This window comes from Ursus arctos, unplaced genomic scaffold, assembly GCF_023065955.2.
Source record: "Ursus arctos isolate Adak ecotype North America unplaced genomic scaffold, UrsArc2.0 scaffold_11, whole genome shotgun sequence".
Classification (NCBI taxonomy): Eukaryota; Metazoa; Chordata; class Mammalia; order Carnivora; family Ursidae; genus Ursus; species Ursus arctos.
Genome location: NW_026622775.1, coordinates 56,729,448 through 56,873,626, shown reverse-complemented (window position 1 = coordinate 56,873,626; position 144,179 = coordinate 56,729,448). Strand labels below are relative to the sequence as shown.

General features: G+C 35.5%; 1 pseudogene; it reads right to left on the bottom strand.

The window, feature by feature from the left end:
- Positions 1–30,288: 30,288 nt before the first annotated feature.
- LOC125281005 (furin-like) lies at positions 30,289–132,579 on the bottom strand (annotated as a pseudogene).
- Positions 132,580–144,179: the final 11,600 nt, after the last annotated feature.

Sequence of the window (144,179 nt, the reverse complement as noted above, 5' to 3'; positions counted from 1 at the left end):
AGAAAGTAGGGCGCTACTATTTAATGGGTATAGTGTTTCAGTTTTACAAGATAAAACAAGTTCTGGAGATCAGTTGCACAACTTAACATTATTGAATTTAACATGTATACTTAATATTATTGAAACATACACTTAAAAGTGGATTCCTGCTCAGCGGGGTTCTGCTTCTTCCTCTCCCTCCAACCCCCCTCCCCTGCTCATGCTCTCGCTCTCTCGAGTGAATAAAAAAATCTCAATAAAAGAGTATACACAGTTATAATTACAATGAAGATGGGGGGGATTCTTCAAACTTTCAATGAATGAATAAGAGTCAGTGAATAAATACTTCTTATATTTTAGAAACACAAAGTGTTCCAGGGTATTAAAACAGAAGTCAGAAAACTGACTCACCGTATTTTGTAGATTCAAAATGGCATATTTTCACATTTTAATATCTATTAAGAAAAATCACTTCAATTGGTATTTATTTGCTTACTTGCTTTAACAAATTCTGTTTGCCAGACAAATAATAGCATAGCTGTTACTCAATTATGTACAAATTTGGTCACAGCTGCCTATATCTATAATATTGTAACTTCAATTAAGCTATGTGCATAGCATATAAAAAGTCTGACTTTTCAAGAGAATGAACTTCACAGTGTAAGAGAACTTCTCAAACATGAAAGGGGAAAGATTTCCTTTATATATATTGACAGCAATATTTTCTCCACGCCTCTGGGAACATGAGAGAGAAATACAGCTGGTTAAAATTCATTTTGACTAGACATCCAAGAGACCTGTTTAACCCAACAAATGTTTTGTTCTTGACGTACCACATGACCATGTATCTGAACAACTAAAAGAATAACCTTACCAAAGTAGAATGATCTGATCGTCATTCGTTTTAATAGTGGTGCGCAAACCACCAACACAAAGATATCATGTGTGAAATGAAAATAACAATATCTCTAAGTCAAGAAGTTATTCGGAAGAATCTGATTCTGAAATTAAACATATTTTAGGAATAATTTAACCATATTATTTTGTATGCATTTTATACATTATATCTCCTAGTGTTCTTAGGTAAAGCACTTTAGAAATCAGATAACCTTCTAAGTGACATTGAAGTCTTCTCTTCTTGATTTGAGCTATATCTCTATAATAATGTAATGTAAGAACTGTGTTCTAAAGCTGGATAATATATTGCTTCATTGTACCAATTTAATAAGCTGTTAGGTTCCTCTCTGTTCTTTTTTCCTTTGAAAAAATGTCTTTTTTATATATACTAGGGAGAAATACATACAAACATACATATAGACACGATCATACATGCATACGCACTTATACATACCTACGAAGAATGGATTACCTTGTACACAAGAAACATTTTTCTCATTGTTTTCTTAAATTTTTAAATTTTTTATTGAAATAGTTGACATACATTATTAGTTTCATGTTTGCAATAGTGATTCAACATTTATATACATTATGAAATCACCATGGTAAGTTACCATCTGTCATCACACACAGTTATTACAATAATATTGAGTCTATTTCCAGTGCATATTTACATCCTGTGACTTATTTCTTTTACAATGTAAATTCGCACTGCTTAATCCCCTTCACCTATTTTGCTCATGTTCCCAACCCTCCGCTCCTCCGGCAATGCCCAGCATGTTCTCCGTATTTAGGAGTCTGTTTCTGTTTTGTTTTGTTTGTTCGTTTGTTTTGGTTTTTTAGATTTCACATATAAGTGAAATCATATGATATTGTCTGACTTCTTTCACTTAGCATAATACCCTCTAGGTCCATCCGTGTTGCAAATGGTAAGATCTCATGCTTTTTTATGGTTGAGTACTATCCCATTAAATGTATACATATCTTTTCTATCCATTCATCTATCGATGGACACTTAAGTTGCTTCCATATCTTGGCTGTTGTAAATAATGCTGCAATAAACATAGGGGTGCCTATATTTTTTTGAATTGGTGTTTTCATTTTCTTTGGATACATACCCAGAGTGAAATTGCTGGATGATATAGTATTTCTATTTTTAATTTGTTGAGTAACCTCCAAACTGTTTTGCATAGTTGCTATACCAATTTACATTGCCACCAACAATGCGTTAGGATTCCTTTTTCTCCACATCTTCACCAGTACTTGTTGTGTTTGATAGTAGCCATGCTGGCAGGTGTGAGGTGATATCTCATTGTTGTTTTGATTTGCATTTCCCTGAGGACGAGTGATGTTGAGCTTCTCATGTGATGGCTGTCTGTAGGTCTTCTTGGAAAAGGACCCGTCCTTTTTATGTTGTATTATTTGTTGTTGTTGTTTTTTCTGTTGAGTTGTAGGAGTTTTTTAAATATATATTTTGGATATTAATTTCTTATCAAATATATCATTTGCAAATATCTTCTTCCATTCAATAAGTTGCCTTTTCATTTCGGCATTTGTTTCTTTGGTTGTACAAAACCTTGTAGTTGGATGTAGTCTTGGTTGTTTATTTCTGCTTTTGTTTCCCTTGCTTGAGGAGACAGATCCAAAAGATATTGCCAATACCAGTGACCAAGAGTTTACTGCCCATATTTTATTCTAGGAATTTTATGGGTATATGTCTCACATTTAATTTGATCCATTCTGAGTTTCTTTTTGTGTATGGTGAAAGAAAACAATCCAGTTTCTTTTATTTTTTTTTAAGATTTTATTTTTTTATTTAAGAGAGTGAGAGAGAGCAAACAGGAGCAACAGCAGAGGGAGAGGGAGAAGCAGACTTCCCACTGAGCAGGGAGCCCAATGTGGGATCATGACCGGAGCTGAAGGCAGGTGTTTAACTGACTGAGCCACCCAGGTGCCCCAAAAGTGATCCAGTTTACCCAGCACTATTTATTGAAGAGACTGTCTTCTCCCCACTGTACATTTTGCCTCATTTGTCATAACAATTGACCATATAAGCATGGATTTATTTCTGGGCTCACTATTCTGTTCCATTGATCTCGGTTTGTTTTTCAGTCAGCACCATACTATTTTGAATACTATAGCTTCGTAGGATAGTTTGAGGTTTGGGAATGTGCTTTCAGATTTGTTCTTTCTCAAGACTTCTTTGGCTATTCCAGGTCTTTAGTGGTTCCATATGTCAGGGTCCTCTTTTGTATTTGATTTCACAATCTGAGTCTTTAACCATTTTAGATTTATTTTATTTTTTATTTATAGCATATTTTTACTTAAGCATATTTATATAATACATTTCTATATATATAGATTTATTTTATATATATTTTTATATATTATAAAATTTTTATTATTTATTTTATATTATATATTATACAATTCATATATATTTATAATTTAAATATATAAAATATAAAATATATTATATATTTTTATGTATTATATATATTCAGTATTTTATATATGTGTGTGTGTATTTATATTTATATATAAATTATATATATATATTTATATATATATAAATATATATAAAAATATGCTTCTACTCCCAAAATAATATAAAAAGAAATACTTAGGTAAGTCTTATTCTCATTCTTCTCCCTATGCTTCTAATGCTACATATATACTCAGAATAACTACATAATGGTTTTTAGAAATATTCTCATCCTTTTTTCTTAATAAATGTATACTATTCTATAGTAAGGTTGTCTCTTGTGAATGGGAGTTTGAATTGTTTACAATATTTTCCTATTATACATAATGACCCAATGAATAACTGCCCATTTTGGGTTTTGTATTTATTTAGCAATACACAGCTACAAATAAAAATGTATTTATGATACATTCTTATAAGTGAGATTGTTAGACCAAAGGTTACATAAATATGTACCATATTTTTACATATTGCTACATGCCCTCCAGCAGTTTATGAGTGCATTTTCCCATAGATTTCTCAATAGTCTATTGTTAAACTTTTGAAATTTTTGTCTTTGTGAAACATGAAAAATAGTATCGTATTAAAGCCTTAATTCCCCCCCCCTTTTTTTTAAAGGAATTAATTACATTTCCCAAGAGAAGGGAGAATGCTATGTTATGTAGAGCCACAAGAAAAGCATCGGGTTTTGGTCAAGAGGCAAAAGGGAGAATATAGGGAAAGTCTGAGCTAAACCCTTTAATGGGGTTTCCAAAGGCAAGGCAGAGCAGAGAAGAACAAAGAGCATAGGGCTGGTTAGTAAGAATAGTTCTGGCAGGCTTTGGGCTATAAGATTGGTCTCTAGTTGCCTGGTACCTGGCTCTGGCATGATTTGGGTCATGGGAAATATGGGTTTGGTGTGTGAATTAGATAAAGGGAGAGGTTTGGGGGTATAGAGTCCAAATTGGTTAGTTTGCTTATGAAAGGCATGCTCCCCCCAGTGAGTTATGTGCTATCTCCAAGAATTGCTTCACTCTGGGAGGGTCAGTGTCTTCTTGGTCAGTTTCTTCTTGGCCAGCAAGATTTTTAAAATGTCATATATATTTATATCTATATAGGAATGTACACACATATATATATACAGATATAGATACAGAGATAAACACATATATCTATATAGATATATAAAACATGATTAATACATCCTGTCTAGCTGTGAATGAATGGACTAGGTGATTTCAAAATTTCTTACTGCCTTAGAGTATGATGAAGTCATCCATGAATCACATATAGAGCACAATACAGTCCTTCCCATCACTTAATTGGGGTTTGCAAGGCGAATCTAGATGGCATGTTAATTAACTCTGAAGTACTATTTTGTAATTTGAGTAATTCAGGGTGGTGCTTAGAGTTTGGTATAACTGAAAACCCTGGCTCTTTATAGTGGGGGATAACTGAGCTTTAAGTTATAATTCTATTCATTTTATTCTTTCTCTGACCAAAATCTCTCTCTTCAGGATAATGGTTTAAACACTAGATAGTTCTATGGAACAATATCAAATGTAGTAAGATTGAAATATACATATGCACAACTCAAATGAGTACCTCTATTTGCTCTCCAATCATTATCAAGTATGATTTAATCTGATTCTTAATTTTTTTTAAGCCTGCTGCAGACCTTGATCGCAGGACCCTGGGATCATGACCTCAGCAGAAAGCAGATACTTAACCTAATAAGCCCCCCAGGTGCCCCACCTTCTGAGTTTAAATACCTGAATCAAAAGACTGTATTGATGGTGCTGTGTTTTAAAATAGCTTGGCATAAAGAGTCTTGCGAGGTAGCATCTATTCAGGCTTTAACGTGTTTCCAGTAGAATAATGTTTGGTGTTACCACTTCTCAGGAAAACAGTTCCTATTTACAATTCCTTGCTGGTTTTTGTTTTGGTGTGTGTGTTATCTTCTTTTCCACACAAATAAAGAGAGGGAAAAACATAGTGGGGTAAAAACCACCTGTCTAAAAATTCTATGATGTTGTTTTCCTAATCTGCAGATAGCTTTTAAATTACATCAGTGGTTCATGTAACCAGTTGCAGGCTTACCTACAAAAAAAAAAAAAAGTATTGAGATATAATTGACATATAACATTCTATTAGTTTCAGGTATACAACATGATGATTCGATGGTTGTATATATTACAAAATAATCACCATAATAAGTCTAGTTAACACCCACCACCACACATAGTTACCAATTCTTTGTCTTATGATGAGAATTTTTAAGACTTACTCTCTTAGTAACATTCAAATATGCAATACAGTATTGGGAACTATATTCACTATAACTTATTTATTTTATAACTGGATGGTTGTACCGTTCAACCACCTTCATCCATTTTATCCGCTCCATCCCCCAACTCTGGCAACCGACAATTTATTCTCTGAATCTATGAGCTCAGTGTTTTTGTTTTGTTTTGTATGTTTTTCTTTTTTTTTCTTTTTTTAGATCCACATATAAGCAAGATCATACAGTATTTGTCTTTCTCTGACTTCCTTCATTTAGCACAATGCCCTCAAGGTCCATCCATGTTGTTGCAAATGACAAGATTTCCTTCTTTTTTATGGCTGTGTGTGTGTGTGTGTGTGTATCATATTTTCATTACCCATTCATCTATCAGTGGACACTTAGGTCGATTCCAGACTTGGCTATTATAAATAATGCTGCAGTGAACATGTTAGCATTTTCATTTTCTTTGGGTAAATACCTAGAAATAAAATTGCTGAATCATAGGGTAATTCTATTTTTACTTGCTTGAAGAAATCTGTACTGATTTAAATAGTGTGCAGTCCCACCAACAGTGTACAAGGATTCGCTTTTATCCACATCCTCATCAACACTTGCTATTTCACCTCGTTTTGATAATAAACATGTTAACAGGTGTGAGGTGATACCTCATTGTGGTTTTGATTTACATTTCCCTGGTGATGAGCAATCTTGGTCACATCTTCAAGTACCACTTGGTCATCTATATGTTTTCACTGGGAAAAAGTCTATTCAGACCCTTTGCCCAGTTTTTACTAAGATGATGATGATGATGATTACTGCTGTTAGGTTGTGTAAGTTCTTTGTATATTTTTAATATTAACCCTTTATCAGACACACAGTTTACAAATATTTTCTCCCATTCTGTAGTTTGTCTCTTCATCTTGTTGATTTCCTTTGTTGTGCAGAAGCTTTCTAGTTTGATGTAAAATCACTGGTTTGTTTTTGCTTTTGTTGCCCTTGATTTTGGTGTAAATCTAAAAAATCATCATGAAGACCATTGTTAAGGAACTTACCACCTGAATTTTCTCAGGGGGGTTTATGGTTTTAGGCCTTGGGTTCAAGTTTTAATGCATTTTGAGTTCATTTTTTGTGTATGGTGTAAGATAGGGATTCAGTTTCATTCTTTTGCATATGGCTGTCCAGTTTTCCCAGCACCATTTATTGAAGAGACTGTCTTTTCCACCAGTGAAGATTCTTGGCCCCTTAGTTATAAGTTAATTCACCAAATATACATGTGTTTATTTCTGGGTCTCCTTCTCTATCCCATTGATTTATGGGTCTGTATTTTTAATGACAATACCATAGTGTTTTGATTATACTAGCTATGTATTATAGTTTGAAATCAGGAAGCATGGTGCCTCTAGCTTTGTTCTTTCAAGGTTGCTTTGGCTTTTGGGGTCTTTTATGGTTCTATACAAACTTAAGGATTGTTGTATTTCTGTGAAAAATGAATTTGGAATTTCAACTGGATTGCACTGAAACTGTAGATTGCCTTGGTAGTATGGATATTTTAACAATATTCTTTTAATCCAGGAGCACAGATATCTTTCCATTTATTTGTGTCTTAATTTCTTTCATCAATACCTTATAGTTTTCATTATACAGCTCTTTCACCTCCTCTAAGTTTATTCCTAAGTATTTTATTCTTTTTGATGCAATTGTAAATGGGATTGTCTTTTTAATGCCTCTTTTATTGATTTTTGTATCCTAAAACTTTTCTGAATTTGTTTATTCATTCTAGCAGATTTGTGGTGGAATCTATAAGGTTTTCTGTGTATACTATCACTGTTATCTACAAACAGTGAGAGTTCGTAATTTTTCTGTATGGACTTTGTTTTCTTATCTCACTAAGAATTCTTTGTGATATGTTAATTAAAATATTTTTTTTTAGTATTCATGTGTCTTTTGACTTCAATTGTGTTGTTTTCTTGATATCATAGGGGAGAGATCTTTTCCTTCATTTCCTTACTCTTGCTTCCCCAGCTGCAATAAAATAGAAAACCAAGGTTTCAGAAAAGGAAAAACAGAATTAGTGAAATTAAGAGGTCACCATATCCTGTCCATTGCTGGCAGGAGGAGAGGGAAATAAATATTAAATCTGATATAAATGAGGTAAAATAGGACAGAAAGAGATTTTACCTGAAAATTACTAAAAGATCATGGATTCAATCCACGGTGATTCAATCCACAGTCAGTAAAAGGGAAGACAACAGAGCATCGATAAGAACAAAGAAAAACAAATAAACAACAACAAGTGAAAAGCATTCAGTAAAGTATCTACAAATTTCAGACCAGTCATAAACTGCATTATGTATTAATACATAGAAGTATCTCAATGAAGTAACACAAAATATTAATAGTTTTCCCTGAATAATCAGAATGCAGGTAACATTTTAGTTACTATGTCAATTTTTCCTTTAAGTGGGTTTCAATGGGCTTGCATCACTTAATGATCACAGAAATAAGCATCAAAATAATAGCCAAACATAAAGCTATAACTCAAAGGGCCCATATGAAATATTACAGCGCTAATAATTATGTAATTTGTACTAGTCATATATTTCCATGTGTTTAATAAGAACGTTTTTGAAACTGTAAAATATGACATTGGCCCAAGTGATAAAAAGATCTTGATTTTTATTCCCACATACTGAAATATAAAATGAACACCACATAGGTATTAAAATTCATTTGCTAAATTGTTAAATACATTTCAAGAAGAAATTGTTTCTTTTCTATATCCAGAAGGTACATTATAAAATAACTTACTAACGAAACTTAAATTTATATAATCATATTATCTATAAAACACAGTATAAAGCGTTCATATGCATATATATGTTATGTGAATTTGGTGAATGTGGACGATGTGAATCAGTTACCACTGCTGCTAGTTATAGGTATGCTGAATAATTATATCTAAAATTATAAAGCCTACATAATATACAATGAGAGTAGAAGGATCTGATTACTTAGTCTATTGTAAATATAGAAGGAAAGACCATAAATTATTAAATGTAATTGTAAAAATTATTTAAAATCTATATTAACATAAATAATCCCACTAAAAGGTGATGGCTTGAATATATTCTTTTTGATAAAGAAGATTTTACAAATTACATGGTAATATGACTTCAGTACTAATTTCTCATCTGAATCTAACAGTTGTCTTAAATGCTGATTAAATTAGCTTATTTTTTTTAATAAAGACCACAGATATGTAACAGTTACAAAAACAGACAGTAAATGGCATGCCAAAGGGGTGTTTAAATTACTACCAGAAGTAACCCCCAAACAAATCATGTTCAAAGAATTATCTAATAATATAGCATAGTAGGTGGTAAATGAGCTAATAAAGTAAGTAATATAATTCTATGTTGGAGTTCAAACACAAGTGTTAAAATAACATTTAACATTAAGATTGCAGTAATTTATATAAGATGCTTGGCAGGAGGAGAATGTATTGTGTTATAACAGAAATTATAGCAGGAACAATCTCATTATTTGTGTCATTCAGATTGCCTAAAATTCTAGATATGATATTTGGAAAATGGTAAATTTATATCTGGCAAAATTTCATTATAAAGAAGGACAAGAAAGCAAGTTCATCTGTAATCTCAATGCTTAGCAGAGTGCCACATCTAAGGAAAATAATTAAAGTCCAAATTTAACATTTTTATTTAAGTATAATTTTTATTTGGCCAGTAAGTGGTTTTACAGCATCTTTCTTCTTTCTTCCCAGTCTTAAAACAGCTCTACTAGGACCTCTTTATTGAAGCATTTTATCACTGTGTTCTACTGTGGGCATTCCTCAAAGTTTGGTCACAGCCTTCTGCTTTTTCCTACTGTAATTCTATCCCAAGTGAACTCAGTAGTCGTATCTTCAGAAAATCATCCCCATTCTTCCTGACAAGACCAAACGTCTCCTATCATGTGCTTCCTAGCATCATGGACCTCTTCTTTGTAAGCTTACTTGTGGTTGTAATGTCACATCTCTGTATGGGTTATTTAATGAATGCTCATTTCACACATCAGATTTAAATTCCGCTGAGGCAGCAACTCTGTTCTTCATATTTCCACCACCAACATATAGCATAATTCCCTATGCGTAGTAGAAAATCAAAAAATACCTGTTAAATGAATGAATAAATAAATGAATGAATCTTTTCTTTAAGCCCTTCTCTTAGTGATACCTCAATTTTTTGTTCTCCATTTTTAGAGAAGTTGTTTATTTTCTCTATTTTACTTACCATCTGAAATGGTTTCTCGATATTTTTTGTTTTTCAAAAAAGCCTGCATATACTAATCATGTAGTAACTTTTTGCTTGCACATAATTTTTATTATTCTTATGTCATTGTTATTCAAAATACCTCATTTACTTTATTAGCTTATAATACCCCTCCAACTTGAACTGTTGTAGTAGGCTCCAAACTAGTTTTTTTCATTCTTCCTTCACTTCATTGGCTTAAACCTTCCAGACTCATTTTATTTTCTATCTGATTTACCAAATCAGGTACTTTTAGGATAAGACTTTTTAGCCTTACAATATAGTATCTGCAGTATGTCATTATATACCATATACTCACAACTCATGCTTCTGCCCCTATAGATTATGCCCTTTCCTTATCTGCCCTTTATACTGTCTCATCAGATCAAAATTGTTAATTCTCTCTGCCATACATCTTTTCACCAAACCGTGGCGTTTTTGAAATACTCCAATATGTTTAAACCCAAACTTAAACTTTAAAACTTCTTTCATAAAATTTTAGACACTAAAAGTCAGGGAGTTTAATATGTCAGTTAAATGTAATGGGGAAACATTATATAGATGCTATCTTTTTTTTTAAAGATGTATTTATTTTAGAGAGAGGTACTGTGCACACCAGAGGGGGAGGGGCAGAGAGAGAGGGAGAGAGAGAAACACAAGCAGACTCCCCACTGAGAGCAGAGCTCAACATAGGGCTCGATCTCAAAACCCTGAGATCAGGGCCTGAGCCAAAACCAAGAGTCCATCGCTTAGCCAACTGCACCAACCAGGCACCCCTAGATGCTATCTTAATAAATATTCTAATCATCGTGAGCCATAAGAGAGAAAATATATGTATAGGAATGCATTTGCTATTCAGTCAAATAGTTCATAACTAGAAATGTAGTATTAGCAAATTTTATTCCATGATGGGTAGTTGGAACATGTTGCTGATGTTAGTATTTCCAATTCAATCATGAGATGTCTGTTAATCATATAAATTTTGGGTTTGAAAATGAAGAAGAATGATTAAGAAGAGTACTCTTTTGGAAATGAATAATTTTTCCTGAAGTAGCAAAGAAATCTCTTCCTTGGGACTCACATACTCCTCTGGCTTTTAAAACATAAATGGTTTGTGAGAAAAGTTTAAATGGGCTAAAAGAAGGCTTTTAAAAAATCTAATTACACTTAGATTTAAAATACATAATTATTATATAAGTCAACAAATTAAATTTGTATATTTGTTTATAATGTTAATGTGAATTATGTCCGTCATGTATTAAGTGTGCTCTCTGAGCTCTCGGGTGAACTTCATTAAGTCCTCCAGTTTACTAGAACGGCAAGGAAAAATCTGCAGGTATGCATGTTGATGATTTCACCTGTTCATTTACAACATCTTTTGATGCACATCAGTACCAAACGAATCTGAAGCTGTAAAAAATGGCAGTAACACTTTAGCAGTCACTCACTAAATCTGAGGACTGCACTCAGTTACTTCTTCTTAATGCTGATAATAATCTCTCTACTCAAGGGGCACCTGGGTGGTGCAGTCGGTTAAGTGTCCAACTCCTGCTTTCGGCTCAGGTCCTGATTGCAGGGCCTTGATCTCAGGGTTGTGAGATTGAGCCCCGCATCTGGCTCCACATTGACAGTGGAGTCTGCTAAAGACTCTCTTTCTGCCCCTCCCCACTAAAATAAATAAATAAATCTTAAAAAAATACCAATAATCCCTATATCAGTTTTGTAATTTCTTTTTTTTTTTTTAAAGATTTTATTTATTTATTTGACAGAGAGAGACAGCCAGAGAGAGAGGGACCACAAGCAGGGGGAGTAGGAGAGGAAGAAGCAGGCTCCCAGCAGAGGAGCCTGATGTGGGGCTCGATCCCAGAACGCCGGGATCACGCCCTGAGCGGAAGGCAGACGCTTAACGACTGCGCCACCCAGGCGCCCTCAGTTTTGTAATTTCTAACTATTTTATTATACAAGTTTTACATGTTCATCAAAAAAAAAAAAAAAAAAGATGAGAATAAAAAGAGGACCACTCCTGAGGAATATGTTTCCACCACGTAATTTAAAATCATTAGCTGTAGTTTCACTTGCTCGTCTCATTTTCTCATCTCTGTAGGAAGTGAAAGAATGAATGTAAGTTTTCAAGAATCTCTGTCACTATTTTACACAGTTTTTTTTTTAATTTTATCTCCGTTTAGTTTAGTTTTGTTGTTTCAGTTTTTTGTTCGTTGCTTCAGTCACACAGACCCTCTACTGGAATCATCTCCTATTACGTGAAATACATCCTCTAAAATTTCCTTTGGTGTGGGTCTCCTGGTAGTGAACTCTCCGTTTTTATTTATCTCAATGCTATTTTGTCTCCAAACTTGACAGATACTGTCACTGGTTATACAATTCTATCTCGGCACATTTTTTCCCCCAGCAGATTGAAGATATTTTACTGTCTTCTAAGCTGTCAGATGTCAGTCATTTAAAGGTAATTGTTTTCGTCTACTATTATATTTTTCTCTTTGATTTTCTATTATTTCAGTCAGATGTGTCTAGGGGTATTAATGAAAACCTTGTTGTCTTTTTGACAACTTTTTGTTTATATTTAAATTTAGTTAATTAATTGATTCTAATTACTTGGCTACCTCTACTAGAAAAAGGAAGCCCCAAAAATCTTTGTTAACATTTTTCATGATTTTTTTTAAAGATTTTATTTATTTATTCAACAGAGATAGAGACAGCCAGCGAGAGAGGGAACACAAGCAGGGGGAGTGGGAGAGGAAGAAGCAGGCTCATAGCGGAAGAGCCTGATGTGGGCTCGATCCCATAACGCCGGGATCACGCCCTGAGCCAAAGGCAGATGCTTAACTGCTATGCCACCCAGGCGCCCCATATTTTTCATGATTTTTAAGTTCTGCTTAGTTTCTTAGAAGAGTTTAAATCCAGTCAGTTATATATTTTAACATAAAAATTACAGCTGGCCTTATTTGTTTGCTTCCAAAAGAATCAAGATTCCAAAGATTCCTGAAAAATTGGTTATCCTTAAATTCTTACTTGAAATGTGAGGGAAGAAACTTCATTTCCAATTCAAAATAGAAAAGTGTTTCCACAAAAGGTAAGGAGTTAATATATTTTATCAGAATTATTTCCGTACTTGTTTTCTTGTACTTCAAAACCTAATGTTAAAATATTTGATTCGTTTGCCTGATGGTTTGAATATTTTCTCCCACATTGCCAACATTTCTGTATGGTTTTCTAGATAATCAACACGTGGAACATTTATATCTCTTTCTGAATCAAAGAGAGACAGCTAGAGAGATAGCATCCTCAGAAGGAAAAGGGCAGAACTGTCCAGAGTATAAAAGTCATGCATTTCAGATAAGAATTCACCTTTTATTTTAATTTTCAGCTCCTCTATTTTAAAGTTGTGAATATATAATGATTAACAGAATATAATTAACATTCTACTGTGAGCTAACAAGGTTACATTTTAAGTGGCATTTGCAATACATGCAGGACATGTTTTTGGTATAAATTAGCCACACAACTTTTAAAATTATCTTTATGCCTATTTGGGATGTAGGTTATTTTTGAAAATCATTGTATATCCTAAATTAAGTATGTCCCCTGTCATCGTTACAATCAGAGGCGTTTATACAAGGAATTTAAACCAGTAACCATTCATTTGCCCCCTAAAAGAAGCACTATTTAGTGCCTATTGAGGAATAAAGAGACGTTTATTTGTAGCATCTATAAATCTTATGTAATCCTAAAATTTTGTTAAGTTTATGTCTCACAAAGCATTAAAGATAATTCTTTTGCATAATATGTAACCAAATAAATATGCAGTTGTCCTCTCTTACCACTTTTATATCCCTCTTTGACATTTCTTAAAAACTTTTGGAAGGTCAAGAATACTTTATTTATAAGAAAAACTGAATAGTCCAATCTCATTACTAATGAGACCCAAGTTACCAGCCAAGGAGCCTTTGTCTCATTTAAGGTTTCTACCTGCCTTTTTCCAACCTGCATTTATCCGTTCATACTTTCTTTTATTTTCAGATATCTCACATCTAGGTAGATAACAATTATGTTTTTTGTATATGAGTTTTATGAAACAAACTATGTTTTAAAATTTCTAAATGAAATTAAATCTCATGTGAGTACCCTACCTACTCATCATGGATACTGAAGCATTTGGTTTAGGTAATCTTGGGCCTCCTTACCCTTTTCTACTAGATAGGACAGAACTCATACGGCTTTATGTTGTTCCTAGAAATGGGAAGAGGACTTAGATGCGTCTGCTACAAAAAACTATTGGTCTTGCCCTCTGTTCTCCACCAACTCTTGACATCTTTTAAAACTGAGATTTGCCCTTCACAGCACCTTTTTTTTTTTTATATATATAACAGGATAATCAGAAATTTTTGTGCTGCTTTCAATGATGTTGAGCTACTCATCAGCTGGCTGAAGATCTTTAAATAGGCTTTGGAAGTTCAAAGACAGTTCTTCAGGGAATAAAGAAAAGCCTGTAACTTAGAACACCTAGGCTTGATTACAATGTGTTCAATGGGTGAAAAATGGGGAACGGAGTATTCGTTTTTTTTTTTTTTCATTTTCCCCTTTTATATATGTGAGGAGACAAAAATTACCATCTTAATATACTACCCTGCCACATGCTCAATTCATGTTAGAGGGACCAAGGAGCACAAGTGAATGTTTTACATTCTTCCCCATGAATAGCTTTCTTCAATATTGGTCCAAAGAACATAGGTGGTTCTCTGTAGTCTACTGACTAGTAGTTTCTGAGAAAAAAAAAATCAATTAAATATAATTTTGTTTACCTATATTTCACACATTTTAAATGTAAGACTAAGTGTATTTTTTATTGTTAATTGTTGTTGAATTGCATGGCCAATTTATAAAAGAAAATTAATAGCAACTGTTAAAAACTATTAGTATGGCAAACACCATATCTAAGGACTTTCCAAATTAAAAGAAAAAATAACACCAATGAGAATGCACAGTATAAATCAGTATGTGCTAGGGAAACTTGAAGTGAGAGAGTTATGTTTTTTAAGAAGCAGAGGAAAAACATATGTGTATATCTGATAAATGGACTTTATTGAACTGGCAGTCTCTAGTGTATTGACTAATAAGCTTTATCCAATAGTGAAATAAAAGAGCAACACTTAGTGCAATTTTTTAACAAAACACCGAACTTTCTGGTAAGTCATTTGATTTTTTTTTCCTGAAAAAGTGTAAAACAGTGCCTTCTGGGATGATTTTTTAAAAATTTATCTCTATAAAAGTAGACTCCAAAGCCACATGGACATCATTCAGAATTGCACTTACACAGCAAAAATAGATAAAATAACACTATGCTAAGAGGACTGCAGAAGAAAGCACCAGCCTACATTTGTTCAGAAACCTAATTTCCAAATCCATTTTTCAAAAGATGCTATTGAAAATGCCAATTTTATTCAATGAGAAAGTACACATCTCATGCATTGGTTATAACCCAGATAACCTCCTGCCAACCCAAGGTTGTTGCAACCCTCTAACTACCTGCCCCAGAAATCAGATTGAAAACAATACATATTGCAGAGAAAATTAAGAGTTAACTGACTTTACATTCCTGGCACCCAGAGGAATGAGGAGTCATAAAAGAAATTAAATGCAGACATGAAAAAAGAAAAGAATAATGATTTTCAGATATAGTATAATATAAATGAATATATATTTAATTTTCAAAACTGTACTGTGAACTAAATACTATTATCTCCACATTACTTTTGAAGAAACTGAGAACAAAGATCATATTAGTTTGCTATTTATGCATAACGAGTTACCACAATTTTAGTGATTTAAAAACACATTTATTATCTCACAGTCTCTGTAGGTCAGAAGTCCTGGCACACAATCTAGCTGAATATTCTGTTTCATGGTCTCAGTGGGCTGTGAGCCAGGCAGGGCTGCAGTCCCAGTGGAAGCTCAAATGGGAAAGATCTGCTTATGAGATCCTCCAGGAGAGGAGAGTTTACTTCCTTGTGGTTGTGGATTGAAAGTGTCAGGTCCTCGACAGAGACGATCTTAGAGGCCACATGCAGCTCCTTGACATGTGACCAATAAATGACATAAACTGTGGTTCTAACATGTCTAGTGTAAAGCATCTATTCAATTGATTATTGACCTTTCAAGTTTCCTCTTCTTCAAACTGAATATTTTTGTTCACTTTTTTTCAGTTTTATTGAGAAATAATTGACATATGCCACTGTATAAGTTTAAAGCATATACCATAATGGTTTCATTTATATATATTATGAAAGAAATACCACAATAGCTTCAGCTAACATCTATCACCTCATGTAGATACAGTAAAAAGAAAAAATTTTTTTCCTTGTGACGAGAACTCTTGGGATTTAATCTTCATTTCCTATGGATCATACAGCAGTGTTAACTATAGTTATGATGTTGTATATTATATCCCTAGTATTTATCTTATAACTGTATGTTTGGACCTTTAGACCATCTTCTTCCAATTGCCTCTTCCCCCACCTCCCCCTCCGGTAACCACACTTCGATCTATGAGTTGATAGGGTTTTGTTTTGTTTTAAGCTTCCACACATAAGTGAGATTATACAGTATGTGTCTTTCTTTAACTTATATCATTTAGCATAATGCCTTGTATGCCAAATCATATAGTAGTTCTTATTTTTAATTTTTTTTGAGGTTCCTCCGTATTTCCATGGTGGCTGTACCAATTTACAATCCCACCATCAATGCACGGGATTCTCTTTTCCTACATTCATGACAGCATTTGCCATCTCTTGTCTTTTGATGATGGTTATTCTAAGAAGGGTGAGGTTATATCTCATTGTGGTTTTAATTTGCATTTCTCTAATTTCTAGTGATATTGAGCATCTTTTCATGTACCTTTCATATATCTTTGGAAAATGTCTGTTCGGTTCTTTGCCGATTTTGTAATCAGATTATTTGTTGTTTTGCTATTGAGTTGTGGGAACTCTATGTATTTTGAATATTAACCCCTTATCATATATATGGCTTGCAAATATATTTTTCCTATTCTGTATGCTGTCTTTTCACTTTATTGATGGTTTCTTTTGCTATGCAGAAAGTTTTTAGTTTGATGCAGATCCACTTATTTTTTCTGTTGGTGCTTGTGCTTTAGGTGTCCTTTCTAAAAACCATAACCAAGAGCCATGTCAGGGATCCTTAGTCCCATGAATAGGTATTAACTTTTCTTTAAGTGTTTGATACAATTCACCTGTGAAGCCATCTGGTCCTGACTTCTGTTTGTTGGGCCTTTGTTGGTTACCAATTCAATTTTGTTACTAATAATCAGTCTGTTCAGATTTTCTTTTTTTCCTGATTCAGCCTGGAAGATTGTATGTTTCTTTGTTTTATTAAGTATAATTAACACACAATGTTACATTAGTTGCAAGTGTATGACCTAGTGATTTGACAAGTTTATACATTACGCTATGTTCACAAGTTTCGTTATCATCTATCCCATTACATCACTATTGCCATATAATTGACTGCATTTCTTTTGCTATGCTTTTTATTCCTGAGACTTACTCATTCCATAATTGGAGGCTTATATCTCTCTCTCTCCTTCACCCATTTTGCCTATCCTCCCACCCTTCTCCCTTCTGGCAACCATTATTTCTTTACATTATAGTTCTGATTCTTTCTGTTTATTAATTTGTTAGAATCCATTTATGAGCGGACTCATATGATATTTGTCTTTCTCAGTCTGACTTATTTCACTTAGTATAATACCCACCAGGACCATCCACGTTGTCTCAAATGGCATGATCCCATCCTGTTTTATAGCTGAGTAATATTCCACTGTGTATATCATATATCACCTTCTTCTTATACATTCATCTCTTCATGGACACTTAGCTTGCTTCCATGCCTTGGCTATTGTAAATAATGCTGCAATAAACATAAGGGTGCCCGTGTCTTTTCAAATTAGTATTTGTGTTTTCCTTGGGTAAATATCCAATAGTGGAATTACTGGATCATATGGTTTTTCCACTTTTAATTTTTTGAGGCTAGTCCATACTGTTTTCACAGGGGCTGTACCAATTAACGTTCCCACCAACAGTGCAAGAGGGTTCCTTTTTCTCCACGTCCTTGCCAACACTTGCTGTTTCTTGACTTCTTGATGTTAACCATTCTAACAGGTGTGAAGCACTATCTCATTGTGGTTTTTGCATTTGCATCTCGATGTGAGTGATGTTGGGCATCTTTCCATGTGTCATTGGTCATCTGTATGTCGTCTTTGGAAAGATGTCTGTTTGGGTCCTCTCTCCATTTTTTAATCAGATTTTTTGGTATAAGTTATTTATATATTTTGGATAGTAACCCCTTATTGGATATATCATTTGCAAATGTTTTCTCCCATTCAGTAGGCCATTTGATGGTTTTCTTTTCCGTTCAAAAGATTTCTATTTTGATGTAGTCCCAATAGTTTATTTTTGCTTGGATGTCCCTTGCTTTAGAAGACATATATTTACAAATGTTGCCAGGGCTGGTATCAGAGAAATTACTGCCTATCTCTCTTTTAGGATTTTTATGACAACAGGTCTCACATTTAGGTCTTTAATCCATTTGAGTTTATTTTAGTTTGTGGTATAAGAAAGTTATTCACTTTTGTTCTTTTGCATGTAGCTGTCCAGTTTTCCCAGCACCATTTATGGAAAAGACGGCCTTGTCGCCATTGTATATTCTTGCCTCCTTTGTCATAAATTAACCCTATAAATTTGGATTCATTTCTAAGATCTCTATCCTGTTCCATTGATTTATGTGTCTATTTTTTTTTTTTTTGTGCCAGTACTGTACTGTTTTGATTACCACAGCTTTGTAGTACATCTTAAAATCTGGAGTTATGACACCTCCAGCTTTCTTCGTTCTTAGGATTGCTTTTGCTATTCAGGGCCTTCTGTGGTTTCATTCAAATTTTGGTATTATTTGTTCTAGTATTGCAAAACATGTTTTTGGTATTTTGATAGGGATTATATGTTTCTAAAAATTTATCCATTTATTCAAGGTTGTCCAGTTTGTTACCAAATGATTTTCATAGTTTTCTCTTACAAGCCTTTGTATTTCTGTGGTGCCAGTTGTTTCTTCTCTTTCATTTTTTATTGTCTTTTTTTGAGTTCCCTTTTTTTCATGAGTCTGGCTAAAGGTGTGTCAATTTTGTTTATCTTTTTAAAGTACCAGCTCTTGGTTTTATTGATATTTTCTGCTGTTTTTTGTCTTTAATTTATTTCTGCTCTGATCTTTATATTTCCTTTCTTCTAACTTTAGGCATTGTTAGTCCTCCCCCCTTTTTTTTTAATTTCCTTTACGTGTAGGGTTAGGTTGTTTATTTGAGATTCTTTCTTGTTTTTTGAGGGAGGCCTGTAGTGCTATAAATTTCCCTCTTACAACTGCTGTTGCTGTATCCCAAAGATTTTGAACCATTTTGTTTGCCCTTTCATTTATCCCCATATATTTTTTAACCTTTTTCACTTTTTTTCTTGTAAATGATCTTGAGTTTCATACTGTTGTGGTAAGAAAAATGTTTGGTATGACTTCAACCTTCTTTAATTTATTGAGACTTGTTTTGTGGCCTACCACGTTCCATGTGTTCTTGAAATGAATGCGTATTCTGATGTTTTCAGATGGAATGTTTGTATATAAGTTCTTCTGGTCTAATGTGCCATTCAAAACCACTGTTTCCTTTTTGATTTTTCTGTGGATGATCTATCCATTGATATAAGTAGAATGTTAAAATCCCCTATTATTACTGTATTACTGCCAATTTTTCCCTTTGTATCTGTTAATATTTTATTACATATTAGCTGTTCTTATGTTGGGTGTATAAATATTTATAGTTCTGTTCTGTTGGATGGCTCTCTTTATCATTATGTAATGCCCTCCATTGTCTCTTGCTATAGACTTTGTTTTAGTCTCTTTTGGCTGATATAAACACTGCTACCTTAGCTTTTTTTTTTTTTTTTTAATTTCATTTGCATGGAATAATTTTTTCCATAACTTCACTTTCCGCGTCTTGAGGTCTGAAGCAAGTCTTTTGCAGACAGTATGTGGATGGGTCTTGTTTGTTTGTTCTATCCTTTCAGTTACCCTGGTTTTTATTGGAACATGTAGATCATTTAGATTTAAAGTAATTATCGATAGGTGTGTTTTTATCACCCTTTTGTTCATTGTTTTCTGGTTGTTTTGCAGTTCTTTTTCTGTTGTTTCCTTTTTCCCTAGTGATTGATGTTGTTTTTAGTATTATACTTGAATTCCTTTCTCTTTATTTTTTGTGTATCTATTAAAGGATTTGGGATTGCAGTTAACATGAGATTCAGATATAACATCCAAAGTATATTGCAGTGTGTATTAAGTTGACGGTTGTTTAAATTCAAACACATTCTAAACATACTACATTCTTACTCCGCCCTCTCCATTTTATGTACGTGATATCCTATTTTATATCTTCTTTACTTTGTAAATTTTTTAATATTTTAGATACAATCGATTTTACTTCTTTTGTCTTGTTACCTAGCTTTGTAAGTGATTGATCTGTAATTACTTATGTTGCTTTTACCTGTAAAATTTTTTCTTTCCATAATTTTCTTCTACTTATGGTCTTGTCCAAATGAAGAAATCCTTTTAACATTTCTTGTAAGGCTGGTTTAGTGGTAATGAACTCCTTTAACTTTTGTCTGGGAAACTTTATCTCTTTCAATTCTGTATGATACCTTTACCAGGTAAAGTATTCTTGGTTGTATTTTTTTTTTTCCCCTTTCATCACTTTCAAAACATGGTGCCACATCCTTCTGGCCTGCCAAGATTCTAATAAAAAATCTGCTGATAGCTTTCTTTTATATAACTAGTTACTTTTGCTGCTTTTAAGGTTCTCTCTTTATCCTTAATGTTTGACATTTTAATTATGTGTCTTGGCGTGGACTGCATTTTGTTTGGGCTCACTGGGCTTCCTGGACCTGGATGTCTGTGTCCTTCCTCAGATTAAAGAAGTTTTGAGCTGCTGTTCTTCAAAACATTTTTTTGCCCTTTTCTTTCCCTCTCCTTCTGGGACCCCTATGTTACCAATGTTATCATGCCTGATGTTGTCCCAGCAATCCTTTAACCTATCCTCATTTTCTTTTTTAATTTCTTTTTGCTGTTCAGCTTGGGTGCTTTCCATTACACTGTCTTTCAGATCATTGATCTTTTCTGTATTTTCTAATCTGTTGTTGATTCCCACTAGCATATTTTTCAATTCAGTTACTGTATTCTTAAACTCTGATTCTTTTTTTCATATATTCTATTTCCTTGTAGAAGTTCTGAGTTCATCCACTCTTCTTTTATGTCCAGTGAGCACCGTTAGGACCATTAATTCGAACTCTTTATCAGGTAGATTACTTATGTCTCTTTAGTTCTTATTTCCTGAAGTTTTATCTTTTCCTTTCATTTGGAGCAAGAAGTCTTTACATTTTGTTTGACTTTCTGTGTTTGTTTCTATGACTTGGGTGAAACAGCTACTTCTCTCAGTCTGAAGGAGTGGCTTTGTGTTGAAAAGTCCCCTGTGTAGACTTCATGTCCTGGTGGCTTTGGTGGCTGCCTAGAACTCTGTTGAGCATGGTTTAGACATCTCCAGGCACTCATCACCAAGGCCATTTTGGTGGTACAACTAGAGCTGAACCAGGGTGGGATGGGGTGGTCACAGGGCATTCCTCACCAGGGCCACCCAAGTGGGATGCCTGGAACTGAATCTGGCACAGGCCAGAGATTTCCAGGGTACTCTGCAATGGGGGCATGCTAGGGGAGCAGCTGTTGCCAAAGTGGGTGTGGGTTGGGGACCCTGGGGAACTCCATGCAGGGGGAACCCTGGTAGGATGGTTGGAGCTCAGGCAGATGCCAATGTGGAGTTACTTTGGGGAGATGGTTAGACCTGAGGTGGGCTAGGCATTTACTGAGGCAATAGGTTGTCTAGAGCACTTGGACCCTGCTTCCATCCACACTATCCAGGTGGAAAGGGGAATATAAACAATAGTAATAGCACCTCTGACCCCATAGAGAGTTCTAGCAGTTATCTCACAGTTTGCAGATATTCAAGAATTAGTGAGTGGGTTTCCTTCACTTTAAGTCTGCTTCCACCTTTAAAACAAATATTTTTTCCTGTGCCCCAGGGCAGGTGAATTTGCTTGTATGTACCTTAGTACTCTCCCTCCCCATTGCAGTTCTCGTGAAGTGAGGTGTTAATACCGTTACCATGCCTCCATCTCTTCTGATGTTCTCTGTGTTGTCTCTCTATCCATTGTTAGGCAGAAGGTGTTCAATCTGCCCTTGGTTCTTCTTCAGGAAGAATTGCTTTATGTAGGTGCAGATTCGGTGGGTCTGTGGTAGTAGGTGAGTTCAGGGTCTTCCTATGCCTCCGTCTTGTCCTTGGGCTCTATTTCTCCCCTTAATGCAGGCCTTCATTGCTATGAACTACCCTCTTAAAACTGCTCTTGTTGGATGCCATAATTGCTGGTATGTTATGTTTCCATTTTTGTACGTCTCAGGAAACTCTTATTTCTCCTTTAATTTCTTATTTCATAAGTGTTGTTGAATTGCCATGTGTTTGTGAATTTTCCTGTTTTCCTCTTATTGATTTCTGGTTTCATGCCATTGTGGTCAGAAAAGATACTTGGTATGATTTCAGTCTTCTTGACTTTGCATATACTTGTTTTGTGGCCTAACGTGATATATCCTAGGAAATGTTCTATGTGCACCTGAGAAGAATGAGTTCTGCTGTTGTTGGATGAAATGTTCTATATATGTCTGTTAGGTCTATCAGATCTATAGTGTTTTTCAAATTCATGGTTTCCTTATTGATTTGCTGTCTGAATGATCTATCCATTGTTGTAAGTGGGATATTAAAGTCCCCAACTATTATTGTATTATTTATTTCTTACTTTTAGCTCTGTTTTTGATTTACATAGGTGCTGTGATGTTGAGCACATAAATATTTACAGTTGTATCTTCCTAATGGATTGATCTTTTTATCATTATGTCATGACCTTTGTGTTTTCTTTTTTTAGCCAATTTTAGTTTAAAGTCTACTTTGTCTAACTACCCCTGTATTTTGAGGGGAGGGGAATTACCATTTGTTTGAAATGACATTTGAATCCTTTCACTCTCATTCTAAGTGTGTTGTTAAGGCTAGTGTATTATTTGTGGGTAATGTATTATTGAAGAGTTATTTTAAAATCCATTTAGCCATTCTATGTCTTTTCATTGGAGAATTTAATCTGTTTACATTTAAAGTAAGTGATTGATAGGTAAGGACTTATTGCCATTTTGTTAATTATTTTCTGTTTGTTTTATAAGTCTACTTTTACTTGTTTCTTATCCTGCTGTCTTTTTCATGTTTTGATGTCTTTTGGTACCAATATTCTTTGACTTCTTTATCATGTTCTTTTGTTTAATAGTTACAGATTTTTTCCCTTGTGCTTATACTATGAGGCTTCCATAAAATATCTTAAAATTATAATACCCTATTTTTAGCTGATAACAACTTTTATAGAATTTCTAACTTGTATACTTCCCCCTTATATTTTAAATAAGTGCTGTTACAATTTACATATATTTTTATATTGTGTAACTATTAACAGATTATTGCACTTATGGTTATTTTTACAGTATTCATTCTTACTTTTTAAACTACTGTCGTCAATGAATTATGTACCACCATTATCAAATTACATAATCTTGTACTATATATTTATGTATTTACCATTACCAGTGAGGTTTACGCTACCTCTTTTATGCTTTTAAGAAGCTAGTTAGCATCCTTTTACTTCAACTCAAAGAACTTTCTTTAGCTTATCTTGTAAGGTAGGTCTAATGGTAATGAACTCCCTCAGATTTTGTTTATTTGCAAAAGTCTTTATTTCTCCTTCATTTCTAAACAACAGCTTCCCTGCTGGGGAATTCTTGGTTGACAGATATTTTCTTTCAATATTTTTAATATATCATCCCATTCTCTCCTGCCCTGAAGTGTTTCTGTTAAGAAATCTGCCAATAATTTATGGGTGTTCCCACATATGCAACTTTTGTTTTCCCCTGCTGTTTTTAAATTTGTTTGATTTTTGACAATGTAATGACACTGTGTCTTAGCATAGTCCAATTTAGGTTCAACCTATTTGGGGACTTCGGGCCTCATAGATCTGTATGTCCATTTCTCTACCCAGGTTTGGGAAGTTTTTAGCCATCATTGGTTTAAATATAATTTCTTAATGTCCCTTTCATTCTCTCTTCTCCTTCTGGAATTCCTATAATGTGAATATTGTTTCTTTACGTTGTGTCCTATAATTCTCATAGGCTTTCTTTATTCTTTTTTGTTTTTTTTTTTTTTCCTTTATGCTCCTTGGAGTAGATAGTTTTTAGTTTTCTATCCTCTAGATCACTGGCTTTTTTTTTTTTTTCCAAGCCTGCTTTTGAAACTCTATTAAATTCTTCGGCTTAATTACTATATTTTTCAACTTTAGGATTTCTCTGTGTGTGTGTGTGTGTGTGTGTGTGTGTGTGTGTGTGTTATGGCTTCTGCTTTGTCGAACTTTTCATGTAATGTTCTAATTTCATTTAGTTGTCTGTATTTTCTTGTAGTTCACTAAGCTTCTTTAAGAGGATTATTCTGCATTCAAAACAGTTGATCTTCATTTCTTTTAGATCAATTTTAGGACTTTATTAGTTTCCTTTGGTGGTATCATATTTACCTGGCTTTGTTTTATAGTTTACATTTGTATCTGCTCATTTGAGTCATCAGGTTTCGCCTCCACATATTTTAGGTTTGCTGAAAAGGCAGAGACAGATCTTCCCCAGCCAGCTCATGTCTGCCAGTAATGTGTGTGGATAGGTGGGACCTGTTATTACTCTCTGCTTGGGGAGGAGGCAACTGTTTAATATTGAGGTCAAGGATGGGTGGGTGTACCACTGGCTGAAAACAGTTGAATGTGTCTTGGTTCCTTACTCACGTGAGGCTGTAGGATGGTCTATAAGGTTGCGTGGATTTTCTGGTCAGGCTTACTAGGTAGTTGGCACTAGGCACTATATTCAGTAGTAGATGGAGATGTGAATTAGCTTTCCTACCCTGACAGGGATTCAGGGTCTGAATGCATTATTTCGAAACCCATATCACATAAGAGTGTGCACTAAATTCCCTGATCAAGTGAGGCCACTAGTTTTGTTCTGTAGATAAGGAAAGCCATGAACGGTGCCTTCTGTACAAGTGCCAAAGTAGGCAGAGCTGTTGGATTGGCTATACAGCATCTCTTTTAGTCCAGTTAGTTTCCCTGGTCTGGCAGGCTAGAGGCTATATGCAGCAATGAGTAGGACTCTGATCAGTTTCCCTGCCCAGACAGTGGGACCAGCAGTTCTAAAGCCACTAAAACTCTTTGTTTGTTATCTTAACACAAGCTGACCCATGCCCTAAATTTCCTGGACAAACAGGTTCACTGCTTTGCTTGGCAAACTACTGGCTTGCCTGCCCTTCTCCTGGCACAAGTGCCACTAGGCAACACAGCTTCCAGGTGTTCCCACCAGCCCTTCTGGTCAGATTGGGCTGGGAGCCACAGCAGTTTGGGCTATGTCTTAGCATTTCTCTCACCCCCCAAAACATGGCAATAAACAATCTATTCTCTATTACTATAAGTCTGGTGATTTTAGATTCCACATATAAGTGAGATCGTGCATTATTTGTCTTTTGTGGTCAGACTTATTTACTCAACATAATGCCATCAAGGTTCATCCATCTTGTTGCAAATAGAAAATTTCCTTGTTTTTTTATGTTAGAATAATATTCCAGTGTGTGTGTATGTGTGTGTGTGTGTGTGTGTGTGTGTAATACAGATCAGCAGGCATAAAATGTTTGGCTATGGCGTTTTGCTTACACAAGTGGCATCCACAGCAGCAGGTATAATAGCAGTACGAAGTGCAGGGTTTATTAATGCACTTGTAACTGAGTTATGGGCCAATCTGGAGTGTGGAAGAGATGATGTTAGAGTCACCCATCCCACATCTACTCAGAGATCCTATTGACTGAAACCATCAAAAGTCTTTTCTAGGATTGGTGAACTTATTACCTGTTTTTGAGCTGGTAGGCAGTCAAGATCTTCCTGATAAAGCAGAATATTCCCTTTGTGAAATCCCGCCATATGTTAATGATATTATAGACTTAGAACTTTGCATTCAGAAGCTAAGATCTGTTCTTTATTCAACTATGAACAACCATACATCTTTGGTCTAAGTGTCCCAGTCATCTGCTACATGCTGCCAAGTAATTTACCTGTTTACAACATCAGCATTAAGACAATGACCAAATCAGTTTCTGAGGAAAAGTTCGTATTTTATTTTTTGTTATTTTTAAACAAGTTTTTCTTGGACAATAAATTTATTTCATTGTAGAAAAAAAATAGACATTACCTTTACCCATTCATCCATCACACTTAGGGTGTCTCCATGTCTTGGCTATTTTAAATAATGCTGTAATGAACATGAAGGTGCAGATATCTTTTCCAGATACTGTTTCCATTTTCTTCAGGCATATATCCCACATTGGGATTGCTACATCATCTGGAGTTCTGTTTTACTTTTTGAAGAACCTCCATATGGTTTTCCATAGTGGCTGCCGTAATTTACATTTCCACCAACAGTGCATAAGTGTTCCCTTTTACCATGTCCTCCCCCGTATTTTCCATCCCGTCTTTTTGATGATAGCCATTCTACCAGATGTGAGGTAACGTTGCACTGTGGCTTTACTTTGCATGTCCTAGATGATTAGTAATGTTGACATCTTTTCATGTACCAGTGGCCACTTGCATGACTTCATTGAAAAGTGTCTATTCAGTGTCTCTCCCCATTTTTAAATCAGGTTGCTTGCTTTTTCTTCTTCTTCTCCTTCCTCCTTTCTTCTTTCTCTCTTCTTCTTTCTTCTTTTTTGCTTTTTGTTATTGAGTTGTACGAGTTATTTATATTTTGAATACCAACCCCTTTATCAGATATATGATTTGCAGATATTTTCTCTCATTCTAAGTTGTCTTTTCAGTTTGTTGATGGTTTCCTTTGCTATGCAGAATTTTTTTAGTTTAAGGTAGTCTCACATGTTTATTTTTGCTTTTAGTGTCAAATCTTAAAAAATCATTACCAACGCTGATGTCAGGGAGCTTATTCTCTTTTGACTTGATTTTTGCATGTGGTATAAGATAGAGACCCAGTTTCACTCTTTTGAATGTGGCTGTCCAGTTTTCACAACAGCATTTATTGAGGAGACTGTTCTTTTCTCATTGTATATTCTTGGCTATTATGTCATAAATTAATTGAACACATTTGTGAGTTTTATTCTGATCCATTGATCTATATGGCTGTTTTTATGCCAGTACCATACTGTTTGATTACCATGTCTTTGTAATATAGTTTGAACTTGGAAAGCCTGATGCCTCTGTTTGATTTCTTTTTCTTGCCTAATTGCTCTGGCTAGGTCGTCCACTACTATGTTGACTTAAAGTGGTGAGAATGGAGACCCTGGTCTTTTTCCTAGTCTTAGAGCAAAAGTTTTAGCTTTTTACTCTTATGATGTTTGCTGGGAGCGTCTCATATATGGCTTTTATTATGTTGAGGTACATTCCTTCTATACTTAATTTGTTGAGAGTTTTGATCATGGATATTTGAATTTTGTCAAATGCTTTTTCTGCATCTACTGAAATGATCATATGATTCTTTATCCTTCATTTTATTAACGTGGTGCATTATGTTGATTTATAGATGTTGAGTCATCTGTGAATCCATAAAATAAATTGCATGTGATAATGCTGTATAGTCCTTTTTAACGTATTATTGAATTTGATTTGCTAATGGTTTGTTGAGGATTTTTAGACCTATGATCATCAAGGATATTTGCCTACAATTTTCTTTTTCATGGTCCTATTGTCTGGTTTTGGTATCAGGGTAATATTGGCTTCAAAAAGTGTTTCCTTTTCTATTTTTTTTTTCTTGTTTTGGTTTGCATAGTCTGCACACTTAATACTTTAAAACATCTAACATTATCTTGTGTCCGTTAAATAGAATCAACATTGCTGGGTCTGTTTAAATAACAACAACAACAACAACAAAAATCACTGGGGACCAACCCAATATCTTATAAAATCAGCCAGGCTGGCCCTAAGGATGAGGTGGGAGGGAGGATGAGAGACGAGAGGACACCCCTGGGCAGGTGGCTGGGTGCCATAATGGGGTAGGGGAGATAAAGAAAAGAAGGTTCCCAGATGGGAGGATACTGATTGTGCTAATGGGAGGGATGCAAAAGGCACATCAGAAGAGGGGGATTTAAGGGGCAAAAAGGTCAATGCTTTCTCCACCTGGGCACAGTGTTGGAGGGGGCTCAGTGCCACTACCTGCCCACCCCTGGCACTTGGAGAACAGGTCCCCCATGAGCCCTTCACACGATGAGCCCCATCTGAAACACGAATGACAGACTGTCCCTTCCCACTGTGATCCCCTTTCCAAGGGCTCACTTGGCTTGCCTGCCTGCCTCTTCAGGACTTGGGGCTCAGCTGTTCCTCTCTTCTTAGCAACATGCTGTACCCACACACACCTCGGGGCAGGGTAGTGGAGGGAACAGCAGAGTGGATTGTGGATGTGGAAAGGTTGGTGATCCATCTCCTACGGCCACTAAAAATATGAAAGAAAAGGGGCAGCTGCATGGCTCAGTCTGTTAGGCATCTGACTCTTAATTTCAGCTCAGGTCATGACCTCAGGGTCCTGGGATTGAGCCCTGCATCAGGCTCTGTGCTCAGTGGGGAGTCAGCTTGAGATTCTCTCCTTCTTCCTCTGCCTCTTCCCCTGCTTGCTCTTTCTCTCTCTCTCTCTCAAATAAATATATCTTTAAAAGTATTTAAAAAATAAGCATCTAAAGTAAAATTATCACAAAGTGAAAATATATCCTCAAATAACTCCTGTGATCCTCACACCGCCCCTCCTTGCCACCCACCCAGGGGCTCTGGGACTGTGAATGCCAACAGCCCAGGCAGCCCTGGGCTCAGAAAACAGAATTGGGCCCTGACAGAAGGGGAGAGGGCCTGAGAAGGAAGGGTGGTCAGGACACCAACATGGGGCTTGGTTGGGCCAGCCAAGTTCAGTAGGTGGCCAGGTGGGCAAAGGGACAAATGCTCACATGTACACACATGTGTACCCTGGAAGCACCTGCTTTGCCTTGTCCTTCCTTTCATCACTGCTTCCTCCTGAGACTCACCAGACATGTGGTACAGGACTGGGGATACTAAAGACCTTGGAGAGGTAGCCTTCTCCTTCAAAGCCCTCCTAGGCCAGCCTTCCTGCTGTCTGGATAGGGGGTGGAGGAACCGTTACTGTTTTAGAGAGACAGAGAAAGGGCAAGAGCTGCAGCCCAAGTGAGGAATCCTGAAAGAGAAGGGCTGAAACTTTTCACTCCTCAGTGAACCCTGGCTGGCACCAGGACCTTGGAAATCTGCCTTAAATGTTTCACTCCTTTCTCCACATGAAGGGGGTCCTGGAGATGGGGTGAGGCCCTCCCCTTTCCCCCAGTTGCTCCTGGGGCCCATCTCAGGCAGTCAGGCAGTCCAAGGGTAGGATGGGAAGCAGTCTGTGCTCTTCTTGCCAGCTGAAGTCCAAACCCCATCCCAAGATACACACACACACACACACACACACACACACACACACTGTACTGCTGCTTTTCTTCTCTGTACTCTGTGCTGGTCTGTGGAGCCTGGGCCATCCTGCAGCTGTACCCTGAGAACTCGGAGCAGTTGGAGCTCATCACGACCCAGGCCACCAAGGCTGGCTTCACCGGTGGCGTGGTGGTGGACTTCCCCAATAGCACCAAGGCCAAGAAGTTCTACCTCTGCTTGTTTTCTGGGCCATCAACCTTTCTGCCAAAGGCCCTGAACGAAAATAATGACGAAGAGGAGGCCAGGGAGTCTGACTTCACCAGTGAGAGGGTCCCGTACAGGATGGCGCAGCACGGGATCATGCAGAAGAGCCACGAGTGGGTGCTGGAGAAGGCGGCGCACCGCAGGTGGCAGGGCAAGGAGGTCAGACCGGACACCCTGAATGAATGCCAGCCGCAAGTGCAAACCCCGCTTCTGAGCGGCGAGCCGGAGCTGTTCTATATGTTTTATATATATTTATATACACACACACACACACACATATATATATATATAATGTATATGTATACATATATGTATACGTATATATGTATATGTATACATATATGTGTATATATATATATATGTATATGTGTATAGAACAACAAAAAATATATATATTTTGATGAATTAAAAAATGCCCAAGGAGGGGAATGGGCTTGAAGGAGCGGGTAGTAGGTGCTCATGGTCTATGAGAAAAATGGTCCTCTCACCTTGGCCCTCATCCTCTTCTTGTCAGATGGACAATCTTCCTGCCAGGCTTGAGATGGGGGAAGCCCCTTGTAGGAGATGAGGCTACAGTCCACAGTGTACACCTTCACCCCCAGAAGCCGAAGCTCGACTGCAGCTGTAGGACCAGGAAGACAGTGATGAAAACCAGCAGGATGAAGGCACAGTTGAGGCCAGCCGCTGCCTCAGGCAAACGTGAGGGCAGCAGCCCTGCTGTTTGCCCTTAGCCAGGACTCCACCTCCACCTCCGGGGGAAGCTGCCGCTCAGGGTCTCAAGGCTGCTCTGGTTCTACTGGGAGCACATCTGTTCCACAGGGTTTAGGGAGGCATGGCGGGGGCACTGAGGCCGTTTGTGGGGGCCAGCCTTGGCATGTGGCACACAAGGTGTGGCAAGGAGCACAGACGATGGCCCAGATGATCTCCATGTCATTCTCAATGCTATAGTGTATATCGATGACTTGGGCATTGACGCCTGGTGGGCAGTGCTGGACACAGCTCTTCTGGTGCAGGGAGAAGCCTTCCTGCACACTACACAGGCCTGGCTGGAAGTGAGGGTCTTATATTCACTGCTCTAGGAGGTGTGTGCAGGCCCTCAAGGCCGTGACATACAGCGCAAGGGTGAACTTAGTGTCCCACAGTTGTTGGCTTTGCTGGTGTTTTCAGTCTCCAGGACCCACTGCCAGAGGGGTCCTCATTCCAGGAATGGCTTAGCATGAAGGCCCAGTTACTAAACCCATCTGTGGAATAGTTGCCTGACCTGGAAGCCAGCAAGGTAGAGCAGGTGCCCATGGGGCTGACCAGATGGATGGCCAGGTTGCTACAGTGATTATAGGACAGGTTGAGGTGGGACCGTGCGTGCTCCAGTTGTGTGATATGGCTGAGCTCCCCCAGGAAGGCGGTCACAGTCTTTTGCACCTCCAGCTGCTTCCTGATGTCCTTCGGCTCGGTGGAGATATCCCTGATGCACTTCCTCTGGGGGACCACTGTTGTCCAGTTCCAGACCAGGGTCACCAGAGCACCTGTGTCCAACAGCCTATAGCCATATGAATGGCTCACTTTCTGACCCACACCATTGGTGACCCAGTCATGGTGACCCAGGCTGGCTTTGAGGTCTCACCAGGCAAAGTTCTCTTTGGCTTCAAGATGAGAGGGATGGTGCCAGCTGCCAATGGGACAGAGGCCTAGGTGCCCATGTGAGACTGTACACTTCTGCTGCAAGTCCCTAGTCACTATCTGCTTCTTTCTCTGGGTGCCACTGCTATAGGTGGTGGCCGGTGTGGACGAGCCGGCCTTGCCGCACCAGAACCCATTGCCAAGCTTTGTGGTGCTGCCGATGGACAGCATGTAGATGCTATTGGTATAGCTGTCACACTTAGAGCTGTCATGCTCCTGGCCCCCATTTCCTGAGGCGCAAAGATGGATCCCATCCTCTGTGGCCCTGGCTAATCACCCCCTCTCCCCAGGAGAAGGCCTCCTTGGTGAGGCAGACAGGCCTATCCATGGTCTTGTTGTCATCCTTGGGGCCACAGCTGTGGCACAGATGTGAATGTGGTTGGGGTTCAGGCTTAGGGAGGATGCTTCTACCACATCTGTCACCTCGCTGTCCAGGATGTGCGCCCCTCCAATGCAGGCATTGTAGACCACGCCTATGCCACAGACACTGTTGTTGGTCACCTCAGCCTCCTGGCCTGCACACCGTGTGCCATGCCAGTTGTCATCCATGTTTGTGTATTGAGGCTGGGGGTCGGGGTCCTGGTTGTTGACGTTGAAGCTGGCCCCAGGATCATAACTGCATGGCAAGTCTGGGTGATTCTTCTCGATGCCATCATCCAGAATGGAGACAACAATGCCATACTCCTGTAGCCCTGAGCCCAGGCCTCCTTCATGTTGAGGTCCCACTGGGTGATGCCAGACAGGTACCACTGCTGGAGAAACTTGGTGTGCCTGGGTTCCTGGTACACATCCCTTTTGGCCATTGCTTTGCCACCTGCTGCTCCAGCCACTGTACTTGAGGCTCCCTCTACAGGCCACTGTGCTGCAAGTGGTGAGGCCACGGGGACTGCTTTATCACCTCTCCATGCCAGAAGTGGTAATAGTTGCTGAGATCTGGCCCAGGATGAGGAAGCCATGCTTGCGTGCCAGGTTGTCAGCTACAGCTGGGCCTCCTGGAATGCTCACCCAGGTGTTGGTGTAGACCTTCTTGCCAAGGGCATGGCTGCCAGCAGGGCTACCACCCATAGCAAGGTCTCAGCTCCATGGTGGGGGACACGTGGCCAGGACCCTGGAGCCCCCAGCCTCCTTGACCTGGTTATAATGCTTTGGCTTGCAGGTGTGTGCCTCCTCAATGCCTGTGGCCTGGGCACTTAGGGCCAGACCATGGGGCAGAGCAGGGCAGGGCTGTGAGGAGAGTAGGAGGGCTGCCAGCTCCAAGGGAGCCAGAGGTTAGGAGTAAGTTTTCCAGGAATTGCTGCAGTGGTTCATGTGAACCTGGTGAAGCAGAGAGTCCTATTTCAGGGGGCTTAATGCCTCCCCTCAACAGAGAGCAGTGTCACCACAGGAAGGCTGGGTGGGTGGTTTCCACCCAGCCAGCTACCAGCACAGAATATGGCCTGGGCTGGGGTTCTAGCTCCGTAACAAGCTCCTCTTCTATTTTTTGGAAGAGTTTTAGAAGAATTGGCATTAATTCTTTTATAAAAGTATGATAGAATTTCCCAGAGAGGCCTCTGGTCCTGGACTTTTCTTTGTTGAGAGGTTTTTTTTTTTTAATATTATTTTTTTCATTATATTACGTTAGTCACCATACGGTACATTCCTGGTTTCAGATGTAAAGTTCGATGACTCATTAGTTGCGTATAACACCCAGTGCACCATGCAAGACGTGCCCTCCTTACTACCCATCACCAGTCTATCCCATTCTCCCACCCCCCTACCCTCTGAAGCCCTCAGTTTTTTCTCAGAGTCCATAGTCTCTCATGCTTCATTCCCCCTTCTGATTACCCCCCCCTTTCTTTATCCCTTTCTTCTCCTACCGATCTTCCTAGTTCTTATGTTCCATAGTTGAGAGTTTTTTGATTACCGATACAATTTCCTTTCTAGTAATCCATCTGCTCAGATTTCCTATTTCTTCATAAGTTAGTCTGGGTAGGTTTCATGTTTGTAGGATTTATCCTTTTCTGGTAGGTTGTCCAGTTTGTTGGCATGTAAGTGTGCCTAAGTCTCTTATGATCATTTGATTATTTTATGTCTCAAATGATACACAGTAATGTCTCCTTCATTTCTAATTTTATGTATTTTGATATTCTTTTTTCTTATTAAATCTGGCTAATGGCTTGCCTGTTTTGTTTGAATAAGCTCTTAGTTTCATTAATCTTTTCCATTGTTTTTTGGTCTCTATTTCATTTATTTTCATTCTGACCTCAGTTTCCTTCTTTGTACTAAGATTTACTTTGTTCATTTTTTTCCAGTTCTTTGAGTTATGTATAAAGTCATACATAAGCTTTTCCTTTTTCCATGATCTTTTCCTTTTTTTTTAAAGTGTATCTGTTTATCACTACAAACTTGCTGTAGAACTGCTTTTGCTGGATCCCATTAGTTTTGGAATATTGTATCTCTGTTTGTTTCAAGATATTTTTTATTTCTCTTTGTATTTCTTCTTTGACTCATTGATTGTTCAGTAACATGTTGTTTTGTCTCCACATATGTCAATATCCAGTTTTCTTTTTGTAACTGATTTCTAGTTTCATACCATTGTGGTTGGAAATGATGCTTTTCCCTATCTTCTTAAATTTCTTAAGACTTGTTTTGTGGACTAATCTATAATCTCCTGGAAAATATTCAGGGTGCACTTGAGAAGAATGTGTGTTCTGCTGAATCTGGATAGAATGTTTTATAAATATCTGTCATGTCCATCTAATCTAATGTGTCATTTAAAGCCATTGTTTCCTTAGTGATTTTTCTGTCCATTGTGGAAAGTGGGGCATTCCATTATTGTATTGCTATTTATCCCCTCAGGCCTGTTAATATTTGTCATATATATTTAGGTTCTCCTATGTTTTCTGTGCCTCGTGTTGATTTTTCTATTCAATTTTTAAATATTCTTTTATAAAATCTTTTACATACTACATACTGTTTTCATAGATTTTGTTTTAAATATATTTCCTCAATTTAGAGTCTATAATTTTTGCATTCTTATTACAGCCATTGAATGTAGTAATACAGGGGTGCCTGGGTGGCTCAGTCAGTTAAGCATCTGACTCTTGATTTTGGGTCAGGACATGATCTCAGGGTTGTGAGATTGAGCCCCACATCAGTCTCTGTGCTGGGCATGGAGCCTGCTTAAGATTTTTTTCTCTCCCTCTCCCTCTGCCCCTTCCCTACCCCACTCACCCTCTTGCTCCTCTCTCTCCTCTCTCTCTAAAAATAATTAATTAATTAATTTAGTACTATGAAATTTTATAGTCTTCTATTTTATGGGTTTTTGCCCCTTTCTTTTTATTTATTTTATTCTTATTTAAGAAATAGTTGCCTAATAGAAGTAATATATTTTCTACAACTTTACATTTTTGAGTACTGCTTTTTACTTTTTGTTTAATCAAGCTTATTAAGGTCTAATTTAAGGTGTACTCTGTTCCTGAATTTGATAGTTATTGTTTGGTAATACCATCATAATCAAAATGTTAAAAACTTTAATTCCCCCCAAAGTTCCCTAGTATCACTTCACAATCAGTTTGACCCCAACCCCCAGCCCCTGGCAACCAATGATGTTTTCAGTTTCTATAATTTTGCCTTTGGCAGAATGTCATATAAATGGAATCATGCAATGTAAGTTTGGGGTCTGGCTTCTTTTACTTAACAAAACACATTTGAAATATACTTATGTTGTTACTCCTTCAATAGTCTGTCTTTCCTTTTATTTGTAAGTATTACTAGCCTACAAATGTTCTGCAGTTGTTTACATATATACCAGGTGAAGGACATAAGGTTTGCTTTTTGTTTGAGGAAATAAACCTGCTGTGAACATTCAGATGGGTTTTTGTATGAACATGTTTTCATTTCTCCTGAAGAAATATCCAAGAGTGGGATAGCTGGATTATATGGTAGATATATATTTAATGTTATAAAACATTGGCAAACTGTCTTCCAAAGTGGCCCTGCCATTTTAGTTTTCCACCAACAAGGTATGAGGATTCCAGATGATCTGCATCCTTATCTACATTTATTGTCAGTTATTTGGGATTTTTGCCTATTTTTTTCATTTAGGCATTCTAGTAGCTGTGTAGTGGTATCTTATTTTGGTTTTATTTGCATTGTCATGATGACTAATAATGTTGAGTATCTTTTCATAGGCTGATTTTTCATCCAAGTATCTTCCTTGGTAAAGTGTTAGTATCTCTTATCCAGGTAGTCAATAGATGTTTTACTAAATGTTACACTTGAAAATTCTTCATGTATTTTGAATACAAGTCCTTTTCAGAATTGTGATTTGAACATCATCATTTGAAGATCAAAAGTTTTTTTATTTCTATAAATTCCAATGGGTCATTTTTTTTTTCTCAAATGGATTGTGTTTTGTTATCATATCTAAAAACTCTTTGCCTAAACCATGGTCACACAGATTTTCATGTAAAAGTTCTTCTAGAAGTTTTAGAGTTTTACATTTAAATTTAGGTCTAAGAGCTATTTTAATTTTTGCTGAACTTGTGAGGTATCTGTTGAGGTTTATTTCCAATTATAACAGGATTATTTGTTACATTGCTCCATTTAATCATCTTTGCCCTTTTTGAAGAAATCAGTTGATTACATTTGCATGGGTCTATTTCTGAATTTTGTGTCCTATTTCATTGATCTGTTCCAATCTGTTTACCAATACTATTCTGTTTCCATTACTATGCCTTCCAATTTTCTTGCAATCAAAGTGTGAGTCCCCTAACTTGTTCTTTTTATATTTGTTTTGACTATTTGTTTATCTGCTTTTTAATATAAATTTAGATCAGCTGGTTGATATTTACCCAAAAAAAAAGCTTTCTGGGATTTTTGTTGGGATTGTATAAAAATGATAGATAATACTGGGGAAAATTTATATCTTAACAATCTTGTGTCTTCAGATACATGAATATTATATATTTCTCTTTTTACTTAGGTACTTTAAATTTTATGTTATTCAAAGTTTGTTTTTTTAGTTTTCAGTGTACAGAATATATATAGACATCTCTATATATTGATCCATTTCCAGATTTATACCTAAGTCTCTTTATTTGTATGTGTTACTTTAGAAGGTTTTTCTTTTCATTTTGGATTGTAGTTGTTCATTGCTATTACATGGGAATGCAACTGACTTCTGTAGCTTGACCTTGTATTTTGGGACCTTGCTGAACCTGCTAGTTCCAGGCACTTTTCATAGATTCTTTGGAATTGTGTGGATTCTTTAGAATCAAATCATCTGTGAATAGAGGTCATTTTACTTACTCCTTTTCCTTTTGTATGTACTTTTTCAGTCTATGTACTAAATTTGATTTGTTAACATTCTGTTGAGGCTGGACATGAGTATTCTCATGAAAACTCTTTAACAGACTTTTCTTAAAATGTCAATGTGTAGTCTTAGTATTTGGGTGGGTAGTCATGGCCTCATAAGTGACTTTGAAACTGTTTCCTCTCCTCTGTTTTCCAAACAAGACTGGAGAATTAGTGTATTTCTTTTTTAAATGTGTGGTAGATTTCAGCAAAGAAACCATCTGCACTTAATTTTTTAAAAAAATTTTGACAAAATTTTGAACCGCAAATTAAAATTTTTAATAGACATATGGCCATTCAGGGTATCTATTTCTTCTTGAGTGAGTTTTATAGTTTGTGTCTTTCAGGGAATGTCTTCATCTAATGTGCCAAATCTATGGGCACAGAGTTTTTTGGTATTCAATTTTATCCTTTAAACGTTTGTAGGGTCAGTTGTGATGTTCCCTAATTCACTTCTGATATTAATTTGTATCTTCTCTCACTTTTTTTTTATTGTAGTTGACACACAATGTTACATTAGTTTCAGGTGTAAAAGCTAGTGATCCAAAAAATTTATCCATTATGCCATGCTCACCACAAGTGTAGCTACTATCTGTCCCAATATAAGACTATTAAAACATCAATGACTGTATTCCCTTGTTGTACCTTTTACCCCTAACTTATTCACTCTGTAACTGGAAGCTGGTACCTCCCACTCTCTTTTACACATTTTTCCCCATTCCCCCCAATCCCCCCTACCCGGCAACCATCTGTTTGTTCTCTGTATTTACGGATCTGTTTCTGCTTTTTATTTATTTTTAGATTCCACATATAAGTGAAATCATACCTTCCCCTGTCTTATTTCACTTAGCATAGTAGCCTTTAGTTTCATCCATGTTATTAAATGGCAAGCTCTCTTTTTATGGCTGAGTAATAGTCCATTGTATGTATATACGCACCACTTCTTTATCCATTCATCTATTGATAGACACTTGGGCTTCTTCCATATCTTGGACATTGTAAATGATCTTGCAATACACATAGAGGTGCATACATCTTTTTGAATTAGTGTTTTAAAGCATTGGGGGCAGGGGAGGAGTAAATACCTAGTAATATATTACTGGATCACATGGTATTTCTATTTTTAAATTTTTAAGGAATCTTCAAACTGTTTTCTTCAGTGGTTGCACCTATTTACATCCCTACCAACAGTGCATCAGAGTTCCTTTTTCTCCACATCCTTGTCAATACTTGTTTCTTTCCTTTTCATTCTGACAGGTGTAAGGTGGTATCTCATTGTGGTTTGGATTTGCATTTCCCCAATGACTAGTGATGTTGAGCATATTTTCATGTGCCTATTAGCCATCTGTATGTCTTCTTTGGCCACATGTCTATTTAGGTCCTCTGCCCAGTTTTTAATTGGATTTTTTTTCTGTATTGAGTTGTATAAGTTCTTTATGTATTTTGGATATTAACCCCTTATTGGATATATCATTAGCAAATATCTTCTCCCATTTAGTAGGTTGCTTTTTTTTTTTAATCTCAGTTTCTTTTGTTGTGCAAAAGCCTTTTATTTGGGTAGAGTCCCAATAGTTTATTTTTGCTCATATTTTTCTTGCCTTAGTAGACCTATCCAGAAAAATGTTGCTATGACTGATGTCAAAGAAATTACTGCCTATGTTTTATTCTAGGAATTTTATGGTTTTATGTATCACATTTAGGTCTTTGGTCCATTTTGAGTTTATTTCTGTGTATGGTATAAGGAAGTGGTCCAGTTTCATTCTTTTGTATGTAGCTATCCAATTTACCCAGCACCATTTATTAAAGAGACTGTCTTCTCCATATTATATATTCTTCTCTCCTTTGAAATAGATTAATTGATCACATACATGTTGGTTTATTTCTGGGATCTCTATTCTTTTCCCATTGATCTGTGAGTCTATATTTGTGCCAGCATAATCTCGTTTTGATTACTAAAGCTATGTAGTATATTTTGAAATCTGCGATTGTGAATCCTCCAGCTTTTTTCTTTTTTCTCAAGATTGCTTTGACTATTGAGGATTTTTTGTGGTTCCATACAAACTTTAGCATTATTTATTCTAGTTCTGTGAAAAATTCTATTGGTGTTTTGGTAGGGATTGGGTACATAGATTGATTTGCATAGGATGGATATTTTAACAATATTAATTCTTCCAATCCATGAGCATGGAATATTTTTCCATTTGCTTGTGTTGTCTTCAGTTTCTTTTACCAATGTTTTATAGTTTCAGAGTAAAAGTCTTTCACTTCTTTGGTTAAGTTTATTCCTATGTTTTTGGGGTTTTGGGGGGGGAGTGAAATTGTAAATGGAATTTTTTTTTCTTAATTTCTCTTTCTGCTACTTCATTATTGATAGAAAGGCAATAGATTTCTGTGTATTAATTTTGTATCCTGAAAATCCTACAGCTTTACTGAATCCCATTTATTAGTTTTAAGTGTTTTTTTTTTTTTTTTTTTTTTCTGGCATGTTTAGGTTCTTCTATGTAGAATAGTTTGTCATCTGCAAATAGTGGATAGATTAACTTCTTCTTTACCAAATTGGATATTTTTTTATTTCTCTTTATTTTCTGATTGCTAGGCTAGGACTTCCTATGTTGAATAACAGTGTCACATGAGAGTGAACATCATTGTCGTTTTCCTGACCCTAGAAGAAAAGCACCATTTTTCACAATTGAGTATATATGGACTTTATTATATTGAGATATGCCCCTCTAAACCCACTTTGTAGAGAGTTTTTATCTTGAATGGATGTTGAATTTTGTCAAATACTTTTTCTGCATTGAGGTGATCATATGATTGTTACTCTTTGCTTTTTAATGTGTGTCATGTTGATTGATTTGCAAATATTCAGGCATCCTTTCATCCCCAGAACAAATTCCACTTGATTGTGGTGAATGATCCTTTTAATGTTTGTTGCATGCAGTTTGCTAATATTTTGTTGAGGATTTTTGCATCTGTATCCATCAGGGATATTGGCCTGTACTGTTTCGTTTTTTTTGTTTTTGTAGTGTCTTTGTCTAAGTTTATCATCAGGGTACTGTTAACCTCATAGAATGTATTTGGAAGATTTCCTTCCCCTTCTGTTTTTTGGAATTTGAGGGATAGGTATTAACTCTCTTTATGTGTTTGGTAGATTTCACCTGTGGGTACAAGCCAGGGGTTTCCAAGGGAGCTCTACACAGGGGCACCCTGGTAGGGTGGCTGGAGCCAAAGCAGGGGTGAGCCAGGAGGTCCCAGAGCATTCATGCTGAGGGTGCTCTAGCAAGACATCTGAAGCTGAAGTTAGGTGGCCCTGGAGTGTTTTGGGGTGCTTTTCACCTGTATCACCTTTGCATGATGGCTAGGGCTGTAGTGAGCATTGACCAGGGGTAAACCAGTGTGCGCTGTAGAGGGGGCAGCTTTGGTGGGCTGACTGGAGCTGGGACTCACAAAGCAGTGGGCTGGCTGGGATGCCAGGACCCTGCTCCCATCCACATTATCAAGGTGGAGACGGAATGTAAGCTGTGGCATTCACCAGCCCCTCTGACCCGGAGAGAATTCTAGCAGCTCCCTTGCTGCTGTTTGGCAGAATTCTAGGCTTCATTCCTTTGTACTTAAGTGGTCTTTTAAACAGCAGCTTTTTTTCTACACCCAAGGACAGATGAATCCACTCACAGACCTTCAGTATTAGCTCTCTCCACTGCATTAGTAGCATTAGGGGTGGGGGTTCCCTTTGTTATCACATTTCCAGATCTTTTGCCATTCTCTATGTGGTTTCTTTATCTTCTCTTGTTAGAAGCTTTTCAGTCAGCCATCAGTTCCTTTTCAGGAGGAATTGCTCTAGAAATAGATAAAGATTTGGTGTGTTAGTGGAGGAAGTGAGTTCAGGGTCTTCCTGAGTCACCATCTTGGGCCCTTTCCCTCTCATTTAAAAAAGTAAAATCTGGAAGATTTATCATTCTATCAATCTCAAAAAACAGGCTTTGCTTTCATTGATTATTCCCTACTGTGTTTGGTTTTCAAAGTCATTGATTTTTTTTGTCTAAATTATTTTTCATTCTGCTTTTTTTGTGTTTAATTCATTCTTTCTTCTATAGTTTCTTCAAATAGAAGCTTAGAGTACCGATTTGAGACTTCTTTTTAAATGTAAGCATCCAATGCTATGTATTTCTCTCCTAACACTACTTTAGCTGTATCTCCAAAATTTTTATTGTTGTATTTTCATTTTTTTATGTTCAATTGGTCAACCTATAGTACATCGTTAGTTTTTGATGTAGTGTTTGATTCATTAGTTGTGTATAACATCCAGTGCTCATCACAACAAGTGTCTTCCTTAATACCCATCACCAGGTTACTCCATCCCCGCATCCCCTCCCTTCTGTAACCCTCAGTTTGTTTCCCAGAGTCCAAGGTCTTTCATGGTTTGTCTCCTTCTCTGATTTCTTCCCATTCGGTTTTCTCTGCCTTCCCCTGTGGTCCTCCGCTCTATTCCTTATGTTCCACATATGAGTGAAACCATATGATAATCGTCTTTCTCTACTTGACTTACTTCACTTAGCATAATCCCCTCCAGTTCCATCCATGTCAATGCAAATGGTAGGTACTCATCCTTTCTGATGGCTGAGCAATATTCTATTGTATACATGAACCACATCTTCTCTTTTGTTCAGTCTAACATATTTAAAAGAAAAAATCTTCCGAAGCTTCCACTATGATCTCAAACTTTTACATTGAGGTTTCCTTTTTCTGGAATGTATTCCTCCAAATGTCCTTACATTCTTCTTTTTCATGTTTTTAAGTCATTATTCAAATGAGATCTTCCCAGTGATGATGGCAATCTTATTTAAAATTATAACTCTCCAGGCATTATATATTTATTTTAGAGAGAAAGACAGAGACAGACAGGGGGAGAGGCAAGGGGAAGGGGCTGAGAGAAACCCAGGCAGACTCAATACTGAACATGGAACTTGGCACTGCTCTGACAACCCCGAGATCCCAACCTGAGCAGAAACCAAGAGTCAGATGCTTAACTGCACCACCCAGGTGACCCTAGTTTCCTTCCCTTTTAAAAATGTTTTATTCACATAATTTATCATCTTCCAGTGTATTGTATATTGCTCATTACCTGTCCCATATAGAACATAAATTTTAAGGTATCAGATGATTTTTTCCACTAAATCCTCAATATCTGATATAGTGCTTAACACATAGTAAATGATCAAAATTCAATAGTTATTGAATAATTTTGTCTTCTTGCAGCTGTTCAGAAATTATTATTCTAATATATTCCAGACCTTTATTCTAATTTAATATATATTAATATATTTTTACAAATATTATATAATTTCAATAGTGCTTTAAATATCAAATTTCATCTTTATAATAGCTGTTTTGAATATGCAGTGTACTTTTAATCCTACTTTACAGATAAGAAGATGTAGTCTCCAAGAATAAAGCAATTTACACAATTCATAAAGTTAAGAGTGAGACAGAAAGTGGGACTTTAAAAGTTTTTATTTACAAACTAGACCTTTACAGCATGCACATATATCCAGGCAGCAGCACATATGAGAATTGCAAATATGGACCTCAACAAACCTACATTATTTACATATTCATTATATATGCATGCATAACATAATTAGTTTATGAAGTGATCTATGAAAATGTCTAACCATAAATAATATTAAAATTAAATTCATTAATAGAAAAACTAGAACTGTCTAAATTTAAATTGTTTATAAATCATTGGAATGTGTAGTTAGAGGAACATGCTGATACTCCTTTTTCAAATAAAATTTGAACAAAAACTTAAATATAGTTCACATTTCTTTAAGAAGGAATATTTTAGAATGAGCATATTATCATTTCAGTAGCCAGGCAACATTATGGCCTTGACATATTCTAACTCTCAAAACATAGCCAAGGGCTTCTTAATTCCCCTGAGACATTATTATTTCTAATAACCAGATTTCCAGGGTTATATTACCATTACAGAGCTTCATTAATATGTGGGATGTATTTAGCTCTCAGATAGCAAGATTTTTACTAAAGTTCGTCAGATGTTCCCTTGTGTGTTTGGAAGAATAATGAGCAAATCAGAATATTTTTCTAAAATTAGCTTCAATCTCTGCTAAATTAGCCCCCAAGAAAACAACAACAACAACAACAAAAGAGTCATAGATAAAAATGCAAAATTATAGGAATGGGTCTCTCTACTATTTTAAATAGTGTTTCCCAGCTTAATAGAGCTTTGGAAATTTTTAACAGCAATTCAAAATTACGTGATCAACTCTTTTATATTCTTGGTAGATTGTTTATTTTTTTCTGCTAAAAATACTCAGAACAGTTCTCCTTCATAAATGCCAACTATTACCCCTTTCAATCATTTTCAAAAGTATGCAATAGTACCATCTTAAATTTGTTCTTCTAAGGATTGTTTTCCAATTCCAAGTTTCTGCCACATGCAAAATTACTCACATTTATCACAACTAAAATAACTACCTTGAAAGCCATGCCAAGATCTGGATAAATAATTGCAAAGGGCTGTTTTTTTTTTTTTTTAATCTTTATCAACACAGAGAAATGTTAAAGAGATATTTTTTAAAAGAAGCCATATTAAGACAGTGATTACGAGAATCTCAGTAACTCCTCACAGTGTTATTTTAAAAACAAACGAGGTACAAATAAAGAAAATGAAATTAATGGAAGGTATGATAAGAGAAAGGGGAAGGAAGAACTAATTTTTTTTTCACCTCTTAGTTCTCCTCTTTCACCTTAAGTTAGTCCTTGTCAACCACTTTGCTGGTTCCTCCTCATTTCCTAATCTCTAAAATATAGAGTCTCCCAGACTTCATTCTCTAAATCCTTCTATTTAATTATATAAGCTCTTCACATGATCCCTACCAGTCTCTTGGTTATAAATACCACTACATGCTATTTACTTTCAAATAATATCTCAAGTATATACTAACTTACTTAGCCTACTGTGCAGTTCGACCAGGATATCCAAAACCAAACTCCTATTCCCAACCCACATACTTGTTCTTTGTCTTTCCATCTCAATATAGAATGATTCCATTTTATCTGTTAAACAGGAAAAACATACTCACATACACTTAGTGGTGTCCTCGATTTTTTTTTTCTATTCTGCCTGTCTTGCAATATAGCACCAAATGATGTATTTTGAAGACAGAATCAACATCAAGAAACCAGTCTTTTCTCACTATTTCAAGCCATCCTTAACTTGTATACAGATTAATCCAATAATCTTTAAATTGATCTTCCTGATTCTGCTCTTACCCATTTATAGTTAATTCTCAATGAAGCAGCCAGAATGCCACTTCTAAAATTCCTTTCTGATCAAAGCCCCTTTTGGCTTAAAACACTGCAGTAGTTTTCTACTCACTTAAAGTAAACATTGGAGACTTTACAGAAGCTCCTAAATCCTCCACATTCTGGCTCCCAACTACTTTCCACTTTTTCTCCTACCACAGACCTGACACCACTGTACTCTGTTCAAATATCACTTTAACTGAAGAGCTCTTCTTAAATACTATATGTAAAATAACACTCCCTCACCACTCATAGCCCTCATTTTGCTGTATTTGTGTTCAAAGCACTATTAGCTCATAGTCTATAAAATTATATTTTGCCACTCCCTATTAGAATGTCAGAGCAAGGACTACTCTGTTTTGTTTACCGTATCTTGATAATTGCCCACCAAATTTGCCATATTCACTGCATTAATAAATATCAATAATGTTTACTTGTTTTTCACAATTTCACCAGAAGTCTAGGTTTCTTAGATGTTTGATTTTCTATATCTCATTCTAAATATCTCTTATCATTTCATTCCCACCATTCTCCTCCTCTTTCCCAAATCATACCACTATGCCCCAAGGAATTTGCTTTTGACCACATCATTCTACTGTTATCTTCATCCTCTTCCAGAATGTTTGCACTATTTTAATTGAAAAGAGAGTAATCTTCTCTTAAATAGAATCTGTTTTGCCTTATGACAGACACATCAGAATCATGAGGGGTTAGTTTCTCACAATCCAATGCTGTCTCCAAACGACTTATCTCCTTCTACTTATAAAATCTTTTCATCATTCAGTTAAGCTTATGACATTGTTTTTCCATGTTTTTTTTTTTTTTTTTTTTTGTCTTCCACAAACTATGTGCTCTCTTCCAGTATTATATTAGAAAGATTTAGCACCTGGCTCATAACTAACCCTTCTGTTCTTGGTGACTTTGTGGAATTAGACCATCTGGCCCATTTGCCTCTAAGACTCTACCTCTAGATCTCTATGACTTTTTGTTCCATTCCATCCAGTTACCCTAATCCAATATTATAGCATGGGATCTTATCGGCAGAAATTGCATTGCCTCCAAATCCTTCAAATATAACCTATATTTTATTTATGTAAGCATTAGCTTTATTAATCATTTAACATCATTAGAGGCTCAATTTCTTTCAAAAATTTACAAATTGCAAGCTCCCTCTTGTACAATCGTGGAAATTCTCCATTTCTGGAGGAACTTACGAAATTTCTCCATGCTAATACATGTGTAGAAAATTTTGCAGGAAAAACACAAACTGGAGAGAGTAATCTTATTCTATGCTCATGTTGACCAATTTCTTTCTTTTTTAAAGATTTTATTAATTCATTTGAGAGAGAGAGCATGAGCAATAGGAGGGGCAGAGGGAGAGAATCTCAAGCAGACTCCACGCTGAGCCTGGAGTGCAATGCTGGGCTCAATCTCATGACCCAGAAATCATGACCTAAGCTGAAATCAAGAGTCAGATGCTTGGGGCGCCTGGGTGGCACAGTGGTTAAGCATCTGCCTTCGGCTCAGGGCGTGATCCCGGCGTTATGGGATCGAGCCCCACATCAGGCTCCTCTGCTGTGAGCCTGCTTCTTCCTCTCCCACTCCCCCTGCTTGTGTTTCCTCTCTCGCTGGCTGTCTCTATCTCTGTCAAATAAATAAATAAAATCTTAAAAAAAAAAAAAAAGTCAAATGCTTAACCAACTGAGCCACCCAGGCACCCATCATGATTATCCATTTCCATGGGTACTCAACACTGCCTTGTAACCTCATTATTTTTCCCTTAAACATCTGTTCTTGATCTCTGGGATATCTATGAGGGTTATTTCTCACACTATGCTCATGTATCACCCTTCTTCTCATACATCACTTTTAACTTCTGAACTTGTATTTGAATTCCTAAGCAATTCAGAAATCTTCAATTTCTAATTATATCATTTTCTATCACCAAATATATAATAGCTATCTTCTTTCAATAAATTATAATGAATTACAATGCAAATTAAAATGGGCATGTGACTCTCCTTTGGTCAAATGTAACTTTTTCCATTTGTGCTGTGGACTCAAAGACTTTACCATCATAAATTATACATTGTCACTCCTAAACTGTCAAGGTCTCTTACTCTTTAGAGTAAATAACAGCTTACAAACAGGTTTTTGCTGGTTGGTATACTCTCCCTTGTCACAAATGTTGTTACATATTCCATTTTTTCTGTATTTTTCCAAACAATTATTTCTAAAGAAAGTTTCTAGTTTGCCACATTCTTAAACCTAATACATGCTTTTCTGTCCCACTATTTTTCTCGAACTCTTCTAGTGAAAGTTTTGATGGTCTCCAGGACTCTAATTCCTTCATTTTTAAAATTTTTAAGAGTTTTTATTTTAATCACCTGGTACTCATCACAAGTGACTCCTAACTCCATCACCTATTTCACCCATCACCCCCCCCACCTTTCCTCAGGTACCCATCAGTTTGTTCACTCTATTTAAGAGTGCTTCTTGGTTTCTCTCTCTCCCTCTTTTTTTTTCCCCTTTGCCCCTTTGTTTTGTTTAATTCCACATGAGTGAAATCATTTGGTATTTGTCTCTGATGGACTTATTTCACTTAGCATTATACTCTTTTGCTCCATCCATGTCATTGCAAATGGCAAAATTTCAAGCTTTTTAGTGGCTGAATAATATTCCACTGTGTATATACACATATATACCACCTCTTCTTTATCCATTCATCAGTTGGGCACTTGGGCTGATTTCATAATTTGGCCATTGTAAATAATGCTGCTTTAGACATAAGAGTGCAGGTATCGCTTTGAATTCATCTTTTTGTATTCTTTGGGTAAATATGCAATAATGTGATTGCTGGATCACAGGGTAATTCTATTTTTTGAGGAACCTCCACACTGTTTTCCACAGTGACTGCACCAGTTTGCATTCCCACCAGTAGTAGTGTTCCTTTTTCTGCAAATCCTCACCAACACCTGTTGGTTTTTGTTGTTGATTTTAGCCATTCTTACAGGTGTGAGGTGATATCTCATTGTGGTTTTGGTTTGCATTTCCCTGATGATGAGTGACATTGAGCATCTTCCCATGAGTCTGTTGGCCATCTGTAATTTATCATCTTATCATTTCTGTCACTTGCAAATATCTTCTCCCATTCTGTAGATTGGTTGCCTTTTAGTTTTGTTTATTGTTTCCTTTGCTGTGCAGCAGCTTTTTATTTTGATAAAGTCCCAATAGTTTATTTTTGCTTTTGCTTCCTTTGCTTCAGGGGACCTATCTAGAAAAAAAGGTGCTACGGCTGATGTCAGAGAAATTGCTGCCTGTGTTCTCTTCTAGGATTTTTATGGTTTCAGGTCTCACATTTAGGGTCTTTAATCCTTTTTGAATTTATTTTTGTGTGTGGTATGAGAAAGTGGTCCGGTTTCATTCTTTCGCATGTTGCTATCCAGTTTTCCCAACACCATTTGTGGAAGACACATTCTTTTCCATTGCACATTCTTCCCTGCTTTGTTGAAGATTATTTGACCATATAGTTGTAGGTTCATTTCTGGGTTTTCTATCCTCTTTCATTGATCTGTGTGTCTACTTTTGTGCCAGCACCATACTGTCTGGGCCACTATATCTTTGTAATGTAACTTGAAGTCCAGAATTGTGATACCTCCAGCTTTGCTTTTCTTTTTCAAGATTGCTTTTGCTATTCTCAGTTTTTTGTGGTTCCATACAAATTTTAGGATTGTTTGTTCTAGCTCTGTGAAAAATGCTGCTGGTATTTTAATAGGGATTGCATTAAATATGTAGTTTGCATTGGGTAGTACAGACATTTTAACAATATTTGGTCTTCTGATCCATGAGCATGGCATGTCTTTCCATTTTCTGTGTGTGTCATGTTCAATTTATCAGTGTTTTATAGTACAGATCAAAGCACAAGTCTTTCACCTCTTTGGTTAGGTTTATTCCTAGGTATCACATTGTTCTTGGTGCAATTATAAATTGGACTGTTTAATTTCTCTTTCTGTTGATTCATTATTGACATATAGAAATGCAACAGAGTTCTATACATTGATTATGTATCCTGCAACTTTCCTAAATTCGTGTATCAGTTGTCACAGTTTTTTGGTGGAGTCTTTTGAGTACTCTCTGTATAGTAAGTAATCTGCAAATGGTGAGAGTTTTACTTCTTCTTTACTGATTTGGATGCCTTTTATTTCTTTTTGTGTCTGATTGCTGTGGCTAGGACTTCCAGCACTATGTTGAATAAAAGTGGTGAGAGTGAACATCTCAGTCTTGTTCCTGACCATAGAGGAAAACCTCTGTTTTTTCCCATTTCCCCATTTATTTGTGAATTTTTCATAAATGGTCTTTATTATGTTGAGGTATGTTCCCTCTAAACCTATTTTGTTGAGGGTTTTTATCACAAATGGATGTTGTACTTTGTCAAATGCTTTATCTGTATCTACTGAAATGATCATATGTGTCTTATTCTTTCTCTTATTGATATATCAGGTTGATTGGTTTGGGAATATTGCACCACCCTTGCAACTCAGGAATAAATCCCACTTGATCACGGTCAATGAAGTACTTTGTTGACCATTTTTGCATCTCTTTTCATCAGAGATATTGGACTGTAGTTCTTTTTTGTGTTGTCTTTATCTGTTTTTGGTATCTGGTAATGTAGGCTTCATAGGATGAATTTGGAAGTTTTTCTTCCTTTTTTAAGAAGAATGAGTATTAACTCTTTGAATATTTGGTGGAATTTTCCTGTGAATCCATCTGGTCCTGGACTTTTGTTTTTTGGGAGTTTTTTGACTACTGATTCGATTTCTTAAAAAATAAAGAGTTTTGTTTTGTTTTAAGAGAGAGACAGAGAGTGAGAGAATGTGTGCATGAGCGAGGGGAGGGACAGATGGGTGGGAGAGGGACAGCAGATTCACCTAGTTGGCCAAATCAAAAAACATTAGTATAATCTTGAATTTTTCACTCTTTTGTTCTTCCCCCCACATCCAGTCCATCATGAAGTCTTGGATATTGCTACTTCAAAAATGTGTCTCAAAGTTGTTCATTTTAAACATTGAAAAAATAGAACAGCTATATTGGGATTTATCTAATTAAAAGGTATGTTGTAAAGAAGAGAGTAGAGGTTTTCATTGCATTTAGATCAATATTGCTGTAAAAATAGGGTAGCAAGAAGTTAAAATCTCTACCAAATATCCCTATATACTTTTCTTTCAAGTTTTTTGTTATCCAAAATTCTTTAAAACATACCCTTTTAGAAAAGAAAATTTATGTGTTACTATAATTTTTTACACACAATTATCTTTTAAAAAATTTAATTTTTCATTCTTTCTGACTTACTAAATAAAAGCAGCACCAAGCCAAGCCTTTGTCTTTAGGACCTGTCATAATTTTTTCTAACAGCATCTTATTCACACCTAGGCACATCATATAATTGTTGAGCATTTTTAAAATGAAAAAATAAAAGCAGTCAAAAGGAAAGAAAATATTACCTTTAAAGAATTACTCAGTAATTACCAAGCTGACCACAACAGAACTCCAGAATGACATATTGCTAAAAGAAAATAAGTTTCAACCTAGATTTTTATACCCTGTGAAAATCTTTCAAGCATGAACACAAAAGAAATATACATATTAGAAAAACAGAAAATGAAAGCATTAATCTCCCAAAATTTTGACACTTAAGGATAATATATAAAAGGTAATTCTTCAGGATAACAACAACAATATCAGAATACAAAATTTAAGACAGAATAAAGTTAAAATGCTAATGCATATTTAAATAAAAATCATACTAATTACATATTCCCTGAACAAAGCAATAGCAGTAATGTCTTAAGAATTTTAACTTTCTTAAGTGCATTACAACAATAATGCAAAGAGCACAAGAAGACTGTTAATTTTAAGTGTTCAAAGATGCTTTCATAATTGGATAGGAGGTAAAAATTTTATTGAGATATCTCAAGGAACTGTCATCTCTATAGTAACAAATAAAAATGAAGAACAGACCATTAGCAAGTTAATAGAGGGAAATGAAAAGGAATATCAGGCTGGGCTAAAATAATGAAGCAACTATTTGAAGCTTATATGAGATATCCCTTCAATAGAAGAAGAATTCAACAAAGCATGGGGAGTAACATTTAAAAGCAGCCAAAAGAAAGCAATGCACCTATTTTAATATCAGTCAGAAATGCCCTAGGGCAATAAAAATTGAGGCACAGAGAAAAAGCAGTCAAGTTTTCAGAAAGGTATCACAATCCTGATTCTGTATATATCTATTACCATACCTTTAAAATACCCACACTCACAAAGGAAGCCTTTAACCAGTCTCATTCAATAGCTGATAAAATAAGTGGACTAAAAATCAATTAAGGCTATTCATTAAATAAGATCTAAAATGTGCAGTTAACAGATTTGTCCTAGTTGATTCTCTATTGTATCTGTCTACATAGATATGTATGTACACACACATATATATAAATGTGTGTATATGTGTATATATATACATATACACTTCTAGAAATATATAAGTAGACATGTTTGTTAAATGCACTTGTATATCTTACTTAACCTTTCTCTCTCAAAACCATCTTAAGACAAAGTCTACCTAGGAATATCTTAGCAATTAGTATGCATCACTATTATAGCTGCTATGTGTGTTAAATCTATGTTAAACTTTCAAAAAATAATTTTATTGTGGTTTTTTTTGACAGCTCTGTGTGTGTGTGTGTGTATAGACACAACTTCATTAATTAGGTCATTTTCTAAAATGTCTCATGGTTTTATCAAAAATAGCACATTTTTTTTAAATTTAGTTTTTGGCTGTTGTAATAATTTCCAAACTGTATGGGATAAAATAAGTTATATGATGTATCAGTTTAAGGCTATCATGACAAATTACCACAAACTGAGCATCTTAAACCAATAGAAATTTATTGTCCCACAGTTCTGGAGTCCAGAAGTCTGAAATCAAGTTATTCGCATGCTCCCTCTGAAAGCTCTAGGACAGAACCTGACCTAGCCTCTTTGAATTCCTACTGGCTACAGGCATACCTTATGGAACCATAACTGTACTCTCTGCCTCAGTTTTCATGTGGCCTTTCACCCTGTTTCTCTCTGTGTCCAAATCTTCCTGTCTTTCCTCTTATAAATAAATCCAGTCATTGGATTTAGCGTCCATGATGTTTCATTCTAAGATCCTTAACTAGTTAAATCTGCAAAGACCATATTTCCAAATAAGGTCACATTCTGAGGTTCTGAGTAGAGATTTGGTTGGGGGGGACTATTTAACCCAATGCATGTATTATTTTCTATCATCTCACTGTCTTTTATGCAATTTTTCAAGGTTATGGTACGAGATTGTTTCTAACTAGTCAAAGGAATTGCTTTTCCCATACCACAAAGAAATCACATGGTAGGCTCTTATTAGAGTGCTCTAGGTACTCAGTCCACCTCTGGTATGTTTTTTCTTGAAAAAAAAAAATCATTACCATCGACAACTATTATGATAAAAGAATTGAGAAGGTTATTGGCATCAAGTTGTTCTATGTTCAAATCCAGGTCCTGTTAAGAGCAGGGGACTACAAACTTCCACACGTATTTGTTTAAAGAATAAGCTTCACATGGAAGCCTCTACTATGGGGTTGTGCAAAAAAAAAAAAAAAAAAAAAAAAATGATGGCAACAAATGTTAACACAATAAAAGTGACAGAGTGGGCAATGCCTAAATTATAGTCTATTGCCACCTAACTTACCTAATGAACATCATTGTTAGTAACACTTCACAAAATGTCAATAGGATAGTTTGCTTTGTGAGCTCGGACAGAACAAACGTAAAGATGAAGCTATATGTAATTTTAACAATCGGACATGGATTTTAAGCCTTAATAACTCACTCTGACAAGGCAGAAATAACCTGGATAAGCTGTTGATTACTGCCAACAGAATACTGAAGCTAAATCATTGACCCCCACCCATTCTATACTTTGTTTTATTTGTGTAGTTATTTACCAAAGCGAATACTATTGCAGTTTTATAGAATGACTGCAGGTTTCAAAGTATACTATGAAAGCACCGTGTAGTACTCCACAAAATTCACAAACTGAAGCCTGCCTTAAACATCTAAGCTTCTGCTGCGTACTTGATCAATGTTTGTAATAACCCCCCAATTTAATCAGGAGAAATGATTTTTATAATTTAGACTTATAAAACTTAGCCTGGGCAATATTTTTTTAATTTATAATATTGAAAATGAGCCTGTCTCTCGGCTACAGAAAGATGTCTCTGCACTTGTAAAACACTGTAAACTGTCGAGGTGCGTCAGTTCATCTTAGAAGCTTTAGACATTAAAGCCAGTTTGACGCGAACAGAATGCTTTTATTTTTTTTTATTATTTTTTTTTAATTCCACACACTGCAAAACGAATATACCTCCTGCATCCAAATCACTAATATCACTTTAAAACAGGCTTCTTGTCTTCCTAATAAGACATACGGCTAAGAAGTCTGCTCAGATTTCTCACTATGGGAATGTCATTTTCTAGCACATTATTCTGCCCTTTTCATTCTGTGACAGGTGTTGTGCTTTTATTTGCTTCTAAGAAATTTCTAAAAAATGTGTTCTACAGCATAAATAGGATTTTTTTTCAAATTCTTCCTTGGCATTAAGAGTAAATGAAATCTCATTTTAAGAAAAATATCAGCTATCGTTATTCCTTCAAATAATACTTATTGGCTCAAACTCTTGTTCTGGGAGTTGTTGAAAATGTATTTGACCCATTAATATATTTTTATAAATTACTTTGTATTTTTTTATTATGTCTAACTTATCACCTCTTTCAAGTTGTAAACATCTTGACTGTGTGAACGTGTGTGTATAGTAAACTGCAAACATCTTAAGATATGTGTGTGTGTGTATATATATATATATTTTATTAATGCCCATATTAAACATATACACACAAAGAAATCATTTAAGAGAAGTCATAAACATCTTAAGATGTTTATAATTTGCAACATATAGATATATATAGGTTTATGCAGTCTACAATGTATATACTGGTTTCCTCCACATAGTATCTATGTCAAATGTATACAACAAATGTTTTTTAAATGTATAATTTTTTTCTAAAACTAATGAAAATATTTCATAGTATTCTCAACAGAGTCAATAATTCTCAATCTTGCCACAAGGCTTTTCATAAAGGGGATAAATGAAAGCATTACCTGTTCACATATCTTTTTATTGACAGTTAATGGTTATAATGCAAAAATAATTGCTTGATAATGCTAAGGAAACTACTAGAAGAAAAATACTTTGAAAGGTTCTATCTTCTAAAGACCTGCTTCTCTAGCTTATAGAGATGATAGCATTGTTATAATTAGTTGATTCCTTTTTTTTAAAGATTTTATTTGAGAGAGAAAGAGAATGCACAAGCAGTGGGGGAGGGGCAGAGGGAGAAGCAGACTCCCTGCTGAGCAGGGAGCATGGTGGGGGCAGGGGGAGCCTCTATTCCAGGACCCTGGGATCATGACCTGAGCCAAGGGCAGATGTTTAACTGACTGAGCCACCCAGGCACCCCAGTTTATTGCTCTTTAAATATACATAAAATAAATGCAAATGTATCTTCAGTGAGAATTAGATTAAATCTCAAGTATTTATCTGAGGAAAATTGATAGTCTTTTGAAATGAGGTTTCAGAAACTGCACTTAGAGACATTTTGTTTTTATCTTTAAGGTGGCTGTTTTGTATAAATATTTTCAAAAGAAATGTAAGAGGTTGGAAATCCATTCTACGGGGTCAGATTGCCTGTTTCTGAAACTTGGATATGCCATTTTCTATGTGTGACCTTGAGCAAATGACTTAATATCTCCATACATCAGCTTTAAACCAATATTAGTATCTTAAATACAGAGTTGTTTGGATTATTAAATGAGTTAAAGTTTTTAAATAAAAAACAATAGGAAAGATAGGCCTTTAAATGTTCTGTCATTGATAAACATGTCATTCCAAATGGATATTTTCTAGATTTAGGCACAGAATGTTACTGGTAGTTCTAAATTAAATTTATGTCAGAAGTTAAAGCCTGCTTTAGAACTTCAGGTAAATATTGGTAATAAAAAAAAATTTTTTTTAAAAGCCAGAACTCGAGTTTCCTGTAGAAGATTAAAAATAGCTCAAATTCTTTACTACTCTTCTAATTAAGAAATCGTGCTCCCTCTTCTTAAGCCTATGCTGAATTCGTGACTTGCTTAAATTTGCTAAAAGATTTCCATAAAAGAATGTAACAAGTGATTCTCTGGGACTTCTGATACTAGGCATAAGATTGGCAGCTTCTTGGAACTCCCATAGTAAGAGGTAGAGAAGAAAAGAGGTCCACGTGAGGAGGGACCAAAAGCCTTGGCTGACAGTCTCAGATGATAGCCCTGGCTAAGTTCCCAGCAAAGCGTCAGCATCAGTTTGAAACAAGTGCCAATAAGTCATCTTGAAAATTAATCCTCCAGGCTTCTCATCTGTGATGATTCCCAGTGTCATGGGGAACAAGTGAGCCACCCAGCTGAGCCCTTCCTGCATTCCTGACTCACAAGGCTATGAGCAATTAAAGTTATTTTAATCCACTAGGTTTCAGAGTAATTTGTTACACAATATAGCTGAATAAAATATCCCCCAGTGTTTTTTGTTTTTTGTTGTTTTTTTTTTTTTTTTTTAGGTAATGGGGTAATTTTCTTCTGTCATTGCAAAATAATAATGAGCTTGTGTTTCACAGACAAGGGAAAACATTGCTTCTCTCATTGCTCCTATGTAGTTTCAGCTTAGTATCATGCAATCCAGTAGCTCTTTAAAGTGTGCAATTTCAAGACAGCACAGGAGAACACTGGATTGTAAATTATAAAATTACTACAGAGATACCTGGAAAACTCAGTCTTTTAATAAAAAGTTTTACTATTCTAACTTCCCATGCATTTTCTCACAGTAGTTCGTCCTTTGTAAGATTTTCACTGTCTGTCTCCTGCCTTTCCTGTTTGCTTGGTCCAAATATTCACTTTTGGTTAAAATTACACTTCTCACAATTATACAAACTATGATTTGATAATTTAGTTGGAATACAAAATAACATAATTCTACTCATACAAATCTTAAAATCAGTTTTCCTTATGCCAATTGTTTTATATTCATTTTTTTAAAAAGAAAAATTCATTTTAAAATAGTTATTGTAGAAAGTGAGAAAAAGTAAAATGAGTAAGTATAAAGCATATTTTTTTTTTGAGAGAGAGAATGGAAAGAGTGCCTGAGCAGGGTGGGTGAAGAGGGAGAAAGAGAATCTTGAACAGGCTCCAAGCCAGCACAGAACCCCATACTCCATCTCATCACCCTGAGATCATGACCTGAGCCAAAATCAAGAGCTGGATGCTTAACCAGCTGAGCCACCCAGGCACCCCTAGATCATCTATAATTGATGTTAGAAAGGTATATTATATTTTTTATGCCTTTGATGAGTACTGAAGTTACTTTTTCAAATCTACCCATTCATTATTGTTATACCTCTAAGTCTATTCTGTTAGATACAAAAGTCCTTGAAATTCCAAATCATCTTAATGAATTAACCATTTCCATTTTTGTGACTCATATTCATAAATGTTCATATAAAGATACACATAAATTCAAAACTTAAATGCATTATAATTTTTTTTCTAATCTTACATCAATTGAATTTTCTCATACATGTTGGTTTTATTATTGACATATTTTAACGGATTCTTCTTTGTATGCAAAGGTAAGTTATCACCCCAGTCAGAGAAAATGCAGTGAGGAGAAAGCCCTTTGATATAGGAATCTGGAAAGCTTTCAGCCTGAGTATTCATCTCAGTTTATTTGAAAGATCTCAAAAGTCAGAGAGATGCTATAATGTGAAAATGTTTTCAATTTGAATAACACCTTGCATATCAGAGAACTCACCTTGAAGAAAATTAAGTACATTTTGGCCTATTATAACTATAAAATATGGCCCAACTTTGACCTCATAATGTCTTCCCACAAAAAAAAAAAAAAAAAAAAAAAGTGGACATGGGAGGTTTTCTTGGCTGGGAGCAATGAAACCAGTTCTGATAACAAATCAGTAAATGGGCCAGTTGTTTTGAGAAATAACCTATAGAGAACACTATTCTAAAGACATGAGTAAATGAATACAGTTGTAGAAATGTCACTGCCGCGAGGGTTTGAGAATGGATATAAGAACAAGAGATGGAAAGTAACATATCATTACATCAAGGTGCTACCATTTTCTGTTGAATACTATATGCCATCCTCTACTCTGTATCCATTATCTTGCTCTGGTTTTCTCCAGAGTGCCTAGCACCATCTAACTGAAGCCATGAAGGCAGGGACTTTTTTCCTTCATCTCAGAAGCTACAAAAGTTCTTCAGACATATTTGAATAAAAAATGAATAAATGACTATACAAACATGCATATATACAAACAGAAACCTACTTGTTATATATACAAAGTGAGCAGTGCTAGAGACTGGTATCAATATTGACTGAAGATCAGATTATAATCAGTCATCATTGTGGGCACCTTCCTTCCATTTCTCACAAATAATAGGTAATGGAAATTTCTCTAAGTCACCTAATTTATGTCTATCTTTGTTTAATGTTTGTTTTGGCTGCAAGGCATCCCATGGCATGGGAGTGACACAATATTCTTAAAAAACCCAAAAAACTCATCGACAGTCATATATATCTTTTAAAGGTATTTTCTACCATGCTATAAACAACCAGGTATAGATAATGTTCCTTACTGGAGCTCTTATTTTTAGGGAATAGATTCAAGTAGTAGGATTTCTTGTTAAACGATTGATTTTACTTTAATTTTAATAAAGAGTAAAATTGATTATGTCAGAAGCTGTAACAAATCATAATAAACTTTCCTCACATTCTCATCACGGCTGGGTGTTAGAACTAAGAAAACAAAAGCTGATTACTATTTAATTGGTAGATCATTGACTAAAAGCGAGATTGAGTAATTTTCAAGTTTTATTTTAGGAATTATCTGTTTATCATTGTGTTTCTTTAGGTACGTTTGTCTTAGCAATTAAGCTACTTTTCATTTTTTTTTTAAGGATTCTTTATATTACATGTAGGCAAATAGGTCTAATATGTAAAATAGGATCTCAAATTTACTTTTTTTGGTTTCATACAGACAGCTAGTTGCAACATCACATGACAAACTGAATAAAAGTATTTGTCGAATTAAAATACCACTTTTTAATACATTCTCATTAAACCAGAATATATATGGCCCATATATTAAATTTCACTAACCTAATTGATCTACTCCATTATAATACTTTCTTATAATACGTTGATCATATAGACTCATTCCTTGTAATCAAGTCTTTTTTTCCATTCTTCCTTCTTATAGTATAATTAGCTGTGCTCAGAATTAAGATTCCATCTGTAGTTCTATGGGATTTTATCCAATTCTCCTTTGCCACTAAGCCCCTCCAAATTACTACTGGATTATAAGTAGAGCCGCATTCTAATTTAATTTATATGTTTAATTGGTGAGATTAAACAGGAAATTATATCATGTATATCTTATTCTTGATTTTCATAAAAATAGCATATACAAGTAAATAAAAATGTACTTACAAAATTCCAATATTTGCTTCTAGATTTTTTCCTTACTATTTAGCTGGGTTTTTTTTTTTTTCTGTTTTGCTTAATTTCATCAAATATCATTTATTTTACTTGCAAGACAGAGTATGGGAGGGGCAGAGGGAGGAGGACAAGCAGACTTCCTGCAGAGGAGGGAGCCCAACATGGATATCCTTCTTTGGTATCCTTACAGCTAGGAAGAACATTTTTAGCATTCAATAAATACTAATAAATACTTCATATTAATAAAGGAAACATTCCTTTATATGCTAAGTATTTTATCTCATTTATTATTTATAGTAATTCTCTAAGGTTATTTTTTCAGATGAGAAAAATATAAAGAGGTGAAGAAAGTCACCCTTTATCCAGAAAGTCTCAAAATGGTGGAGCTGTGATTTCAACTCAAGTGTCCAACTATAATGCCCATAATTTTAAATTCTGATTTTTAGAAACTTTTTGCCATGTGTATTTGTATTAATTGCATTTATCAATATCCATATGCTTTCTGAAGGCATAATTTCTCTGACATTCCACATTTGCTCACAATGAATTCCCCCAAGGAAATCCACTAAGTAGAACTTAGCACATGCCATTATATTAATGTATTCTTGACTTCAAAAAGACAATAAAAATAAATGAATAAACATAAGCACTTCTACAACCCAGCTATGCTTTTATAATTTTGAATTAACCAGGGATCCAGCCACATATGGCTTTAGGGGAAAGCAGGTTTATAACACTTAGGATCATATTTCATACTCATTCAATAAATCTTTGAAAGAGCTCAAGTTGATTAATGAATACAAAAAAAAAAAAAAAACACCTAAAGATAATTAGATGAGATTGAACTAGGGGACTTATAAATTGAATACCGAGGAAAGTTTTCTATCCATTCTATTGTTCTGAGGAAAGATTTTCAAAATCAGATGCATAAAGAATAGCGGTAAAAGCCAAAATGCAAGTGATAATAAAGAATAGATATATGGTATGTTTCTTAGCTTTCTTTCTTAGATGAATACTTCTTTATCTTTAACCAGCTTTGTTTTCATTCACTGTTAGTAAACTGAAAGAGACAGGAACAGAAATCCTGAATTCATTGGCTATCCAAAAAAGTACTCTTTAAGAGTTTAGAATTTTTTTCTTTGAAAATAATTCCTATTTTCTAAAAAATGTCAAGAAGCCTTATTTTGAAGACTTTAAAGAAAAACAATTTTTTTGTTTGAAAAGTATTTTGCAAAGAATTATTATAAACTAATTTCTATGTAAATAAGGAGCTCCAGGTATATAATTCTTAAGTGCTGAGATGAAAATATATTACAAAATATCTTCAATTGGAAAGAAATTATTATGACCTTTCAAAATACTACAATAAATTACAACTATATTAAAAATACCACAGGAAAGAAAATTAACCCTATAACTGAATACTTTATAATAAAAGCAAAAATATCTATAAAGAAAATATATTTTCAGTAGTTATAGCTACCTACATGTTAAAAGTCATTTAAAGCATTGAATCAGAATGAAAGTTTATAAGTTATTAAAGTATAATCCAACAAATAGTTGAACATTTTATTCAATTTTTGGCATGAGAAAAAATCTTTTTAATATATGCTATTGTAGAAATAATTACAGCAAAGATTTTTTTATAATTTTCTATGCTTTGTCATTGAAAAATAAAAATGAAACTTAGAATTTGTGCTATTACTAGTTGCTTAATGATTCTATGAATGTTGGGAAGTTTTTTTAAATTATTGGTTACAAAGAATGGTCAAAGATGCATTGAGTAATATAGTTTGAAAACATTTTCAAATTTGGGTCTTTGAGGTTATTTAATGTTTTGTTCCTATTTTCTATCATGCACACAATATATAATAAAATGGAAATTTTAAAAATAAAAATTATAAGTTGTCATTTTACAAAATAATGACAGGCTATAGGAGATGTTAATACTTGGAAAAAAGTCATAATCTCTGGTTATTCACGGAAATGACATTCAATATTTTATACCTTATTTTCCGATACACTTATTTTTTTAAAAATGTGACTATCCAATTATTTATATCAATATTTACTCTGTAAGTCACATTCCATTAAGATTAGTTTTTATATCATAATGGACTTAGGGAGTACTGTATTAAAAAATTATAATTTATTTCTATAACTCCCCATATTTGGCCAGAAGTACCCTGTCAAGCTGACTCCTTTGTACTTTTGTTATATAATAATCACTCTTTGAGCAGTCCCTTAATTAATTTTTGGCCAAAAATATGTTATAGGTTTTCCTATACAATGTTTACCCCAGTCTTGAAATCAAACAATCTTCCAAGAAGCCCTAGATCTTTTCATTGAAGAAGAGCATTCAGATATCAAGATCAGAGTGTTAAGTGTCCTAACTGATATGTTACTGTTCTCCCATTGGATATAGTTCATAAATATTCACATGTATCTTCACGTATTTTTATTTCTGCATCTGTTTTATCTATTTAAAAATTATGAATACATATTGATACTTCTGATTTCAACCAGCATTACAGGATTTCTTTGTCTTCTCCCTACTTTACTTATAACTCCTTTGTTTAATGATGAGAACCCATTCTTACTATCCACAAGATATTTACTAATTTGTTCACACCTAGAATGTACATGCCCTTGAAAATTTAATTAGATCAGACTATAGAGAAATTTATGCCACACATTATAAAAAATAATATAGCAATAAGCTGGTAATTATAATATAATTGAGGACTAGCAGCTGAGTGTGATACCACCCAAGTCGTGAACAGCTTAACAGAGAGATCAGGAAAAGAGGCCAAGAGCACACTGCTCAAATGACTGTCACCTAAGGCTGTCCTGTCCTATCCAAGGCTATACTCTATGAAGAGCAACATCATAAATTACTCACTGTAAGATACTTAGACTTTTCTCAATTAGTCCAGCAAATAAGCAACAATAATCTCCAGTGGTGAGGGGGAATCACTATCCAGAGTTACTATATTATTTAAAATACCACTTTTCAAGAAAAAAATTCATGACATGAAACAAGAATATGTGGCTGTTACACAGTAATTTCTATTCAACATTGATTGTGCCAGGGCAATTAGGCAAGAAAAAGAAATAAAGGATACACAAATTGGAAAGAAGTAAAACAATCTCTATTTATAGATAACATGAACTTATATATAGACTATATTAAGGAATCAGCTTAAAAGTACTACTAGAACTGATAAATGAGTTCAACATGGTGTCAGAGTATAAGATCAATAAACCAGAAATGAAATATCTAAAAATAAGGTAAACAATTTTATTTGCATCAAAAATAACCAAATACTTAATAAAATTATCAAAAAATGTAAAACTTGTATTCTGAAAACTAAAACATTGTTGAAAGAAAGAAATTAAATTTCCAGTCATTTATACTGGAAAATGCCCATGTTCATAGATAGAAAACAACATTGTTAAGACAGCAAGACTCCTTAAATTGCAGATTCTTTTAAAAATTTTTTTCAGAATTAAAAAGCTTGATCCTAAAAATTATACGGAAATTTAAGGGACCCAGAATAAGCAAAATAATACTGAAAAAGAACAAAACTGAAGGAAACATACTTCCAAATTTCAGAATAGATGATTACAAAGCTAAAGGACTCAAGACAGTGTGACACTTCATAAAGACATAGAGATCAATGAAATAGAATGGAGAGTCCAGAAATAAACTTATATATGTGTAGTCAATTGATTTCAGTCAAGGTGCCAAAGCAATTCAATGTGTAAAGAACAGGTTTTTTGTTTTCTTGTTTTTTTCAAGAAATGGTGCTGAAGCAATTGAATACCACATGAAAAACAACAAATTGGACCCCTTCCCTTAAAAATTAACTCCAAATGGATTAAAGACCTCAATGCAATATCTAAAATTATATAACTCTTAGGAAAAAAAAATGGTGTAAATCCTGACCTTGATATAAGCATTGATTACTTTGAACTCAATCAAAATCCAAAATTTCTATGCTCAATAGGACACCATCAAGAAAACAGAAAGGGGAAAGTGGCACTTGGATATGGCAGACTGAGTTTCTACTGCATTCCCCAAGCAGTAGTCCCAACCAATAGCTTTGCTTATCTGCAGAACCAAGTCATGGTAGTGTCTAACCACCAAACATTATGGGTTACAGGTCTGTCTGATTGGGGTCCTCAAGCAAAAACTTTTCTGGATCTGGAGAATGGTCCAGGAAGCTATGCAGCCTATCCAATAGCCCCACCTACAGTGGCATTTGAACAGAAAGCACATTCTGTGGTTTTCCCCATCTGCAGAATAAAACCAGTGGCATGATCTGGCCACGGAATGCAGTTCAAAGTCTTACCTGATTTGGGTCCCCAATGAACTGTGCAGATCCTGAGCCCTATCTTGCTGCATTGCCAACTAATGTATAGCTCTAATTTCAGTTGAGAATAGTGCCCAATCCTTACCATCTAATAAGCCTGAGCAGAAAATGCAGGCAATCATAAAATGCATCCTCCAGTCTTATTTAGGCAGGACACCAAAGTCAACAGTCCTATGCAGTTGTTCTCAGCCAGCAGTAACTCCCTCCCCTGAGACTGACTGAAGAGTTTGGGCAATGGACTCACCCAAATAGAGACACTGACAGCAAGCCCCACCGGCCCAAAGACATTACCAGCACACAAATCTAGAAACCCAAAATGAGCAGATTCCAAACTCAAATGTGCAGATACCAATATGAGGAATGAACGATTATGAAAAATCAGATAAACATGATACCAGCAAAGAAAAGTAATACAGCTTTGATAACTGACCATAAAGAAAGGGAGATCTGTGAACTATAAAATAATTCAGAATGGGGCGCCTGGGTGGCACAGCGGTTAAGCGTCTGCCTTCGGCTCAGGGCGTGATCCTGGCGTTATGGGATCGAGCCCCACATCAGGCTCTTCTGCTATGAGCCTGCTTCTTCCTCTCCCACTCCCCCTGCTTGTGTTCCCTCTCTTGATGGCTGTCTCTATCTCTGTCAAATAAATAAATAAAATCTTTAAAAAAAATAATAATTCAGAATAATCCTCTTAAAGAAGTTTAGTGAGCTACAAGAACACAGAGATAGCAAGACAAAATTAGGAAAACAATGCATGAACAAAATGAGAAGTTCATCAAAAACAAAAACTAGACCTGCAAAATTAAGTAAGTAAACTCAAGAATTCAATAGTTTCAAAAGGAGACTCAACCATGAAGAAGAATCATTGACCTAGAAGATAGGACATATAAAATTAAAGAAACAAAAAATAAACAAAGAAAGCCATTAGGACTTATAAGACACAATCAAACAAAATAATATCCACATTATAGGAATTCCAGAAAGAAAAAGAAAAAAGAACAAAATATATTTAAAGCAATAATGGCTGAGAACTTCCCAAACCCTGGGGAAAAAATGAACACCCATATCTATGAGGTCCAAATGTTCCCCAAATAAATTGAACCCAAAGAAGGCTACACTAAAACATATTATAATTGACAAAAGTCAAAGACAAAGAATTTTGAAAATAGCAAGACTGAATAAACAAGTTTCACATAAAGGAACCCCCATAGGACTATTTTCTCACCAAAAATATTTAAGCCAGAAGAGAATAGGATGATATATTCAAAATATTGAAATAAAAAATTGTCAATCAAGAATTATACATCTAGCAAATCTGTCCTTCAGTATTGAAGAAGAGATAAAGATTTTCCAAAACAAATAAAAGCTGAGAGAAATCATCACTACTACATCTGCCTTACAAAAAAATGCTAAAGGGAATCAGTGGAACTGAAAAAAAACAAAACAAAACAAAAAAAAAACAACTAATAAATATCATAATGAGAAGATAGCATAAAACTCAAAGATAAATATATACTCAAAGCTAGATGTTGTAATATGGTAATGGTGGTACCTAATCCACTTACAACTCTAGTTTAAAAGCTCAAGTATTAAAAATAAACATAACTTCAACTAGAGCTGTAAGTATACATGTAACATTTTCTAAAATAGACCATATGTTAGGCCACAAAAAAAGTCAGCAAATTGAAGAAGATTGAAATCATACCAAGTATCTTCTCTAACCACAATAGTATGAAATTAAAAAATAATAACAGGCAGAAACTGAATTATTCACAAATACATAGATATTAAACAATACTCTCCTCCAAACCCAGTGAACCAAAAAAGAAATTAATGGGAAAATTTTAAAAAGCATCTTGAGACAAGTGAAAATGGAAATAAAACATACCAAAACTTATGGGATGCAGCAAAACAGTTCCAAAAGGTAATTTAATAACAATAAAGACCTACGTTAAAAAACTAGAATAACTGCAAATAACAATTTAACTCTATACTTTAAGAAACTAGAAAAAGAATAAAATGAGCCCAAAGTTAGCATAAGAAAGGAAATAAAGTAAATGAAATGGAGAAGAGGAAAAAAATATCAAAAAGATTTTAAAAACTGAGAGTTTTTTCTTTGAAAAGAAAAACAAAATTGAAAAACTTTTAGCTAGACCAATCAAGGGGGGAAAAATTATGAATGAAAAAAGGGGACATTACCACAGATACTACAGAAATACAAAGGATCGTAAGAATCTACAATGGACAATTAGAAGCCAACAAACTGAGAACCCAATGAAATAGAAAAGCTCTTACAAACATACAACTTACCAAGATTGAATTAGGAAGAAATAGAAAATCTGAATAGATCAATCACTAGTGAGAAGATTGGATTAATAGTCAAAACTCTCTGAATGAAGAAAAGGCCAGGAACAGATTACTTCACCGGTGAATTTTACCAAACATTTAAAGTCTCAAATTGCCAAAAAGTAGAAGAGGTTAACACTCAAATTCATTTTATGAGGCAAGCATTACCTTGATACCAAAACCACACTACGAGAGAATAATAGGACAATATACCTGATGAACACACATACAAAAATTCTCAATAAAATACTAGTAAAATATATTTAGCAGCTCCTTAAAAGGATCATTTACCATGATCAAGTGGGATTTATCCTGGGAAGGCAAAGATGGTTCAACACATGAAAACCAATCAATGTGATGAGTCACATTAATAGAATGAAAACAAAATCAAACAATCATCTCAATAGATGCAGCACAATCATTTGAAAAAAAAATCAGCACTCATTTGTGATAAAAATTCTAACAAATTAGGGAGGGAAGAAACGTTCTTCAACTTAACAAAGACCATATATGGCAAAACCACAGCTAACAACATAATGATGAAAGGCTGAAAGCTTTCCCTGTGAGATTAGGAACAAGACAAGGGTGCCCACTCTCATCACTACTATTCAGCATAATACTGGAAGTCCTGGCCAAAACAATCAGGCAAGAAAAACAAATAAAAGCCATCAGAATTTGAAAGGAAGAGGTAAAATTGTCTCCGTTTACAGATGACACTATTATATATATATATATATTCCTAAAAACACAATCTCTTAAATCCTATCAACAAATTCAGTAAAGTTGAATAAAAAATTAATATTCATAAAACAATAGCATTTTTATACACCTACAGCAAATTATAAAAATAAGCAATCCCATTTATAATAGCATCAAAAATAATATACATAGAAGTAAATTTAACCAAGGAGGTGAAAGATCACTACATTGAAAACTACAAAACATTGATGAAAGAAATAAATAAATGGAAAGGCATTCTGTGTTCACAGATTAGAAGAATTAATATTGTTAAAAAATTCCTACTACCCAAAACTATAAATTCAGTGAAATCCCTATCAGATTTCAATGGCATTTTTTACAGAAGTAGAAAAATAATCCTTAAATTTGGATAGAATAAAAAATACCCCAAATAGCCAAAGCAATCTTGAGATAAAAAAAGCAATGTTACATGGAGTAATCAAACATCCTGCTATTAAACTTTATTACAAAGCTATAGTAATCTAAACAATATGGTATTGGCATAAAAATAAACATATCCATCAATGGGACAGAATAAAGAGCCCAGAATGGGGAATTGGATGAAAGTGGGCAAAAGGTACAAACTTCCAGTCATCAAGATACACAAGTAGAAGAAATGTATAACCTGATGAAATGATGACTATAGTTAACACTGCTGTATGGTACTTACAAAAGTTGTTAGGAGAGTAAATCCTAATTTACTCAACACAAGACAAATATTCATACAAAATAATAGATGTTAACTTATTGTAGTAATTATTTCCACAATATATGTAATTCAAAACTTTGTGCTGCATACCTTAAACTTATACAGTGCTATATGTCAATTATACCTCAGTAAAACTAGAAATAAAACATAATGAGAATAAGTAAAATAAAAATCCACTAAATGTGATAATATATTTATAAATCATATACATATTTCTGAAAATGCACTTGTGTACAGGCTATATAAAGAATATATGCAGTTCAATAATAAAAAAAAGACAACACAATTAAAAACAAAGAAACTTAGTAGATATTTTTTCAAAAGATAGATATGATTAAGCCCATGAAAAATGCTCCACATTATTATTTATCATAGAAATGCAAATTGAAACCAAAATAAAATACCACTTTTTACCTACTAGAATGGCTATAAACAAAAAGACAATAACAAGTATGGGCAAGTATGTGGAGAAATCAGAGCCCTCATACCTTGTTGGTGGAAATGTAAAATGGTACAACTTGGGAAATCACTTATACTTGGAGACTTCACCACATTTTTGTCAATAATTGACACAAATTAGCAGAAAATTAATAAGGTTAGAGGTGACCTGAACAGCACTATCAATTAACTGGATGCAATGGACATTTATGCATTATTCCAACAACAGCACAGTACACATATTTTTCAAGTTCACATGAAACAATCACTGAGACCATATTCTGGGCCTTAAAACATACCTCAACCAATTTAAATTAATAGAAATCCTACAAAGAAAGCTTTCAGACTCCATGGAATTAACTAAAAATCAGTTACACAAAGGTAGCTAAAACCAAACAAATATTTGGAGATTAAATAACACACCGCTAAGTAACAAATGAGACAAAGATCGGAAAAGAAATGTAAAAACTATTTTGACCTAAGTAAAACTAAAACCACAATTTGCCAAATCTTTGGGATACAGTGAAAGTAATGATTAGGGGGAAACTTATAGCATCAAATGTATATATTAGAAAAGAAAGTCTAGAAATCAACAATATAAGCATCAACCTTAGGAAATGGGACGAATAGAGCAAATTAAATCCAAACCGAGGAAAAAAGATACAATAAAAAATTAGAACACAGATGAGTAAAATTGAAAAGGAAATCAATCAAAAATCAACAAAATCAAGAGGTGGAAGGAGGATTTTAAAAGTAAATCTGTACATATGAAAAGCTTGTTTAGATAAGTTCACATCCAATAAATTATTTAATATATGTATATAAATGCAGACACAGTTTGTCTAGCAATTTAATCAAATTAGTCAAACGCTGTGGCTTGCATAATCACAATATGTTTTCAATTGTTAATTTAATTAGACAATAGTGTCTTGAGAACCAGCAGAATTGTTTTTTATTGAAGTATGGTTAACTCTTACAACCTCAGATTTTATTGAAGAATACTATAATAACTTAATCCTGATATAATATTTGTTGTAGAAGTGTTTAGAAGACAATGACCATTATATCACTCAAATGTCCTCTGTCTTAAAAAAAAAAAAAAGACAAACTATTCTGTAATTAAATGCAATAAGCATTTTACTTCTCCTATGGTAGAAAATATATACATATATATATATATATATATTTCTCAATGGTCCAACATACATATATATATATATATATATATATATATATAAACAACTTTTCTACCATATAAACCTATGGTAGAAAATACATATATATTTCTCAATGGTCCAACATATATATATATATATATATATATATATATATATATATATATTCTCAATGGTCCAACTTCTTTTTTCTTTGCCTTAGCCCCAGGGAGCTTACAAGTAAACATCTGTTTCAACGTTAGTAAAGTATAGGACCACTGACCTACGTATCTCATTGAAAAATTTCCAGACTTTCATTTCAATTTTGTCATACTGATTGTATTTAATGCTTATGTATTAAATATATATGCAATATTGTATATAATACTTCAGCATTAAATGTATGTGCATGTATTAAATATGTGCATTTGTATACTGAATATTTATTAATCTATCCTTTGTTTATAAGGATAAGGAAGAGTTTAATAAATGATATTGGTATCTGATGGACTTTAGACTTTTTTGTAGATGGCTAACTTAAGAATAATTTTATTCTAAAAAAAAAAAGAATAATTTTATTCTTCTTGTTTGTGTCCAAATCACAGCACCAATATCATATATAAAAGTTTAACAATATAAATTTCTTTAATTCTATGATTTTTTATGATATCAATTAAATTTTAAATTCTAGCAAGTTACAGTTGCCCCAAAATCAATATTGAAGATTAAAATGCCATTAAAAGTTTAACACTTTATTAGAAAGTAACTACTATTTTGAATAGTTTAAGGATTATTGTTTCAATAATGTTTTAGATAAGAGAATAATTGTTTACAGGAAATTGTAACTTATTGTGATTTTTTCATGCCAATATAAATATAGAACACTAGATCATATGAAAATATTTATACAAATCATTTTCTATTGATCATAAAAATCTATAGAATATGCTTAAGCCTTTGATTTATAAAGTTCTTGATTTATTATTTAGGCCATATTTCATATGATAATATTATCAATATTTGATCTGACCTGGAAAATAGTCTCTATCCTTCCCAATGGTTTATACAGTAAGTGATTTAATGTCCTATACTTTTTTCCATCATCAATAAATTAAAATATGTAATTTTATATGAGATTATTGACCTTATATTTTAACATATGGCTTTAAAAATAAAGCAAAACTAGAGGAGTGGGTAGCACAGACTTAATATTAACTCTTATGGGGTTTGTGGGAAAGTGAGAGTAAGGGTTCTTAAGGAAATCTCTTAAGAAAATCTGGAAGTTATACCATTAAATGTTAAGAAACTAATGTTATAAAGTGCTCAAATCTACCTTCCACAAGAAAGGATGGTGATATCAGCCATCATAAATACAGCCTAAGATAGCAAGGCAGACCTTGAATGTGCACAGTCTTCAGGACACAGTGAAAGTGTAATTTTACTTATTTTCAAGAAATATTTATTCCAAATAATTACTTTGGGGAAAAAAAATTCCCAAGGGAATGGTACATAGGCTTTTGTGCTTTTCTCATGATAATCTGTATTATAAAATTCTGTGGGCTAACCACAGGAAAATTCAAACAAGGACTGGTCTGTGTATTATAAATGTTTGGGGGAACTTTCAACATTTAAACTCTCCTATATTCACTATTTGTTTAAGCTCACAACATTTATTGCTAAGATTTTTTTTAAAAACCAATCATTATAACCCATGTATTAGAAAGTCTCTAAGTAATTAAAGAATACTTGAAAAAATTCCAAGAAATAACTGAAATTTTAAGGTTATCCCATTAAAAAAGAATACATTTTAATAAAATGAGAATATTTAAACTCTGAAAGTTTAACTTAGAGAAAAGATAATTCACCATTTTCAGCAACCATAAAACCCAGACAGATTTCTCTCAAAGATTATACACTATTTTATGACAAAATATTTACTAGGATTTTTTTCCCCTGATAATTGAAGATAAAATGTACTTTGATGCCACTTTATCAATTCACTTTGAAGCATATCTTCAAGAAGATGTAGAACACTCTAGACCGACATTTGGTGCAACTGCATGCCATAAAAGCCATTTATCACAGAGAAGATGGTCTGCTGAGCTAACCACACAACCGTACTTTTTTATCAACCTGAGTAATAAATTATTAGATTTATAGTATAGTGCAGCCCAAAGTAAGTATTGCCAAATACTATCCCCTTATCAGTCTATTATTGAATATCAGAACCGCTTAAGTAGGAAAAAATACTCAGGCAACTAATTGTCTTAAATTTGAATAAAACTAGAGGCAGACAAACAGCCAAAGATCTGGAAAACAAGTTAGAGACAGAGATAAAAAATAGATGTAGAAAATAGATTTCCTTACTCCAAGGTTAGGGTTTTTACTATATCTTTATGCTGCCTGGTAGTATAGAATATAAAACAATTAGATAGAAAAGATGTCTGGACTTAAAAATCTAATTCCTTGTTATTAATGAGTTTCAGATACTAAAAACATTGAATATTTCTATAGGCCACTTTCTATTTTCTCGGTATTTACTCTTTTACATTACAAAAGAAAAAATATATAACAAAATATTTTAAATAATAAAATGATCCTCTGGTCCCTCTTGTGCCCTATATTGCACCCCTCAGAAGTAATCACAATTAATAATTCCTTATGAATTCTTTAAGACAGTTCCCATAATGTACATGCATTTTTAATCCCAACTTATATAAACTCTTAATTAATTTGGTATATTAATTTTATTACGGGCATCTAGCTATGGCCTTGTCTGTAGCTTTATCCTCTATTACATAACTGTGTTTCATTCTATGAGTACATCATAGTTAATTAACAGGTCCTGATTAGTGAAGAGTAGACTGTGTATCAGTGGGGAATGTCTTTTACAGCAAAACACGACTCCCAGATACAGCATTCTTTTAAAAAGTGAGGTTTTTTTTCATATAAACAAGTCTCTAGCTGAACTTTTGGTGGCTTTGGTTTAATAGCCCCTTGATATTGGCGCTGGTGCCTATGTCCTCAAAGTTACAAAATTCCCCAAACCATCATCATGTCTACATTCAAAGGAAGAAGAATGCATCAGAATTGTCTGTCCCTTTCATCAGGAAAGTGAGAACTTTCTCCCAAACTTCCTTAACACATTTCTGCTTAGATCTCTTTGCCAGGAAGCTATGAAATAGCCACTGCTGGGGGCAAGGGAAGTTGCCTAAGGAAGTAATGAATTAAATTAAATGATTAAAGTGTTGGAATTTTTTATTGAGTTAGTCAAATAATGGTGTTTTCCATAGATGGCTTCCGTTTTTTCTAAACATTTTCACAATGAAAATCTTTGTAAGTATAACTTTGTGGAAAGATAGCTGTATGACAAATTCCTTGTAATGAGACAGAAACTTGAAAGAAATGGTAGTGAAAGGTGTAAAATAGAAGGGAAGAGAAAAAAAATAGGAACAGGGAAAGAGAAGAGAAGAGAGAAGTGAGGTGAAGGAAGAGAAGGGAATGAGGATAAATTATAAGACTAGAGGAGAAAAATATGACTCAAAGCTATCTACAGATTCAGTGCAATCCCTATCAAAATACCAATAGCAGTTTTTATAGGACTAGAATAAATAATCCTAAAATTTTTATGAAGCCACACATTACCTCAAATAGCCAAGCAATCTTGAGAAAGAAGAAAGCTGGTGGAAGCAGAATCCTAGATTTTAAAATACACTCCAAACCATAGTAATCAAAACAGTATGTTACTGGCACACAAACAGACACATAGATCAATGGAACAAGATAGCCCAGAAATAAATCCATGCCTATAGGATCAATTAATCTACAAGAAGAGAGGCAAGAACATACAGTGGAGAAAGGACAATCTTTTCAATAAATGATAGTGGGAAAACTGGGCAACTACATGCAAAAGGAAGAAACTGGTCCACTTTGTTACATCACACACAAAAATAAACTCAAAATGGATTGAAGACCTAAATGTGAAATCTCAAACCATAAAACTCTTAAAATAAAATATAGACAGTAATATCTTGGATACTGACCTTAGCAACATATCAATGCATAGGTCTCCTCAGGTGTGGGAAACAAAAACAAAAAGGAACTATTGAGACTACACCAAAATAAAAAACTTTTGCATAGAAAAGGAAACCATCAACAAAAAAAAGGCAACCTGATGAATGGGTGAAGATGTTTGCAAATATAAGGTGTTATTATCCAAAATGTATAAAGAACCTATACAACTCAACACCAAAACAAACAAACAAAAACAACCCAAGCACACAGAACAAAAACCAAACCAAACCAAAACCAAAAAACACAAATACTCTAGGTAAAAAAAAAATTGGGAAGAGAATCTGAATAGACATTTTTCCAAATAAGATATCCAGATGGCCAACAGGCACATGAAAAGATACTCAACATAACTTATCAAGATGGAAATGCAAATTAAAACCACAATGAGGTATCACCTCACATCTGTCAGAACAGCTATCATCAAAAACACAAGAAACAAGTGCCAGTAAGGATGTAGAGAAAAGGGAGCCCTCACACATGGTTGGTGGGAACATAAATTGTTGCAACCACTGTGGAGAACAGTATGGAGGCTCCTCAAAAAATTAAAAATACAAATACCATATAATCCAATAATTCCATTACTGGATATTTATCCAAAAAAACCTCCCACAGAAACACTAATTTGAAAGGATATAGGCACCCCTATATTTATTACAGCATTATCTATAAAAGCCAAGATATAGAAGAAACCCAAGTGCCCACTGATTAGATGAATGGATAAATAAGATGTGATACACACACACACACACACACACACACACACACACACACACACACACACAATGGAATACTACTCAGCCATAAAAAAGAATAGAATCTTGCCATTTGCAACAACATGGATGAACCTAAAGGACATTATGCTAAGTGAAATAAGTTGGACAGAGAAAGACAAATATCACATGATTTCACTTATATGTGGAATCTGAGAAACAAAACAAATGAAAAATAACAACAAAAATATCTCCTTAAATACAAATAACTGGTGGTTGTCAAAGGAGATGTGGATAGAGGGATAGGTGATATAGACAAAAGGAAGTAAGCGGTACAAACTTCCAGTTATAAAATAAATATGTTATGGAGATAAAAAGTACAGCATACGGAATAAAGTCAATAACATTTTATGGTGATAGATGATGACTACACTTGTACTGAGCATGGAGTGATGTGTAGAATTGTCAAATCAATATGTTGTACACTTGATACTACTATAACATTGTATGACCATTATACTTCAATTTAAAAAAAAGACTGGAGAAAAATAGCTGAGGTTGACATAAATTAGAGGTAATATAACTTGTCCAGTTATTTCATATATGTATTTACCTTCAGGAGAAGTCAGCTATCTGCTGCCACAAATTTGCTGTCTGCTAAACTCTTTCTTCCTGGTTCTATCTCTGACCCACCCTTTTGTAGGAGCAGGATATGGTATCCAGGTAAATCCAAATTAAAATAATAGTGGAATATCATTTTACGCCCATCAGAATAGCAAAATTAAAAACAAAAACAAAAACCTATCACCACTAGTAAACACATGGGGAAAAGGACGTGCTTCTAACCTGTTGTTCAAAATAAGAAATATCAAAGACTTCTTGGAAAGCTCTCAGGCAATATATTTAAAATACACACAGTATAGAAGATTAGATAGATGATGATAGATAGATAGATAGATGCCTTTCAACACTCCTGGAGATCCCTTAAAGAATTATTATGAAATAATATATTAAGTAGGATGTTTATTAAATATTTCTTTTTTTAAATGTTTTTCAATTATATTATGTTAGTTACCATACAGTACATCCCTGTTTTTTGATGTAAAGTTCGATGATTCATTAGTTGCGTATAATACCTAGTGCACCATGCAATATGTGCCCTCCTTACTACCCATCACCAGCCTATCCCATTCCCCACCCCCTTCCCCTCTGAAGCCCTCATTTTGTTTCTCAGAGTCCATAGTCTCTCATGCTTCATTCCCCCTTTTGATTACCCCCCTTTCTTTATCCCTTTCTTCTCCTACCGATCTTCCTAGTTCTTATGTTCCATAGATAAGAGAAACCATATGATAATTGTCTTTCTCTGCTTGACTTATTTCACTTAGCATTATCTCCTCCAGTGCCATCCATGTTGCAGCAAATGTTGAGAAATCATTTTTTTTTGATAGCTGAGTAATATTCCACTGTATATATGGACCACAACTTCTTAATCCAGTCATCTGTTGAAGGGCATCTCGGCTCCTTCCATAATTTTGCTATTGTGGACAAAGCTGCTATGAACATTGGGGTGCATTTGGCCCTTCTCTTCACTACGTCTGTATCTTTGGAGTAAATACCTAGTAGTGCAATGGCTGGATCATAGGGTAGCTCAATTTTTAACTTTTTAAGGGACCTCCACACCGTTTTCCAGAGTGGCTGTACCAACTTGCATTCCCACCAACAATGTAGGAGGGATCCCCTTTCTCCACATTCTCTCCAGCAATTGTTGTTTCTTGCCTTGTCAGTTTTTGCCATTCTAACTGGCATTAGGTGGTATCTCAGTGTGGTTTTGATTTGAATTTCCCTGATGGCTAATGATTTTGAACATTTTTTCATGTGTCTGTTAGCCATTTGTATGTCTTCATTGGAAAAGTGTCTGTTCGTATCTTCTGCCCATTTATGATTTGTTTATTTGCATTTGACAAAATACAGCATCCTTTCCTGATTAAAACCCTTCAGAGTGTAGGGATAGAGGGTACTTTCCTCAATCTCATAAAAACCATCTATGAAAAGCCTACAGCAAATATCATTCTCAATGGGGAAAAGCTGGAAGCCTTTCCCTTAAGATCAGGAACACGACAAGGATGCCCACTCTCGCCACTATTATTCAACATAGTACTAGAAGTCCTTGCAACAGCAATCAGACAACAAAAACGGATAAAAGATATCCAAATCGGCAAAGAAGAAGTCAGACTGTCTCTCTTTGCAGATGACATGATACTCTATATGGAAAACCCAAAAGAATCCACGCCCAAATTATTAGAAGTTATAGAGCAATTCAGTAATGTGGCGGGATACAAAATCAATGCTCAGAAATCAGTTGCATTTCTATACATGAACAATGAGACTGAAGAAAGAGAAATTAGGGAATCCATCCCATTTACAATAGCACCAAAAATCATACATTACCTTGGAATTAACTTAACCAGAGACATAAAGGACCTATATTCTAGAAACTACAAATCACTCTTGAAAGACATTGAAGAAGACACAAAAAGATGGAAAAATATTCCATGCTCATGGATCAGAAGAATTCACATAGTTAAAATGTCCATGCTACCCAGAGCAATCTACACTTTCAATGCTATACTGATCAAAATACCAATGACATTTTCCAAAGAACTGGAACAAATAGTCCTTAAATTTGTATGGAACCAGAAAAGGCCCCTAATCACCAAGGAATTGTTAAATATTTCTTAATAATGACAAAACTGACAACGAAGTGAGTTTCTACTTATAATAAACAGTCCATAAAGTACTACACATTCACCCTATGGAATGCTATACATCTAATAAAGCCAGAGAAGATCCTTACAAGAGAAAAACTAGAAAATTCACAAATATGTGGAGATTAACATGCTACCGGAAAACCAATGGAACAAGGAAGAAATTTAAAAATTGGCAGAAATAAAAATGAAAAAACATATTAAAACATATGGGATGCAGAAAAGCAGTTTTAAGAGGCAAGTTCATAGCGATAAATACCTACATTAAGGAATAAAAAAGAACTCAAACAAGCTACCTTTATACCTCAAAGAACGAGAAAAACACAAATGAATCCCAAAGTTAGTAGAAGAAAAAGAATAACAAAAGTCAAAGTGGAAATAAATGAAATAAACACTAAAAAGATAATAGGAAAGATAAACAAAACTAAGAGCTATTTTTTGAAGTAATAGACAAACCTTTAGCTAGACTCATCAAAAAAGAGAGATGAATGAGATGTTAACTGATACCACAAAAATGAGAAAAGATCATAGGAGACTACTATGAACAATTACATGCCAAATAATTAGACAACTAAGAAGAAATGAACAAATATCTAGAACAATTTACCAAATTAAATCGTGAAGAAAATAGAAAATCTGAGCAGAACAACCAAAAGGAAGGAGATTGAATCAATAGTCAGAGACCACCCCACAAACAAAAGTCCAAGACCAGATGACTTTACTGGTAATTCTACCAAACATTTAGATAAGAACACTGATCCTTTTCCCATTCTTCCAAAAATTAGAAGAGGATGGATCTCTTCCAAACTCATTTTACAAGACTAGCATTACCTTTTTACCAATACCAAAGAAGGCCACTGTAAGAAAAAGAAAAAAAAAAAACAACAAAACAAAACTACAGGCCATATCCCTGATGAACATAGATCCAAAAATGCCTAACAAAAAGTTAGCAATCCAGATTCAACAATACATTGAAAAGATCATATACCACAATCAAGTGGGTTTTTTTTCCAAAGATGCAAGAATGATTCAACATCCACAAATCAAAGTGGTGTACCACATTAACAAAATAAATAATAAAAATCATGATTGTCTGAATAGATACAGGAAAATCACCTGACATTGAATACATATGCTCAATTAATTTATGACAAAGTAGCCAAGAATATACAGTGGATAAAGGATGAACTTTTCAATATACACTGTTGGGAAAAATGGAGAGTCAAATGCAAAGAATGAAGCTAGTCCCCTACCTTATACCATGCATAAAAATTAACTCAAAATGGATTAAAGATTTGAAATGTAAGACCTGAAACAATAAAACTTCTAGAATAAAGCATGGGCAGTTAGCTCTATTTGATACTAAAATTTAAGACAAAAAAAGCAAAAATAAACATGTAGAAATGCATCAAACTAAAAAGCTTTGCATGGCAAAGGAAACCACCAACAAAGTGAAAAGGCAACCTACAGAATGGGGAAAAATTATTTGCCAACTATATATATTATATGTATGTACATATAATATTATATATATGTACATATATTATATAGATGTATACTTTTGTATATGTATATATGTATAATATATATATTTTTGTATATGTATATATATGTATATATATGTATATATATATGTATATATATGTATATATATGTATATATGTATAATATATAATAATATTATATATATGTATAATTATATATATATATAATTTTGGAGATAACTCATACAGCTTCATAACAACAAAAAACTCTGATTTAAAAATGGCAGAGGATATGCATAGACATTTTTCCAAAGAAGATATACAAGTGACCAACAGGTACACGAAGAGATATTCATCACTAATCATCAGAGAAATGTAAATCAAAACCTCAATATCACCTCAAACCTGTTAGCATGACTATCACCAAGTAAGTAAGAAATATGAAGAGTTGAAGAGGATGTGGAGAAAGGGAAACTTTTGTGCACTCTTGGTAGAAATGTACATTAGTGTGGTCACTATAGAAAAAGGTATAATTTTCCTCAAAAATTAAAAATAGAGTCACCATAGGATTCATTAATTCTACTTCTAGGCATGTATATGAAGGAAAAGAAATCACTATCTCAAAAAGATGCTATGCACCCCCATATTTATTGCAGCATTATTTATAGTAGCCAAAACATGGAAACAACTTAAGTGTTTATGATAGATGGATGCATAAAGAATTATTCAGTGATTAAAAAAAATAAGGAAATCCTTTCATTTGTGACAACATGATGGGCCCCGGACATTATGCTACGTAAATAAGTCAGAGGCAAATACTAGATAATCTCACTTATATGTGGGTTCTAAAATAAAACCAAACTCATAGATGGAGAAAACAGACTGATGGTTGGTAGAAGTGAGAGTGTGGGTGGGGGAGGGAGGGTTGACAAAATGAGTGAAGACCAAAACTTACAAACTGCTATTTATAAGGTAAATAATTTGGGAGATACAATGTACAGCATGGTGACTACAGGTTAGTAACACTATATTGTATATTTGAAAATTGCTAAAAGAATAGATCTTAAAAGTTCTCGTCATAAGAAAAAAATTATAACTATGTGTGGTGATGGACATGAACTAAATTTATTGTGTAATCATTTCACAATATATAAATATATCAAATTGTTATGTTGGACATCTAAAACTAATATAATCTTATATGTCAATTACATTTCAATAAGAAAATTTTTTTAAAAAGCATTTATGAAATAATATATCAACTGGGATGTTTATTAAGACATTGTAAATGGCAAAAATGGAAACAGTGAATTTCTTTTTTTTTTTTTTTAAGATTTTATTTATTTATTCGACAGAGATAGAGACAGCTAGCAAGAGAGGGAACACAAGCAGGGGGAGTGGGAGAGGAAGAAGCAGGCTCATAGCAGAGGAGCCTGATGCGGGGCTTGATCCCATAACGCCAGGATCACGCCCTGTGCCGAAGGCAGACGCTTAACCACTGTGCCACCCAGGCGCCCCAACAGAGTGAATTTCTATTTATAATTTGATGGCTCATAAAGTATAGCATACTCACATTACAGAATATTTGCATCTATTAAAACTAGAGAAGATTCAGAGAAATCTCTATAAAATATTCAATAAATTTAAGCATAGAAAAGGTGGGTGTGTGATCTAAAATTTTTATTTTAAAAATAAAATACTGAAAGTGTGGGTACTATGTGCATCATCTTATGATCATGAAGTATGGGTAGAAACATGGAGGGATATATGTGAGCTTGTTAATAGGAGTTGTGGAAGGAAGGAAAAAATAAAAGGAAAATATAATGAAGACAGAGACTTCCATAAAACGTATCTGTAATTATGGTATCTAGTTTCCAAAAATATCCTCCTAATAAACCACGACTCACAATATTTACAAATGTGTGTAGTCCCCTCCCCTTAAAACTGGACTAGACTTTGTGACTTGCTTGACCAATGGCATCTCACAGAGAGTAACATTCTAAGACTTCCAAGGCCACGGCATGAAAGAACTTATAGTTACTGGCTAGGCGCGTCTTGGGCACTAATTCTTGGGATGCTACTTCTCAATACACAGGCCATCAAGTGAGAAGTGCAGGCGGCAGGGGAAGGTTGTGTGTGAACATTCTGGTCAGCGGCCCTGGCTGAGCTCCCGACATCAATCGCCACCATATGAGTGAGCCGTCCTGGACATTCAGCCTAGGTGAGACTGCAGATGACTCCAGCACCCCCAACCGTCTGACTCACCACATGAGAGTCCTCAAGTCAGAACTGATCAGCTGAGCCTCATCAACAACTTAAATGTGAGAAATAGATTTTTTTTTTTTTTTGGTTTAAACTAATAATTTTGGGGTATGTCTTTATACGGCTAAGAACGAGTGATTGTATTCACATATTAATGTAAAATTTAGTATGAAATCCATTTAAATATTTATTAGGATGTCATTTTCAAAAGTGGGGAGGAGACTTGGTTTTGATCTAGTTTAAAAGAAAAAGAAGAATTAGAAAGTAAAACTAAAAGTAAGAGAATTTGGTGAATGTGACTTATTGAGGATAGATTGGTTTTGGAGTTAGGCAGACCCGCTTGAGGGAAATTTTGCTCTGTTTCCTCCTGATTGTTGAGGTTCCTTGAAATCCAGTTCTTCCATCAGTAAGTGAGGAAAATACTACCATTTGGCATGTAATTCGATAGCAAAGTCAGGGCAATTTATTGTTGAACTCTCCACAAAATTCCTTCATTTCCTCTGCAACATCATAATCACACATGAGATGTAGAATATTGAAACTAAGATAGATAGGCGTAATACGCATTACCATCTTGTCCGTGGGATTCTTAACAAGTCTATCTACTTGGGTATTTCTATGCCAAACCCACACCCCTTGATTATAGTAGGTTTATAGCAGGGATTTTGTGTGTGTGTGTGTGTGTGTGTGTGTTGTTGTTGTTGTTGTTGTTGTTGTTGTTGTTTGGTTCAGTATGGCAAAATAAACCTTACTGTTTTCTTTAAAGATTAGTTATAATATTCACATATTTATTCATCTATAAGATATTATTTCCCATTTTCCACCCATCCCAACAGATCAATAATATAAATACAAAAAAACCCAGGTTTTATTTGCACTGGATTGCATTTAGAGATAATTTTGTAAAAAATTAACATTTTTATGATATAAAAACATGTCAACCAAGAAAGGTTAATCCTAATTAGAGATAGTAGGATTAAATTATATAAGTAGTAAATGAGCATGAATCTTAAATGGATGAGTATATTTCTATTAGGAAGGGCATTCTAGAAAAAAAAAAAGCAAGTTGTGAAGACATTATAAGTCATGTATATATGGGCAGATTAACATTTGGGCAAAAAGGTACATAAGAATTTGAAAGTGAATGAGAGTAGACACTCATTTTCCAAAATAAATATGCATCATCTTTCTCCATAGATTAATAACAGATTGTTCTCATTTGGGGGAAAAGTTGAGGATAAAAAAATTTAGTACATTGTTATTTTAAGTCATCTTACTATCTTATGTAAAGAGTTTAACATTATAAAAATTGCCAATTTTTATTTTGCTTCATTTTGTTTCTTTCCCATCCAACGAAACACATTTAATGACTTGTTCAAGGTCCGTGAATATGCCTTCAACATTGATTTGTATTTTATAATTTGTTATTTTATGGATGAATTATTTTTTCAAAATATTTTATATAATAAAGTATACTAAGATAATTTGTATGGAAAACTGCATAAAATAAAACAATTGCTGTTATTAATTTCAAATCAAAAAACACAAAAAAGGGTAGGAATTGTAACTGTGCTTTTTTACGTCTTAAGAGTATTGAGAAGTTCCAAAATGTGATTGTAAGAGAAGAAAAAATTAATTTGACAAAATGCAAATAAATATATCCTTATTTTTCAAATCAGTTTATTAGCAAGAAATTTTCGTGTTTTTCAATGTCCATTTAACTGTTTTTTAACTGGAGCATCTTCGAGAGCCTGGCAAACACTTGTTTTCACTTACTGTCTTTTTATATCAATCCTATGAAACACTGACCTGATTAAAATTAGACTGCATATGTTTAATTACATCATATAAGTAGAAAGGCTTATTGTCAACATTCAGTGATCTCAGGGGTGCCTGGGTGGTTCAGTTGGTTTAGCGTCTGCTTATGCTTTCTCTCTTTCTCTCTCTCTGTGTCAAATAAATAAAAACTTTTTTAAAAGTACATTAAAAAAAAAAACATTCGATGATCTCACCAATTTTTATAAAGCAATAACTAACTCCTACAAATTCAGTAAAGTGTTCTTACTTTGGCCATTTTTCTGTTTCCACTGTGATAAATCTCGAATTCCCAGAAGCACCAGAACATAACAGACTAATAAGAACAAAGGCTTTTCATAAAGTTATCTTAGTAGTTGAGAGTCCAGGTGGAATCAATGAGAAAAATTAATCCTAACTCAATTTTAAAAACAGGGAAAATGTTTCCATTAAGACGACTGTGTTTATATGTGTAGTCACCTATAACCATCTTTATTTCTCCCTAACTTTTCAGAGTGGATTTGAATATGAACTGTAGGGGAAACTGTGCGATGAGGACAGAATTTAGAAACTTGATCTCACCCACCTGCGAAATACAGTATTTTCTTTGCCAGCCCATTTCCCGAATATTTGTGACAGACAAGAGGTAGAGAGAAACAAATAAAAAATGACCCAGATTTCTTCCAGAAGACTGTAGAGAGAACAGAAGCAACAGAAAGAGAAGAGGAAGAAAGAACAGAGCCCAAAAGGATGGGATTTTAGAGAGTGATGGGGGGAAGGAAAGAGTTTGAGGGAGCATCTGCCATTCACACAAAGGTTAGTGATAATGACTGAGACAGACACAACAATTTTTTAAAAATTCTTGAATATACATCAAGAATGTATGGTCTGATCTTTGAAAATATATCAAGACATCAACAACCTTTTGAATGAATATGAGTTACCATAGTTTGTTGGACTATATTGTATTGAATGTGTCTTTGTACACTGTTGGATCGCATGGGCCCCAACTGTGCAAAACTATTTCGTGTGTGTGTGTGTGTGTGTGTGCATGTGCTTAGTTGCAATTGTGAATTAGCAATAACAGCATTTGTAGTTATTATAAAGGGTGAGAGAGGGAAAAAAAGAAAAAGAGAAGTAGAACTACCTTGGGATAGGAAAGAATAAGATATCAAACATGAAACACCTTTCAAATGTGAAATACATTTACATGCCAAACTCGGCAAGGTATTTAGAAATACAGCTTTTATCATCTATTGGCATATAATGCCTTGAACTCCACTCCTAATTCTGCTGCCTGTCTCTACTTTGCTCACAGACCAAGATCTGTGCCACTTTAAACCAAAGAAAACACTGAAATAAAAAACAATACCTATAATACCATAGATATGAGACTGATAAAGACTCCTTTGTAATCTTTGGATAGTAGAATAAATATTAATGGGAAGAATATGGAGATGAAAACACACATGACCTGTAATTTCCTCTTTTTTTTTTTTTTCATTTTTGTCTAGGAATTGCAAGAACAATTGTTTTACAGTTTTTAGTAATCTGCTCCTTTTTTTTCTAACTACAGTTTCCAGGAAAGGGAAAAATAAATATAACTGATGTTTCTCTTCAGTGAAGTTTTAAAAATACCAGTCAAGGTGTTCTTTTTAAATATGTATTTATTTCATTTAGGGGGAGTGGTGCAGAGGGAGAGAGAGAATCTCAAGCAGACTCCCCACTGAGCATGGAGCCCTACTTGGGACTCAATTTCACAACCCTGAGACCTGAGCTGAAACCAAGAGTCGGATGCTCAACTGATTGAGCCTCCCCGGCACCCCTCAAGGTATTCTTTAGTACTGGAAAAAGAACTCCCAGAGGTGTATGGACTTTACATTTTCAATGACCCGTTCTTTTTCCTCTTACAGAGGGGCTAGGTGTGCAATCACCATGTTAAGGTGGACATTGGCTCAAATTCCAGCACTACTCTGTATTAGCATGATATCAGGCAGTTGTTTAATGTCTTTGAGCCTGTGCTGTAGGAAAAATCTAGCTTAGGTGGCAAAATGTGCCATCTAGGAAGATAGGGCTGATACAGAGTCCCAGATGAATGAACTAAAATAAGGAAGACCTGGGTTGAATCCTGACTCCAGGGCTAATAGCAACATGATCTTGTGCTTTCAGAGCCTCACTTTCATACCTATAAAATATTAATTAAAATGCACATCTTGAGGATTGCTGTAAATAATCAAAGAACACATATATTTGCTGTGTAATAAAGAATCACTCTGGTCTTTGTCTCTAGTTCCTGGGAGATGACCTCTATTTCCTAGGAATTTTCCAAGTGACAGTTATTATTATTCATGCTGGGCCCCTCAACAGGAATGAATTTATGCTAATGAGGCAACTCAGGACAGGAGCTTGTCACCCCAGAAAAACCAACCATGTGATTATAGGGTCGGGACTTTGAGCAGACCTCACCAAAACTAGGGAGGTGAGGGAAGCTGGAGATTTGGTTCAATCCGCCTACATAATAAAATCCCAATAAAAACTTGACGCTGCAGCTCAGTGGCCATTCCTGGCTGTAAACACATTGACGTGCCAGCAGGCTGCTAGCAGGCATCACATCCGGATTCCACAGGGAGAGGACAGAGAAGCTCTGAATTTGGGATCCTCACATACCTTTCCCTATGTGTCTCTTCATTTGACTTGTCCAGATTTGTATCTTTTATAATAAAACTCTAAGTATAGTGCTTTCCTGAGTTCTGTGAGTCATTTTAATACATCATTAAACCTGACAGGGTTCTGGAAACTGCTGAATTTGCATAGTTGTTCAGAAGGGCGGGTACCCCTGAACTCATGGCTACATCTGGAGTGGCAACAGTCTTCTTGGGGACTGGGACCTTAAATCCGTGGAGCCTGGGATGACTCTGGGTTGGTAGTGATAACTCCCGGATAACTCAGAGTCACACTGCAGTCTTGCAGTATTTAACATGCCAAATGCACTACGTAACTCATAGATAATTATTGATGGTAACTATTAATATTAACGTTCTTATGAACCCAGCAAAGAGAATCAAATACAAAAGTAGGTAACTTCTAGGAGAGTTCTAATACCGTAATGGGTGATACTTTCAAATTTTGTATTCTTTATATTTGCTTTTGAATTGAATACAAGTTAATGATCATTTACAAAGACCAAAATTCATATTATTTTTTTTTCAGTGTGAGAAGATCTTTTGCTACAAAATTTTAACCACCTCTAAAAACTCAGGATAACCTGACTCAAGTTCCAAGCTCAGCATAGTTATTTATGTGTTTCCAAAAGGAGCTTACTGACAAAAATTCATGGGACTATTATTTTCATTTCCACATTAAAGAAATAATAATATAATTCTAACAGGCAGTGCAGCTGTTCAAGTTACACCATTAAGTGTGGTCACATACAAAAGGCTGCAGAATAAAGCAGCTAGGGGCGCCTGGGTGGCACAGCGGTTAAGCGTCTGCCTTCGGCTCAGGGCATGATCCCGGCGTTATGGGATCGAGCCCCACATCAAGCTTCCCTCCTATGAGCCTGCTTCTTCCTCTCCCAGTCCCCCTGTTTGTGTTCCCTCTCTCGCTGGCTGTCTCTCTCTCTGTCAAATAAATAAATAAAATCTTAAAAAAAAAAAAAAAGAATAAAGCAGCTAAGGGGCTTCAGCACACAACACAAAGCCACTCTGCTGTGTCTTCTATAGAAATGATAAAGAGAATGTCCCAGAGCAAAACTAAATCAAATCTCCCTTTCTACATAGATTCCTTCTTCCATCACACATGGAACACGATTTCTATAAAATTACTACTTTCAGTGCTCAGTAAAATAAATAAATAAATAAATAAATAAATAAATAAATAAATAAATAAATGCACCTATACTTCCAAAACACACTATTCTATTCTGAAAACATATTAATTTTTCTTATTCTGAAAACATATTAAAAAATATTAATTAAGCAACAATGATTTCACCTCAGACCACTTCTTTGGAATAAATAATCTTTAAGAGTGAAAATGTTGAGGGCCATTAACCCACTCTTTCATTAATAACCAGGAAGTGACTCAAAGCTCAGCCATTATTGATATCCCACATCGATTTTCAAGAGTCATTTAGATTAGGAAGTGACATGGCATTGAGATAATTCTAAGCATACACATTGTGTCAGAAACTTGCTATCAAAACACATATTTGCCAGAATCAGAATTTTTATGCAATTATGACAAATTCAAAATCATAGATATTTTTTCAGTCTTGGTTTATATATACAAAGATTTTTAAAAACTGTCTGGGTTTATTACTTTAGGTAAAAATGTTTTACCTACTAGAAAACCTTTGTTCTTCATTAGGTATTTCTTAGTTGGCTTTACCTGAGGATGAGAGGCCGAAACTAAAAGAGCCTTGGAAACAGAGAATATTAGCTGGAACAAGAATAATCCTATGATCTTCACCAACTTGATAAATCACTCACTGTTCTTTGCTGTTACAGTGAGGCCAGTCATGATTGTCTTTCACAATACACAAAGATTGTGACTATGCTTGAATACTGTGTAAGACATTAACAGAAATTTGGAAATATTCAGAGTTCTTGATGAATGAGTAAATGAATCTTAAGGATTATATAATAACCACATAAACTGACAGAACATACTTAATATTGTTTACAAAAGAGTGAATGAAATATAGCAAAGAACTACCCATTTGTATTAGGTGTAGTAAACTGAGAATAAGAAAAATAACTTACATATTATATTTCCTATTTATCATTGAGTAACTTGACTTAAAAACCTTAATTTCTACCCTTCATCACAATAGACTTCAAATCTAAATGATCTTTCTGGATACGTCACCAGCAGAATTACCAAGATGGCAAATTGTTTTATTACCTATCTACTTCTAGGATGCTATCCCACAAAATACTACCCAATAATTCATATATAAAAATAACTTTAAAAGGGGCACCTGGGTGGACCAGTTGGTTAAGCGTCCAACTCTTAATCTTTGCTCAGGTCTTGACCTCAGGGTCATAAATTCAAGCCCCGTATTAGCAAAAAACTTAAACTGTAAATTTTCAGAATGGCAACTTTGGAGGCTCTTGCAAACAATTCTTTGCTTTCGGATATCTCAAAAGGCTTAGGAAAAAGGGCAAGATTTAGTTGCCACTCTAGCTGTCATGGTCACTCTTCCACATTGTACTGCGCTTGAGCAGTTCTGAGCCATTTTTAACCCTGTTCCTTCCTCATGTTCTTGGACATTACTTATTGTTCTTGTGGATGCTGAAAGAGCACCTTTCTCTTCCTCCAGTGGGGGACCATCTACCTGCTCATATGTAACCCCCTTCTTCCAGAAGTGACTTGAACACAGGTGTTCTGTGAGGGGCCTCTCTGTGTACTTCAATCACATGTTCTGTAATGAGACTTTACAAGTGGTACATAATTATTCAGTCACCTGAATGAGCTCTGAGTTTAGCAAGGTCAAATACTACTTTCCTCATCTCTATATTCTTGACAGGTAGAACAGAGTCTGTCAACAGGGCTCAAAAATATTTGTTTTTAAAGATTTTATTTATTTATTTATTCGACAGAGATAGAGACAGCCAGTGAGAGAGGGAACACAAGCAGGGGGAGTGGGAGAGGAAGAAGCAGGCTCCTGGTGGAGGAGCCTGATGTGGGGCTCGATCCCAGAACGCCGGGATCACGCCCTGAGCCGAAGGCAGACGCGCTTAACCACTGTGCCACCCAGGCGCCCCTCAAAAATATTTGTTGACAGCTTTTGGCTTTAAGGCACAGTATACCAAAGTGAAGTCAGTTCTTAACCTCAAGACACTTAGCGGATTTATAAAATTTAGAAACTAAATTTCTAAAAAGAAATTAAACATATCCTTTGTCCTATAGTTTAAGTAGCTTGTGTCCTTTTTCAGGACACAAATATGTCCCAGACAGAACCTTATTTTAAAATAGCAAAGAGATCCCATACACGAATAGCACAGTTTAATAGTAAAGGGTCCTAAAAGAACTTGCGATACTAATAATATCAGATTAATAGTATTCTATTTTGTTTCTTTAACATTAGACAAAATTGAATCGTTGAAAGATATTAAAATATTTTAAAAGGGTTTATACATTTTTAGATAGCAATTCATAATATGCCAAAAAGTGTGTCAAATTCTCCCAACAAAGTCACCTAATTTCACCCCAGAAAATATCTAGCAGGTAAATTCAGATATATATTGTAAAAATAGTACAAGACATGAATAACAACAAAAATTGTTAATTTTTAATGGTTTGTTCACATCTACCCCATAATGTATATTACTAATATCAATGAGACTAAGTAATGTTACATAATTTGCTCAAGGTCATAAAATTCTTAAACATGAGAATACAATCATGGCTTCTGGTTCTAACTACGCTGTCTGGCTTCACCTTTGTGTGCCTGGGCTCTATTCAGTCTACTAATAACTGAGTTATATTGAACATTCCATTTAACTTGCATGGGCCTCAGTGTCCTAATGAATAAAATTGTACTCATTTCCCTCTAAGGTAACTTCCATCTCAAACTGTCAAAGAAAATGTCATTTTAGAAGGTGGCTTCATTTTTTTTTTAAAGATTTATTTATGAGAGAGAAAGAGAGAGCACAAGCAGGAGGGGCAGAAGGAGAGGGAAAGAGAATCCCAAGCAAACTCCCTGATAAGCCCGGAACCCATGGAAGACTCAATCCCACAACTGGAGATCAAGACCTGAGCAGAGACCCAGAGTTGGCACTTAACTGACTGCACCACCCAGACACCCTGAAGTGACCTCTTCTAATGGAAGATTTTTTTCAGACATGCTTTATATTTTACTATTTCCCAAATTAGTTGGAAGTTAACATTTTTTTTGGAAGTTAACATTTTTAAGCATGTAATTAATCACCTTCAAAATGACTTGAGAAATATAAAAAGTATGTCCAAAAGAATCTACCAAGGTGAAGAAGCCTCCTTCTGAAATGTTATTATCTGATGCCCCTGTTAAAATGAGCAACATGAATATCTCATAGAATTGAATTCTAATCCTATTTCTTTAATAAGGACTTTTCAATTAGTAAGTATCTTCACTAGTGACTGGAATTAATCCATTCATTCAACAAATATTTCTTCGCTTACAAAATACAAGATACTATTCTAGGTGGTGGGACTACATCAGTGAATAAATTAGGAAAAAACAAAACAAAACGAAAAACAAAAACAGAAACAAAAAACCTTGGTCCCTCCATGGGATTTAAATCTAGTGGGAGAAGCAGGAAATTAAAAAATAGAAATACATAAAACACATAGCATGTTAGATCATGGTAAGGGCATAATAAGAATAAAGTAGAGAAGGGGTAGAGAGCATCGGGAGGAATTAAATATCCTGTTTTCCTTTTCTTCATCTATTAGCTAAAGCCACAAAGGTAAAAGGTGAGTGTTGATAAAACAAAATCACTGAAGAGGTAGAAATATGCAAATGTATATGGGGGATAGGGAGATATATATATTTACATATATATTATATACTATATATATATATTCTCGCCATATTTTAAGCATCCCCACATATGTACACATACATATATACCTATCCTATATATAAACACAGAAGCAGCACACATGACAAAAACAACTATAGATAAGTAATACCACCTCAACACGTGCACCTACATACAACTGAATAAGTGCAGAATGAATAATTAATAATAAAAGTCTAAAATACAATTTTATTTTGTGACTCAGAATCTATCTCAAGTGAGAGAGAACACCATGATTTCATACGTATATGTAACTAAGAACAAAACCAGTAGCCAAACGCGGCATATTCAGTTGTAGCTTCTTAAATGACCTTGGAAAAGTTACTGCAAGTTTTTAATTTTACAAGAAATATTTTTTAAAAAATCTAGTTTGACAATTTGCCATCATGCATCTATAGAATAAGAATAGCTCTTCTCTCTCCCACCCATAGCGTGTGCACACACACACACACACACACACACACACACAACACACACGCAGTTAGTCTAGAGCAAAAACGTCTAGGCAGTCAGGCGATCTTGTATAAGAATACTGTCTTTTTAAATCATCAGCTGAGAAAACTATGAAACGAAGACTATGTGAATTATTTTCTAATATTGAAAGTAGTTTCAACGTTGCCGTATGTCATATAAATGTCATACTTCTGCCTCTGATCAAAAGTTTCCCCTGCATTTATCGTTAAGTCTTTCTCTATTACAACATACATAATTTAGAATTAGATTTGGCTGCTAAAAAGAAGAAACCAAAAAAAAAAAAAAAAACCAACAAAAACAAACAAAAAAAAAACCAGTGGCTTGCTTATTCCCTCACATAAAACAAAGAACAGAGACTGACTGACAGACCGGAGCAGGCACAGTAGCTACAAACTCACCCAGGACGTAGGCTTGTTCGGTATCTCCTCCATTCTCTTTGCCCATGACTGCCATTCTTCCACTGAAGCACATTTTTACAACGGCTACCGGAGCTCCAGAAATCACATCCACACTTCAGGCAATAAGAAAGGGGAAGGGAGGAGATCATAAAGTCCTCTCACTTTGAAGAGTATACCTAGAATTCTGAAGCAACATCTCAGATTGATTAAATCTGCTTAGCTCTTATTAATCAAAAGTCACAGGACCACACCTATGGTTGAGATGGGAATATTGCCATTGTGAATAAAACTGGGATTCTTTGATGAAGAAGCGGAGAGTAGATTTTGGGCAAATAACTGTTACCCTTGAACTTAACTTTTAAAATGTTTTGGCCTTAAACCATATTAAAGAAAATACCACCGTAAAGCCATGGAAAAATTATGAAATTGATCCTTGTAGCTGCTCAGTCACCTTTTTTATACATGAAAGTCTGAGCAAAGACTTAAAGCCTACTGAGTTACCATAATTACTGGTGTGGGGAGACACACACACGCACAAACAGAATCACCATTGTGCAAAATCAGCGTAAGGGAGATGTGAAGGCAGAGAAGATCTTAGGTTTCAACCTTCTTACATTTATCTGAGTTTTGGTTACCTTTATACGTTGTATGACATTTTTTTTTCTGTCCTTGGACTATTTATCAGTTTATTCTCAAGAGGCAAACTGTCTTTTCACCAGTATTTCTTGGACTGACAAGTTGTTCAAAGTCTGCCTTTCTCTGCGTTAGCTGCGTCGATCAATAATTCCCTCAACCCTTCCTATCATGGATGCTGGATCATCATTCTGGGCAGTGGAAACATACCACATCTCTCTAGTATCTTTGGCTACCCAATTATGGCAAAGCACACTCTACTATATTAATAGGACTGGTTCATAATATTCTCCGGGTGGTACTGAATGCTTCACTGAAGTGGGAACACATGACATTCCAATGCATTTTATGTAACACAAGTGTAGCCATCCCAGGTCCTCTGATGTATCCCAGTAACATGGAGTCACTCACTACCTTTTCACACTTTCAGGCATCCTCAGCCTTTGAAAATATATTAATCAATGAGATCAGGGGAAAAAGGAAATGCCAGTTTTTTTTTTATTTGACATATTTTCAGGAGTACATGACTGCACATGGCAAAACTGCCTTAAGTGTGAAAAGGTTCTTCTCAAGTCACCTAGAAAAATGAAATATTTTACACAGTTATCAGGATAATTGATATACTCAATGTACTTTTTAAAAGAGAAAATTTATCTAGGTAATTCAAGGGAAAATGGTGATTTTACCTAATTTTCAGAAGTAAGAGTAGCTGCAAGACTTAGAATGTAGTTCTTACATGTAAGTGGTAATTCTGGGCACCAATCCCAAGCCTAATGTAAAACTATCTGACTTTATGGTCTCTCCACTCACTTGCCACTAATAAGTAAATTGGCTCTTGGGTTTGGCTATAATAGAGAATGTCATAGAGATCCCAGAATGGTGGCAATTTCCAGACTAATAACTAAAATGAGAATAAGAACAGGACCCTTTTGGATAATTCAAAAAATATGCTTTAGCATATAAGACTTCAAAGCTAGCCTAACATCTGAGGAAATTAAAGAAGTACATCTTTCCTAGCAATAAAAGAATTTTACTTCCATTTAATTCCTTTTCCAGATGATCAATTTTCTACTACAATGAAAGATATAAGTTCCAGGATTGTGAACAAGTTTAAAAATACCCTCATTCCTGAATTCTTTTATCCTTTTGTGCCTAAACTGAAATTTTGCTGAGCCAAGAACCAGAGATTACCTTTCTGATTAACTTTTGTAAAGAAGAGACAGATTCTTTTTACATCTGTTTCTTCCTGGAATCATTTTAAAGACAACAACCAAATCTTCATTTAACTCTTTGATATGGCCATTCAGTGGTTACATAGAGGATTCTGGCATGTCTCAGAATACCTATAGTAGATATATACACTACCTTTATATGTGTTCACATATATTCATGGTTTCCACAAAATTTAGTGATCTGCACACATATCCTCTTTGTTGCTGTGGGATCGTGCCTAAGGACTTGTCTATGAGCTGAATGAATAAGCTGGAGGTGGAGGGAAGGAGTAGGAGGGAGGAAGCTTAGAGGGTCTAGTGCTTTAAACTGAGAAGAGGAATGGTCTAACCTTGATGAAGGTCATAAGCAACCTTAACAAGAACAGGTTAGGTGAAATGGTATGGAAAGAGACTGATTGCAGTGATTTAAAGAAAGAAATGGACCAACATGAATAAATTATATTAGCATCCAGTGACATGAAAAAATATCATTAAACACAATGTTAAAGGAAAAAAAGCAGACATAAAAGCACATTTATTATATGTATTATTGCATTTATATAATTCACAAGCAGGTCAAACTAAATCTTAGTCTTTAGCAATGTCCACCAGAGCAGCAAAAATATAAGGAAAATAAAAGGAGTGATTACCATACCATTAGAATAGTGATTATGTTTACAAAAGAGGAATGGGGTTTAGATTATGAATGGCTATTCAGGTTTAGAGACATATTTTCACAGTAGTGAAAATGTTCTACTTCTTGACCTAGGTAGAAATTTCATTTATGGTTTCTTTTCTGTTAAACAAAGTTGTACACTATATTTTTTGTTTATTTCTGCATGTCTGTTATTTGCAAAATAAAGCATTTTGAAAGGGAAGATTAGATGGCACAGAATTCTACTTTTATCTAAGGCAAAGTTACTGAGACTGGACTCAACTGCTCTAAACAATTACAACACTGGTGGGGCGCCTGGGTGGCACAGCGGTTAAGCGTCTGCCTTCGGCTCAGGGCGTGATCCTGGCGTTATGGGATCGAGCCCCACATCAGGCTCCTCTGCTATGAGCCTGCTTCTTCCTCTCCCACTCCCCCTGCTTGTGTTCCCTCTCTCACTGGCTGTCTCTATCTCTGTCGAATAAATAAATAAAATCTTAAAAAAAAAAAAAGAGGATTTGAATGTATTAAAAAAAAACAATTACAACACTGGAGAAGATATGAGACAACTGGACAAATAAATATCAGGCACTGTATAGAGAGTTGCAAAGTACTGTGATCCTTACGAGAAGAGAAACATATGAGGTGAACCCTACATTGTCCCAATTTCCTTTACTGGAGTTCCAAAACAGCATGGCAGTCTTGCTGAAATTGAGAAGGCAAAATGAGATAAAAGAAATGGAGAGCAGAACCAACAAAAACAGAGCCAAGTCTGTCAGGTTCAAAAAAGTCTACAAGTAATTCAACTGCCGTCCAGAACAAAAATCAACAACCTATAAATAAAAGGAAGATAATCCAGATTCCCTAAAACATATCATTCACGGTATCTAACATAGAGTTACAGCTACTTGGCATACAAGAAAAAAATCCAGAAAATTCCACCCATACTCAAGGAAAAAATATCATACATTTAGAACATACTCTGAGATGTCTTAGATGCTGAAATTAGTAATCAAGGACTTTAAAAGAGCTAGTATAAATAAATCCAAATATCAGAGGAAATAAGGACATAAAGAGTAAATAGATGAAGAATCTCCACAGAGCCACAGAAAACCTACAAAAGAACCAAATAAAAATTTAAGAAAAGTGAAATTTTATTAAATGAATAATGATACTCTGAAGAATATAGAAAAAGGTGTAAGTGAACTAGGCCAGCAATAGGAATTACCCAATCTCAAAAACAGTTCTATTTATCTCTTGAAATTAAGGGTTGTGGGTGCAGAATTAGGCCAGGAAGCATTATGGAATATTCTTCAACCCCTTACAGCCTCCTTGGTACAGAAAACTATGAAGGTAGTTTGATTGAACCAAGTTTGTATTTTAACCAAAAGAATATAAAGAAATGAGGGAGTTGCAAGGGAGTTAAAGAGAGAAGCAAATAGGGATTAAAAAATTTGATTCAATAAGAAATTAAATTTCAGGCTAATTAAACATACTAGTGAGAAAGTGAAAAAGATCAAGGAGTATTAAAAAAATTGCTAGGATTCCATTGTATATTCAGCCATCAGAAAGGATGAATACCCACAATTTGGATCCTCATGGATGGAACTGGAGGGGATTATGCTAAGTGAAATAAGTCAAGTAGAGAAAGACAATTATCATATATTTCACTTATATGTGGAACATAAGGAATAGCATGGAGAACATTAGGAGAAAGAAGGGAAAAATAAAGGGGGGGATCAGAGGAGGAGACAAACCATGAGAGACTATGGTCTCTGGGGAAAAAACTGAGGGTTTCAGAGGGGAGGGGGGTGTGGGGATGGGGTAAGCGGGTGATGGGTATTAAGGAGGGCATATATTGCAATGAGCACTGGGTGTTATATGCAGACAATGAATCATGGAACACTACATCAAAAACTAATGAAGTACTGTATGGTGACTAACATTACATAATTAAAAAAATTGCTAGGATTGATAAACCATATATCCAGGAGGTGTCAAAGACTGAACTGGGTAACTAGAAGCAATAAACTGGAACGACAGAAAGTAAGGTCAGAAAGTGGTAGGTATAAAGCTTAGATTATCGAGGGATTTCACTTACAGATAATGAAGATGTGTAGGAGGCAGCGCTATCCAGTAACTTTCTGTAATAATGGAAATGTTCTGAGCTGTCAAGTATGGTAGCCAACTAGCCACGTGTACCTATTAAACATTAAAATGCAGAGTGCAATTAAGGGACTAACTTCCTAATTTAAAAAAAACTTTATTACTCATGTGATTAATGACTATTAGGCAGTGGAGTCTAGGGGTAGGACTACGGAAGTGAACAGAAGAGATAGGAAACAAGGTTTTTCAGGAAACTAAACATTGCATTGGAAGGACCATCTATGCAGTTATTGAAATCATCAACTTTAATATGTGTGGCGAAAGGAAAGAGAGGGACAATGAGCCCGGCGTAGCCATGTCAAAGAATGAAGGAAAGTCATCTGGACAACTGCAATAAGCAAGGTAATCAATGGTTACTCTAGTCTTTTGACATGAAATTCAAACCTGGAGGGTTGTAGAGAGAAAGATGGAAGAATGATCTCCAAGTGGTAACGAGGGACGTGGAGGACACCTTCCTGCCTACAGGTGTTGGGGTGGATGGGTTGTGCTCAAGGAAACAGACTGCGTGAGAGGGGTCCTGGGAACCAGAAGTATGCTCAGGGGAAAGTAAGTTTCCCGAATGAATGAGAGACTAAAGAAGAGACTGTACAAACACAGACATTCTCTTCACTTTCTAGATGAGTCAGTCTCAGGGAGGTGAAGCAAATTGTTCAAGATCACAAAGCTTAAATAAATGTCAGAGACCTTGAAGCTTGATATTTTTATTCCAATGCCCATGCTCCCGACCATTATACTGTACTGTACGTCTAGCATCCACTACAGTGCCTACAACATCTGGAGCACCTGGGACCTATTAAATATTTTTAAATTAATGTCCACTGATACAGCACTGAAGAGTGGCCATAACTATGGCCTAGCATTCAACTCCACTGGCCAAATATAACTGCACATAAATGGTGCTTATTTCACGGCAGACTACAGATGACTTGAGGTTGAGAAAAGTGTGTCTCTTTATATGTATTTGTTTTACGTTGCTATCTACAAAAGTCCAATGAACATTATTTTAATCTTTCCCAAATTACTCCCATATGCCAAAATGCTGAAGTATAGTTTTATTATATTTTGTTGCTGTGGAGTAAATATTCTTTCCTTCCCTAAATTTCACCTCCTCTAGTTTACCTTCTAGTTTCCCTGAATTACTTTTTTAGAGACACTCTGACACAGACAGCAATAACTTTTGACAATTTTAAAGTCATATAATTTATCCTGAGTTTTCGTGGATTGTTTAATAATGCTAAGACTACATTTAATCACACAGAAAATTTGAAACTTGGCCCTAGGAATGCTAATTCACTTTTTTCCTAGAAATGAAAAACAGAATGTGAACCTATGAATCTCTCTTTTCAAAAGTTACTAAAGCTTGGTTACTTCTAGAGTTTTTACACTTGGCTCAATTGACTTGTTCTGTTTACTCACTTCTTGGAACTTAGGTTTAAAAATGTACTTGCTACACATTTTTCTAAAATGAAAAAAAGAAACTAAAATCACTTATCTTTTATTATTTCCATTTTTCCCAGAAGGCTGTGTATGTTAGTCATAAGTAGGGCAGTAAGCTAATGAAGAGATGTGTAGTGAAGGTGTGGCTAAGAGAAAGGAGAGGTCAAGAAAGAGTATAATACCGAAGAAAACATGACAGCAAGGGGACTTGAAAAGACACATCTTAGAAGACAAGAAACAGATCTGAGAGTGAGCAGCCTGAGAGGGGATTTGTACATTGACAGGACGTCATCAAGAAACATAGCAAATGGTAGCCTTGAGTATGTTGGGTAGCTTGGGATGTGACCAAGGGTAGAGGAGAGTAAAAATGGTGGCAGTAAATGGGGAGAGAACCTTATGACAAAGAGCTAGAAACAAACCTTAATCATCAACAAATAAGCACGAATCATCTCCAGGGAATTGCTGGTATCAGCATCAGGGACCAGCAGCTCGCTCTCTAATAGCAGATCTGACAGTGAGTCTGAGAGCATAAACACGAGACAAGTGGCCTGGTGCTGACAGGTAAGAAACATATAGGAAATGAAGTGCAAGGCAGAATTACCTGAAACGTGTCTATGAACCAGAGATGTGGAAAAGCGGGGGTGTCGGGAGGTTGTATTTATTACGTGTTGAGCACCTGGAGCTAAACAGGGACTGCTCCTCTGAAGATTTAGGATCCAGTCACCGAGACATCAGCAAATACATATTTATGAGTTGCAAGGTGTTCACAGAACCGGGCTACATGCTAGGGGGAACAGAGTCAATATGACATGGTGCCTTTCCTAAAACTGACTCGAAAAACAAAAAGACTGAGAGAAAGAAAAACAAAAGGAATCTATGCCTATTCCTGGATGCTGTAGTTTATGTGCAGAATATATACCTCCCCTGTGGTGGAAAACTTTTGTTTGTACTTAAGTAATTTAACAAATACATGCAAGTATTTTAATATTAAGTAATTTAACAAATATGTTAACAAATACTAATATACATAAAATTGACAACTGCTTTTATGTGCATACCTTGTGCAGATAGAGAGAGATTGTTCTTGGTCTGTGAGAGATCACAGGGTGGAGAACTTAAGAATATACTCTTTGGGGGCACCTGGGTGGCTCAATCAGTTAAGCATCTGACTCTTGATTTCGACTCAAGTCATGATCTCATGGGTTGTGAGACTGAGCCCTGCACTGGGCTCTGTAGTCAGTGGGGAGGCTGCTTGAGATTCTCTCTCTGCCTCTTCCTTTGCCCCAATCTCTCTAAAAAAAATAAATCTTAAAAAAAAAATGAATATAGACTTCGGAGCCACACTACTTTGGTGCAAAGCCAGGCTTTATACCTTAACTAGCCATGTGATGTTGCATAATTCCTTTGTCCCCACGTTTCCTGAGGAGAAATTGCCAGGTCCCCATCACATATACCAGGCATTTGGTAAGTACTCAGTAAGTGCCAGCTCTATGGTTATAATTATATAATAACTATATTATATGTATATTATACATAACATATATAATTACATATATAAATACATATATATATATAATATAATTGTACTATATAGGTAATATAGTTATTATATAGGGACCAGAAAAGCCATATCTTTTTTTATTTATTTATTTTAGAGAGAGAGAGTGTGAGCATGAGCAGAGGGAAGAGCAGAGAGGGATGGAGAGGGAGGAGGGGAAAGAATCTCAAGCAGACTTCGTGCTGAGCACAAAACCCAACACAAGTCTCAATCTTGGGACCCTGAGTCATGACCTGAAGGGAAACCAAGAATTGGAAGCTTAACTGAGCCACCCAAGGACCCCCCAGAAAAGCCATATCTTTAATAGAGGAAAATAAAATCCTTTACTTGGGTTCCATGATGATAATAAAAGCAGATGATTTACTAGTGCTATCAGACATTTTTTGTGCAGGAAGTAAAACACAAGATAATTAAAACAAATGTCTATATTCAAAGTATAATGCAAATGACAGAAAGGTTGGTCAATTTGAGTCATCAGATGTCATAACTTGGATACGCCAAACTCACTGAGGTTGCTAAGTCAGGAGTCTTTCCAATTGCGTATCTACCACAGACCAAATTTGAGGGTAACACTGAAGCTCTTCCCTAGGAGTAATTGACATCTGGATAAACCACTGTCCCATCTGTGACTGAATGGAGCCCCACTATACTGTGTTCCTCCATGACTCAATTTTCAAAGCTGGACGATGATGAAATCCCAACAGAAATTTCAGATTTCCACCTAATTTGTTCACCTAAAGATATTCTCACTTGTTTTTTACTTACACAAACACCGTTGATGACTCTTATTGCTAAGATATGTTTTACAGGTAGAAGTTTCAACGCACCAAAAATATTATCATCTATATGATTTTAGTTTTCTGCCTAATAAAAAGGGAACATTTTTCCTTTGCTTTTTTTTTAATTTTTTTTTGTATTTAAAGTTTGTGTATTTTACAATACGTTTTTTGAAAAGCTGGTTATTACTATTTATTTATTATTGAAGTGTAGTTGACACACAATGCTACATGAGTTTCAGGCATACAACACATGTTTCTGTAACTCTATACATTATGCTAAGCTCAGCACAAGTGATGCTACCTTCTGTTACCATACACCACCACTGTACCACTGACTACATTCCCTATGCTGTATCCTTCATCCCTATGATTTACTCATTCCATAACTGGATGCCTGTATCTCCACTCCTCTTCATTCCTTTTGCCCATCCCCTCAACCTTCTGCCCTCTGGCAATCATCAGTTTGTTCTTTGTATTTACGCATCTGTTTCTGCTTGTTTTGTTCTTGCTCACTGAATCCTGCCTGAAACATTATTCTGTATCTGGCAAGATCTTATCAAATCCCTATAGATAAGGCAATCATGTTTTCTGAAGTTGCTCTTTTCATTTTTGTTGAATGCAATCTTTTCTTTTATTCTTAATGTTTACTATCCACTGGATACTTTTCAGTAAATTTCAGAAAAAAATTAATTCATCACAACAAAAAATATTACATATGTATGTATACTTGTGTGTGTGTGTGTAGTGAGAATGAAAAATGATTAAATGATTAAAGCTTGTTATAGAAAACGATAAAACAGAAATCTGAAACTGTGCTTTATCATTGTAATTCATCATTTTTAAAATAAAAGAAACATATGTCTAACTAGCTCTGCTCCTATTAACACATAATTTGACATTACTTAACAAAGAAGTTTTGGAATAATTTAGGAGGGTTAGGAAAGAAGTATGGTATTTACAATCGAGACTGGAAAATTGTTGAACATAAGCAAGTCAACAAATGACTTTCACAACTGAAGTTACCTGAAGCCTCTGGCTTGTATATCAGCCAGTTTGCAGACTTTCATTAAGCCATTTAAACAGACTGCCATAACCCTTTACCGTCTTTCATAGTCCAGCTGTCGTAAGTTCTCCTACTAAATTTTAAAGATCCACAGACGGATCAGTTTGAAAAGATGCTACTTTATCTTTATGAACAGTATTTGTGCCGAAGTATCTAAGGTTAAGAACTTGGTGAATTCATCAGTCTTGAGGTTTTAGGTTTGCCACCAAACACAGCTGTCCTAGGTTCCCCAGTATTTAGGTGTGCAGTTACATTGCCACAAACAAGATATCTACTAGCTTCATGAACTATTAGCTTTGTGTCTCCCATTTTCTCAAGCAGGATACAAAGTTTCCAAACAGCCTTGGTGATTTCAGAAGGTAACTCACCTGCCCTCACCATGTCCCCGTCTTCTTTGTTCTAGTATCCACTCGGACCACTGATCTCCCTGAGCCCCGATTTTGACAACCGCCCAACCACTGAGGCTTGCAAAATACAGAGTGACATGACAGCTCAGCCAAGTGAGGAGCAAGTTCTCTCTGTGTTTTGCTAAATTGAGGGGAGATGTCACGGTAAGGTAGCTTGAGCCCTAAAACGTGACAGAGTTTGTGTGTACTTTGAAATTATTCCAAGTTTTCTTGGACCACACATCCACACTATATCCTCCTCAAGCCAATCCACGTTTCCTAATGTACTATATGGAATGGGTTAAGTGGCAGCCACTCTTTCAAACCCAGAAACACCACTGTCCTAAAATGATTATATCTTACTGCTAAGTCCAGCTTATTGCATGGAATTCCTTCTCCTCTTTGCCGCAATCAGCCCCTGTACACTGGGTTTTCTTGTTTCCTTGACCACTATGACCCCTCCGTCCACTGCATACCTCTTATATCTAAACTACGTTGTGGATAAAACACATGATTTTTTCTGAAGAAGCTTGTGGCCAACAGTAAAAATCAGCAGATGCCGACAGATCCGGTGACATAGACGAATAGAAATTGCGGCACTTGCACAGCAGGAAACCCTGCTTCAACTATGGGAACAATTTTATTATAAAAGATCGTACCGTGTACCACCCAGCCTTCTAAAATTCTCTTCACAAGTTAATAAATAAATAAATACACTCACAGTAATTTGAAAATTAATGCTAAACTGGAATCTTTGTTGCATTTTGAAAATTTCATTACAGGTCATATAAGTAATTGATCAAAAGTTTCTGAACTGCTACAAAAACACAGATAAGTAAGGCTCATGTAGCAGGTGATCATATGAATTTATTAGAGTTGATTTGATGGGGTTTTTCCCACTCTCATAATAATCTATCTCTGTGAAACAGACCAATTACGTACTATTCATGCTCCAGCAAGTGAACTGTAAAATTAACAATCCAATCACCTGTATAGACAGGCTCTAAAATTTACTGGATTTTTATGTGCCATTCTATTTAGTTAATGGAAGTCCTGACTTTTCTGACACAACTCTACCTAATTATCAGATGTTACTGGTGGGATTATCAATAATAAAATGTTAATCACATTTTGCTAGTATCAAAATTAAAAACCAAAAAATCACGAAAGTTGGGAAAGATAGAGGTATTAATCTGTATGATAACTGACAAAATTTTATGTGCACACAGTGGCTTGATGAATAACAGAGTAATGCAGATGCTTTTGAGAAGGATGATAATAATGAGGAACCACACATTACATGTAAATGAGAACAAAATCTCCCTATACTTTATATCACTGAGATTTGAAGGTCCTTCCCTTGTATTTCACAGCTGATAACCACTGATGTGCATATATGCATGTAATTTCATCCGATCTCCTATAATACTGCCAAGGTAAAAGTGGGATCCAATGATCGGGTGATGCGTATTTGTGCTTTTCTTCTCTGACTGTATATCAATAAATATTCAAAAGGCAAATAGCATATTATATCCTTTCAAAAAAATCCTCCATGATTAAGTAGTAGGAAGCAGGTTCAATAGCATAAAACTCACAGAAATTGTTATTTTTTAAAGTTAAAAATAACTTATGAAATGGGAGATTTTACCTGTCACAGAGCAAGCCCTGACTCATTTTTATGAAGAGTGGATCTCACACACTTAGGAGGCTTTATAGGAGTCTTGCCACTGTCAGAGAAGCTCAGCAGGTATTAACTTCCTGCTGGGGATTTGATCATTTCTCCTCCCATATGTCTCTTTTTATAGAAAGGGAAAAAAGCTCCACTAGATATAAAAGGTTTTAAAGAAAGTGTTTCTTCACATACTGAATATATTTTAAAGTTTTTCGTGTGTGTGTGTATGTATGTGTATATATATATATATATCAATTCTGTATATGTAAAACTAGTGAATACCTAAAATAATATGAAATAAATTCAGAGGAAATTAGACATTGCAGCATGTACCTGTGTCCTTGAATACTAACATTCCCACAGGTACACGTACTATTTGAGCTCCAGTGTCAGAAAATAAAGAATATTTTTCAGTCTTCCAAATTATCAACTTTATTTTAGCTTGGGCAATGAAAGTCTTTTTCTTTTTTTTTTTTAAATACCAATACTACTGCACTGGTTTCTAAAAGAAACCGAGTTCAATTTCTTCATTTTAGGCGAGAGTTAGAAGGGAATGATTCTGTAATTCAATAAAAATAAAGTATTACATTTATCCTTTGTGCTTAGCAAATCCTACTTCTGATGATCTGTAATCTCAGAAAAGTTCCCATCTCACATAGAAGAAAACCCAAGTCCAACTTTGGCCTGCAGAGAACTTCCAGTCCTTCTGCCTCCACTGTCTCATTGACCTCCATCTACAGCATGTCCCCCTCTGCTCCAGCCAAACGAACCGTCCTATTGCTTCTGGAACACTCCAGCACACTCTGACATCGAGGGGTTTACATTTACTGTTCTCTATGTTTAGAGAGCTCTTTCCTCATAGATCTGCTTTGCTCACTCCCTCACTACTAAAAAGGTTTCCCTGATAACTAGTATAAATTAACACCTCCCACTGTCACTTTTTATACCATCACACTCTTTTCTTTTTGTGGTAGCCCTTAACACGACTTGCCCTAGGACATATTTACTTCTTTATTCCCTTATTTTTTCTGTCCTTCTTTCTAGAATATAGACTCCACAGAGACAGGGATTGTTTTTCTTTCTTCTTGACTACTGTATCCCCTGCTAATAGAACATAAGTAGAAAGAAGAAAGAAAGAAAGAAAGAAAGAAAGAAAGAAAGAAAGAAAGAAAGAAAGAAAGAGAAAAGGAGGAAGGAAGGAAGGAAGGAAGGAAGGAAGGAAGGAAGGAAGAAAAAGAAAGAAAGAAAGAAAGAAAGAAAGAAAGAAAGAAAGAAAGAAAGAAAGAGAAAGAAAGAAAGAAAGAAAGAAAGAAAGAAAGAAAGAAAGAAAGAAAGAAAGAAAGAAATTACATCAGAGTTGTCAAAGGGGGGAAGGAGGAAATGGAGGTGCTATCTAACCACTTTGACACCTTATTTTGAGCTAGCCTCTTCTTCCTTTTATCATGAAAACTAATAGAGGCAGTGTTGCGTAATAGCTAAAAGCACAGGCCACACTTCTGTTCAAATCTCCACTTCCTCTCTAGCTACCAAAGTATTTTTGGGAGGTACTTAGGGACTCTGAGTCTGAAAAGCTGCAATTGCAAAATGGGGATATTATTCTGAGAATTAACTGAGCATTTTATATAAACTTCTAAATACAATGCCTAGCAATTTGATCAGAACAAGTTAATATTTCTTCCAGAACTGTTAATATTATAAAGTTTACCTATATTCATCTATATTACCTTTAACCAAATGTAGAGAAACACACATAATGAAAAAATAGACAACTCCAGAGTTCAAAAAGAGGTTCTGTTAGATTCATATAGGAAACTGGGGAATCAAAAGTATAATTACAGAATTGCATAACTGGGTTCATTGGTATTAATATGAATCACTGTATTGATATGGAGATACCCATTTTATTTTTACTTAGTCTTATTGCTGTGTTTATTTTATTTATTTTCGAATTTTTATTTAAATTCTACTTAGTTAACTTATAGTGTAATGCTGGTTTCAGAAGTAGAATTTAGTGATTCATCATTTACATATAGTACCCAGTGCTCAACACAAGCGCCCTACTTAATACCCATAATCCTTTTACCCACCTCCCCTCCATCAACCCTCAGTTTGTTCTCTATAGTTAAGAGTCTCTAATGGTTTGCTTCCCTCTCTCTTTTTGCCCCCTTCCTCTATGTTGATTTGTTTTGTTTCTTAAATTCCACATGTGAGTGAAATCATAGGGTATTTGTCTCTCTGACTTATTTCACTTAACATAATATACTCTACTTCTACCCACATCATTGCAAATGGAAAGATTTCATTCTTTTTGATGGATGAGTAATATATTTATTTTATAAACATTCATTTGATGCCAATATTCCAGATACACTCTAAGCACTGTGTCTTTCCATTTTTCTGATGGGAATACAAAAACAAGATTCTTTGTGATTGGAAAGATCATCTAGATTTCTCCAAGACAGAAAGATCCACTCTTTATATTCTTTACAGTTTTACCATACAGTGGCCCAAAATCATACTTAAAATAAAAGTGAAACCATTTACCCCCATTTACAAAGCTTATCCTTTTGTTTAAAAGGAAAGCAAATTGATCTGACATGCCTGTTTTTCTTAAAGCTGTTAAAATTGACTTCTGAGTTGTGCCTAAATTGATAGTTTCTAAGCATTACTGCATGTTAGTATCGCGGTAAGGGATAGTGGTATAGATCTTATCAAAACGGAGATACCTGGACTCCCTCTGACCTTCCAGTTTCTGGTTCAGAATTTTGAACCCAGGCATTGGCATTTTTAACATCAGGTCAAGTGATTCTAATGTCTTATTGCCCACTTTGACAGATACTCGTCAAATACATGTAAGTATGTGTTGAAAGAAAGTAACAAAAATTTGCAATATTATTTCTAAACTAAAACTGTTAAAGACAAATTTTTTAGCATCCTAATTACATGATTAAAATCTCTGACTAATGTAACTATGTGTCCCTGTTGTAATTAACCAGTAATGTAACGGAAATTAAGGCTACACTATAGCAGTAATATGATACCCTTTACAATTTGTAGAATTTCTCTCCAATAATTAGTCAGTGAACCAAATTATATAGGCTTGGGGTTTTTTGTTTGTTTTTCTTAAGAAACTAAGATTAGCAGTTTCATTGAGAACATAATCGCAATTAAGTTAAAAGAGCCTAGAAAACTATAAATTGTGTTTTGATTTTTGCTTGTTTTTAAGTCTAATTTTAAAAGTATAGGTGGATAGTAAAGAAAAAAAAAAAAAGATAGCACATAAGGAAACCCTTAGTCTTGTCTGCCCTAGTTTTCTTTTCTCTTTGGATGGTCCATAAGAAGCAGAGAAAGAAAGAGAAATCTGGAAGTTTTAAAGAGCTTGGAAAAGCCCATTGATATGAAATGGCTGTCACACTTCACTTTCACTACTTGAGAAATAATTATTTCCGCTTATGGTTGACAGGCTGGAATCAAATTTAACAGTCTAGATGTCTGGGCACAAGGGGCGGGGAATGACAACTAAGAGTGCCCGTCAGCAAAGGTTCACTGAAATCTTGAGGGGGTGGCATCTATTTGGCGTAATAAAAACATACAGGGCCTCACAAATTGCTTGTCTTGAAAGCACTTTCCTTGATCTGAAAAGATGTGGAGGGCTTATATTTTTTCTTAAATTAGTTTTTGCTTTTAGAATTTACTTCCTTAAATATTTTCTCATTAAAAAAATGAACATAAAAAGGGGCTACATGTCATCAAGTTTTGTTAGGGATTCCCCCCAATCTTTCCATGAAGTGAGTATAATTAGGCAGTATCTACCACAGATAGCAAAGGAAACTTATTGTCCACTTTTTACTTAATAAAAGATAAAATATTTTTCCAAAGGGGGGTTTAGAGGATTTTTTTAGTAAAAGAAGACAATTTTAAATAAAAAATATGTTAATATTTATGAGTAAGATAGGACGGTCTTCTTTGAGGACTGTGTTGTCTTTTTTACATGGTATTTTCTACATGAACGCTGTGATTACTTGACAGACAATTGAAACTGATGGTCCTTAGTATATGGATTGTTCTTCTGCATTCAATTTAGGCATATATATATGTAAATGTTATATAAATTTATATAAATTTTGTATAAATTTATATAAATAATATATATGTAAATTTTCCAATACTTATTTTCCAGAAAAAAATTGAAATAGAAAAATGAATCTTTAGATTATGAATTTGGTTTCCTCATCAGTGGCAGCATATGTAAAGCATGGACTCACCATGTTCCTTGTATGACGTCTGTGCTAATCATTTAATGATATACAGAATCTAATGTAAAAAATTATATGTATTTTATTAAGAACACTATCCAGTGGAGGAATAATTTGATACTATCAAAAGATCACCATGATTTATAACAAATTTTAGCAAACTTAATTGGGTTTTGGTGATCTAGGTAGAATCAGAATGTTTTTAAATGTTGTTCTGTATATTTTTAGAGAATCACAGAACAAGTCTAATTTCTTTCAGAATAGAAATTATTATGCAAGATCATGTTGATAAGATTATACTGAATGACCACTGGAATGATGATTCTAGCTATGATTGAGAATCAAATAGCCAAATGAGAACTTTTTTTTTTCATTCTCATTGTTGCTTGGTAAAGAATCTGGGGTTTGGATTCCAATGAGTCACACTTTGCTTGTCATATATTATGAAGCTATTAGTTTTTGCTTCTTTTCCTTTACTGATTTATAACATAAAATCTCCTGAATAAGTAAATTACAATATTCTAATTATCCCATTCATTGTAGTAGCAGAAATGCTATTAATACTAAGTGTATAACAAATGCATATTGTAATATATGTGTAATGTATACTGCAATACATATGTAATACATATCACATGTGATACATATATAAAATAATAATGCATATTATGTAGTATATAAAACCTGGGATTAAATATCATGAGTATATTGTAAACTTACAATTTAATTAGCCTAAGCACGTATCTCAATATATTCTGTAATGATCCTCAGTTAATGGGACATAATATTTATTGATTTTCATTATCCCTAATAGTAGTATATAATATTGTATCTGTGAATTTTTAAAGATTTTTTATTTATTTATTCGACAGAGATAGAGACAGACAGCGAGAGAGGGAACACAAGCAGGGGGAGTGGGAGAGGAAGAAGCAGGCTCATAGCAGAAGAGCCTGATGTGGGGCTCGATCCCATAACGCCAGGATCACGCCCTGAGCCGAAGGCAGACGCTTAACCGCTGAGCCACCCAGGCGCCCCTGTGATGTGTTTTCATCATGATAAATGAGATCAGACTTTGAAAAGTGAAGAAATCGAATAATTTCTCTAGAATACTTGAAGGTAAAAGTAATAATTGTTTCCTCCAAAATGAGATAAACAAACACAAATCTCCGGAAGAGTATTGCTTATACCTCCTTCTCTAAAGTTTCTGGGGTTGTCTGATATTTAATTTTTTAAAATTAAGATAGAAATGTACTATGTTAAAACAAAATTGCTAAACATTAAAGGAACAGTCCATTTTCACCTCATTTATGAAGGTCTAAACTCTTTAGAAAAAAAAACTAGTTTTCCTGATACTTTATAAAGATGAGAGCATAAAACTGAAGTTTAGTTAGCATTTTGTCCCTAGAGAAGGAAACTGATCAATAAGGGCACCACTGTGGTTTCACAAAGAAATAATACTATTAGATGAGTGATATCCCACAAATTAGCTTGAGAAATTAAGGGCAACTGCAAGTAGGTTAGCACCTTAATTCACACATCACTGATTGCATTGACAGTTTATATCGAATATTGAAAAGAACAGAGATGACTAGTTATACACAGCATTGAAAAGGGAGGTAGGAGCACCAACGACTACTCCCCTGTCTCAAGGCTTTGTCCACAAGTGGATATGGCTGGTGACTGAAACAACATTAGTGACTCTTTTTGGACCACAGCCTGACAATGATGGAACCCATTCATCAGTCACTTCATGTGTATTCCCCGTGATGAAACTTGTCTCAAAGCATTATACAACCCCACAGTGCATCACGTCACAGCACTCAAGTCTTACATTTCTTATCAAAAGTGAGGCTCCTTTCTCATTAGTTCCCCTGTCTTCATTTTGGTTTCAGAGCTAGGGTTTGCTTCTCATTGACACCTTTATTCCTAAGACCTAATCATTAGAAATTTAGCGTAATTTCTATTTGTTCAACTACTTGATCTTTTTCAGTAAGACAAACCATATAACAGTTATTATATGGTTGTTACTTTCTTCTTTATTTTACTTTAAGGAAATAGCAATCTAGGTGATCTTTAGAAAGTGATAAATCTTACGGAAGAAAAATGCATTAGGCCTGGAAATGGAGAGGAGAGGAAAGTCCATGGGCTTTTGAAAATTCAAATGTTAAGGGGATGGCTCTAATAAATGTATGCACTGATACCAAATTTTTCCGTGGCCCATTTTTATTGTCATTGAATATGTACCATGGGCAAATGACGAGATGAGTATGACTAGAAAGAGTTGGCCACTTGACTTACAATGCCCTCGACTTGAAAAAAGAAAATGAGAAAAACTATTGTTTCCTTTTCTATTAAACATTTCAGCTTTGGTGTGGGGGACTGGGATTCTCTGGTACTTATGATATACTTTGCCTTACCTCCACTCCCCATAGACCTGGCTGCAGGGAGGGAATGTTCTTCAAACCCCTGGGTTCCACTTGCAGGGCGGTGACACAATTAGGCAGCCATGGCAATGGACAGTTTTGGGGAATTCACACACACACACACACACACACGCAAAAGAAAAGCTCACAGAGGTCTGCCATTTGGGGAACAGGCTTTTAGGGTTATGGTGTATTTTTAAGGCCTTCCAATAGGTGACGGAAGTGACTGACATTAAGTAGGAATGATTCATGAAACCTCTAGGTATTCTCAGTGTTTTCACATATTATCAGAGTGAGAAAATCTAGGGAAAGGACAGATTTCTGGTTCTAAGAATAATCTATTGTCTCAGTCACTTAATATTTTAAAATATGTTATCTTCCTTAGTCCTACAAAAGTGAAGTGGGACACATGGGTTACTTTATCAAATGATTGTGGTTTATAAATATATCTGGCATATGTCCTGCCATTCTCTCTAGGCAAGACAATCATAAAGAGAACTTGAAGAATACAATAATAACAATGTGTTTAAGTTGTTGCATTTTTAGTAGAATTGACAGACAAATATACATGTAGATTTTGCAAAATTAAATATAATTAGATACACATATGTGGAGAGTGTGAAAAGAGAGAGATAGAAAGAAAGAGAGATTCATAATATATCTACAGCAGAATAATATTTCGATAGATTAGCCAAAGTGTTTTATTTTTTCCATTTGGGTGGGCTGTAGGGCATTCTCTGATTTGTTCACTCATGAAAATGTTGAAACATCAAAAAGAAGATAAAACAAAAGCATCACATTTTGACTTTTGAAATTCAAAAGCTTAGATCTCAGGAAAATTGGAATAGCTTAGAGTATGAGTGACAGATTTACATTATGACAAGGAACACAACTTTCTGCTCAAAACCCCGAACATCCAGATATAAGACAGTTTCCTTGGTCTAGGAGGACAAAGAAAAGAAGAGCTTTGGGAAAGAAAAAAAGGAATGAGTGTACAGTGTGGGTCCTGGAGAAAGCAGGGTCCTCCCTGCAGCATCAAAGAGGAAATGAAGCTAACAAAAACCCTGGATATGCCCCAGAAAGCGAGAGAATGAAGGGGGAGATTCCTAGTACAGAGGAAAACTAGGTCTTCTTTCCAGGTGAAAGCCCAGGAAGGCAAAAAGACACAGAAAAGAGTATTTATCTTATTCTTGATAGCTGTACAAAAGTTAGAAACAGCTTCATGGAGTTTCTCGCAGCCACATTATGTCACATAAAAGGACGTAGGACCCATTGGTTCACAAGGAGCAATGGATTTCACTGAAAGACAGCTGAGCTAAATGAGGTCCCCAGTCCTAAAGCATGCGAGGAACTGAATGTTACCAGTGACCACATAAGCTTAGAAGCATGTCCTTCGCCAGCTGAACCTCAAATGAGACTACAGTCCTAAACAGGGGACCACTTAGAAGTGGTCTTCATTGACAAAACACCAGAGGGGAACAAAGATATCTTAGTTCATTCTAGAGTAGCTTGATAGTTATCTAGAAAATATGCCACCTTCCCATGAATGTGGTGGAATTACAAAGTACCCCAGAACTTAGGAGCAACTCAAAGGAAAATGGGGTAGGACTCCAATTTGATGAAAATAGTTTCAACTACAATGTGAAATAAAGTCGTAATAGTAATTTATTTTTAATTATAAGAAAATATTATATTTTCTACAAACCTGAATTTTTATTTTGGCCTGGGACACTAGCAAAAGTGTGAGAGATGGAGCCAACTGGCTCTGATTCAAGATCATGAGGTCACTGCCCAGCTCTTCTAAGATAGCCACCAAGAGAAGCACAGACTCTCCCTTTTTATTTGCATTTAGAAAAAAATAAACATGTCCTTTGAGTTTCATCCCATTTAGAGAATCTATAGTGAGTAATGTAAAAGTTAGGGTGAGCCTGAGGGGTGTCCTCCAAACCAGAGAAAGACTGAGGAGTGGACCTAACCTGCTCAGAGAAGCTAATTTCTTCAGCCTTTTTCTCTTCTTCTGGCCGGATAAAGATCTTAGGAGCAAAAGAAAAAAAGCTACAGTTTCAATGAGAGAATCAGCCTCCATCATCTGCTATCTCAGCAAAGTTTGCCTACCTCGCCATTCCCCTTGCCAACTTGTACATTTAAATAATCGACTAAACAAATGCATGAATTAAAACAAGTCTGGAGAGGTGAACGGATGAACTTAAATAACAAAAGAAAAAAGATTTAATAGTAATTTAAAATCTTACACTTCCCCCAAAGAAAAATTATAGCATGAGAGAAATATACCTTCATGGTAGAACATATCAAAAAATACCTAAACATTTTGTTCCTTTTAAGATCAGGAAGTCAAATGTGTCATGCAGGTACCATAAAAGCTAAGGTGATTTTGTTTTTTTAAATATAATTCCAATATAGTTAATGCATAGTATTATATTAGTTTCAGGCTAATGTGAGTTTAGAATGCAGGGACATAAATGCAATATCCAATAGTGACAACAAAAAGCAGATGGTTGGTCCTTTGACTCTTTGGTAGAATATTATGTTTTGGACACTAGGCCAAATTTTAAGAAAAACTCTTGACAAACTATAATGCATACATAAGAGAGTAGAACTGAGCCAAAAGAAGTGAGACAACTTTCTGAATAATTATTTTGAATTGCAATCTGTATATAAACACTGGAACATCGGAACTGAGCGCACAAACCATAATATTCATTGGTTTGTGAATACCTGTCATAAAAAGTATACCAAATATGTTTTGCTGAAGGCAGAGATTATGGAGAAAAAGTTGAGCCGTGTTTTTGTGGAAACCTAAGCAGAACAGGACACATTCACAAAACAAAACGTGTAGTGTTGGGTGTATTGCTGTGTGTATCCATAATGATCAGTGTTAACCGGAACAAATGGGTAGGTAATGTAGTCAACTGCAGAAAATTTCCTGTTCTGATTACATTGAGAAGGCTAAGAAGGCTACAGTTTGGAGATATAAAATACCTCATCACTACTGACTACCTTAACTTTTTAGGATACTGTATCATATTATAGCCACATATTTCATGACCTGGTTCTACCCCCACAACTGGCATAACATCCAGTTCTTAACATAGCGCTGCAGGCTTTACCAACGTGCATGTTGGGAGCCAACTGATACCTCTGGTATACAGACAAATTTCAGGACTAGTAATGCAATAGGAAGTTATTAAATTATATTCATAGTACTTATCACTATCACATAGTACTAGATCACTATAACTTATCTAATAAACACAGTGACATCAGTCACTGGTGTATCCTTACTCCCGCTACTGCAATTACAGCTTTGTTCATCCAATGTCAACAATAGATTACCAATAAGACACTGAAATGTAAGTGAATTTTATAATTATATTTTATATCCAGTGTTACATGATTAACGATATTGTCTTACCACCGACACCTACTGTTTCAAATGACCTAAAGTTAGGCCCCATTGAATGGTATGGAGTTGAACCCGCCAAGCACTGAAGCCAGTTATTATGAGGTAGGCTTTAGAATTATGTTAGGAGAACTCAGGTGGTGATTGCCAGCATAGGGAAAAGACAGCAAGGTACTAGAATGGAAGGCATGTTTCCCTTTACACAGAAACTTACATATTTTTAAGGAAACATTATATATATATGTTAAATATAATTTTTATATATAAATATTTTAGAACATCCCTTGCTATATGAAATAATAGGAGCATGTGTAAACTAGAAAGATAGCAAAAAGAGGTGAATTCTTTTTTTTTTTTTTTTTTTAAAGATTTTATTTATTTATATGACAGAGAGACAGCCAGTGAGAGAGGGAACACAGCAGGGGGAGTGGGAGAGGAAGAAGCAGGCTCCCAGCGGAGGAGCCTGATGTGGGACTCGATCCTGGAACACCGGGATCACGCCCTGAGCCGAAGGCAGACGCTTTAACGACTGCGCTACCCAGGCGCCCCAAGAGGTGAATAATTCTATTTTGGTGGGGTAAACTGAACTTGTTCAAGGGGAAAGAAAGCATCATAGGAGAGACAACTCTTATTGCCATTTCAGTTTATTTATATTATTCAAGTTGGATTTTAAATAGTTTAATTCAATAGTCAATTAAGGAGAGGCAGTATTCCAAAGAGAAGAAAGTGTGTGTTATTGGTGTAAAGAAGGGGAAATTAGCATCATGTAACATTGCTAGGATGCAGAGTATAAAGGAGAGAGTAAAAGGAATAAAGCAGAGAAGTATGAAGCAGACAGCAACTGGAGGCAAAAGCAGGGGTCATGTCATGAGGGGACTCATGAACTCTACTAAGGAGTTTGATTTGATCCTGGGGACATGAAGAGGACATTGAGGGGCTAAAAGCAAAGTTCTAATAGGTCAAAGTTGCATTTTAAAAAGTGAAATGTCACATGGGTAATTGATTGAAGAAAGAAGAAATCACAGACAAGGGAAACGGTTGGCAGATTATTGAAATTATCTGAGTGAAAGATGAGGGTGGAGGTGAGAGGAGAAGGCAGTAGTACTAAAGGAAAAGGATGATTTTAAAAGCTGTTTGGAAGGTAAATTCCGTGTTGTTTGATGATTTATAAGATGTATGTAAAAGGCAAGATGGAGTAATTAAAGATGACGCATTGTTATCTGGAAAGATAGATACTGTACCACTAATTAAGTTGGAGAAGCCAATATAATTAGAGGTTTTAGGGGAGAGATAATTAAATTGGCTTGGAACAGGGTTTCAAGGATCTAGATGTCTAGTGAAAGTATCTACTAAGAAAGTACATACACCCTGTTCTCTAAAATTGATAGAGAGCTTTCCCTTCAGTAATACATGTCCCAATTTATTTTTAGGACAGGTATACTCGAAATTTTGGGAGATATGTCTATGTTAATTTCAGAAAAAAACTAATTTCAGTACATATTAAGCTAGATTTTCTTAAAAACACTTGAAACAGTCATGTTAATTGTTGTCTGGCTACTCTTGAAGAAATAAAAATGCATGTGTTTGAACTATAAAGGTTCAATTGAATACCGAGTACCTTCTGTCTGTCAAATAGCTTTGATGTGAAATAAAAAAAATGAAAGAAAAAGATCTTTAAATGTATGAATAATTTTTCTGTGTTTTATAAAATATTTTTCAGTTTATATGTTCATTAAACACTGATGGATAAAGTTCATTTATGATGACCAATTGCGAAACCCTTCTTGTAAACACAAAGTTGGAGATTCTAAAGTTGTAATTTTTTATTCCTTATATGTGTTTATTTTATTTATTTATAATCAGTTTTTTATTTTTATTTTTTTAAGATTTTATTTATTTATTTGAGAGAGAGTGAGAGAGAGCATGGGGGCGGGGCTGTTGGGGGAGGCAGAGGGAGAGAGAGAAGCAGGCTCCCCATTGAGCAGGGAGCCAGATGTGGGGCTCAATCCCAGGACCCTGGGATCATGACCTGAGCTGAAGGCAGATGCTTAACCTACTGAGCCACCCAGGCGCCCCTATAATCACTATTTTATCTAATGTTTTATATGAAGTGGTAGAATGTCAGAGTTAATAATCCTAGGTTGATTTTTAATACATTTTTAGATTCCCTTTAAGGGAGAAGATTCTAGTTGCATCTTTACTTTGGGACCATGTCTTGAAAGATAATTAAGAGATTGTCAGTATTGAATCACTCAATCATATACCTGAAACTAAAATTATACTGTGTGTTAACTGCAAGAAGAAAGAGAGACAGAGACAGAGAAAGAGAATTAGTGTCAAAGGTAAAACTCATGCAGGGCCTTTTATGATCCCTACTTTTGCTGACAATGCATAGATAATACTACACGATTATCTATTGACACCACAATCTTAATATGTGTATATGAGTAGTTGGTGGTAGATATATTAATTAGATATGCAAAGAACATATCTTTTTTTCCCAAAGACTGGGAATAAACTGCATTTTAATTTATATAGCTGTTAAATTTTATTTATTCAGGTAAAAAAATCTGTAAGAATAGATTTTCCCATTTGCTAGTATTGAAGAGGTGAGGGAAGGGGAAAGAAAACCCCACTGGTCCTTTCTGTATAATTGAGTATCTTTTAAACATCTTGAGCCCGAAAGGCAGACCTATCAATTTGGGAGACCCCATTCTTCCACTTACTAGCTGCATTACAGTATTTATCCTTACCAAGCCTCATATTCAAAATACTTCCCCAGTTTCTATCTCTATACGTAAGCTTTAAAGGTAAAAATGCGTTAACTTTTGTTCCCTTCTTTTAGCCCCTCTTACTCAAATCAATTTTTAAATCTGTTTTACCCCTCTGGTTCAAATATCCTCTCCTCCTTGAGGTTATTGAGTCAATCACTGGGAAGTATCCTCCTATACATGTTTTCCTGCAATTAGGCTTTATTATCACCAAATGGTGATGAAAATTTCTTCTATACATCCACTTCAAGTTGTTGTTGTTGTTGCTGTTGTTGTGGTTGCTGTTTTTATAACAGAATGGTGAAAGGTTTTACTGTCTCCTTCCTTCACTTAAAAATACAACCTCTTTTGATGAGGCCCAAACTCTCAAATGCTACACTTGATCTCAGCTAACATCTGTAATTTTTTAAATAAAAGGCCCTATTCCACCTTTTATCATTGAACAGCTTAAAGTTTTAACAACCTTTTTATCACTAACGTTTGAAGTGGTTTCTGATCTCTTCTCTCACCATTTATCCAGGGTATGGGCTGAAATCTCCAGACGTACTTACCAAAACCTAATGGAGCTTTTGCAGAACTAAAGGTTGAATTAACAAAATACTTCCCAGTTTAACTGCCCAGTAATTACTTTGTGCAGTCAAAACTATGCAAGTTTATCTTAGGTAAGTTTCCCTTACCTGTCTCAACAATAGATCTTTCAAATAGAATAACCCTATATGCCAGTGACCTAGGGACTGATGTTAATTCTAAAGAAAAGCGTTTTATCCTAAACCTACTATGTATTAGTCATCGAGCTAGGCATTTGGGGACATACAAAGATATGCCAGAATTAACACTTGTCCTCAAGCAGGGAAGCACACAGGGAAGACAAATCATGAAACACAAGGTAGAAAAAGGTAAGATTTAAGAGCAGTAGACAGAAAGTAATAGAGCATACAATTAACAGACAAACAACACAAACACAAGCACACACACATGCTTCCTCCTTCTTGGCAAAGTTTTACTCACAAAATCATATTTTACACAGATAAGTGCCCAGGGGATGGGGCCCATCTCCAGTTTCAGGTGGTGAATCAATATTGATTTAAGCTATTCAGTGTGTCATTTTCTTTCAAGAGTTTGATTAGGTATGAACATTGGACTCCACTTTGGCTAGAAACTTGAGGAATTAAAAAAAAGTTTTTATTTTTAAATAGAAATGCACCCACATATACTTAATTTTCTGAATACGGTTTGTCTCTATAGGACCGTTGGAGCTCTTATAACTAGCTTTCTTGCAGTCTGAGGGGATAACACCAATATTGGGATTTTCTAGTGGAAACATGGAAAGAATTTAGATCCTTCATGACATTAAGCTTCTGAAATAACTAACCCTGGAACCATTCTGCCTCTATCCTTCATATAATGAGTTAGGTAATACATTTACTGTTTAAGCAACTTCAAACTGTGGTTCTGTTACTTACAGCCGAAAACATCTTAACTGATATAAAAGTTATAGCTGTTCAGAGAAATAATGTAGTGTCCAATTGCCCTAGTAAGTGGTGATATCCAAGCTGAGCTAGAAGTATATATTATAAGAACTGGGTAGAAAATAGAGATCTGTTCTTCAAATAGCATATAAATATTGGTCAATGACTGATACATACATGGAAATATTTAAGTGAAAATTTAGGAGTAACTCTTAACTATGGTATTTTCTATAAATATTTATATATGTATTTATAAATTATATATTTATATACATATAAATATATATTTATTTATAAATATTATATATGAATACTACTATAGAAAGACAGAGAAATGGGGGAGAGAAAACAAAGAAAACTTTTATAGGTTTACAGAGAAACTATGCATTCTATTTCTAGAAAAATAATGTCATCTTTTGACCTCATTTGTTTATAGGTATCTTTATACTTTTGCTATATCAAATTTGTCACTAAGTACAGCCAACGTCTTATATCAAGACCCCAAGCCAGAGTGAGGATGTTTTGAATTATACTATTAAACTAACTTCTGTGGTGATTCTATATATTACTCTGATATCTAATATGAATCTTTAAACTTGGCTAACTTTTATTTATTTATTTATTCTTAAAGATTTTATTTATTTATTTGAGAGCGAGAGACAGAGATAGCGACAGAGAGCACAAGCAGGGAGGAGAGGGAGAAGCAGGCTCACCACAGAGCAGGGAGCAGGGAGCCCAACAGCCCATGACCTGGGCTGAAGGCAGACGCTTAACCAACTAAGCCACCCAGGAACCCCAAAACTTGGCTAACTTTTAATATTTTAATAGATTTAATGGCGATAGTACTTTTCTCTCTATATCAAGAAAGTTAAACTTGGACCTTAATTGAGTTTGCTGTAAATGCTTTATATGGTTACCTGACATCAAAAGAGCTGTCTGAAATATTGTCTGTCAATATTAGATGTTCAAAGTTTTAATTTACCTACAATGACCTGAATTTTGGTATTTGTCTTGAAGTCTTTTTCCCCTCTGCCTTTCCATGGCTTTTGAACCAGTCCTAATTTTTCCCATCTCCATTATACCATGAAGCCCCAAATAGTATTATGTTAATAGTATGACCTTGTAGAGAAAATTTGGAAATCACACATCTGAGTCACACTTGTAAAAATATTAATCCAGCACTCAGAACATATTTATCAAGCATCTTCTATAGGCTGTTTGTTTATGTTCAATGGTTGATTCACTGGTTGGCATGGACCCTCTACAATTGCGCTAATACCTGCTGTATAACTTGTCTTATACTGATACACTGCATTCGTTCATCACTGCCCTTCTTTCAATCTAATAAATATGAAAGGTTATTTCAACACTAATTTGGGCCATTTTGAATGATTAAATTAGTTCTCCCTTTTTAGAAGGACAATTAAAAGGATTAGATTCTATTGATCATAGGTCTTATGTATTCTAAATTGTCCTATTTTCATCTCAAGGGCATATTTATTCTTTTTTTTTTTTTTTGAGAGAGAGAGAGAGAGAGAAACAGATTGTGTGTGCACATGCGTAATGCACGAGGGGGAGCATAGTTTTTAGTTCCCTTATCTTTTCAATAAGGGATTCTCTAGGGTCTTCTATGCTTTTTCTCAAGCCCAGATAGTATTATTACGATTATTGTTTTAAATTCTGGATCAGACATCTTACTTGTATCTGTATTGATTAAATCCCTGGCCATTAATTCTTCCTATTCTTTCTTCTGGGGTAAATTATTCCATCTTGTCATTTTTGTCTGGGTCACGGTTTTGTGTGTGATTGGTGGGAAAGCCTGTTGTATTCCTGCTCCTGACAGTAATGGCTATATTAAGGAGAGGTCCAAAAAAAAAAAAAAGGAAGCCAGCTCCTATTTCCCCTAGAGCTGAAGCTTTGCAGTACTCAACGGACAGGAGACTTGGTGTGAGCAAGGGTTTCATGCTGGTTTTCTGGAAGTGGGGCCTACTGCACTGATTCTCAAGTGGACACGCTCTAGTGGAGATGCACCTATAGGGGAGAGGGGGTAGGGCTTGATGTAAGTGGCTCCAGCCTCCACTGGCGCTGTTTTGCTCATTGAGGTCCATCAGTGCTGATGGGTGGGGGGTGGGAAATGGTGTGACCCTGCTCTCTCATCCCTGGAGTGAGAAGTTCACACCAACCACCCTATAGGAAGCCCTCACAGAAGAGCAAACAAACAGCCCTCTTGTGTCTCCAGCTTCACCACATCCCTGCCTTACCCCTGTCTGCATATGAGCTGTCCACCTGCCAGGTGGCACAGTACTCCTATATTTTCTCTCAAGTGCACCGCTGGGTTTCAAAACTCCAAATTTTAGAGATCCATGCAGCAAAGATCAGACCCATGTTGACCCTCTGGGGGAGGGTCTCACTGTGCTGTGGCTGGTGCCAGTTTGTCCCAGAAATTGGTCTTGTGAACATGCAGCAGTTCAGGCTTGCTGCCCTCAGCTGGTGTCTCTATTCCTATACTAGTGAATAGGGTAGCACATTGGTACCACCAGTTCTTTTGTCCCTGGAAGGGCCATGCCACCACTCCCAAATGCACCCAAGCAGGGGAACGGCTTCTCCACATGCGACCCAAGGAATCCTCAGACCACACTGCCTGCTTCTGGGTGTCCACCTCATTTCCCACCAGAGCACCTATAAGCCAGCCCTGCGTGACCCTGGTAATGATGAGGACCTCTGAAACTTCAGACTTTGTGCTTTGCTGCTTATAAATATTTGCAGTGGTCAGTCTTTCTTCTTTTGCCAGCCAATGGTTTTGGGGAAGAGATTTTTTTGTGTGCAATCCCCTGTATGCATTTTCACTATTTTGCTTTCCCTCTCTTGCTCCTTTCTTCCCCAAATCAACTCTCTGCAATCCTACCTTCCATGATGTGGCCATTTTTCTACCTCTAGTTGTGAGTTTTGCTCTCTCAGCCCTCAGATGGACTTCTTGGGTGTTCAAAATGATTTGATATTTATCGAGCATGTTCGAGGGAAGTGGCAAGCTTAGGTCCTCCTACTCCTCTGCCATCTTAACTCTTCTCTTGAGCACTGAGCAGTTCTTGAATCCCTCAGGGAATCACTCTGTCAGCTGACATAGCATCCAAGCTGAGGCCCCTTCCAATTGCACTATGACAGTTCTAAACTGAACTATGTTAAAAAAAAAAAAATTGAAGGACAAGCAGTGAGTTTAACCCTGTGGTGAGTATATACAGTTAGGTAGGACCATATTGTTTCTGTTCTGACTCAGTCTTCTCTGAGCTTTTCCAATAGCTTAGATCATAAGAAACTTTATTTGAAACGAACCTGCAACCACAATGTCAAAACAAACCAAGTTTGGTTTGTTAACAGGCTAAAAACAGTTAACAGCTTCAATATATTTTAAAATATTATTAATAAAAAATGAAATGCCAATTCCTCCACACCGATAGTAAGTAATTTGAAAAAAAAAACAAAAACAAAAACAAAAACAGAAATTGCAAAGAAGACCAAGGCCAAACAGTGAAGTATGCGAAAAACGAGGGAAGAAAAACCAGTGAATAAATTGTTTTAAAGAGGAGAGTATTAAAAGAAAAGAATAAAAAAGAATAAAGAGGAGGGTACTATCAGTGGGGTCCAATGCTACTGATTGGTCAGCATAGAAGAGGACTGAGGACCAACCACTGGATTTAATAAAATGTAAGTCACTGCTTGCCTTAACAACATGAACTTGCATGACGTGGTCTAAAAGGAGAATGGAGGATAGAAAAGAATTTGTAACAGTTGTACAGTGAAGTCTTTTGAAGATTTTTATTATAAAAGCAAGAAGAGAAATAAATAACATCATGAATACTTTTTTTTTTTTTTGGAAAAAATAGGAGCTTGACTGATTCAGTAGAAAAATTTGATGCATCAGGAGAGGAACATTCCTGAGGCCTAGCGTTGAATAGGCTAGAGGATAGGGTCTAGTACTTAAGAAACATGGGGGAGAAGAGCCTAGACGATATCACAGGCAGTTCATCTCTACTAAAACTAAGGAGCCATAATGAATCATGGAACACTACATCAAAAACTAAGGGTGTACTGTATGGTGACTAACATAACATAAAAAATTACTATTAAAAATAAATAAATAAAATAAAAATAAAAAAATAAAATAAAATAAAAACAAAAACAAAAAGCAAAAAAACAAAAAAACTAAGGAGCCAGAATATATGAGAACAGATGACGTTACGTCTGTAAATATGATAGCAACAGCTTGTGGAAATGCTCTACTGATTGCTTCTATTTTCTTAGTGAAATAAGATGCAAGATCATCAGCTAAAACTGGGGATGTGGCAGAAAAGTTAGAAGTTGGAGGACAAGCCAAATATGAAATAGTTCGTTATTTGTGGACACTGAATAGGTAATCAGAGCAATCCATGTAGAGCTTTGAAGGCCACAGCAAGGCATTTGCATTTTATTTAAAAGTGTAACAAGAAACTATGTTTATAATCAACATTTCCTTAAAATTATCTTATAGTATTCTATTCATTCCTGAAAGTCAACAACTTTTTTTTATCTATGCCATATTATTTTCATTTTATTCTAGGTAGGTAGGTAGACAAACAGATGGACAGAGACAAAGACAGAGATATGTATATAACATACATGTATTTGTGAAATCCATAATAAGTTTTCTTTTTTTAAAATTTTATCTTACCAATAAGGCCAAAGACTATTCAAAAGATACCATGCTTTGGTTTTTTAAAGAAATCTGCTATATAAGAGAATTGTTTGTTTTAATAGAGAATCTGTAAAATCTGGGTTCTTAAAAATGCACCCAATTAAAACACCTGTAGGTATGCCTTGCTCCTCTAGCTGGTATACACTCTGAAAACTTTAGGATTGCTAAATTGTCTTTTGAATGTTAATAATGCTACCACAGTTTGAAAGACAGTTTCTCTTAGATTAGGATGTTAGGAATCTAGCTCAGCTATCTAATCAAATTTCCCAGGCTGTACCTAGAGAATTCTGTTAAAAAACAAAGACAACATTAGCTGCCATCTACTTGCTTCATAAGAATATTATATGAACTAATGAGATAATTCTTGTAAATCACATTAGTTCCTCAGAGATAAGTGCTCAATAAAGACAAAATGATATTAGTATTATCCAGAGAACGCTGGATCTTTGTCTATACACTCCTGGTTAGGGAGCTATCAGTTGCATACAGGCATCTGCTGCTGTGAATTGGAAGGCACTTCAGATTTAGATGCAACCTTTCACAAATGCAGTCTTTCACAGGTTGGACAAGTTGCCTCTCATTTAGGTTATGCGTATCAGCATTCAACAAAGGAGTTCTAAGTCCAAGGAGACACGGTCTGATTGAATACAATAAAATTTAATTAAAATTTTCATCTACATGAATTTTTAATTAAGATGAAGTCTTCAAATAGATGGTTAAGTCTTTGAAGATGTCTATTTTTAATTCTATTGGCCCAGATTTAATGACACCTTCTCATTATCAAGCTCTTAAAATTATCCTGATCCTATGATCTGTTTCCACAAATTCTAAATTTTTTTCTCAATGAGAGAAACAACATCTAAGTCCCAAAGTTACAATAAATATATCTTGTCTGTGTCTTGTCCTAGAGTAAGTGCCAAGAAAATGATAATCTTATCTGAATCATAACTTGTTCCTTGACTAAACAACAGTAATTTTCCATAGAATAATGCACATATACCTTTTTATATTTATAACATTGTATTATAATTTATAAACATGTCTATTAGGTGAAAAAAAGTGAATTGCTTGATAATTACCATCACATTTATTTTTGTATTTCTAACACACTATATACTGATAGACCATATCCTGCGCCATAAAATAAATCTCAATAAAATTATAATGATTCAAATCATACAATGTATGTTCTCTTATCACAAAAGAATTAAATTAGAAATAACAGAAACCTATCTGGAAAATATCCAAGGATTTGAAAACTAAATAACCCACTTCTAAATAGCTCATTGAATGAAGAAAAAAAAAAAAAACAACAAGGGAGAATTAGAAAGTATTTTAACTGAAAGAAAATGACAATACATATCAGGATTTGGGGTCTATCCACGTGATTTAAATGGACAAATTGGGGGCGCCTGGGTGGCACAGCGGTTAAGCATCTGCCTTCGGCTCAGGGCGTGATCCCGGCATTACGGGATGGAGCCCCACATCAGGCTCTTCCGCTATGACCCTGCTTCTTCCTCTCCCACTCCCCCTGCTTGTGTTCCCTCTCTCGCTGGCTGTCTCTATCTCTGTTGAATAAATAAATAAAATCTTTTAAAAAAATAAATAAATAAATGGGCAAATTGAATGGATAAATCATGTTGCTATTTACTTAATTTATATAAATAAAACTTAAGATACAACTAAGACTTCTGGATCTTAAACATGCCAATAATCATTCCTACAGTCTGCCTAGTGGAGCTGGGTTCCCACAACAAGGCATATACCATGGGGGTATGTATATTTGGAACTTTACTCAGTAATCATCTACATAACTAGAATTATTTCACCATCCTATCCCTTATTCCTACGATGGTATAAACTTCTTTAGAATATAGGTCATCTTTAGATACTTAAAATAAAAATCCCTATTTGCAGGCTAGAGACATTTGAAGATGAAGAGTTTTATATTACTGTATATCAGGAATGAATAGCTTACATTCATTCAGCGTAACCATAAGACTCTAAGTGAAGATCTCTGACCTTTTTTATTCTGTCCGAATTCAAAGCAACACTATTGACTTTAGGGTTTATCTTCGAGATATAAATGTTTCATCTAGAAAAGTTTACAACAGGGGCTATGAGGTGAACAAGAACAATGATGTCAATCTGAAAGAAAGAAAGAAAGAAAGAAAGAAAGAAAGAAAGAAAGAAAGAAAGAAAGAAAGAGAGGGAAAGAAAGAAAGAAAACTTTGATAGGTCAAAGTTATCAAACTTTTTTGTGTGTTCAGTTAACATATTTATTGATGACCTGCTTTTTGATAAAAATAGTGCTACTCTTAAGTAGTTAAAATATGGACTCCGAGAAACAAACTGAGGGCTTCGGAGGGGAGGGGGGTGGGGAAATGGGATAGGCTGGTGAAGGGTAGTAAAGAGGGCACGTATTGCATGGTGCACTGGGTGTTATACGCAACTAATGAATCAGCAAACTTTACATCAAAAACCAGGGATGTACTGTATGGTGACTAACATAATATAATAAAAAAATATTTAAAAAATATTTATTAATTACAAAGGGAAAAAATACTAAACTTACAGTGGAGAAGCCTGGCAGATATTATGTTAACCAAATGATCAAGGTTAACATCACCAGTAATTAGACATGTCAATATCACATAACCCTGATGGGATGTGCTATGAAGGGCACATGGCCCCTGGGAGATTTACTCAAAAATCTATTTAACCCCAGTCTAAGAATGAGAAAACAGACAAACCCAAAATGGGGGACATTCTACAAAAATTCTCTATTCAGAAGTGTCAAGATCATGAAAGACAAGGAAAGGTTGAGGAACTGTCAGAGACTGGAAGAGACTTAGGAGATGTGGCAAGTAAATGCAATATAGGAGCCTGGAACAGAAAAAGGGTATTGGTGGAAAACCGGTGATTGCTAAATAAAATCTGTGTTTTAGTTAAAAAAAAAAAAATCTCGTGAAATGAATGTATTCAGGAGTGTGCGTGTGTGTGTGCGTACTTTGGGCAGATGCTCTTATAGTCTTATGCATGAGTGCTTGCAACAAAAGCACATAAAAAAGTAACTGAGCCACACTTGTGTCTCTGTGTATAGGAGAAGAGATAGGTAAGACTAGAAAAAGTCTAACTTGATGAAAAAGTGTTCCAGGAAAAGGAACAAAAACTAGAGATTGATGCTACTGAAATTTCATATTCCAGTTGCGAGTCGGGACAGTTTTGGGAAGAAGGTAAGTAGGAAACTGTTCATGGAAGACCTTTTCTCCTGTGGTAAACTAAACTCTATTCTATAAGGAGGTAGTATTTATCTTGGGAAGGGATGGGTGAGTGAGGGCAGTAAGGAAACAGGAGTCAGCACATAAGGATTGATGAATTATAATCAAGTAAGTAAGTTAGGTGAAAGATTGTTGTTTTAAATACTTATTTGAGAAAAACAAACCTGAAGGCAGAAAAAAAAAAAAAACAGACAAAAGCTCAAGTAAGAAGTCTAGGTAAGAGAAGGCAACTGGGATGGAATTAAGATCATGACAGCAGGGATAAGGAAAAGGTGACAAAATAGAAAAACTATTCAAGATAAAATCAACTATGATTGATAACTGATCAGCTAAGGCTAAGGTGAAAGATGCCAAATCATAAATAAATTTAAGATCTGGGGATTGATAAAGTATGTGATGGTACCCCCAATCCAAACACAGAATGAGTTTCTTCCACTATATCTAAACAAGCACGATGCACAGTTTTCCCATTATTTTGTCCCCACTGACTATCAAAGTGCCTGGCTCAAAAATCAGTTCTCAATAAAAATGTGCTGAATATACACAGATGAGAGCTCACCCCCCCCCCCCCCCCGCCGTATCACAGCCACAGCCCCACCATAGCAGGTGGTTGTATACAGTTCACAGAGGGAATATCCATTAATTACCAGGTTCTGGTGGCAGGGGAATAACACTTCTGAGCACCATAGGACATCTTCTATAGAAGGCCATTCTTTCAAGAGTGGGAGAGATAGCTGATTTGGCTAATACATAGAAACAAATGCAGAGAATCAAACAAAAGGAAGAGACAGAGGAATATGTTCCAATGAAAGAAGAAGATAAAACCTCAGAAAAAGACCTTAATAAAACAGATGTAAGCAATACACCTTTTTTTAAGATTCTATTTATTTATTTGACAGAGAGAGAGCACAAGAAGGGGGAGCAGCAGAGGAAGAGGGAGAGGCAGGCTCCCCACCAAGCAGGGAGCCAGATGTGGGGCTCAATCCCAGGACCCTGGGATCATGACCTGAGCTGAAGGCAGAGATTTAACTGACTGAGCCACCCAGGTGCCCCGAAAAGTTTCCAAGTAATGATCATAGAGATCCTCACCAAACTTGGGAGAACAATGGATGAACCCAGTGAGAATTTCAACAAAGAGATGGAAACTGTACAAAACTATGAAACAGAAGTCACAGAGCTGAAGAATGTAATAACTGAACTGAAAAATACACTAGAGTGGTTCAACAGCAGACTGGATGAAGCAGAAGAATAGATCAATGAGTTGTAAGACAAAACACCCAGACATAGTAGAAAAAAAGGGAAAAAAAGAAAATGAAGATACCTTTGGGACAATATCAAGTAAGAACAACATGTACATTATTGGGGTCTCAAAAGAAGAAAAGGTAGAAAGGGCCAGAAAACTTATTTAAGGAAATAATGGCTAAAAACTTCCCTAATCTAGGGGATGAAGGTCCAAGAAGTCAAGAAAATTCCAAATAAAATAAATCCACAGAGATTCATGCCAAGACACATAATTTAAATGGTAAAAGTTAAAAATAAAGAGATTTAAAGGCAGGTAAAAAAAAAAAAAACAACTTGTTATGTACAAGGGAAACCCCACAAGTCTATCAGCAGATTTTTCAGCGGAAACCTTATAGATCAGAATAGAGTGGCAGGACATATTCAAGGTGGTGAAAGGAAAAAACTCCCATTCAAAAATTCTCTAAACTGCAAGGTTATCATCTAGAATTGAAAGGGACACAGATTTCCAGATACGGAAAAACTAAAAGAATTCATCACCACTAAATCACACATAGAATAAATTATAAAGGGACTTTTTTAAGCTGAAAAGAAATGTCAATAATTGATTAAAAAAAACACACAAAAGTAAAAATCTCACCATGATAGGTAAAGATAGTAAAGAGGGCATATCAATTGCTTATAAAGCAAGTATGAAGGTTAGAAGACAGAAGTAGTAAAATTAAAACTACAATAAATTAGTCAAGGGATACAAAAAATGAAAAGATGTATAATGTGACATCATAAATCTAAAACATTGAGAAGGGATTAAAAAATATGTAATTTTGGAATGTGTTCAAAATAAAATTTCTATCAACTTAAAATCAACCATTATATACATAGGATGTTATATGCAAACCTCATGGTAACCACAAAGCATAAAATTACAGTAAATACACAAAATGAAAAAAGAATCCAAACATAACATTAAAGAAAGCAATCAAAAAACAAAGGAAGAGAAAGAGAAGACAGACACAGAAAGGAATAACAAGAACAACCAAAAACAATTTACAAAATGGCAATCAGTACAAACCTATCAATAATCACTTGAAATGGAAATGGACTACGTTAATCAATAGACGTAGAAGGGCTACATGGGAAAAGAAACAAGATCCATCTACATGCTGCCTACAGGAGACTCACTTCAGAAGTGAGGACACACACAGACTGAGAGTAAAGGTATGGAAAAAGATATTCTGTGCAAATGGAAACAAAAAGAGAGCTAGTATAGTTCTATCAGACAAAATGGACTTTAAAACAAATACAGTAATAAAAGACAAAGAAAGGGCATCACATTAAAGGGTCAATCTAGCAAGAAGATGTAACATATTAATATATATAAATCCAAATAAGAGAACCAAAATATATAAGGCAAATATTAATGGACCTAAAGGAGAACTTGACAGCAATATAATAATGCGGAGGGACTTTAACTCTACTTACACCATTGGATAGACCATTTAGACAGAAAGCCAACAAGGAAACATTGGCTTTAAATGACATATTAGAACAGATAGACTTAATAGATATATACAGAACATTCTTTTCAAAAGCAGCAGAAGATACATTCTGTTCAAGTGAACATGGAACAATCTCCAGGATAGATTACATGTTAGGCCACAAAACAAGTATCAATAAATGCAAGAAGGTTGAAATCATATCCAGCATCTTTTCTGATCACGAAGATTAATCATTAATCAAAAGCATCCCAACAAACAAAAGTCCAGGATCAGACAGTTTTACTCTACCATTCAAAGAAAATTTAATACCTTTCTTTTTCAAACTTCTCCAAAAAATTGAAGAGTAGGGAATGTTAATAAACTCATTTTACAAAGCCAGCATTACCCTGATACCAAAACCAGACAAGGATACTACAAAAAATAAAATTACCAGCAAGATCCCTGATGAATGTAAATACAAAATCCTTGATAAAATCTTAGCAAACCAAAATCAGCAATACATTAAAAAAATCATACACCATGATCAAGTGGAATTTATTTCAGGGAGGCTAGTATGGCTCAACACCCACAAATCAATATGATATACCACATGAACAAAATGAAGGATACAAATCATATGACCATCTCAACAGATGAAAAAACGTTCGGCAGAATTCAACATAATTTATGATAAAAACTTTCAACAAAGTAGGTAGAGGGGAAACACACCTCAACATAGTAAAGGTCATATATGACAAACCCACAACTAATATCATTTTCAATGGTAAAACACTGAAAGCGTTTCCTCTAAGATCAGGAATAAGACAAAGATGCCCACTCTTACCACTTTTACTCAAAATAGTATTGTAAGTCCTAGTTACAGCAATAAGTCAAGAAAAAGACATAAAAGACATCCAAATTGGAAAGGAAGAAGCAAAACTGTCGCTATTTGCAGATGACATAATGCTGTGTATAGAAAACCCTAAAGTCTCCAGCAATAAAATTTAGAACTAATAAATGAAGTCAGTAAAGTTGTAAGACACGAAGTCGATACGCAGAAATCTGTGGCATTTCTATACATTAACAACAAACTATCAGAGAAATTTATCAAGTAATCCCATTCACAATTGCATCTAAAATAATAAAATACCTGGGAATAAATTTAACCAAATAGGTGAAAGACTTGCACACTGTAAACTATAAGACACTGATGAAAGACACTAAAGACATAAAAAATGAAAAGATATTCTGTGCTCACGGATTAGAAAAATTAATATTGTGAAAATGTCTAAACTGTCCAAAGCAATCTGCAGATTCAATGCAATCCCTATCAAAATTCTAATGGCAGGGGTGCCTGGGTGGCTCAGTGGGTTAAGCATCTGCCTTCGGCTCAAGTCATGATCCCAGGGTCCTGGAATCAAGTCCCCAATCCGGCTCCCTGCTCAGTGGGGAGCCTGCTTCTCCTTCTCCCTCTCTCTGCTGCTCCCCCTTCTTGTGCTCTCTCTAATAAATAAATAAAATCTTTTTTTAAAAATTCTAATGGTATTTTTTTACAAAACTAGAACAAATAATCCTAAAATTGGTATGGAACCACAAAAGATCTCAAATAGCCAAGTTATTTGAACAAAGGTGAAAGTATCAGGCTCTCTGGTTTCAAACTATACTACAAAGATATAGTAATCAAAAAAGTATGGTATTGGCATAAAAACAGACATTCACATCAATGGAACCTAACTGATAGCCCAGAATAAACTTAGGCGTATATGGACAACTAAATTATGACAAAGAAGTCAAGAACATACCCTGGGGAAAGAACAGTTTCTTCAATAATTGGTACTGAGAAAACTAGACAGCCAAATGCAAAAGAATGAAACTAGACCACTATTTTACACCACACACAAAAAGTTATTCGAAATGGATTAAAGATTTGAATCAGAGACCTGAAACCATAAAATACCTAGAAGAAAGCATAGGCAATAACTGCCTTGATATCAGTCTCAGTGACATGCTTGTGGCTCTGATTCCAATGGCCAGGAAGACAAAAGCAAAAATAACAAATGGGATTACATTAATTTAAAAAGCTTCTATACAGCAAAGGAAATCAATGTCAAAATTAACCTACCGAATGAGAAAAGATATTTGCAAATCATGTATCTGTTAAGTGGTTAATATACAAAAAAATACAAAGAACTTTCACAACTGAACAATAAAAAAACCTCAATAAAAAATGGGCAAAGGACTGGAAGAGATATTGTTCTAAATAAGACATAAAAATGGCCAACAGTCACATCAAAAAATGTTCAACATCACTAATCATTGGAGAAATGCAAACCAAAACAATGAGATGTCACTTCGCACCTGTTAGGATGGCTACTATTTAAAAAGATAAGAAATAACAAATGTTGGTGAGGATATGAAGAAAAGGAAACCCTTGTACAGTGTTGGTGGGAATATAAATTGGTGCAGCAAATGGAAAATAGTATGGAATTTCTTTAAAAATTAAGGATAGGTCTACCATATGATCCCACTATTCTACATCTGGATATTGATCTGAAGAAAACAAAAAGAGTAATTTGAAAAAGATATATGCACCTCTTTGTTCATTGCAGCATTTACAATAGCCAATATATGGAAGCAACCTAAACATCCATCAGTAAATGAAAGAATAAAGATGTGAGATATATATAGTGGAATACTACTCAGCCATAAATAAGAATGAAATTTTGCCATTGGTGACAACACAAACAGACTTTGTGGATATTATTCTAAACAAAAGCCAGACGGACAAATACAAATACTGTGTGATGTTATTAGGAGTTAGTTGGACACTTCGGTAGTCAGGGCCAGGGTCCCCAACAAGAAAACAGGGAGCTGGGACAGCTAAGACAAAACCACACTAGCGTCCTGTTTTACAGCTGAGGCAAGACCACGATAGCATCCTTACCAGCAGCCTCTACAGAAGTGCCTTTTGCAAAACATCCTGAAACAAAACAATTAACCATAAAACATTGATCACTATCACAGGTTGAGGCAGCCAGTCTCCAGATGGCAGCCCAAAAGACCATCAACACGTGAACAATAACCCGACAGGTAGATGGGTGCATGATCAAAGCCCCGACTCGCACCCCTTAGCAGCCAATCCACAGGGGGCCCACATGCAGGATGCTCAAGATAGTTCCATAAAAGAGCTTATAAAAACCCCTAGATTTGAATGCCAAAACGGCAACCCTTTTGGTCCCCTCCCTCCAGGAGCTTTTTACTGTCAATAAACTTTGCTTTGCTGCCCACCACTTTTTGTCTGGTCTACCTCTTCATTCTTCGAAGCAGTGTAACCAAGAACTGCGGGCACTAAGGGAATAAAATTCCTGTAACAAAGTCACTCATATGTGGAATCTAAAACAAAACAAAACAAATGAACAAAAAACAATACAGAAACAAACTCATACGTACAGAGAACAGATGATGGTTACCAGAGGGAAGCATCGTTGGGAGTCAGCAAAATGGGTTAAGAGGGTCAATTGTATTGTGATAGATGATAACTAGACTTTTGGTGGTGAGCGCTTTGTAGTAGACATAGATATTGAACTATAATGTTCACCCGAACTTATATAAGGTTATATGCAAATTAACTTCAATAAAAAATGCACTAAATGAAATATAAAAGTAACATGTTAGGAGTAGAAAGTCACGGATTTAATTTTAAACAACATGAATTGGACATTCCTAGGTAACATTCAAGCTAACATCTCACTCAAGTTAGAAAAATTAATTTCTATCCTAGAGAATTTGAAATGTGACAGAAAGACTAAGTCAGTTAGTTATTGGGGAATATTTTGCATATATTCACAGTAGCATGGCTTTTCTGTAACACTTGTGGGATCCAGGGCAAAAATACAAATGGAACTTCATATACTATGAGTACGAATATGTAAAAGTTATAAAATCAAGCTAACACATTGTTTAAAAGAATATGTCCAAGCCTCCTATGTTAAAGCAGATTTGAATACAGAATTTTCAGAACTTTGACAATTTCTTGCAAGAATATAGAGACAGAGGGAGAACTGGCCAGTGGCCCTGGATCACGGCCATTTCCCTTTCTAGAGTGAGGTTTGTCCATAGCGCAAGGGTATCTCACTTCCTGAAAACCTCTGTCCCATAGCCAACAGCAGGGCCCACAGAGACACTGCAGCTCACCGCATGAGCTCACACCTACTGCATCCTCAGGAGGATGTGCCTGAGGAGGAAGATTCCAGAGGTGCCTGTAGGATGCTTGAGGCTAGTACATCAGAGAATTCTAGACCCCAGGTATCCATAGCCTGGTCTAGCAGGGGGATAAAAATTGAGCAGAACCTAGAAAGAATTTCCTCTTGCCTTTGAGAGCAACACTGCATATTGAAGCAGTCCTGATAGGCTACAGACAAAGAGCTGCAAAAATTCAGACTGCAGAGGGAGAGGGAAATGAAGGAGACCGAAGCAAAACAAAAAGCTCTTAAAAGACACAGAATTGAAACTTAGTGACGTTGCAGTTCTTTCAAAGTCCAGTTCACCTTCTTGTAGATGATTTCCATGAGTTGCTTCTTTGGGTTTATATTTTTTTCTAGATCATTTGAGTTGGCTTTTGATCCCTGTTATTATATTATTCATGACAAAGAGAATATAATCATTAAAGCTATAAGACAAAATACAGGGACAAAATACAGAATAAAAATGGTCTAAGAATATCACCTGGTATTCCACGGATTCGACTGAACTGATCTATTTTACATCAAATATATAGACATGGTGCAGAAGAAAGGATCAAAGACCCAGAACAAATTCTTACTAACTTTATAAGCCTTCTTTAAATTGTTTCCATTCTCCCTTCTGTTCTTTCTAGGGATTATAAGAGACCCTATGCAAATCAAAAAGCCCATCTTTCAAGGAGTACTTCAAGTTACAGTGAAGGGTGCTATAAGCTAGTGAGTGCACAACTATCGTCTAGTTTCTCAGCTCCAGCATTTTAAAACAGTCCTTCTGTATTTCTATGTACTCTCAGAGAATAGATATGACTGTTGAATAACATTCTCAGAGCAAACGTGCATATAAACTCATTCTAACAAAGGTCTGTGCTAATGAAAGCAAAAAAAAAAGGGGGGGGGGAGAATGCCAAGAAACAAACAAATAAAGCACTATTTCTCAATTCTACCAAGACTTCTTTCTTGAGAATTCAGCAGAAGATAAAAAATGAGAAACAGAATTACTGTGGCAAAGACAAGTTGCTTTGTGTGTTGGGAGGAAAAAAGCAAAAACACAAAGAAAAGGATCACATCACTTGGGTAAATAAGTTTTCACATTTCCAAGAAACAGACACAAGTAATTCCACAGGACTCAGCGAGTGATTTTAGAAGTCCATCAGGCATAATGGGCCAAACCTCCATGAAAATCAACAGAAAATGCAAAGAGTATCATTTCAGTCTTTGCAGTAAGGGAGTAAATTGTACAAATGGAATGGGGGGGAGGGAAGTAAATTGTACAAATGGACTATCTGTCCTGAGACCTAAATAAGCCACTGACAGATGAAGAAATTCACTTCAAACTAATCATTAGGGACCTAAGTGCTAAATGGAAAAGAAGCAAAGAAGAGCATAGCCACTCTGGAATTAGTGCATCAGAGAACAAAAGAAAATATTGTAGTAACATGCACAAGGCACAGAATCTTCAAGCTTATAAATATCTAATGTATAGGAATAAAGAATATATAAATATAAAATGATTCCATTCTGAAAGAGGAGAATATTTATGCAATGAAGGAATTAGGTATGCATTAGGGGTAACATGAACTCAGTGCACACAGAATGGAAAATAGTTTAGAAAATGACTTAGCTATCATGTCATCAAATGTTCTCATTTTACACCTGAGGAAACTAAGAAACAGAGGGTAAATGGCATTTTATAAAATGAGTTACTCACTCCCAGTCAAGACAATATAAAACAATGGGGCAATGTCCACAGTTAGCCTAAGGCTGCTTTTAAATGTTCAGTGTAAACCAACATAAACAATAAAACAAAAAAGTGAAATGTATGGATATTTTCTCATTAAATTAGCTCATTAAAAGGTTTATCCTCACAAGAAAATAATAAAGTCATTATTTAATAAAAACAAGTATTTATTAAGCATGTATTTTACATAGCACAGGGAAAATATAAGATTTTAAAAAGACAGACACGTAAATTAAAAAAAAAATACTTACAGTTTGTGTTGGTTCACAATGACACTAAACTCAAGACTGACACTAAGGATAATACAAACAAAAATTCATTCTATTTTATTTTTATGATTTAATGTTATGATTCCTGCTCTATCAATCTAGATAAAAGTAAGAGGGCAATAACCCAAATTATGTCGGATATACCAGGGACTATCATTACTCCCTGATAAACACATGGTTTTCCTTCTATTATCTTTTAACCAGAAGACATAATTGTAGAGGTCTTTGAAAATACTCATAGACTCCAGAGGAATTTCTCTTTGCATGCAGTGAGGCTAAGTGTGTGACTCTAGGATGCCAAGGTGAGGAGCCCTCTGTTTTACAAAGGCCATTTCTTATCTTACTTCATCTCTACTTACTCAGCTCCTCAAGGCAGTTACCAGCTTGCCATGGAACCTCACCACCTCATCTGCTATCTGTGCATTTCCCACAGACTTCTCTATTTGATTCACCACATCTCTATGTCCTGTGAGAAGCTTGTTTTCTTCCATGACTCCCGGGCCCTCAGTGTTCCTGAGAGTCATTGTTGACTGTTCCATTCCAATCCTATGTGTCTCATTCTCTCCATAACAATCACTTTGGTGAAGAACTCACCTTAGTTGCATCATCACTTGCTCATATGTTTACTCACCTCTCAATATCAGATATTTAGAACCTGAACATTTTTCCAGCCCAAAGCCTGTTCTCCCCATTGGTCCTGAGGCAGCTACTGCCAATTGGATGCATAAAGTCCTTTCCCTTGCTGAAATCTACCCTAGTTCAACTAGGGCATTAGGAGCACAGACTGATTGCATGGTAGGATTCAGGTAAAATTAAGATACACTAACGATCAAGCAGCTGAACTCCCCCACTCTGGAAAATGTTATTTTTGTGGACAACAGTAACTCCTTGATGTCATTTTGCAGTTCTTCTTTCAAACACTGTGTTGAAAATATTGTATTCACCAATGATTCCATTCTCTCCTTCACTTAAAATATATTTTTTTCAGCACCACAGAGGAAATACTCTTTCAAGATATAATGATTTATTTATATTGTTAGAAATTGCACAGTTTACTAGGTGGAATTATATATGGAATAATTTTGGTGCTACAGGTCCTGGAAAATCTATTTCTAAAATATGCAAGTAAGCCATCCCTACAACCCATTTAGCAGCAACTTTGGAGCCATAGTGCTGATCTTAGTGACCCTATTGCTATAAGGTAGGACTGAGTGTGACCTACAAGAACACCTGTGGGCTTTGTTTCTAAGGGAGATAATCCCTCTTCTAAAGTAGTATATCATATGCTTAAGTCATAGGTTTCTTTTCACCTCCAACCACTGCTCAGTGGTCCCTGCGACAACTGTCCAGACTGCTACCTCGTGAACAAGGGCTCTTCCCTTGGAAATGCTTATACCAAGTTCCCTTAACCCAGACAGGTCTGGAGGTAGCAAGGTGTGAAGGGATTAAAAAAGAAATGAGATAGAAGAAATAGCAAAAACCAAGAATGAATATCACAGAGGCAGATGCACACACGTAAAAAAATAATAAAGGCAGAAGAAGGCTAAAGTTCAGATTGTACGGAAACATGAATAGTAAACTGCAATTTAGTTGCTAACAACGACTAAAAGAAAGTACAGCTTCAATGAACGACACAGAGAGGTGATTCTCTGCCAAGATGATAATGCCACTTGGGAATAATGCCACACTTATAATAGTTACAAAGCAACAGATCTTTTTAAATCATAAGAAAATCTCAGAACAAAGCATATAAGGTGTCTCTGAGTGCAGAGGATATAAAAGAGAGCCAGAACTGTATAGTTAAAAGAATCCAGGATTCAGTTCACAGGATGTCAATCCTACACTTTGGTCTGCGGCTTAAATAGCTGTGGTACACTTGGCAATTCACTCAACAGTTACTTTATCTGTTACATATGAATAAAACCACCTGTTAACAGTTCTTGTAACTACAGTAAGAATTAAATTAGGAGTTGATGGGATAATATTGTCAGGCATGTAAAGTACCCTTTAAAGTGATATTTTAATTATTACGTGAGCAAAGTAGTAACAAATTTTATTCATATCAGAATTAAATAATAATACAGGAGCATTGTGATATGTCCTTGTCAGTACTCCAGCAGGAACTCTGTTTTTAGAGTCCAACCCAATCAAGATTTCTCTCAAGGGAAAGTATGCTCCCTCATAAAAATGGAATTTTCTTGGCTGAGTTATTCTCTGGAGAGGTAGAGTTTTCTTTTTGTTTGGGCATACTTTACAGTGAAGTGCACTCCAGAAAATTTTATTCTGGGAACAAAAGACTAAAATCTTACTTATACATGGACTAAAGAAAGTAAGAAGTTCAGGCTCTAGTTGCATATTATAGAATCTCGTATGCCAAGAATTTGAGAATCCAAAGTGTTATCCCAGATCCCCACAAAGAATGTTACTTCTGAGACACAATATTAACCACAATTTCATACAGGAGTAATGTACCTTCTATGTACAAACACAAGAAATCTAATGCTGCAGATTATAGCTAATTTCCCCATAAATTCAAATATTTATTTATGTTCATGCTCTCTTTGCTAAAGGTATGTTATCATACTTATTTTACTGCATTTTTGTTTTTTCTTTCCTTAATAATCTGCAGATTTTCATAACAAAATATAACTACTAATTTGTCATACAAATTCTGTCAACACAGGTAAAATCAAGCACATTAAAAATTTACTTTATTAAACATAGTATACTTTGGTTTAACATGGTAATTGACTTCATGAGTTCATCCCCTAAAATCAATCATAATGAGAGTAATGGGGGGGGAGGAATAAACCCCAAAGGACGAAGAAATTGGGGAAAATGATAACAAACAAGATGTCAAGGGAATTTTATAGCTGGGAGGCAGAACATTACAACTTACTGAGCAGACCAGGAAAAGTGAAACATTAAGCCCGCTGTCAGGAAGAAGGGGGGAAAACAGCAAAACTTTTTGTGTCATGGAAACTTGGAATGGCTTAGGTATAGAGGAAATCAGTTATTTATTTATTTTTTTTTATGTTCAGTTAGCCTCTGCATAGTACATCATTAGTCTTTGATGTAGTGTTCCCTCCCTTCCCCTGTATAAATGCTTCTGGTTTATGGTATATATGTGGAACATAAACCAGTTATTCTTTAAGGTAGAGATCTAGATGAGGCACTCAAACCAGAAGCATTTATTGAAAGTCTATTTAAGAACAGTTTGGCTCCCAGAACTTCTACCCCTCCCTGACAGAGGACTGGGGTTAAGATCACACACTCTGTTGCAGAAGAGTGGAACATAAAACATACATGAGGGGCGCCTGGGTGGCACAGCGGTTAAGCATCTGCCTTCGGCTCAGGGCGTGATCCCGGCGTTCTGGGATCGAGCCCCACATCAGGCTCCTCCGCTGGGAGCCTGCTTCTTCCTCTCCCACTCCCCCTGCTTGTGTTCCCTCTCTCGCTAGCTGTCTCTCTCTGTCGAATAAATAAATAAAAAATCTTTAAAAAAATAAAGCATACATGAAAGCCTATGTGCTATAACTATGATGAAGCAGAGTATTCCTGCTTGTTGGATCCAAGAATGATGAAAATAAATCATATATGTATGCCTTAGGCAAGAGACAGTTCACTTTCTAGAGAACCAAGACATTTCAAGAGAAACACTGACATATCCTTAAATACGGGCACCCAGGAAAAATATCCCCAAGACACAGAAAGAAAGACAGACAGAGAAAAGAACAAAGGAACAGAAAACTGAGATTACTTATATTGGATCTGTTGTACCCTTTCCCAACTCGCTTTATTGGGCCAGTACACTCATAATCCAGCTAATGGATGCTAAGTACACCCATCTATCCCCTCCTCTGGGGAACTGTCCTTGACAAAAAGGAAGCCACCATGCCCTGGAGGTTGTAAGCTCCGCAGCTCCCTGCTTCTCAGTACCAGAAACTGCTCAAAGGTAACACTGCCTTACCTTTCCCCTTGAGATCAGATGAAAGCTAGGCCCCAATTGAAAGACTATTATCCTTGTTTATTGACTGTCCCAAACCAGTACTTCTCTCACTTCTCTTCCCCTGAGTGTGCTTATTTAATAAATTAAATGCATCCAAATCCCTTTCTCAAGCTCTATTTCTAGGGAACTTGAACCAAGGCCTTAGTTGATGTATTTAAACACATTGAAGGGGCACCTGGCTGGCTCAGTCAGTAGAGCATGCAATTCCTGACCTCAGGGTCATGAGTTTGAGCCCCGTGTTGGGGGTAGAGATTACTTTGGGGCGCCTGGGTGGCACAGCGGTTAAGCATCTGCCTTCGGCTCAGGGCGTGATCCTGGCGTTATGGGATCAAGCCCCACATCAGGCTCCTCTGCTATGAGCCTGCTTCTTCCTCTCCCACTCCCCCTGCTTGTGTTCCCTCTCTCGCTGGCTGTCTCTATCTCTGTCAAATAAATAAATAAAATCTTTAAAAAAATAAATAAATAAATAAATAAATAAATAAATAAATAAACAAACACATTGAAAGGAGCTTTACACCTCTGACAGTTTGAGAGTAGGTCCTTAGGAAAACAACAAAAAGAAGCAATTATTAAACCACACGGAAAACAACTTACACAAGGAAGAAAATAAAAGTCATATTACTCTGTGTGTCTTCACTATGGATCAACACAAAATATTTCTTTAACCTACATATATGAGATAAATGTATTGGGAAGATAAAGGGAGAAGATATTAATGTGGATGTTGGGGCAGGGACATGAGAAAAGCAAACTGTTTTCCACATGGATAAGTCAATAAAGAATCCCTTAAAAATAAATGGCAGTTATTTAGAAATATGGAGGCAAATATTAGAAGGAACAGTTAAAAGTTTTCCAAGTGGCTCCTGTGGGAAAGCAAAAAAGGTGGAGGAAGGAGGTGCTGTTTTTAATTATAAGCCTTATAGAGCTAGTTGATTTTTGAAACTTTGTACATGTACTTATTTATAAAATGTAGACTTATAATTAACTGTATAAAAAGTATGTAATAATTTTAGAAAATTCAGAAAAGTGAAAAGAATATAAAAATAATCCATAGCCTCGATATCCGCAGATAATTACTTTTCACATTTTGCTATGGATCTCCTCAGTCTTTTTTTATCTGTTTTATCTTCCCCAATTTTCATTCAATATATTCAATTTCCTTGTATTTAATATTGTATCCCATGCATTATTAATGACTTTTATAAGCATTATTGTGTTGGCAAAAAAAAACTTCATCCTATACATTTTATAATGTATTTAATCATTCTACCCTTTTTACAGAACTATATACTTCTCTGTCATAGTGTGTGATGCAAATCTATGTGCAAAATGCATTATTTTCTGTAGTTTTTGTGCAGAGATCCATTACCATTCCAAATCTATCAGTTTGTAGGGGATTACACACCTGAAATCATTTCAACAAAATTTTGCCCCAATAAAAACAATGTACGAGTACTATAGGTTTTTATGAACCATTACCTGTGTAAGTGATTTTCCAGTTCTTTGGTTTTAGGACTTTGCCGTCTCCCTTTGGGAAAATTCACTTTCTACTACAACCTCCAGCTTTTCCCAGTTGTTTATTTGCAACCTCCTTGGGAACTTCCCAAGTATGATCTAAAAAAAAAAAAAAAAAAAAAAAACCCTGTACATGGATGGCCGAGAGAGACCAAAGGAAGCAGCAGACCACTGCAGACTGGTAGGTGAGAGGTTTGATAAGCAAAGGAACTTACACACAGGCCTTGTTTGCAAGGCTGCAAAACAAATAGATCTCTGCACCATTCACCAGATCTTAAAAGTTTATATAAAGGCGTTTATATAAAGGCTTTTATTGGGTTCAGCCACATATAATATTCAGATAGTCTCAAAACCACATTGCTATCTCAAGGCTCTGTTGTTGGGTCAGCTGCTGGGAGCAGGGAAGCACAATGCAGAATACACACTCCAAGGACAGGGTGTCATGGGAAGGAGCCTCCCATGGCCCAGGTCCAGCTCATGGGTCTACCGGTGGTCACATCCTCTCATTGACTCCTTACAACATCCACGAGCACTTACACAGGTAAGTCAATTATTTTTCTTGCTGCATTTGCCTCATTTGTCATTGAATTTATCTCAGTCTCTCTCAAGGGGTTTATTATCTTCTTTTCCTGGGGGTGCCTGTGTGGCTCAGTCCGCTAAGCACCTGCCTTCCACTCAGGTCATGATCCTGGCGTCCTGGGATCAGGCCCAGTGCCAGGCTCCCTGCTCAGTGGGGAGTCTGCTTCTCCCTCCTTCTCTGTTCCTCCCCACTCCTCGTGCGCTCTCTTTCACTCACTCGCTCTCTCTCTCAAATAAACTCTTAAAAAAAAATAATCTTCCTTCCCTGTCTTTTCAATTCATATGTATTTATGAAACTGCATTTTTCTTCGCAAAACATGCATTTTTCTCAAAGGTCTTCTTTTGATTTATTTGATTATATGTTCCTTTCTCCTACATTTGTAACACTGGTTTAGATGTCTTATCTTCTAGGACTTTTCATTGTGTACAGCCTTTAGGGCTTTCCCTAGAAATCAACCTTCTTCTTCACTTTCTTCTTCAAATAATGTTTATTAATGATGTCCAATTATTGAACTCCCAATGAGTTAATAGTGACTAAGTTAAGAACCCAAAATGTCAGGCATCTATTAGGTGTGTTGAATATGATGACTCATTTTTTTTCTTCACTACAACCTTGTAAACTAGGAATTTTACACAAAGGAAATAATCAGCAATTGCAATATGAGACAACTGGACCCACTTGTTATTTGAAATAGCTTCTTACTTCTTGGAAAATGGAGATGGGGGAGTGGGCAATTGGTTTTTATTTGTTGGTTAGTTTTAAGTAACTAAATTGAGGCAAACCAATTAAAATCAAGCTGACATTTTTCTTTCTATTCTATGCTTAAGTGACTACTTTTTCATCGGATTTTCCCATTGCCTGAGCCAAATCTTTGTAGAGGTCAATTAGCAACACTTTGAAAATCCAACACTGACCACTTGATTCTGACCACCTGGCATTTGAACAGGGTTCCTGATAGAAAAGTGTACCTTGAGAAAATTTTTAATAGATGATTTAAATCCATCTCTACGATTGGAGAAAAATATTTAAAAAGCAAGATCTAGTTAAACATCATTACTTTTGTACAGGGTAATCCATTTATACCTAAAATATGTGATTGCTATTTCTACGGGTGTACGCTTAATTATTTTGATTTATTTTTCACATTGTTTGATATCAGCAAATATTTAAAGATTTGAATGATTAATCTCCATGATGTGTCAATCTAATGCAAGGTCTCTAATGCCAATGGTTATTCCTTAACACTTTTCTTTCACTGATAGGAATAAACACAGCTCAGAGAAAGATGAATTAGGGATCACATGTAATAACAACATTTCATTCTTTCTATTTTCTTCATATTGGATTCAATCCTAGCTTTGTCTTGTTTGACATACATCCTTGGATTTCCTTAGAAATCCTGCCTCAAGTGATTTATCTTTAAATCCTTCAGTTTCATTGCCAATATTCATAAATGAACAAGCTGAAGATAGCTTTTAGGCTTATACTATAAATACCCTACCAACAATTTTTCCTTTATTTCTATATTTTTCCTGGAATCTGTATTTTGCATCTATTTACCCCAGATTTTTTTTCCTCTCCTTTTCTTGCTATGCTGCACCACATCTTGAAGCTATCTTTCTATACCTCTCTATTCTCATACTCTGCATCTAACACTTCTCTTATGCCAATCCTTCTTCCCAGGCTTTTGGCATCTATATTTTTTCTCCCCATCCCAGTCCTTGTTTTTGTCTCAGGGTTACCCTTCTTGTTCTACCCACACTTAAGAATTCATTAACAAGCAATAATTCTGATTCCAATTCCAGTGTGTGAGATTTTTCCCCCATACCATCAGCTGGGTGTCCTACAATGTAACTTATTATCTACCTAAAGATAGTATCAGACACCATAGGTCTCAGTCCTCCAAGACTGACCCCACACCCCTCAACTTCAAATGACTGTTGCAAATCCAGGTTCTTACCTGTACCTCTGACCAACAAACTATAGAGAGGTTTCAATGATCCTCTCCTTGGGTTTAATTTACCAGAATGGCTCTAACTCAGGAAAACATTTTACTGACTAGGTTGCCAGCTTATTATGAAACAGTATAACTCAGGAATAGCCAGATGGAAGAGATGCATAGAGCAAGGTATGGGGAGCTCCATATACTCCAAGGTATATGGAGCATGGAGCTTCCCTGCCCTCCTTAAGCACACTGCTCTCCCTCAATCTCCATGTATTCACCAACCCAATCCTTTTGGGTTTTATGGAGGCTTCATTACGTAGGCATAATTGATTAAATCACTGGCCACTGGCCATTGATTCAACCTATAACCCCTCTCCCCACCCAGGACGTGGGGAAGTGGTGACTGAAATTAGGAAATACTAGGGGGCTGTGGTGGCCATGAAAATGGCCCTTTAATCACATGGTTGGTTCTCCTGGCAACAAGCCCCCACCCTTAGGTGCCTTCCAAAGACATCTCATTAACATAACAAACGGCAACTTTCAGGTTCTTTTCTCTTAGGAAACTCCAAAGGTTTTAGGAGCTCTTTGCCAGAAATGGGGATGAAGACCAAATATTTACCTTACTATAAATCATAATATCACACAACCCCTTCCCTGTTTCTTCCAGCTTGAAGTAGCTCAAATTCTTTTTTAGGTGACTTTTCAATTTGGTATGTTTAACACACACTTGCATATATAACTAAAATGTCCAAGTTCATTTATGTCACACTCATATGAACACCAAAATTACAATTGGTCTCAGCTGATATCTGCCATTAATGCTAAATCTCACAGTGCCTGTGTGAGTTTTGGTCCTGAGAAGACTTCAGCAAGGAGTTAGCACTTGTGAAGGTGAAAGGGAAGGGAGAAGTATATACGTAAAGCCTTCAGACTATGATACTATTTTGACCTCTGTAAGAAGAGAGGGTGAAGGAAGGATGAGAGGAGAAGAGTCACAGACTGCTGCTCCATTTTAGAAAACTTTTGACCAGACCAATGATGAGTCCCGAAGCTAAAGTAATCTATTAACGTGAGCTGTACATCACAGAAATAGTCTGGCTCTAATCCCCCTCCTGTGCTCAGACAATAGCTGACATCTTGGGAGAATAACAGCTTTGGTATAAACTCAATGGTAGACCTAGATGGGAGAAGCAGGGCTGTCAAGTCAACTATACTCTGCAGCAGGCTATCTGAACGGGATATTCTCAGGGCAGCATTTTCATGGCCACCACAGCCCCCTAGTATTTCCTAATGAGTCATCAGACATGGCAGCAGCTCATGGGATTTTTGCATTAGTCTGTATCTTGATTCTGGCAGTTCTGGGATCCTCACTGCTATTCTCTAAACTCTTACCTCTCAGAATAACCTCTGGCAGTTCTTAAACTACCCACCAACCTAGGACAATCTATTACTGGCACACTGTCCTAGGATGAAGTAGGGGAGTCTTATAAAGGGGGGTTGTTATCACCTGCATTTTATCATTATTTCTGGGCATGGCACAGACCCTTCACTTAGTTTTCCCAGCACAGAAGAAAACCGTTTGTAGTTTTTGATGTGATGTTTTCTAAGCTTGAATTAGTTTACGTGAGAGAATTACAACACAGTAATTTACAACTTACAGTATACATGGCTATTCTCAGAGCTCGGAGGCTCTAGCCAATCCCCCTTGAGAAAGTGCCTTCATACTTGGATATTTAGAACACTATCTTCTCTTTCAAATCAATCCTGCCTCTTTGTGAAAGGGACTAGCTTAACCCAAACATTGAGAGTGACTTTAAAGAAAAGCTAACGTTCAGAATCAGGTCTCAATAACTGAACCAAAGAGTGGTCCCAGTCTTAGGCTCTGTATTTGCCTCAGTGGGATCATAGACAGTGGGAATTTAGAGTCTACTCAAGGAAATGAAGATGCATACATATACTCTTATTCATTGACTCCAAATGCATGGTCACGTAAGAACATAATATTCCAACATTAGCACAACGCACAACATCTTGGTTTTTGATCTATATAGAATGAAATGTGCAGGTCATTCCTGGCACAGTACAGGGTGGACTTTAACTCCCTCAGTCTAGTACAATTTCTTCCTGCAGTCATCCAGAACACGGCTTCATATCTTTTATCAATGAATCTTCAAACAAGAAAAAACACAGCAAGCAACTCTTTAGACCAAAGTATAATCTAAACCCACATGGAGAAAAGAAACATTCTTCTCCCTCATAAGCAGAAAAGCCAGTGAAGACAGATTTCTGCCTCAACTACATGCAATCCTAAACGTAACACGTCCCTTCTCAGTCCAAAACCTCTTTATTAAAGTTAATAGTTATTTCAAAATGTCCCCAAAGAACAATAGGAGGCACACTTTGCATTAATAAAAGATTGTTTCAGATAGTTACTATAAAACAGTGAAACAGAATGGCCAATACACATATTTAATTCCTTACCTCAAATGTTAAAAAGGTTTATAGATTTAAAATGTCATCTTTTCCCAGCTACCACCAGTTCTATAGAAATTTACAAAAATGTCTGAAGCTTCACCCAAGGAACTCTTTACATATAAAATCATTAAATCTAACATCTTTAAAATACCAGACATCCAGTTTTTATCTGTAATCTATAGTCTAATCTATTCATGCAAGCTACCTACTGAATCTCCTCTCTACCACCTCTTAAATCTTCAAGGAATTAGGAAAGTACTCTTTGTAGAAGAGTCTCGAATCAATTCTATTCCAAATTCAATTAGTCCAATTCTGAATAAATTATTTACACCTAAACCTTAGGTGTTAGGTAATTCCCACTCTTATCTAGCCATTTATACGACCCATTTGTCTTAATTCTGCTCCCTGGGAACACACAAAAGGTCTGATCCTCAGGGTGCCTGAGCGGCTCAGTCTGTTAAGCACCAGACTCTTTTTTTTTTATAATAATATTTTTTTATTATGTTATTCACCATACAGTACATCTCTGGTTTTTGATGTAAAGTTCGATGATTCATTAGTTGTGTATAACACCCAGTGCACCATGCAATACGTGCCCTCCTTACTACCCATCACCAGCCTATCCCATTCCCCACCCCCTCCCCTCTGAAGCCCTCAGTTTATTTCTCAGAGTCCATAGTCTCTCATGCTTCATTCCCCCTTCTGATTCCCCCCCTTTCTTTATCCCTTTCTTCTCCTACCGATCTTCCTAGTTCTTAAGTTCCATAGATGAGATAAACCATATGATAATTGTCTTTCTCTGCTTGACTTATTTCACTTAGCATTATCTCCTCCAGTGCCGTCCATGTTGCAGCAAATGTTGAGAAATCGTTCTTTTTGATAGTTGAGTAATATTCCATTGTATATATGGACCACATCTTCTTAATCCAGTCATCTGTTGAAGGGCATCTCGGCTCCTTTCACGATTTAGCTATTGTGGACAATGCTGCTATGAACATCTTGATTTGGGCTCAGGTCGTGGTATCAGGAGATCATGCCCCAGGTGGGACTCCACATTCTGTGCGGAGTCTGCTTGAGATTCTTTCCCTCTTCCTCACCCTCTCTCTGCCCCTCCTCCTGGGCACTCTCTTTTTCTCTCTTAAAATAGATAAAAAATTTTTTTAAAAAAGAGAGAAAAGTCTGATCCTCCAAATATCTGACAACATTTATCATTTTTTTTCTCCTCATGCTAAATAACCCCTTTTCTTTCAACTATTTCTCATATTATATATGATCTTTTAAATAGCATTGGCTTGTTTAGCAAGACAACTTGGATGTTTTCCACAATTTACTACATATATAGGATCTTGGGCACATCCCTAAGCCTAACTTTCACACTTTTAATATGTAGAAATGCAGAGACAAGTGCTTGCTTCATAAAGCAGTCATCAATTTTTTATTAACAAGTAACCGAGGTACAATATTATATTAGTTTCAGACACTCACAGGACATAGTGATTCAAAAATTATATACATTATCCAATGCTCACCACAATAAGTGTAGTGACCATCAGTCACCAAACAATGTTATTGCAATATTATTATGGACCTTATGCTGTAC